The sequence below is a fragment of the Leptodactylus fuscus genome, chromosome 1 (assembly GCF_031893055.1).
Source record: "Leptodactylus fuscus isolate aLepFus1 chromosome 1, aLepFus1.hap2, whole genome shotgun sequence".
NCBI lineage: Eukaryota > Metazoa > Chordata > Amphibia > Anura > Leptodactylidae > Leptodactylus > Leptodactylus fuscus.
The window spans coordinates 110865076-111001728 of NC_134265.1; the positions used below are offsets into that span (position 1 = coordinate 110865076).

Consider the following 136653-nt stretch of genomic DNA (forward strand, 5'->3'; position numbering starts at 1 on the left):
GAGGCTGAGGGAGGAGCGTGAAGTACCTCAAAAAAGAGGTAAAGTTATCAAGGATCAACTGGAAAGAGGGACACAATGAGCCATACCCTGGAAAAAAGGGTCTTTGCTTAAGCAAAGAAAACCAGGGTCTACTGGAAAAGAAAGGAAGCGCAGATATCAGACCTTTCAGGGAGAGGCCAAGACCATGATCCAACCCAGACTGAAGGACGCCAGGATCCTGGGCAAAAAAAGGAAAAAGACGACAATCTACAGTTTCGCACCAGCGGACATAAGACTACCAAGTGCGATGGAAAATTTTAGCTGACTGAGGCTCCCTGGCCTTGCTCATAGGCTAAAAAACAGGCAAGACAAAAATCAGCCTCAACAGCCTTGCCGTTAAACGTAGCTAACGTAAGGTGGGGTGGAATAGGTCCTTGAGAGAGCGGATCATCCCACAGAGGAGCAAGCCAGGGCGTCTGCCAACAGAACCCTGAGGTCTGCGTACTTGCCAGACGAGGCCAGTCTGGAGCTACCAGGATGGCAGGAACCCCCTCGACCCTGAGTTCCTTGAAAACTTGAGTAAGGACGGGAAGAGGGATGAACAGATACAGAACTGAAAATCCCCACCAGGGAATTACAAGAGCGTCGGACACAGCGCCCGAGGAACCCTGCACCTGGCCAACTACAGAAGAACTTTGTAGTTAAAACAGGAAGCCTCAGAAAAAACACCTGGCTCTTGGTTCCGCCCTGGAGAGTCAAGAAGGCGACGGTGGTGGAACTGTTGGACTGAGAGCGAGCCGGCCGACCCCGGAGAAGGGGGGGTCCTGTACGCACAGCCCGAACGAAGGCTCTCAGTTCCAACAAATTGAATTGGAGGATTCCTTCCGGACCACTGTTCCAGAACATCCTGGACTCGGAACTCTGCATCCCCCCGAAATGCTGGCGTCGACAATGACACCTGCCAGTGGATGGAAGACAAGACTTCCCCAGAAAAAAACCTCAGGGAGGAGCGCCATCCACGAAGTTCGAGATGAACTCGAGGAACAGAAGAGTTAGGCGATCCAGGCTGGACTGGCACTGGCCTCAACGTGCCAAGATTGCCAGCTGAAAGACAGCAATTGGAACTAGACTGAAGAGTTCAAACCTTAGTTTTTGGAGGAAGAATCTTGCCCAGACGAGTATCCAAAAACATATCCAGAAACCTCCATGCGCTAATAAGCACAAGACAGGACTTCCCCTCCTAGAAGAGCCAGCTGAACCACCAAAGAAGATCCAGAATGATCTGTAACTTGGAGAGATTGTCCGTTCTGGATGGAGCCTTATCCAGAAGATCTTCTAGGTACGAGACAACAGCCACACCTCTGGAGTGGAGAATAGCCATAAGAGAGGCCAGCACCCTAACGAAAACCCAGGGGGTTAAGGCCAACCCAATGGGCCCAAGTGGAGTGTGACAAATTGAAAGCCGCGACCCTACCGCAAAAAACAGAAAACCGCTGAAGGGCACAACAGGAATGTGGAGTAAGCGTTCCGGATAATGATGGACAAAAGGAATTCACAGAGTTCCATAAAAGCAACCACGAATAGCAGAGACTCCATGCGAAAAGACTCAAACAAAACCTGTTGAGAGATTCCAGGTCCAGAATGGAACAGAGAGAACTGTCCTTACTTTGGAACAGTAAACAGGATGGCATAGAACCCCTGGAAATGTTGAGAAGCAGGCACGGGCACAATCACCCCCTCTGCTGAAGCATGGAAACTGCCTCAAGAAGATAGGCCGCTTGCTGGAGGCTAGAGCGGGGATGCCCAGCAGGACTAGTCTTGCTGGAGGGCTTCTTGGAGGACAAACCAAAGGAGATTGCCCCCTGAAGAGGGAAGAAGAGCCAACGCTCTGAACATCTCTGAGAAAGCAAGGAACTTCAAACCCCAGTCACTATTCCAAGCCCTTCTAAAGGGACGGCACTGCTCACATGAGAAAATGGGGGTAAAGCAACCCCAATCATCTTAGAAGCAGGCTCAACGTTCCGGGAATGGAACAACCGTGTGATATATAGCCACAACATCAGCAGCGGTCTTGGCAGATGGCGAGCCGCTTCAAGGGAAGCATCACATAGACATTAGAAGCATATAGAATCTGCTCTATCAGAAGCTGGTAGTCCTGCAGAGCTGATACATCAGCAAGATCAGCCCTAAGCCGTTTGCCCCAGGTGATACTATTAATCCAAGAAGCACAAAAGGAGGAACACTGGTAGTCTGCAGAGCTGACTCATCAACAAGACCAGCCCTCAGCTGTTTGCCTCAGGTGATACTATTAACCCAGGACGCAGTGAAAAGAGGAACGCTGGTAATCCTGCAAAGCTGATTTATCAGCAAAAAAGAGAGATGCACAGAACAGCTGTAAACAAAAGGCTGACCAGCCAAAGAGTCCAGCCTTCTAACAGAGGCACCACTAAGAGAGGCAGAGTTACTAGAGGCAAAATAGGTAGCCCTAGAAAACCTGGCAATGGCTGAACAACCGAAAAGGACTAAATGCATAACTCCGGGAAGGAACAGGACATCAGACCTCCTGGAGACAAACAGGGGCTGGACCGGATGACGCCACTGATCCTGCCCAATATGGTCAAAACGCCCCAAGGCTAAGCGTACGGTGGCTATGCGGAAGGAGATATCCTTCTAAGCAACAGCCCTCTGTATCTGAAAAGTATCACAAATTGCATGAACAAGCACCTCCGCAGCAGATGCTACCAATGTGCTTGGGTGGAACTCCGTTCGGAGTCAGAGACATCCCCAGAAAAAAACAGAGCAACAGCCCTAGAGTCCTTCATTATTTGAAGATTATCACACACTGCACAGACATGCTGCTGCATAGCAGCCGCTACCAATGTGCCTGACTGGAACTCCGATTGGGAGTCAGGGGCGTCCCCAGAATAACCAGAGTAAGCAGGAGGAGACCTAGAGCCACCTGTCCTGGAGGAGCCATGTGCAGATCCTCTGTGTTGACCTAAAGGAGGATTTCCTAGCCTGCTTGCAAGAGCAGCCCCTAGGACTGAAACAGGAAAAACCCTCTTAGGGCCTTAACCAGTTGCTAACTATGCAGACAGAGGCATCTACCAATCTGGGCGGACAGCCGCTCCAGATACCTTCATAAACTGACAAAAGTCTGGCCAAGTTACCCAACCTGAGGAAAAAAAAACGCCCAAACTGGTGAGGGGGAGAAGGGCCAGGGGACTCCAGAGCGGAGCAACAGAAAGAACATATAGATACAACCTGTCCGCAAAGACAGACATTTTAGCTTGCAGCTAGAGCACGCATAAACGTGATAACAAGGGGCAGCGCCAGGACCCAGGGAGATTCCTCATGAAAAAGCATGGTGGCAATAGAAGAAAAAACAACAACCCCCAAAGGGTAGCCTACCAGATCCTGGAAGGAGACCATCCCCAACAGCTGCAGATAGCTGCGCAAGAAGATCCACAAAAGCTGAGACTGCAAAAGGAAAAAACATGCTTCAGAACAGGAAGAGACACATCAAACAAGGTTCTCCCTGCAAGATTCTCGCACAAAGAGGCGGGAGGAACATCCAGGCCCGCCCTCTGCCCCATGGGCGGCCTCTAGGACTCATGAAAGCCCGGGGATGAGGCAGAGCCTAGTGCAGCCTACACGACGGCAAAGCAGCGAACTCAAGTAGAAGCCGCAGCCACCGCACAGTTCCTGGCGCCAGCCGCACGCCCTGGTACACAGCGCGACCTCGTGCGGCCTACTTGCCGGCGAAGCCGCGGCCTCAAGGAGAGGAAAATCTGAGGATGCGGAGGAGCCTAGTGCGGCCTACATGCCTGCGAAGCCGCAGCCTCAATTAGGAGCCGCAGGTGCCGCATTGAGCCCACCGCCGGCCTCGTGGACCACGCTGCCCGTTCAAGAAAGGGAAGGAAGGCCAGAAACCCCCTCACCCCACTAAAACCACCTTCCCCCACCAGATGGCGCCTCAAGCGCCAGGAGGAATGCCAGACAAAAAAACCGCAGGGTAAGAGTGGAGAAAGAGAAGAGCAGAGAGGAGAAGAAGGGGACAACATACTCACCTATGTTCACCTGCTCATACTTACCAGTCCGAAGTCTTCAGGCGCCACAGACTCTCCCCTTCAGTGATACCTCGCACGTAATAGTGGGGTCGCCAGAATATCCAGCCACTGATGCAGCAAATAAAGAGGGGGACTGGGTGACTGTGAGGCGCTCTATAATAGAGCGCTTGCACCCGCAGGGGGTATGACTAGTGTAGCATATACACTGACGACCCCCTGCCCCTGAAATAAAAGAAAAAATGTTGTAAGACTCCTATGACACTAGGTTAAAAACTGCCGGAGTGCACTGTCAGTGGGAGGGTATAGCCTGTGTGGGGCGGAGCCAACTGCTTTAATTTCCCTAGTGTCCGCCTCCTAGTGACCAGGTCAATATCCAAGGTGCTGTGTCCCCCAGTGAAATATTGCGAGAAAGTTTGATTTTTGTCTCATTTGTCCATAGGACAGTCTCCCAGAAGCTTTGTGGCTTGTCAACATGTAGTTTGGCAAATTCCAGTTTGACAGATTCACAATATTTCTGTGACCATTGTGGGTTTTTCTTTCATTAAACGAGGGGTACCAACAATTTTGTCCACGTGTATATATATGTTAAATGCATAGGTTTACTGCTTTTGTAGAATAAACTTTCATAAAGTTTTTTTAACCGTTGCAGAAAACATCCAAGCGATTGGTCAATCAGCCTTGTAGACAAAGAAAAGAATATTTATTAATAAAAGCTTTAAGCACCAACATTGGTCAAGTTCGCCACAGTAGGTTATGCAAGAATGGCAACAGGCTAGCTAATCATAGAAACAAACCAATTTAGCATGCGCCTGCAGGAGAGAACACTTGTGTGCTCAAAAAGGCAAAAACATAAAAAACTAAATATTCATATATAAAACATCTGTCTAGACGCAAAGGATCATTTGCATCATGTGACTGTGCAATAATATGTGCAGTTTAAGTGCAGGTATATAAATGTGTCATTGTGCATGAAACAATTCTTTTTTTTTTTTTTTTTTTTTTTTTACTGTTTTAGACAGTCAAAAATATTACAGCAATTAAAGAGGTTGTCTGGGATATTAGGAAGACTGCTCAAGACTTGTGGCGGTGATATTCCCGAAGATTGGTCATGAGCAGTAATTGCTATAGCTTCATTGCTTTGGCCAGTGACTTTCTGCGGCAGTCACGTAACATCATTTCTGCATGGCACCGGGGACTACAACAGCAGTAACAGTATAAAAAGATAGACATTGTATCTTGCAGGCATTTCCTAAACTGCCTTTTTTTTTTATTGCAGTCCACCTCTCTGTTACTGAGGAATTCCAACTTTTAGGCTAAGGCTCCACGTGGTGTCCCACAGCAAAAAAACGTACTGTAAGAAAAACTGCTGTGGCAATGCATCACGGTTTTTCCAGCAGTGCTTTTCACAGAAAGTCTGCAGAAGTTTCCTCTGCGGACTCTGCGGGATGGGATTTGCTAGAATACCAACCATTTTTTAGGAACTGTAAAATGCTGTGTTTTTTTCTGTTGCGTTTCTGCCACAGCCAAACTTCCCCCAGCCTTGGCTTCAGTGAATGCTGCAGATTACCGCCCCTAAAGCCCTCTGAGATCCACCCACCAGAGGATGAAGGACAGCCCTCCATCAAGGCTCAGCTTTCGGGAAGTCTTCGACAAGAGCAGTACACATGAGGACTTTGGAGGGTTTTAAGGGTGTGTAATCTGAAAGGCTCAAACTGCAGATTACATGACCCTAAGACCCTTTTCACCTCATTTGCCTAGTTTTACAAGTCTGAATTTCTCTACAATTTCTTAGTGGTGGACAGCAATAAAAATTTAGAAAAACGTATCTCAAGCCCTGCAAGGTACGGTGTCTATCTTTAAATGCTATTTTGCGCTGACAGACTCCCTTTAGTGGGCAATTTTCCCACAATCCCAGACAAACCCCTTTAAAGGGGACCTCTTACCTCTCCTGAAATGTCTGCTTTATGCTGGGTTCAAACCAGCGTTCGGCACTCCGTTCTCAGATTTCCGTCTTCTGCATACAGAAGACGAAAACGTGTCGTGCAGAGTCCGGCCGTCTGTTTTAAAAAAAACGGTTTCGCCACGGACAGCATAAAACGCTCACCAGCGCTCATGGCCGGACACTTTTCATTCCCATTCAAATGAATGGGTTTGAAAAGATGCTGGCAGGTTTCCGTCTCCCGCCCAGTTTTGTGCAGGAAACAGAAACCTGCAGAACGGACTCCCAGACGCAGATGTGAACGAGCCCTCAGAAAGTATTTGTATACTGCATGAAATAATTCTGCTCAATGCTGCCGTTCTGTTATTCGTCCTAGAAATTTATAAATACATAAACAAGTGGTTGTTACAATTTCCTTGTCAAAATGGTGGGTTTGTATACAATCTAGTGCTATTGCCCCTGCCCCTGGCTCGTTCCCATCTGCACCCCAGTTCTCTGTTATGCAGGTTTCCATTTCCTGTCCGGCTGTGAGTGCCGATGAGCGTTTTGTGCTTTCCGTGGCGAAATCAGTTTTTTTTTAACTGGACACAAAGTTGGACATGCAGGAGTTTGTGCCCGGTTAAAAAAAACAAACAAAAAAGGTTTTGCCGCGGAGAGCACAAAACGCTCACCGGCGCTCACGCCGGACACGGTCTGATAGGTTTCTGATAGGAAACCTGAAAACAGAAATCAAGAGCTGGTGTGAACCCAGTGTCACACTCAACTGGTAACAGAAACAGCAAAACAAAGGGATAAAAGAATATATGCTTAGGAAATGTTAGAATATGGGAAATACACTTGTTTAATAAAACATACATGTCAAGCTATTTCATAGGTCCTCAGTAAAGTGTACCTCCAATTCTAAAACAACATTTCATAAATGAGGAGTACAAGTAACTATAAAGAAAGTTAATATATGTATTATATATGTAATATATCTTTTGAAAGAAATAGATGTCCTTTTCCACTTATCAGACTGAGTTACTTTTTATATAGGAGTGTATGGAGAGGGTAGGAGGAAGAGGAGACTTCTAGAAAAGATACATAAATAATTGCTGCTGACACACAGGAAGACTTTACCACTGCACAGAATTAGACAATAGATCAACAGCCTCCTCCTTCCTCCTCCCTCTCCATAGACTTCTGTGTATGAGCTGAATAAAGAAATGGCTTCTTTATAAATAAACAGCCAGAGTGACGATAAAGTCCCATGTGGGGCAGAATTTGCAGCAGAATGCAGTTGGATGACACTTGCAGTGGCATTCGAGTGTCATCCGAGGGCTTTCATGTATATGGGAGGCTTCTAATAATCCATTCCGTTCTATTGACACAGATGATCATATAGAGCAGATCCTATCTCTCTCCGTGTCATCAGAACAGAACAGATCAGAGGCCCCATAGATGTGAATGCATAACAAAATGCACTCGGATGACACTTGGAAGTGCATCCCGCTGCAAACTCTATCCCACATCAGATGCAAACTCAGTCGTGTGCATATGGTCTAAGGAGAAGAACAGCCTGGTAAATGGAGAAAGAAACATATTTCTTTAATAAGATATATTACAAAGTTTCTTATATTCAAGTGTACTCATGAAAAGAGGTTTTATAAGTGAAGGTACACTTTAAGACTGCATATTTAGTTAATATTTGGCATTGTGTTGTATATTGTGCAAACATTTAGAGCTTTTAAAGTCCGAAGTGAGAAAACCTCTATTCCAGGTAGGAGTTTTTAATGTGAACAAGTGAACAGCACCACTCCATGCAGGGGATAATAAAAAGACATGTCTGTGGGTAAATGGCACTGTACATGTTCAATGAAAAAAAAAGACATTTCATTCTTTGTGCAGTAATAGTAAAATAAAAAAACAAACCCAAAAAACCTGTGGAGCCAAGGATTTTAAAAACCACCTAACTGTATAGGCGGAGGTGAGAAATTGTCAGAGAAACTCTTAAAGGCAAACATTGTTGTTTTAGCATGCTCATGAGGCCCATGTCAGTCTTCTCCGGAATTATCCAAGTCCTCCCAGTCTGAAACGCTGATCCCTTCAGATATATTGTCAGCTGGGTGCTGCACTCTCTCCATGCAATGCATGTACATCTCCTGCGTCCAGACGTCTGCATCAATGAGGATGGATCTGGGAAGAGTAAGAACACAGGCTGCCATGCCTGAAACGTCGTCCTCTAGTTGAGGACCTTCCTCCCATGAGTCTTTTTCTGCCTCATATATATGCACGTAATCCATACGATCTCCTTGGTTATGGGATCTTCCTCCTAGGATATAAATTTTATTTTCATGAACAGCAATCCCAGGCTCTCCATGTCCTGCTGGAAGAGGGGCCATCAATGACCAATGATCAGTCTTTGGACAGTAACAGGCCACCTAAAATGAAATCGACACAAATATTAGATCCATGTTAAAGTATTCCATTTATCACAACAATAGTGAGTACAATAATATTATACAATAATATAAAAATATTACATAAGTATATACGTACAGCACTGTGCAAAACAATTTATAAGGTATGATAAAAAAAGCTGTAAATAAGGCTGTTTACATTTCTGTTAATCCCATTGGTCTCATCCATCGTACAATAACTATTTCATTTTATGACAAATGAGAGCAATGGGCTGTATTAACGAAAACTGAACTGAGCCTAAGGATGCTTTGAAACATATAAGTGTTAATAGTTCAGTTTTCTTTCAACCCGCTCACCTTTCTAAGGGCTCGTTCACATGGCAGAAAAGCTTTCCGCAGTGTGTTTTTGGCGTGGGTAGCCGCGACGGGATGCCGATGAAGTCCACTGCCATTCCGTTGCGGTTTCCCGCTCCTGATTAGGCCCGAATGAGTGTCTCGAGCCGTGGATACCACGGGTGACTCAGCCGCAGAATCCATGGCAAAATAAGTCATGTCGCTTCTATTTTCCGCTATCTGGCTAGCGGAAAAAAAAATGTGAGTGGCTCCCATTGAAGTGAATGGGAGCCTGTTTTTGCAGGAGGATTTTGAGGCGGAAAATACCCTAATACTGGTGGACTTACCATTAAGATCGACCATCAGTATTACATCTGTTATTACAATAATAACCTGTTGGAAGCCATGCTGCTTACACACCATACAATGTGCAGCACTGCAGTACCTAAATCCAACGTTATATACTATATGGCGAGCAAGCAATGTGGTTTCTGGAATTGTTAACATTGACGTAGACATGCTGCCCTGGAAAAGCTGATCTGCAGGATCATGGCTGTTGGACCCCCGCAGATGTGGCCTATCTTAAGGACAAGCCATCAATATTTGAAAGGTAGATAAACCCATTTAAAAGGTTTATCCGAGAGTTGGAGGTGTAAAATTAAAAAAATAAATTAAAAAAAAAAAAGCATACTCACTTGTTCCTGCTGCTCTATCCATTCAGTCTTGTGATGGCATATTCTTGCTGGGACTCCTATGCCTCATGTGACCACTGTAACTGATGATGTATGTCACTGATGTTACTGGTCCCTCTCCAGCGACCCCTGAAAGCAGTGGGTACCACATTGAGCCAGTCCGAGCCTGGCCGCTGTGCTAACCACCACCAAATGATGTGAATGAACAAAAGAGAAATCTAAATCACATCAATATGTGTGACCACCCTTTGCCTTCAAAGCAGCATCTGTTCTCCTAGATACACTTGTGCAAGGTTTTTGTAGAAACTCAGCAGGGAAATTGTTCCGAACATCTTGGAGAACGAAGTACAAATCATCGATAGATGTTGGCTTGCTCAAATCCTTCTGTCTCTTCATGTCAGCCCAGACAGACTCAATGAGATCAGTCAATCATCAATAATGATGTGATTTAGATTTCTCTTTATTCATTCACTACTAACATTTCTATTTTAGGCACTATTCTTACTTTGCAGTATTTTTTCCATACCTACCTAAATCGTTGCACAGTACAAAATAAACATTGCATATATCTTTTTACTCGGCCCGATGTTTGGACAGACAGCCAATGTTTATCAATATGACACATAATTTCTTATTTGTTAGCATCAGCCTTTTAAACTGGCCCATGTAAGGTACATGAAGGAAGAATGATCGCTACAGTGACTGTATGGGGCCAGGGCTTGGGGGGTTGACAACAGTTTCACTGGCTGTTGGCAGCACATCTTTGTTCCACGACATTAAGTTAAATATAGTTGTACTCCAGATAAAACCTTTATATATATATATATATATATATATATATATATATATATATATATACACACACATGATAAAGCTGAGGCTTCAGCATATGTAAGACAATAGAATAATGGCAAAATTTCACCAAATGTTGTCATACCGGCATGCTACCAATGAGAAAGGTCTAATGGGCCAAAACATTCAGTGAAATTTTTCTATTATCCTATTACATATGCCAAGATTTTGTCTGACGTGCAACTAAACTCAACTGTGTTTCCAAAAATTGACCTGATTTTCTGGCTGTGTAAAATGGAGAAGGAGTCTCATTGAGGTTTAAGACCAAGGTGCATTTTCTGTTGTATGTATTCTGTCAATTTATTATTTGAAACTTAATATTATTTTACCAGCAGCGTTAGAAGACAATGATCTCAAATTTACCTCTAAGATATCCTGACGAAAGCCCTCATCATCATTACTTCCTCCGATGACATAGAGTTTATCCAACACTGCCACCATACCATGCCAAGCCCGTCTTACTGGCCCCAGGGCAACATGTGTCCATTGATCTCTCTCAGGGTCATAGCAGCAGGTTTCTTTTAAATATGTATTCTCCCTCCTTCCACAAGCAATGTACATTTTACCATCCAAAGCACAGCCAGCATGTGCATGGACCTGTAGTCAGAAAGAGTAGATTTATGTTATATCCTTTCCTTTAATCCTTAAATAGTCCCACGGTGGGGAATATATTATTGAATTGCAAGTTATGAGCTTAATGAATCATTTTCCACACTTCCTAGGTTGATACAACTTTGTTGCTAGCAAACTAACACTGTTCACGGCGGACAGGTCGAGGCGCAAGTGTGAACGTCACATTGAAAAGTTTTTATTCGCCAATTCTATTACCAAGACTATAAGGAGGCACCGCAGAATTCAGGTTAGTAAACAATGACAAAAATGGGAAATGTATTATAAAACCATGTCCTTGTTTTACCCACACAGCCTGTTTACATTAAGATTCGCCATTTTGGATAATCCCCTTTTTGCAATGGCCACTTTCCATTTAATTTTCCATATAATGTATTGCAAAACAGTAAAAGAAAATGATGTGAGGTTTGGAATTAAAAAAAAAATGCAATTACACCACTGTTTTGTGGCATTCACAGGAAAAATTACCATTATTCTGCAGGTCAGTAGGATTACCAGTAAATCAAATGTATGTAGGTCTTTGTGATTTAAATATTCTTTATCAGAACTTTGCATCGTCATATTCTGACTCCCATAACTTTTTGATATTTCCATCTATGGAGCTGTAGGAAGGCTTTTTTTTCAAGATGAGCTATAATTTATATTGGTTGCATTGTGGGATAGATTTACATTTTTTTTAAACTATTTTTGGGGGTTAAAGGTGACTAAAAAACAGCAGTCTGGGTGGTGAGGTTTTTTTATTTTATTTTATTGTTTGCAAAGAGCTGTGTAATGCTTGGAATATGATGGTCACAGCCGACTGCGCATGCCCACCTGGTGTAAGCGGTAATTTTCTTGTGGCCGCTTACCCCACTTATTGTGTAAGAAAATTATTATTATTGTTTATTTATATAGCACCATTAATCCCATGGTGCTTTACATTTGGGGGTTACATACAATACTTAAAATATACAGGTAGATACAATACTAACAGTGACCGACTGGCACAGAGGGGTAGAGGGCCCTACCCGCAAGGACTTACAATCTATGAAGGAAGGGGGGTAGAGACAGAAAGGAGAGGGGGAAACAGTTTAGATGGTGGTGTGGTGATAGTAGTGTTATTGGAGGTTGTAGGCCTTCCTGAATAGGTGAGTCTTCAGGGCCTTCTTGAAGCCTGTGATTGTGGGGGTCAGTCTTATGTGTCGTGGTAAGGAGTTCCAGAGTATGGGGGATGCACGAGAGAAATCTTGGAGACGGTTGTGTGAGGAACGGATGAGGGCAGAGCGGAGTAGGAAGTCATTGGAGGATCTGAGGTTACGTGTAGGCCGGTAGCGGGAGATTAGTTCGGAGATATATGGAGGGGACAGGTTGTGGATGGCTTTTTAAGTTAACATTAGTAGCTTGAACTCAATTCGCTGGGCTATGGGTAGCCAGTGGAGGGACTGACAGAGGGGAGCAGCCGATGAAGATTGGGGGGGGGGGGGTGAGGTGAATTAAGCGAACAGCACAGTTTAAGGTGGACTGGAGGGGGGTGAGGGTGTTTGCTGGGAGTCCATGGAGAAGGGTGTTGCAGTAGTCTAAGCGGGAGATTATGAGGGCCTGGACGAGCATCTTAGTAGTTTCAGGGGTGAGGAAGGAGCGGATTCAATGGATGTTCTTGAGTTGGAGGCGGCAGGAAGTGTTTAGGGTTTGAATGTGTGACTTGAAGGATAGGTCGGGGTCCAGTGTTATCCCAAGGCAACGGGCCCGTAGGACAGGGGTAAGTGTGGTTCCGTTAACTTTGATAGATGGGTCAGGTGGAGGGGCCATATGTGGTGGGACGAAGATGATGAACTCCGTTTTCTCCATGTTGAGTTTGAGAAAGCGGGAGGAGAGGAAGGAGGCTACGGCCGCTAAACATTCTGGAACTCTGGCCAGCAGGGAGGTAAGGTCTGGTCCAGAGATGTATATTTGGGTGTCATCGGCATAGCAATGGTATTGAAAACCATGAGATTCTATGAATTGGCCAAGGGTGTAGATGGAGAACAGGAGGGGTCCTAGGATGGAGCCTTGGGGGACACCTACAGAGAGAGGGCGTGGTGAGGAGGTGGTGTGCGAGTGGGAGACGCTGAATGTGCGGTCGGTGAGGTATGAGGAGATCCAGGAAAGGGCCAGGTCTGAGATACCAAGGGATGAGAGAATTTCTAACAATAGGGAGTGGTCGACTGTGTCAAAGGCAGAGGAGAGGTCAAGGAGGAGGAGGACAGAGTAATGGCGCTTTGCTTTGGTGGTTAGCAGGTCATTAGTGACTTTTGTTAGGGCAGTTTCAGTGGAGTGCCGGGGTCTAAAGCCTGACTGAAGTCTGTCAAAGAGCAGGTTGGATGAGAGATAGGAGGAGAGTTCAGAGTGGACGTGTTGCTCAAACAGTTTTGAGGTGTACGGGAGCAGTGAGTTGGGACGATAGTTGGCTGGAGAGGACGGGTCGAGGGACGGTTTCTTAAGTATGGGTGTGACTGTGGCGTGTTTGAAAGCAGAGGGGAAGGATCCATTGGCTAGGGATAGGTTGAAGAGATGGGTTAGGGCAGGAGTAATGACTTCAGTGAGTTTGGGGATGAGATCTGACTGTATCGGGTCAAGCGCACAGGAGGTGAGGTGGGATTTGGAGATTAGGGAGGAGAGTTTTTCATCAGTGATGGTGAAGAAACAGGTCAAGGATAATGAGCAGTGAGCAGTTGGGTAGAGGGGTTGTCGGGGGAGTAGGGTGTTGATGGTGTCGATTTTATTTTTGAAGCAAGAGGCAAAGTCGTCAGCTGAGATAAGCGAGGTCGGGGGGGGGGGGGGGCGCAGGAGGACAGAGGAGTGAGTTGAAGGTGGTGAATAGCTGTTTGGGATTGCTAAAGAGTGCAGATATGAGTGTGGTATAGCAGACCTGCTTTATGGAGGTTAGTGCATTCTTAAATGTGAGAAGTGCCTCTTTGTAACTGAGGAAGTCTTCCTGGGAGTGGTTTTTCTTCCAGAGGCGTTCTGCAAACTGCGAGGCATGTCTCAGTTTTTTTAGTCAGGTCGGTGTGCCAGGGTTGCCTATTGATCGGTCGGGCTCTGGTGTTTGTGTAGGGGGCCACAGAGTCAAGGGCTGAGGTAATGCTGGTGTAATAGAAGGCAGCAGCGGCATCTGTGTCCTGGAGTGAGGATATGTCAGCGAGTAGTAGGAGAGAGTCTGAGAGCGTGCAGGTGTCAAGGTTGTTGAGGTTCCTGCGGGGGCGTGTTGGTTTAGAGGTTGGGGTGTCTACTGGAGAGGAGAGGGCAGAGAATGTCAGCAGGTTGTGGTCAGAGAGCGTGGACGGAGAGTTAGATAGGCTGCATATGGAGCAGAGGCGGGTGAATATGAAGTCTAGAGTGTGCCCCTTTATGTGGGTGGCAGAGGAGGACCATTGGGAGAGACCAAAGGAGGCGGTGAGGGACAGGAGACTGAAAGCGGGGGTGCGGGGGGGGGGGGTCTGTGTTAATGGGGATGTTGAAATCACCCATGATGATGGTGGGGGTGTCTGTGGATAGGAAGTGTGTGAGCAAGGTGGTGAAGTGGTCGATGAAGGCAGCAGTAGGTCCTGGCGGTTGATATATGACGGAGTTGGAGGGTGAGTAGATACGAAGAGTGCACTTCAAAGGAGGGGAGGGTGAGGGCAGGTAGTGCTTGGATAGGGGCAAATGGGCAATTGTCTGACAGGAGGATGCCTACACCTCCACCAGGTTTATTGTTGGGGCAAGTAGTATGTGAGAAGTTCAGACCTCCGTAGGAGAGGGCGGCAGGGGAAGCTGTGCCTGAGGGTGTCAGCCATGTTTCTGTGAGACCGAGAAACGTAAATTCATTAAGAATGAAAAGGTCGTGGATGTAGACAAGTTTATTACATACGGAGCGGGCATTCCATAGTGCACTGGAGAGGACAGGGGGAAGGGGAGGAGCGGGTGAGATTGGTTTGAGATTTTGGGGATTCCGTGTGTGTGTCTGGGGCAGAAAGCCTGCAGGCTTGTGAGTAGCTGTGCAAAGAAAGTTATATGGTGAGGTAGGAGAGATGGAGAGTTGAGGATTTCTTTACTGACTGGTTTGGGGTGGAAAAGTGGTTTTTAAAATGGCCACTTACACCAGGCGGGCATGCGCAGTCGGCTCTGCCCGAGGCCCAACGGCAGAGCCGACTTGCGCATGCATAGAAGTTTCACCCCAGCGCCAGAAGAAGACGTGTGAAGAGGCTGTTCTAGAAGAAGATAAAGGCAGCGCTGAAAAGTTCTCTGGCAGCATTGGGAACGCCCTCAGTGCTGTTTGAGCACTGGGGACGTCCCCACTGCTGCCAGAGAACTCATTTGCATGCAGAAGAAAACTGGGATTTCTACCGAATGGTGGCGCGGAGAAGACGTCTAAAGGTAGGAGAAGAATAGCCTTTCTTAAGGCTATTCCTATGTGTTGGTCATAAAAAATAGAATTTTAAGCATAGGATCCCTTTAAGGAGGAGAACTGATCAGTGATTGACTGCATCCCCCCTATAAATGTGCATATAGAGACAGATGACTGATAGGACGTCCTCCTTGACATCTTAGAAAAGAAAAATGAAGCTGAAAAATAAAGAATTTTCTTACCTGTTTGTGTAGTGATGCCACGTATTCCCATGTGTTGGTATATGGATCATATCTTTCCACCTCCTTAAGTTCTTCGTGGTAATCTCTCCCTGCAATTGCATATATAAATTTCCCCAAAACACAAACAGATAGATCAGCCCGAGGCTGCTGCATGGATCGTATTTGGAACCAGCGGTTGTGCCGGGGGTCATATCTTGAAGATGGTGGAAAAGAGAAAAGTGGGTAAAGAGCACAATCTCAAGTACAATAATGTTATGCTTCAGAATAAAAAAGATATTTAACTACTACCATCATGTTACAGAGGACATTACAGTGATAAACAACATACCTTTGTTATGTATGTCACTTTTGTAGATTTTGAAAAAACAAACAAGCCTTATGCAAATGAGGAGATTGGTGCACGGGGAGCGTGACTTCAGCCCTAGAACCACTGCTCTTGCTGCTCAAGTAGATGATATCAGAGAAAAGGGAGTATCGATCGCGGTTGCCCTGGCAGGAGATGGTATGGTTCTGAGCGGCAACAGCAGTGCTCCAGGAAGCTGAAGGCCCATCCCCAGTGCACCAACTTCCTCAAATATATATGTACACACACACACACACGTTACCAGATCTATTGACATGAAATTTTCACCAGATGTCGGTAACAACCCAACAATCCACACAGGCAAAGAAATTAAGCCATAGAGTTCCATAAATTATTTGTAATAATGAGAAATGACACAAGGAAAAAGTATTGAACAAGCTTACTGAAATGTATTTAATACTTGGTATGACAGCTTCAAACACCTCCTTTATGGAGAAACTATTCTCATGCATTGCTCAGGTGTTATTTTGGCCCACACAAACCCTGAAGGTTCGGTGGGTTTCTTCTATGATCTCTGAGCTTTAGTTGCAAAAGGACCGTGCTGTGGGTCAGTGTGCTATCCGTGTATTTCACAGATAGCACACTGACCCATTCTTTTCTATGGGGCCATATACGCAACCGTGAATTTCAGGGTCCCATGTGCTGGCCGACAGTCTGGGCTGCATCAGAAAGGACAGGTCCTATTCCCTATTCCCACGCGTATCACATTGAAAACAATAAGGGAAATAAGCCTCCCATTGATTTCAAAGGGTAGCATGCGTATGCCAGCACCCATTCAAATCAATGGGAGCTGCTTTTTACACGCTCATTCTGAACAAATTTTACGTTCCGAATGAGCGGAGCGTAACATCGTGTGAAGACTCCCTAATAGTGAACATGCTTTATGTTCAGCATTGGAGTCTTGTGTGGTGAGTGTGTATACAGGCCATGGAGTTTGAGTGTATTACTTATTGATTTCTTTGAAACAATTGTCCCTGTTGATTCCATATCTTTCTGTAGTTCTCCACAGGTGGTCTTTGCTTCTTGGACAATTCTTCTAATAATTCTTTTCACTCTTCTGTCTCAAATCTTGCGGGGGATCACCTGGTCATGGCCGGTTTATGGTTAAAGGGGCTCTATCAGCAAAATTATGCTGATAGAGCCCCACATATGCGTGAATAGCCTTTAAAAAGGCTATTCAGGCACAGCTAAGGTTATATTAAACTACCCCCCCCCCCCCCCCCGTTTTAAAGTAAAACCCTAAAAAAGAATATGTTAATCTTATCTATCGTGCATGGTGGGCGGGCATTCAGGGTCCGATGTCATCTTCAGCCACGCCTCCTCTTCCAGCGATGTCCTCGGGTCCGGTCTTCCTGAGGTGCTCGCGAATTGCCATTGATAAAAAAATGGCGTGGGTGCATGTGCAGTAGCATGCTGTTACTACTACTACTACTACTACTGCTGCTGCTACGGTGCAGTTTCTTGTGTGGCATCTTAGTAAGGAGACATCTTTTTATAGGCCATCCGTGGCACCATCTGATATTATTTGTCACTAAGTGTCAGGATTGCTTTCTATCTACAGATAGATTTCAGCCGGTGTCAGGACTTTCCATGGCTTTTTTCACCTATCTTCGTGTGTTCAATACATATCCTTGTGTCATTTCTCATTATTACACATGACTTCATTTATGGACAACTATGGTTTGATTTCTTTGCCTTTGTGGACTGGATGGGTTATCAACATCTGATGAGAATTTCATGTAAGTATATTTAGAAATATAGTGACTTAGAAGATTGGCGATATATATTTACCTGCCACAGTGAAAGTACTAACAGGTACTGAAAACTACAAAAGGAAATACTTCTACTGTTCTGTAATATAGTGCTATAAATGTCTTTCAGTAACTGAATGATCAATATAAAATGGAAATACAGTGTTTTTGGCACATGCTATGTGAAGATGGCACAACAAAGTATAACAGCTCATGTTCATATATAACATCATAGAAGATGCTGCATATAGCAGCTGAAATAATTAAATTCACATTTCACATTATAGAAATGTAATAAGGAAATACAGACGCTATATGCGGCATTTTCTAGGATGTGACATGTGAATTTACAGTGCCTATTTCAGCCGCTATATTCAGCACTCTTTATGATATGACATATCAATATCACCTTTTATACTTTGTTGTGAATTCAAAACAATATATCTTGAATAAATCTTCTATGAAGTTAAACATCTTCACATAGTCTTTACCATTGTTTTTTAACACTGTAATTCAGATTGAAGAATCTTCCACGGAGCTCCACAACCAGGGAATGTGGTAACACTGTTCTTCTATAAAATGGAAATATTGACATGTAATAACCTAGTAATTTAGAAAAAAAGCATATAAAATGCTGAAAGGAATATGCCCTCACCTCCAGCATCGCGCTTCTGCACGGTACCCTCTCACATTGTTGTCTCCCCCAATCAAGTAGACAAAGTTATTGAAGACAGCAATGCCTTGATTAGACATGCGAGGTGCCTGAGGGGCAGTCAGTGGTCTCCAATCCCCGATCAAAGGATTCAAATATTTGGCTTGATCGCTGAGTACAGTATAAGGGGTAGAATACATGCCTCCGAACCCCACCACACAGTTGAACTCAGAACGCAGTTGTGTGTGGGACCCCTGTTGGACTGGCTGCATGACTTCATTCTTGTGATATTCCAAAGCATTGGATACTGTCACTTTGAGGGGACATGGTCCCAATTTGTCATGTAACCTTTGCAGCACTGGCATCTCCATCAAAGGAAAGCGAACAGTTTCTAATAACTTTGGAGACTCAGACAAGCTCACCTGGTCTGTTTCTACTTGTTCGGCAGTATAATGATAGAGCAAAGCCCCCTCATAAACCTCATTTTCTGAGCCTACCTGAAAAACAAGTTTAATGCAATACATAGGATTAATGTAGAAGTATAAGTATTCAACCCTCTATTTTTGTTTAAGCGTACATCCTCCTCAGCCCACATCTCCTATCTCTCTCCATCTAGATATGCCCTCTGCTTACAGCTTATGGCACAGTGAACTGAATCATCAGTATCTTTACTCATACACAAACATAGCTCAAGACATAGTTTGCTAATGCTCCATCCCTAAAAAGAGTGCTCTCTTCTGCATCGCAACTTTCCCTATCACGGTTTCAATATAAAATGGTTCCTGCAAATGACCAAAAATAACAAAAAAAAAAATCCCTTTTTTTTTTTCCTTTTAACTGTAGATTGTGAGCTCCATATGGGGCTGGGATTCCTGGCGGGATTTGAACCCAGGACTCCAGCGCTGCAAGGCTGCAGTGCTAAGCACTGAGCCACCGTGTTGCCCCCTAGATCACTCTTGTGTCCCCCAGGAATCCAGCACTGCCTCTCCTCCTTGCTCCTGACGGTTGTTTACAGCATATGACGGGTGCGATCAGTGGCTGCAGCGGTCACATACAGTATTACCTGAAGCTGGATTCCTGGTGGACAGGTGAGTAATTGTTTTTTTTTAGGTTTAATTGTAGATAACTTTCTGGACAAGAAACATATCAAGAGTTATGTTCTGAAAACTTACCTCTAGTCGGTTACTGCTAAGCAGAGAGTAAACTTTTTCTAGAGGAAGCTGCCTGTATATCTCAGTGCGTGAAAATGTAATAAAATTTTTAAGTACAAAAGAGTCCAATTCTTCACTGAGTTGGTGCAAGTGGAATAGATCAGCCAGTTTATACATTTCCACAACATTTTCCTCATCCACCCAGGAATTAAGAAAGTCGCAGCAGAAGCTGATAACTTCAGAGATCTGAGAAAACAAAAAAAGCCCAAGAATAATTTAGGTATATTAGAAACTCTGCTTGAGCTGAGTAATACTGGCTGCCACTAATACTGGCAGAAATGTTGAAAAACTTTGTGATTATATCATTTTATTTGTACTGATTTAGAGTTAACCTGTATTATAGTCTGGTGCACTGAATTCTGCAGGATGTCATTGTTGACAACTGCCAACTTTTTTTTTTCTTTTAGGCTGAAGCCCCGCATTGCAGAAACACAGCTTTTTTGTTGCAGATTTTGTTTTTGCGTTTTTTTGAGCCAAAGCCAGGAGTGGATTGAGCGGAAGGGAGAAGTATAAGAACTCCCTGTATATCTTCCATTACTTTTGTAGCCACTACTGACTTTGGCTCAAAAAACCGCAACAAAATCTGCAACAAGAAAAAGCTGTGTTTCCGCAACATGAGGCTTCAGCCTTAAAGTTTTTTTCTTCATTAAGTTTCTGGTGCAAAGATGACATTTTCAAGAATGAAAAGCTATATGTAGATATTGAGCCAGCAATAAATAGTGGCATGATTCCTGCTCTGAAGCCAGATAAATCATGCAAGGATCTTTAACATTTCAATTTACATTGTTATTATATAAACAGGTGAAAATGTGTTTACTGGTTAAAGGGTTGTCCAAGACGGGTCATACTGGTAGCAAAGGAAAATGATGGTGTAAAATAACAAAATACACATCACTGACCTCTCTGCTGCTCTCCATCAGTCTTTATTTACAGGGTTATAGGAGTAATGTCATAGTGACAACACATGACCACTACAGCCACTCAGGGACCTCAGTAAAGACCAGCAGGTATGTCATGCTTTTCACACCATCCCCAACCTTCACCACAGTTTTGTGCACATCGACATTTACGATTCCTTCACCCATTAGGATAACATCTTTGACTAAAGGTGAGTGATATAAGAGATGGTGAAACGGAGAGACATGACTGGGTTTGGTTTTACTGACTGATGGACTTTAATAGTATGAGACTTATAACCTCTTCGTTTCATATCCACCTATAGTGTTGGCCAAAAGTATTGGCACCCCTGCAATTCTATCAGACAATACTCATTTTCTTCCAGAAAATGATTGCAATCACAAATTCTTTGGTAATATTATCTTCATTTAATTTGTCTTCAATGGAAAACCACAAAAAGAATTGTCAAAAAGCCAAATTGGATATAATGCCACAGCAAACATAAAAAAGGGGGTGGACAAAAGTATTGGCACTGTTTGAAAAATCATGTGATGCTTCTCTAATTTGTGTAACTAACAGCACCTGTTACTTACCTGAGGCACTTAACAGGTGGTGGCAATAACTAAATAACACTTGCAGCCAGTTGAAATGGATTAAAGTTGACTCAACCTCTGTCCAAAGAACTGTGTGAGGACTTGAGAAGCAAAATTGTGAGGCATTATGAGCAATCTCAAGGCTATAAGTCCAACTCCAAAGACCTGAATGTTCCTGTGTCTACCGTGCGCAGTGTCATGAAGAAGTTTAAAGCCCATGGCACTGTGGCTAACCTCCCTAGATGTGGATGGAAAAGAAAAATTGACGAGACATTTCAATGCAAGATTGTGCGGATGGTGGATAAAGAACCTCGACTAACATCCAAACAAGTTCAAGCTGCCCTGCAGTCCGAGGGTACAACAGTGTCAACCCGTACTATCCGTCGGTGTCTGAATGAAAAGGGACTGTATGGAGGGATACCCAGGAAGACCCCACTTCTTACCCAGAGACATAAAAAAGCCAGGCTGGAGTTTGCCAAAACTTACCTGAGAAAGCCAAAAACGTTTTGGAAGAATGTTCTCTGGTCAGATGAGACAAAAGTAGAGCTTTTTGGGAAAAGGCATCAACATAGAGTGTACAGGAAAAAAAAAAAAAAAAAAAGGCCTTCAAAGAAAAGAACATGGTCCCTACAGTCAAACATGGTGGAGGTTCCCTGATGTTTTGGGGTTGCTTTGCTGCCTCTGGCACTGGACTGCTTGACCGTGTGCATGGCATTATGAAGTCTGAAGACTACCGACAAATTTTGCAGCACAATGTAGGGCCCAGTGTGAGAAATCTGGGTCTCCCTCAGAGGTCATGGGTCTTCCAGCAGGACAATGACCCAAAATTCACTTCAAAAAGCACTAGAAAATGGTTTGAGACAAAAGCACTGGGAACTTCTAAAGTGGCCAGCAATGAGTCCAGACCTGAATCCCATAGAAAATCTGTGGAGAGATCTCAAAATGGCAGTTTGGAGAAGGCCCCCTTCAAATCTCAGGGACCTGGAGCAGTTTGCCAAAGAAGAATGGTCTAAAATTCCAGCAGAGCATTGTAAGACACTCATTGATGGTTACGGAAGCGGTTGTTCGCAGTTATTTTATCTAAAGGTTGTGCTACCAAGTATTAGGCTGAGGGTGCCAATAATTTTGTCCGGCCCATTTTTGGAGTTTTATGTAAAATGATCAATGATTTGACTTTTTTTCATTCTCTTTTGTGTTTTTTCATTGCAAGCAAAATAAATGAAGATATTAATACCAAAGGGTTTGTACTTGCAATCATTTTCTGGAAGAACATGAACTGACAGAATTGCAGGGGGGGCAATCCTATTGGCCAACACTGTATATATGACTGCCTTTGCTTGCTGAATTAGAGCCTAGGGATCTGTTCTGGGTCCTAGATATGAAAGACTCACCTATTAAGCCATTTGTGGACTGATTTATTATTTTTATGTCCCTTCCCAACTTATATGAGTATGAGGGTTTATCTATGTTTAAAATTATTTAGTTTTAGAAGGAAACCTATGAACCTTGGTGATAAGTAGATTTACTCTCTGGTTCAAGGCCTAGATATAAAATGTATTCATACATATTTAATATTCATGGATGTTGGCTTTCTTGAACCCCAAAATCTACATTACAAAAAAAAAAAAAAAAAAGAGTCATTTGGAGCTGAAGCTGTAGGTGCTCATCTATACTATATTGTATAGTCTGTTATCTACTCTATATGTCAATAGTTTCACCATCCTACTACTTTTGAGTAGGTGCTTTTACACCTACAGATATTTGACCACTTATAGTCCATTTTGACCAATATAAACTTGTGCCTCATGTAAATAGATTGGCAGGCGTGTATGCATACTGCTGTTCTATTCGATTCCATCTGACTGGAAGAGCTAGCGCTCAGCTTCTCTTTGGCAGTCCCACAGAGATGACCGGAGCGACTATTCCTGTGATCAGTCGGGTCCAAAGAATAAGGAATAACTTATAATTACTAAAGTACCCCTTAAATTCTGAAATATTGCTTAGTGCGCACCTGAAGCTGGCAAGCTGCTGCAAGTATCTCCTGCACATTGTGAATACCAAGTTCCAGTTCAGAGGTGTAAATAAAATCCAAAATCTTGCACATGGCATTATAAGTAATACCATGAATCTGCACTTCATGTTGATCCATTTCTCTCAAGCCTCCTGCAAACATCCCCCTAAAAACACAATTAAAGAATTGTATACATGAGTATTAGGCACTGCTAGCTTGTTATCAGCTTTGATACCATCACATCTTCTATCGGAATTACTGTATTACTAGACAATCTTTAGGGAACTTAAAATATTATCGTCCGCTGCTTCATAGTCAGTGTAACAGAGTACAGCCATGGCAAGTCTGGGCACCTTCACAATCCAATTGTTGCTCCGGTAATTGTAGGGACATTGATGACAGAATCACCCACCCGAGTGGTCGCAGCACTCCAGTGTAGTGGCTATGGCATCTAGTGGACTGAATGTATGACATTTTTCATAGAGTCTACCTTCTAGCGTAGGGGTGTCAAGTTCATTTTCGCCGAGAGCCACATCAGCCTTATGTCTTCAAAGGGCTGTTAGTAATTCTGCGATAACTGTATAAGTTATGTGTAGTTACATTTATAGCCTGTTAAAGGCAACCATGAGGCTGATGTTAAGATATTGTTAATACACCTAGGTAATGGTGTCCTAATTATCTCCCCATACAGGTAACAGTCCCAAACATAGATATACAGTAGGTGACTCCCACAGGTAATAGTTCTCCTTACCCCACCCCAAATTACATCACATATGGTCTGGGCACACAATTCAGGTGAATTAAATACTTACCTCTTCTTCTTGCAAAGTGCTGATGTGGACTGTGCACCTCTTCTATTATCCTGCTGGCTATCCTGTCACTTGCACTGTGGTACTGCGAGTGACACCATAGAGCAGGAGACAGCATGACGTGAAAGATATTAATAGAGGCGCACAGGTTAGCCCTACATCAGCGCTTTTCAGGAAAAATAGATAAGTATTCAATTCCCCACACCTGATGACAGTAGGTCCCCTGGTTTAGGGGCCCAGTTCACAAGGGGATCTGCTGTGATCCCTATAGAGATTTGTTCTGCCTTTGACCACAGCACTCCCCAGCTATAGAATACTGGGTACTTTCAGGCCGAAGACAGAACATAGTGATGTCACGTAACGTGGGAACACATAATATGGATGCATTTTTTTGCCCCCACACAGAACATGGCCCTCCATTTTTTGGAGCCCACACGCAGTATGGCCCCTTTTTACCCCCAAACAGTATTTGACCCCCTTTACTTGCCCCCACACAGTGTATGGCCCCCTTTTTTGGCCCCCACATAGTACATGACCCCTTTTGTTTTGGCTCCATATGGTATATAGCCTCATTTTTTTTTTGGACCCGTCACAGTGTATTTCTTCTTTTTACCCACAAACAGTATATGACCCCCAGTATTGCCCCCACACAGTATATGGCCTCCTTTTTATTGGAATCCACACGTATATAACCCCTTTTGCCTCCACACAATATATAATCCTCAAACAGTATATGACACCCTTTTTTGCCCACAAAGTATGTAACCCCTACACAGTATATTAGCCCTCCCCTCCCCCCACACAGTATATAACTACTTAACTATACACACTCCTAAACAGGATGGACAGGAGCATGGATAGGTCGCCTCATGGCAGACCTATCCATGTGGCAGACCTATCTAGTGGTTATTTCCCATAAGATAAGTGGGCCCACATTGTAATGGCTTTCTCCATAAATTAACATTAATAGACCATGACAATCATAGAATAGTTAAAATAAATAAAATAACAGTTTCATTGACTGTGTTTGGATTTTCTAAAGACCCCATCCACATTTAAAATGGGTACAAAATAAGTGAGGTTACCTTTTAAATAGACACATTTTGCAGTAATAATATCAAGTATTAAAAGGGACATTCCCATCTCATAATGTGATGGCTAAGATGTCACACTTTATAATTGGCGGGGATCGGACCTCAAGTGAATAGGGCCAGCTGCAACTGTACAGGGACAAACAGTTGAACACAGTGGTTCTTTTATTCTAAGGATCAGAGGGCACTGATCATAGAGTTATGGGATATAAGATGGGATGGCACCGATTTTAGAGTAAGGGCATATATGATGGGATATCCCTTTATTCAATTCACTGTGAAACAAGGTCCAATTATAAACTGAAGTAATCGCTACAGAAAACAAGTAAGACAAACAAGAGCAATAAACTGTAAGACGGTCTTTATAGAAGAAAAAATCCACTATACCTGAAATAATCACAAGATGCAGCTAAGAGGATTCGATGGGCTTCCACACATTTTCCTTCTAGCTTGAGGACCACATCAAATAATATACCTCCATTACGGAGCCCAACAAGACCATCCAGAAGAGTCTGTGAATGCTGGGTGCTTCTATATATAGTGTTTTGAGGAAGTGGCTGCTTCTTGGGCACATTATTAGGCTTCACAACTTCATGGTCCTCTGCCATTTTTGCAGAAATATTCTGAACCCAAATCTGGAACTTCTGTCAGTACCTCATCCATATGAAAAGGATGAGACCAGTTCTCTGACCTTAAATCCCAGATATTTCTGAAAGAAAAGTTTACCGTGAAAATAGGTAACGTGTAACCTGAAATAACTTTACTATACAAGTTGGATGTGCATCCAAAGATCATGGTGTCTCCCAGCAACACTGATATTTTTTTCTACAACTTTCTGTAACCTCAAGGTTGTTGCAATGCGACAACGTTCATTTACATTAATTGTGATATTGGAGTGTGACACATCAATAGCAGAAACTGGATAGCTTCAATAAGGAAACAGCTCCATTTTCTCAAATCTGACATGTGTCACTTTATATGGCAATTACTAGGACATGATTTTTTAATACATATTGTCCTTCATGTGAGTGGTTAACATTAGTCAATATTTTTTGCATTCATTTATGGAAAAAAAAATAGGAAATTTGGTGAAAATTTGTTTTGCAATGTGAAATGAACGGCTTTTTAGACAGATAGTTATACCAACCAAATTAGTTAAGAAATATTATCTACCATATACGTGCCTTATGTTATCATCATCTTTGAGTCGTGCTTGGGTTTGTTTTGGATGTTAGAAGGCTTACAAGTCTAACAGCAATTTTTCAAATTTACAAGAAAATTTCCCAAACCCATTTTTTAGGGACCATTTCCGTTCTAAAGGGGATTTTGAAGGCCTTTATTTTAGAACAACCCGATAAATCCCCCCATTTTCAAAACTGTACCCTCAAAAATATTTCAAATCTGCCTTTGGGAATTCTTTTTCTTGCAGGTTTTGCTGTTTTTTTTGTTTTTTTTTAAACATATCCAACAGCCATCCAAAAGGAAAGGAAAATATAAGGGAAGGAAGCACTTCTACTTTGGTATAAGGCGTTGTAACCCTTGTTTTTCTGTCCAGTAACTGCAACGGATTATTACGTACTAAAGGTAAATGAAATGAATGCACTTTTGACATCTGTTTTACCAACAGAGGTCTATGGGGATGTTGAGCAACATGTTTTAACACATTTTGCCTGTGGCCTGTGTCCAAATGTGTCTCCTCAACGAATGTTTCAAATGTGAAGTGAACAGCACCAAAAATCTTATGTGGGAACACTGGGGTAGTAGCATGATTGATTTTTGGTGAATATATCACTGAGGGTCTACTTCTCCTATCTTACGCTAGGTTCACACCTGTGTTCAGCACTCTGTTCTATGCTTTCCATCTTCTACATGCAAGAAGACGGAAACCACAGACCGGGTCCGGCCGTGAGCGGCGGTGAGCGTTTTATGCTCTCCGCCGCGAAACCGTTTTTTTTAAATCCGGACACAGAGTACTGCATGTCCGACTCTGTGTCCGGATTAAAAAACCCGGTTTCGCAGCAGAGAGCATAAAACGCTCACCGCCGTTCACGGCCGGACATCTCTCTCACCCATTCAAATGAATGGGTGAGAAAGACTCCTGCAGGTTTCCATATCCTGCTCTGTTTTATGCAGGAAACGGAAACCTGTATAACGGAGTGCTGGGCGCAGATGTGAACGAGCCCTTAGTGGGAATTCATGTTAGGTATATAATGCTTTATTTTCTTACATAACCACATTTTACCCATATAGAATTAAAGTTATGTTTAATTAGGTTTTTTGCATTTTTACAGTGATCTGATTCCTGGTTTACATGTGCGTTCAATATTCCATTTGGGGAGTCTGCTTGGGGACCTCCTGAATGGAATACCGAACGCATTGACAAGTGGTGAACTTATGAAAGCACACGGACCCTATAGACTGTAATGGGGTCTGTGTTTTCCGTGCGGTGTCCGCAAGAGTCATGCGGAGAGGAAAGTAGTTCATAAAGTACTTTTATCTTGGCATGTTCCATGCGGACACCGCGCAGAAAACACACTGACCCCATTATAGTCTATGGGATCTGTGTTTTCATAAGCTCACCACTTGTCAATGCGGTCGGTATTCTGTTCCCGGGGACCCCTTGCGGACTCTCCGAATGGAATTCCGAACGCAAATGTGAACTGGGCCTGAAATATACAGTCCTATGAAAAAGTTTGGGCACCCCTATTAATCTTAATCATTTTTAGTTCTAGATATTTTGGTATTTGCAACAGCCATTTCAGTTTGATATATCTAATAACTGATGGACACAGTAATATTTCAGGATTGAAATGAAGTTTATTGTACTAACAGAAAATGCGCAATATGCATTAAACCAAAATTTGACCGGTGCAAAAGTATGGGCACCTCAACAGAAAAGTGACATTAATATTTAGTAGATCCTCCTTTTGCAAAGATAACAGCCTCTAGTCGCTTCCTGTAGCTTTTAATCAGTTCCTGGATCCTGGATAAAGGTATTTTGGACAAACAATTCAAGTTCAGTTAAGTTAGATGGTCGCCGAGCATGGACAGCCCGCTTCAAATCATCCCACAGATGTTCAATGATATTCAGGTCTGGGGACTGGGATGGCCATTCCAGAACATTGTAATTGTTCCTCTGCATGAATGCCTGAGGATTTGGAGCGGTGTTTTGGATCATTGTCTTGCTGAAATATCCATCCCCGGCGTAACTTCAACTTCGTCACTGATTCTTGAACATTATTCTCAAGTATCTGCTGATACTGAGTGGAATCCATGCGACCCTCAACTTTAACAAGATTCCCGATGCCGGCATTGGCCACACAGCCCCAAAGCATGATGGAACCTCCACCAAATTTTACAGTGGGTAGCATTTGTTTTTCTTGGAATGCTGTTTCTTTTTGGACGCCATGCATAACGCCTTTTTTTATAACCAAACAACTCAATTTTTGTTTCCAAAATGAAGCTGCCTTGTCCAAATGTGCTTTTTCATACCTCAGGCAACTCTATTTGTGGCGTACGTGCAGAAACGGCTTCTTTCTCATCACTCTCCCATACAGCTTCTATTTGTGCAAAGTGCGCTGTATAGTTGACCGATGCACAGTGACACCATCTGCAGCAAGATGATGCTGCAGCTCTTTGGAGGTGGTCTGTGGATTGTCCTTGACTGTTCTCACCATTCTTCTTCTCTGCCTTTCTGATATTTTTCTTGGCCTGCCACTTCTGGGCTTAACAAGAACTGTCCCTGTGGTCTTCCATTTCCTTACTATGTTCCTCACAGTGGAAACTGACAGGTTAAATCTCTGAGACAACGTTTTGTATCCTTCCCCTGAACAACTATGTTGAACAATCTTTGTTTTCAGATCATTTGAGAGCGGGCTGTCCATGTTTGGCGACCATCTAACTTAACTGAACTTGAATTGTTTTGTAGAAAGAAATGGTCCAAAATACCTTCATCCAGGAACTGATTAAAAGCTACAGGAAGCGACTAGAGGCTGTTATCTTTGCAAAAGGAGGATCTACTAAATATTAATGTCACTTTTCTGTTGAGGTGCCCATATTTTTGCACCGGTCAAATTTTGGTTTAATGCATATTGCGCATTTTCTGTTAGTACAATAAACCTCATTTCAATCCTGAAATATTACTGTGTCCATCAGTTATTAGATATATCAAACTGAAATGGCTGTTGCAAACACCAAAATATTTAGAACTAAAAATGATTAAGATTAATAGGGGTGCCCAAACTTTTTCATAGGACTGTAAAAGTCAGTTGAACTTGCTCAAATCGATTATTTCAGTTATTTTGCATCCAGACCCTCATATCTCACACTTCCTTTGGCTAAAGGTTATGTCAATCACTTTACACTATCCAATCCAATCAGTATTGCTGATGTGTCAATAACTGAAACCAAAATTCAGGACAAAGTATCGCAATCACATGTTCCTATTTCACTACAAGTGATTTATATATGCTAAATAAAATTCTCGCCATTCCACTGATCAATTTGGTGTTTTTCCTTTTAAAATCTGTTATAAGATATGGCTCCTGGAAGATTACATGTAAACTATCTTTTGTATTTTATTTAGCATTTTCTAATTGGTGACAGATCCTCCTTAAGTATATTATGAAGGCTTCCTGCCTTGTTTTAAAATCTGAGAGTCTGCAAAGTGTTAGATGGTACCTTTCCCAAGTGTCGGTGTTAAACTTAATGGGGAGTTCCCATCTGGCATATTTATAATGTATGCCATAAATATATGATGATCTTTCTACAATGTATTCTTATCCAGAGAATGGGTGTCCCCTGCTCCCTGATTTGCCACTTCAGGAACAAGAATTGAGATGTGCATGCTTTCTCTATTGTAATTTTATAAGGGTATGTAAACAGCCAAGCATTTCATAACCGCCATATAGTATAATGGAGAGAGCCATATTTCCTCTCTAGAGTCCTAAATAGGTGTGCCAGATATGGGTGAGGGCTGCACAGAACAGGATTAAGGGCCGCAGGTTGTGAATCAATGATCTAGAGAGATATTAGTTTATTTACAACACACTGGGATTGTCACTAGGGGCGCCATTCACAAGTCTCTCCTGGACGCTGGTGCTTTGACAATCTAGAACCTGACAGAACCTGCTCCACTGGTTTATAAAGGCAACTACATTTGTTCTGATTTATTTAAGAAGGTACTACAAAGTACTACTCTGTGAGAGCATTTTTGCTTATCCCCCTTGTGACATCCTGACTAATAAAACTGAAAGGGAGAACCAGGAATACTGAGCACCATCAGGCAAGTTTCATGTGGTGGACATTTTCTCTGTCACTGGTGGCTCTACTGATGATCAGAGACCAGTTGCAGAAAACTAGAAAGTGAAGGGGAGAAAGAAAAAAAGAATATTAGTGAACAGCTGATTATTCATAATATATTATTGATATGGATTTGGATTCTGCCTAGTCTTATACTCCCTTTTCGCTTGAAATCTCTTCCAACTTCTGGACTATTGCTGATATCAGACTATGCATCTTACAGTTGTGCATGATGTGAGATAATATAAATAATAGTATTTATAGTACAGGGCTATGTTAGAGTACAGTCACTTGATGACATTAGGCTGAAAGGCCCTCTCTTCTGACAGTGGAGAGATATCAGTGCTGAAATTAATGGCACCGACATCTCCACCACAGGGCACATATCAGGAAAGTCAACAGTGCGCTGAATTCAGCACACTGTCATCTTTCTTGCAGTATATCAAACTGCACATTCAGGAGGAATGAAAGGTCCTCTTTAAATGGACATGTCAAGAGAACTGAAAGATCCTCTATAAATCAGTACTGTTGCTTCAACAAACTTTACATAGTACAGGCCATTACATGAATATCTGTAATATATCATATATAACAAAGAGAAATACTTCTTTCTGCCGTTATAGAGATGATTTCCTGCTCCACCCCCTTCCACTAAAATGACTTTCACAGTGAAAAACTCTCCTATATCTGTCTTGAGGTGGACTGCAGGATGAATCATTTCTATAGAGAGGGGAGTGGGAGATATAAGCAGGAAGCGCAAGAGATAAGAGAAGAAAAGACAGGCTTAAACCAGTTGCAATGTCAGTCTACTAGCTGTGTTTTTCACACATAGCGCACTGACTCATTATATTCTACGGCCCTATAGACATGCCTGTGTATTATCATGGATCTGTGTAGGGAGCCGTGAGTCCTGGGCAAAATGGGGCCACTTTTCCAATTCACTATGGTGTGGACCTTCTTCTGCATGAGGGTCGAACATGCCAGGAAGCTACACTTCTGGCCTAAACTGTCCCAACAGGTAGTGGACAATATTCTACATACCGATCACCACTCCTGTGCAGTTCGGCCTCCACTTCTCCCTCCAGAGGGCGCTTTAGTGCAGCGGTTGGTGACTGCTACAAATTAGAATAATCCGATAGGTAGCAGCCAAATTAGTGCGGCAACAGGGTGGTGAGTAAAAGCAGCAAAGGGTTATACTCCCCTCTCCTGCTAGGCATCCAGCGGTCCCCCACAAATTTGTTCAGGCTCTTCGGTCCTGCATTTGCCATGACACATCCTGGAATCACCGATGAGGCCTGTGATTGGGCCTCAGTGGTGCCCCCTGCTGACAGTGACTGAAGCCTGAAGATGACGTTGGGTACCGCCAGATGCCACAAAGATGCCCAGTAGAGATGAGAGAAGGGAAGTATAAGTGTTTGTTATTTTTCCTCAACTAGCCGTGCCTGTCCTTATTATACTCTTGGGCCTGAGGAGCCATAGACTATAATAGTGCTTAGTAGGTGATGAATCCAAAAAGCTTTGGGTTTGACCTGAACCTGAAACTTTTGTTAAAAAGGAGTTAAATCTAAGGCTAACATATCATTTGTGTGGGGGCCAAAAAGAAGAGGGCAATATTATGTGTTAGTGGCCTAAAAGGGTCAATATACTGTGTGAGGGCCAGTAAAGGGGACGTTATAGTATGTGTGGGCCAATAAAGTGGATAATACAGTGTGGAAGCCAGTAAAGTGGTTGTTACACTGTGAGGAGGTCAGTAAAGGGGGCATTATACAGTGCGGGGGCCAAATAAGGGAATTTCCTTTTTATCTGCTAATGGGGGGGGGACGAAGCCTTTGTGCCAAACTATATCATACAATCTGTATGTTTCTACATTATCCATGTATGTTGTATCAACCTGTCATGTACTTTACAGATCTGCAGAATAGGTCAGGCTAAATAAAATGACTATTACCGATAATAACTATAGAATATAGTATAGACCTGTAAACCGTGATCAGTGAAGTAACAGTGATATACAAGTATATACAGCAATAATGATAAGAGTATCAAGATGAAAGTGAAAGGAGAAAGAAAGTAAGAGGACACTAACTAGACAAAGTGAAAGAAAAGCAAATCAGCAAAATCCACCTAAGAACTAACAACACAGAGCCATCAGCATAACCAGTGACAGGTCCAGTAACAGGAGCCACCACATTGTACCCACCTGGTGTCATTGCAGCCTGATATGGGAAAGACTTCCTTACTAAATATAACTGTGGCCTTGTGTCATGAGTCTTGTATACTAGCTAGGCTGGCAGTGCCACTTCCTGCACACAGTCCAATCACAGCAGTCCTCTGCATTTCCCTCATGTCATAGACTCCTGTGTCACTACCATAGGAGGGTACCTGAGGTGTAGCTACAAGGCCCCGCCCACACTGGCTTGGCGGCTACCTGTGCGGACTTGTCACGTGACCCGGGCTCAGCTCTCTCCTCAGGTGACGTTATAACCTCTGCCCTGCGCAGATCCTCTCACCTGGCAACCAATACCTGAGCATTAGGGTCACTTCCGCAAAAATGGCGTCATCCTGTATACAGACTGCAGAGAGAAGTTACAGCGACTCACATCGCACTGTAGAAATGATAAAAGCGAAATACTGTTCTCGGTAAGGACCTTCTGACGTCAGAAGGTCACATGACATTCTCAAGAGTCACGTGTCTGGGAAGGCGTGTGATTACTTGTAAGAAGATATTTTCACATGAAGAAAAGTTGTAGCCCCTGCAGTGGAGGAACATGGAGGGTTTGGGGTGCTCAGTGAACTGGGGTGCAATGCTGTGACACTGTGGGGGCTGAAATGTAGGGGATAGCAGGCCTTATACTTGTGGGGGATATGGTAAGATGTAGTAGTGTGGGCTGCTTGTGCGTGTTCCAGGCACTGACCATACGTCAGAGCATCTGGAGGCGCATGAAGAATGGAGGAATCTTTTAAGTAGTATACAGTACTCACATTAGTAAGCCTAGCTTCACACCACGGTGAATAATGGTCATGTGACATTTTTTTTTAAATACATCACATGGCAGTATTAAATTCAATGTATGTGAATGTGGCTATTTCACAGACCGTCAAACAATTGAATAAGTTCTATTTTTGTTGGTTTTCACATGCTGTAAATGAATTGTATTTTTAATAGTATTATTTAAAGGGAGTCTGTCAGCAGGGCAAAGCCTATAAAACCAGCGACACAGTTAGTTTAGGCTCACCTCAATGAAACACCTTTTATCCCATAAAAATGTGTGCCTCTCTAGCCGAGATATTCATTTATTTCCCAATATACAAATGATCAATCTGGTGCACTAAGGGCGGCTCCATTGCGCCAAAGTGCTATGCTCCATACTGCTGGTGTGAATGCAGTAACATGGGGCCAAGTGAGATTTCAGCATTGCTTCCTGGCCTTGTCTCCCAAAGAAGGGAGGGTGTATTAGGGCTCCTTAACACGGCGTAAGCGCACCGCTCATTTAGACCTGTATACACGTGTCCGAGGGTGGCGTTTCAAAACAGAGCCCATTGATTTCAATGGGAAGCGCGCGTATATGCCGATATACACGCGCTTCCCATTGAAATCAATGGGCTCTGTTTTGAAACGCCACCCTCGGACACGTGTATACATGTCTAAATGAGTGGCATGCTTACGCCGTGTGAATGAGCCCTTAGAGGAGTGTAGAGTTTAGCAGTTTGGAGCAAAGGAGCTGCCCCCTGTGCCCCAGACTGCTCATTTAAATAATGTGAAATAAATCTCATTACTGAAAAGGACCTCAGCTGTATGAAACCTTCTAAGTGTATCATACATGGAAAATAGCCAGATATGATTTGTGACAAATACTACATTTTCAAAGAATTTTTTTATATTGCTATGTAAAGTTCTGATTATAAGACAATACTGAGATTGTGCAACAATGATCACAATATCAAGCAATTTAGCAGTGATATGACATTAACAGATGTTGCCATGTATCTCCCACCAATCATGCGGTTACATAGTACATTGAGAAACATTTTTAAATGTTTTAGTGTTGATTTTAAAGGGGCTCTATCAGCAAAATCATGCTGCTAGAGCCCCACATATGCGTGCATAGCCTTTAAAAAGACTATTCAGGCATCGGTAATGTTATATTAAACAACCCCCCCCCCCCCCTCCCGTTTTTAAATATTAACTTAAAAAATAATGTTCTCTACTTACGGAACGTGCACCCTGGGAGGGCATCTGGGTGTGTCTTCATCTTCTCCCCCGCCTCTTCTTCCTCTGACGTCTTCGGGTCCCGTCCTTCTCCGGCGCTTGCTCGCGGACACTGATAAAAAAAAAATAGCTCGGGCGCATGCGCAGTAGCCGTAGTAGAAGCCGCGTGCTACTGCGCATGCGCCCGGGCTATTTTTTTTTTTTTATCAGTGTCCGCGAGCAAGCGCCGAAGAAGGATGGGACCCGAAGACGTCAGAGGAAGAAGAGGCGGGGAAGAAGATGAAGACACACCCAGATGCCCGCCCAGGGTGCACGTTCCGTAAGTAGAGAACATTCTTTTTTAAGTTATTATTTTAAAACGGGGGGGGGGGGGTAGTTTAATTTAACTTTTACAGTGCCTGAATAGCCTTTTTAAAGGCTATGCACGCATATGTGGGGCTCTATCAGCATGATTTTGCTGATAGAGCCCCTTTTAACAATTTTTGGAAATAATAAACATAAATGGTGTCTTATTATCTAATAATCTTTATTGTGATATTTACAAACGGTAGCTGGAACCAAGTCACTAAAAGGGTTGTTTACAGAGAATGGGGCTTAGCCAAGTCGCTATGAAGCTGCTAAGTACTATAACAGTTCAAGACATGACCACTAGGTGGCAGAAATTGTCCCTACAAATGTTGGGAAATAGACGGCTCATCTAGAGTTGATTGTTTCCCATCACTGATAAGACCAGGTCCTTACTCAGTAGCCAAATCACTGTGAGATGGATAAATACTACTTCAGATCAGGACTTGACCACTTGGAGACAAAAAGGTCCTTACCAGTAAGGGGAACTAGACAGCTCAGGCTAGGCGCACATGGGCATTGGAGTCTCTGTAGGAGATTCTGCTTAAAATGAGCAGAGAGAAAAGTCCTGTATGGAGGACTTTTCTATCCACCAGTTTCAGTATAAAACCAGTGGAACCCTGATAGACCTCATATATGAGGTCCATGGATAACTTTTTTTTTTTTAACGAAACAGGCTCTCTGTCTTTTGGGTCATGTGGTGTGATCTTAGCAACACACTGAGACAAATATTTCCCATCACTGGGGGCCACACGGTGGCTCAGTGGTTAGCACTGCAGCCCTGCAGCGCTGGAGTCCTGGTGTTCAAATCCCGCCAAGGGCATAAAACCAACTGCAAGGAGTTTGTATGTTCTCCCCATGTTTGCATGGATTTCCATCCCATATTCCAAAAAAAGACATAATGATAGGGAAAAATGTACATTGTGAGCTCTATGTGGGGCTCACAATCTACATTTAAAAAAAAATAAAATAATAAATTTCCCATCACTAAGAAGAGAACCAGGTCCCTACGGAGCATAGTATTTAGTCAGAACCCTATAAAGTTAGAAGAACAGAATGAGCTGCCTCACAACTGCGTGAGCAGCGCTGTCACTCACAGGCCAGGTGTGGTGTCAGCAGCGCTCTGTTTTCTTCCTCGCCTTGTAGAATTTTCACTTCTTACGACACTTCTGCTTCTCTCTGAGAAAGAGCCCCTGGACCAAGAATGGATGTGTTGGCCCATGACAGAGACTGGAGAAATGCTGGTCTTGGATAAAAGATTGGCACTAGGACAGGGCTAGGTAGGAGACAAAGTCACTCAGGATAAGGCAGCACTGTTTGGGGGGTTTTATGGTTCCCTTTACATTCTCAAATAAGGTTCTGATGGAAAATATTTTCTGAAAATGCCACAATTAGAGTCCTATGGGCCGTGGCGGAATAACCATAGTAGCACCTATCGGGCCCCTGCTACTTTGTAGGTTTTTTAATGGATTTATCCATAATACCCAGCATGGTGCTCAGGACATGAAATATAGATACAGATGTAGCAGAGTTGACTCATATTTCTTCTATTGGTTAAACTGCTGCAGTGTGAGATATTATCACAAAAAAACAAAAACAATGAAAGGTCAATGAAAAATGTTTTTCAATAACATTTCATTTCAATCTACATCTGCACCTCCGCTATTCAGAGGGCTCAAAGAGGGACAATCTGTGGTGCCACACAGGGTGCCATGATAAATTTAGGTATCATAAGCCATTCTTTCAACCTGCCTATATTGTTTTGTATTCTCATTCTTTAGTGGCCCCCACAATATCATGCCCTCTTACTTTGGCCTGGCCTCCACAGTATAATGGCTCCCCTCATTGTGACCCAATAAATAAACACCTCACCTGCTCACAGCAGATTCACTGTTGCTGTCGGCCTGAGAGCAGCAGGCACAATGTAGTGACATCACTACATAACCTTGTTTGCTTCCAATCTACTGGGAGCAGAGGCAGGAGCTGAATGATGAGGCCTAGAGCAAACTGCTCCCTGTTTCATGACTTATTACCCGGGACATAACTCATGCCATGTGGGATATCATCTGAAATCGGTAACACTTCAGGAGCATGTATGTTACTACCTCAATTGTGACTGTGTGAGATGGGAATACCCCTTTAGGCTGAGACCCCACATTGCGGAAATGTGGCTGAAGATTTTACTGAGTTTTTTGAAGCCAAAACTAGGAATGGAAAGTGCAAAAGTATAAGAAGCTTCCTATATATTTTACATTCCTACTGTACCCACTACTAGGTTTGGCTAAAAGAAAAAAAAGCTATGTTTCCACATCATGGGGCCGTAGCCTAAGGCTTAAGCTCCACGTTGCGGAAACGCAGATTTTTTTGTTGCAGATTTTGTTGTGGTTTTTTGAGCCAAAGTCAGAAGTACGAAATATATAGGAAGCTCTTATACTTTGGCTCAAAAAACCGCAGCAAAATCTGCAAAAAAGCTGCGTTTCCGCAATGTGGGGCTTCGGCCTAAATCAGGTTTTCTGAGATTTACATATTGATGACATCTTTAGGACAGATCAATATTTGATCTGAAGGAGTCTGATATCAGAAGTTTGCAGCGGACTTGGGTGAATGCTGCTACCATGTCACAAAGCCAGTGACATAATGTTCATTTGTCACATGGCCTGTTGCAGCTCAGTCCCATTCAAGTGATGTAATGTGTGGAATGTATGCCTGGTATTCAGTGAAGAGGCCGCAGTGTTCATTCGAGTACATCTGTGGGGTCCTAGGTGTTAGCTCATATAATGATGACTTATAAGAGTAACTTATCAATATTCAACCCTTATTACGTACCCGTAATAGTATGGTTAATGTTGAGTATTTAAATATGGCGGCGCTAAAAAAATATTTTCCCCATACAGCGAACATCGTAGCAGGAAAAAAATCAAAAGAGCTAAACCACAATTTTTCTCTGTTTACCCTCTCTGAAAAATTTGAATAATAATAGATTAAAGGATTAGATATTCCCCAATATGGTATAACTAAAAAGTACTCCTGGCCCATCTACAATATTAATGAGGAAAATCTTAATATGTTTTGTACGAGAACTACTATAAGAGAACTACATTGATTAAAAGTCTTCCACAGGCTCCTGGCTATCATAACAATGGGTTGCTGCCTCCAGGGTGACGCCAATTGTCACCAACACGGTGGCACCCATGCAATACTGCTAAAAAGATTGCCTTGATCTGTTTATGCTATCCAAATACTGGAATGCATCTGTGCCATTTTTTTGTGCCTAGCATAATAGCTGGGGAAAAAGGTGCAAATGCATTGTAAATAAAGTCCAGTGGCAAATCCTAGGAAAATGGGCCTCAAAATGGCGCAACCTCAGGAAAAGACCCCAGGTCACAGGTAGCGATGCCACATGCCCTTTGCCTCAGTGGTCACGTGTGGTGGGGACTTTCGGCAGAAGACAACAACAGACCAGCAGAACCAGACCACGCTGGGAGGCACCACAGCACTGGGGAAAGGGGAATAAGATTCCAACCCCCCCCCCCCCCAACCCACTTAAAATCTAACATTTTTCCTGTATAAGCCCTTTAATTTCAGCACTACAGACCATGCAGGAGTATTTAGCACTGGTCTGTCATAGATAGGATAGCTGATGTCCTCTCTGATAGTAGTTTTTCTCTTTTTTTCTTCTCCATTTCGGCCAGGCTGCCATGAATGCTTTCAGCTATAATTCCACTTCTGAGGATACTGGGGAAGATTTTTTTTTTTTTAAAGATTGGCCTATCGTATGCCAGTCTTAATAAAGGCCCCAACATGCACAGGAAACTAGAGAGATTTATGAAGAAGATCTGGCCTATTAGTAAATAGGCCAGACAACCCTGCAGCAGAATGGAAATCTGTGGCAGTCAGGAAGTGGCATAGATTTCCATTAAAGCTCACAACAGAAAATTGAGTTATAATGAATATCTTGGGCTGAGGTGATTCTTACTACCCCATTCTGCCCATGAAAAATTCCGCTAGTGGAAAAAAAAAAAGCTAGCAGAACCCATTGAAATCAATGGGAGGCTTTTTTTCAGCGTGGAAAATTCCACACCAAATTTCTCACCATTTTCCTCCGTGTGAATGGACCCTAAGGGGACACTCACCTGCAGCTTGAAGGTTTCTGGGAGTGACCACTAATGGCAGTGCCAAACGTAAAATTTTCCAGTGTTTCCTGATTTCTGTCTTTTGACTCATCAGTATCAGTGGTGTAACTACCGGGGTAGCAGCTGCCACAGGGCCTGGGACATTAGGGGCCCAGCGACAGCCGCTGCTGTTTTTTTTCGTTACTCCAGCCGGTAACGGGCCCTACTTACTTACCGATCCTGGCAGGGGCCGGGATCAGTAAGTGATGCCGTGGGCCCCACAAGCACGACTATATTCGGGGGTCCTTCCAGACCTCAGAGTATAATGATCGGAGGCCCAGGAGAGGTAACGGAACATAAAAAACAGTGTTACTTACCTTTCCACGCTCCTCTCGGGCCTACTTGCGTGATGTCACATGACCGGGACCTGCGTCCACATGCGTCGCGACGCAGGCCCCCTGGTCACATGACATCCCGGATGTCATTGAAGATGGCCGACAGCGGCGGAGAATGCAGCAGAGCCGGGAGATAGGTAAGTAACAGTGGTTTTTTATGTTTGTATCCCCCGGGACTCTGATTATTATACTCTGGGGAGTATAAGAACTGTTCATGGGTGTCCACAATGAAGCATAATACTGTGTGTAAGGGCCACTATGGGAAATAATACTGTGTGCAGGGGCCACTATGGGGCATAATACTGTGTGCAGGGGCCACTATGGGGCATAATACTGTGTGCAGGGGCCACTATGGGGCATAATACTGTGTGCAGGGGCCAGTATGGGGCATAATACTATGTGCAGGGGCCACTATGGGGCATTATAGTGTGCGCAGAAATGCGGGGGGGGGGGGGGGGGGGCGGTTGGTCAGTATGTATATTCTTCAATATCTCTTGAATTCTACTTCATCATAATTTTATCAGAATCCTAACAGTGTATATGAAATTAAAAGGCCCATGACCTGCCAAGAACCTGTTACTCTTAAAGAAAACCTTTCATATCCTTGGGCACACACGATTTTCTATACCGCTAGAAAGTCGACAGTGCACTGAATTCAGCGTACTGTTGTCTTTCCCGTTATGTGCCCTGGGGGAAGAGCTATTGGTGCAGTTACCAGTAGCTTTTCAGTGTCAGAAGGGCGTTTCTGACAGTCTGTTAGGAACACCCCTCCTGACAGTAGAGTCCATAGCACTATACTGTGAGGGGACATTCATTACCTCCCAGCCATGATGCTGAGCGGTCAGGAACACCCCCCTTCTGGCAGTACTTGTCCATAGACTAGTACTTAGTGGGTGGGGCATTCCTCACTACTCAGAGTTATCGTGACCTTTCAGTGGTCACTGGAAACCAAAATATCAAAGTACAGATTGTCAATTGAATTCAGGTCTGAGAAATGTGAGGGCATCAATGCTTTGGTCATCCAGGAACCCAGAACACACTCTGGTCATAGGAGACCAGGCATTGCCCTGCACCAGAAGGAACCCAGAACTCACCACACCAGCATAACGGATTTCATTTAGCAGGTAATAGCAGTGAGGGTATTGCTGGCTATCACGTGCTACCACAGACACTCACTGACCTAGTCTACATACCTAGAATACCAATCAAGATGCAGTGTTGGACTGTGAGCACATGGCAAACTACAGGGCTTTGGGGTCTCGTTCCCCCTTTCTAGATATGAACAAATAGGTTCATAACAAGTTTTCTGGTTTGCCTGGGATAAATTCAGCAAAGGTGATTATTATACTCCAGGGTCTATTCAGACCCCGGACTATAATAATCAAAAGCCAGGATGAGTTAAAAAACAAAACAAAAAAAACTAAACTTTGCAGTACTCTTCCATGGCATTTGCCAGTGGTTCAATCTTTCATGACACAATCTACACTAGGGCTGTGTTTTCTAACAAATCATGGTTGTGTGAACAAGCCATGACATACCCCTAAATTGTTTTGAGCAGAAAGTTAAAATCTAATATAATGAACGTCACCTAATAAAATTAGTATACAGGATGCCATGAACCCATGTGAGAGATTCATTCCTTCCTGGAGTGTGTGAAAAATAGTCATCAGCTTGTACTCATAAATCCTTCTCTTTCCTGGTGTAAGCCGATGGCTGGTCAGGTAATGGAGGGGGTGTACTTCTCACCCAGACTACTAAGGTGGGTGAGATGAGAAAACTCCAGAAAGAATGTTTCTCAGCAGATAACTATTGTCTGCTGAGGGTTATTTCAGAGTTACGGTTACTGGGCTGGATTTTTAGGAATGGCAGGTAGGTTGGTAGTGGGACCTGTCATTCCACCTCCCTCCAATCATCACTTTTGGGGATGTTCCAGCAGCGACTCAGCTGCAGAGAGTCTGCTCATCAAGGGAGCTTAAGAAGTCAGCTCCAGCAGCAGACAGTGGGCATAAGCTCTCGGCTTCTTCCTCTGGTAAATTTAAAAACAATTTCTGAAGGAAACTTAGAATGTGGATTAATTCACACCATCATACAATTAGAGAAGAAAGAATGGACCTTCCTATGTCAAAACATTTCTGCAATGAAGATCATAATATCACCAATGACATTAAAGAAACGTTCTTTCTGGAGTTTTCTCATCTCATCCACCTTAGTAGTCTGGGTAAGATGTACACCCCCTCCATTACCTGACCAGCCATCGACTTACATATCCACCCTCCTCTTCTCCAGACCGGAGGGCTGGGCATTTGTGGCCATCATACAATGCACCCTTGACAGGGTATCAGCATTTCCCAATAATTTCCCTGGCCTGTGTTCTACATCAAATGCAAAATTTTGCAGATACAGGAACCATCGGGTAACCCTTGCATTTCTGTCCTTATTAATTTTCATCCATGTAAGGGGAGCATGGTCAGTGATCAATTTAAACTTTCTGCCCAGGAGGTAATACCTCAGAGCATCCAGTGCCCACTTAATGGCCAAACATTCCATTTCCACAATAGCGTAGTTTTTCTCAGCGGGGGACAGCTTCCTGCTCAGGTACATTACTGGATGCTCCTCACCATTTACAACCTGGGACAGCACCACTCCTAAACCTGCATTTGAGGCATCTGTCTGAACCAAGAACTCTTTTTTTAAAGTCAGGGGCTATCAGCACTGGCCGCTGGAAAAGAGCTAACTTTAGCTTCTGGAATGGCTCCTCTGCCTCTGGTGTCCAGTGGATCATCACTGATTTCTCACCTTTCGTCAGGTCAGTGAGAGAAGCTGCAATAGAGGCAAAGTTTGGCACAAACCTCCGGTAGTAGCCAGCAACGCCAAGAAACGCTATGACTTGCTTCTTGGTCAGTGTCTTGGCCAGTTTTGTATTGCCTCCACCCAGGGCCGGTGTCATCCAACAGACGCTGATGAGCTGAATACATAGGCGATTAAAGCAGGAGCTGTGAGCTCAGCTCCTGCTTTAACGCTGCGGCCCGGCTTCGGCGTGTGTAGGCGCGATGTGATGACGTCACATCGCGCCTACAACTATGTAAATGGAGTGGAGTGGGGAGAGGAGCGGCGGGGGAGCGATGGAAGGTGAGTGTGTTTGTTTTGTATTAAACATTAAGGTGGAACATAATGGAAGGGGGCCCATGAAGCTGGGGGGGCAAATGAAGGGGAGGGGGGGGGGAACGGCATGACACTGGGGCAGGGAGAGGCAGGTAACTACCATAGAGGCAGCGGAGGCGGCTGCCACAGGGCCTGGGCCATTAGGGGGCCCGATGACAGCTGCTACCGCTGCGTTGTTTTTTTTTTTAAATAGGCCGTTAGGGCCCCTATTCACTTACCGATCCTGACTGGGCCGTATGTGGGCTATAATACTGTGTGCAGGAGACACTGTGGGGGATAATACTGTGTGCAGGGGCCAGTAAGGGACATAATACTGTATGCAGGGGCCACTATGGGGGGTAATACTGTGTGCAGGGGCCAATAAGGGACATAATACTGTGTACAGGGGACACTATGGGGGATAATAGTGTGTGCAGGGGCAGCCACTATGGGACACAATACTGTGTACAGGGCTTACTAAGGGACATAATAGAGCGCGGAGGAGGGGGTCGATCGAGGTCTTCGACAACGGTTGGGGGGCCCCGCCATTCCTAGTTACGCCACTGGCTGTGGCACCTCTATTACACGTCCCTCCTGTCTAGTTCTGTCAGTGAGCCTCTCTGTACACAATCCTCTCTAGCCTTGCCTGAGGTGACTACTTTGTATAGGAAGCTGCGCCGTTATCTCGCCGCCACACTCCTGTGACTACTGCAGGACTAGCGCTATTACTCACTAGCTGGGCGCGGGATTTGTAGCCAATCAGTGTGAGGGGGCGTGGCGTCAGCAGCGCTCCGGCCTTCCCTGCTTTGTAGGCGGGCGCTTTCCTGTTCGTTGCTTGTGACTGAACAAAGTCCCAGGCTGCCTTGCGACATTTCCGGTTGATTTGTGTAGCTGAGATTCCCACTTGGAGAGAGAGCGCCAGAACCAAGAATGGACGTGTCGGCCCCTGACAGTGACTGGCGAAGTGCGGGCTTCAGGCAGAAGCTGGTCAGCCAGATGTAAGTGTACGGCTAGGGGACATTAGGACGGGGCTAGGCCCCAGCCGTGACATCTGATAGAGTCCTAGCCGGTAACATGTTGCTGAGCATTACCTTCTGTGGATAAAGTGGGCCCTGTAGTGCAGATCAAGGGCGATCGGCTCCGAACTGACGAGATCTGCTCATGCTTTACACGATCTTATCGTGGTGTTAGTGACCTATGAGGTTATACTGAAATTATTGCTGCCTCATGTAGTATGAAAGTCGGTGTGATCGTGGCAGATAGCTACTAATGTGATCCCATGCTGTGAGGGGGGGGGGGGGTCTGATCTGTGGTGTACAAGCCTGTACTGCTGTGTCTGACTGTATGGGATGTGGGTAGTGTCATCTGCAAGTGCCTCTAGATAAGAAATCAGTGCCTTTATATTAAGTGCCAGAAATCTCATGACTTCCCTACTTGTCAGACTGTGCTCAGTGGACTAAAACTTCCTGGTTTCATTTCAGAGGCTGGAATTGGTCTTGATCTCACATTTCTCATATGTTTCTACAGTTGTATTCAGACTAGACATTCATTTCCTGGTCTTTCCGGTACATACTGTCCACTAGTGATTACATTCCAGTATATACCGGAGAGCCAGGGCCTTCTAGCATCATCATATATAACTATAAGGCTAGGGTCCATCGCTTGGAGCAGTGTACAGACCAGCAAATCTGATGCTCTAATAACTACCCCTAATTGTAGACATGGCTTGGAAGGCCATTTTGTTGTTTGGGGTTTGTTTTAGCTGTAATATTGGCACGTGATTTTTTATTTTTACCCTTAATGTGCAAAACTATATGCAATATTTTCTGAAGACCTAATTCTGTAGGTCTTAAAGAGGACCTTTCATCAGATTGGGCACAGGCAGTTCTATATACTGCTGGAAAGCTGACAGTGCGCTGAATTCAGTGCACTATCCGCTTTCCCGATCTGTGCCCCGGGTAAAGCACTATCGGTCCCGGTACCGAAGCTCTTTACAGTCAGAAGGGCGTTTCTGACAGTCAGTCAGGATCGTCCTTCTCCACAGCAGTGTGAGCGGGGAGGAACGCCCCCTCCCCTCCTGATAATACTCGTCTATGGACGAGCACTGTGAGCAGAGGGAGGGGGGCGTTCCTCCCCGCTCACACTGTACAGCGCAATAGGCGCTGCTGTCGAGAAGGATGTTTCTGACAGATTGTCAGAAACGCCCTTCTGACTGTAAAGCCCCACGGTACCGGGACCGATAGCGCTTTACCCGGGGCACAGATCGGGATAGCCGACAGTGCGCTGAATTCAGCACACTGTCGGCTTTCTAGCAGTATATAGAACTGCCTGTGCCCCAAACCATGAAAGGTCCTCTTTAACTAGGCCAGTGCAATACTTCTACTGTTGGGGATGGTTTTGGAGCTCATTAAAATATAAAGGATATCGTAAGATTCTTTGGAATTTTTCTTATTGTTTTAGCCTCACCTACAGGAAATATTTTCTGTAGAAGTTGATAGATTGTCTGTCTCAATAAATGCTGGGATTCCTTGCAGAGAGGAAGCTATGCGCAAGGCTGGAGTTGCTCATAACAAGTCTAGCAAAGAGATGGAGAGTCATGTCTTTCTGAAAGCTAAAACACGGGTAAGTGTCTTTTATGTTTCATGCATATGTACAAAATTTACTGATTATTACTGATCACAAGGTCCGCAGGTTATATTTAATTAAAAAATAAAGCAGGAGCTGCACACAGTGATAACTATAAAATGCTAAGGCAGGGTTCATGCTACTGTTGGATATCTGTTCTGATAATGTCCCGTTAAAACAAACCTCCCCCCCCCCAAAAAAAAAACACCTATCATAACAGACATTAACTTATGTTAATGTGTCTGTTGTTTTTTTTTTAAAGGATACATTTTTATACTGTCCTTTTTTTGTTTCTGCTTGACACTCATCCATTACTGTCCTTTATCCATAGGCTTAAATGGTAAAAAAAACAAAACAATAATGGACGCTTGACGTCATGAAACCGGTTTTCTTGTACGGATACAAAAGTCCTGCTTGTCGTATTTTTTTGTCTGCAGAATTGGCATTTTTATTGGACTTGTGACGATTCTGCTAGTGTCCATTGCTAAAATCTTGTAATGGACAACAGCAACGGACACTACTGACGGCGATACTGTTAACGCTCCGTAACTTTGTCATTGTATGCAGTTTATCAAATGCTTCACAACCGACTAACGTAAATATTTGACAGGCGTAAGGGAAATATGGCACAGACACCCCACATTAACATCTGGTGACACTGAAACACCCCCTCCCCTTCCCCTGCTCCAGCAGCCTGTGATAGAATACCAGTAATGGGGGAAAAAAAAATATGATGCAGTATTACATTTTATTGTATCAGCGATCCTGTACTGTAAAAATTTCTGACAGTATTTTGGTCGTCACCTTACCTCCCAAAAGGAAAGTAATCACAGGCAACCCATAATTGTATCAATTAAAAGTACAACTTGTCCTACAGAAGCAGACCTTGCACAGCTCCATAGACAGAAAAAAATATTACCGTATATTAGAGATGAGCGAACACTGTTCGGATCAGCCGATCCGAACAGCACGCAACCATAGAAATGAATGGAAGCACCTGTGACGCCGGACGCCGGCAAAGTCAGCGTCACAGGTGCTTCCATTCATTTCTATGGGTGCGTGCTGTTCGGATTGGCTGATCTGAACAGTGTTCGCTCATCTCTACCGTATATACTTGAGTATAAGCCGACCCCCCTAATTTTACCACAAAAAACAGGGAAAACATATTAACTCGAGTATAAGCCTAGGGGGTGGAATGCAGCAGCTACTGGAAAATTTCAAAAATTAAAATAGTTTTTGGGTGCAGTAGGTGCTGGGAAAGGGGAAGGGGTGTTTTGGTTGTCTGTCTGCCCCTTCCCCGAGTTTGAGGACTGTTTTGTTTTGTTTTTTTCTCCTCCACGTGGAATTCAGCCTGGCTGAATATAGCGTATCTGCAGTGTTCCTATTAACCCCTTCCTGACGGAACAGGAGCACTGCAGATACCCTATATTCAGTAGACAGGCACTGTCACACACAGGGATACCTAATGTGTATGTGTTTCACAGTCATTTTCTACTTTTATATGTATTCTAGGGAAAGGAGGGATTTAGAACTTTTTATTTTTAAAGGTTTTTTTTTTTTTTTTTCACTATTTTATGGGAGATTCTATACATTACTATTGCGGCTGGTCATAGACACCCCCCCCCCCCCATTTTTTTTTTTTTTTTTTGCTTGGCTCGAGTATAAGCCGAGGGGGGCTGCTGAAAAATTCGGCTTATACTTGAGTATATACCATTTTTACAAAAACTAAATGCAGTAAAAATGAAACGCACAACTGGTGGCAAAAAATGTTGTTGTTTTTTTTTGTCTTTTAATAATTTCACCATAGAATTTTTTTCCCCCCATTTCTCAGTATAGTTTAATAGAAAAGAAATGGGGAAATTGCAAAATACAGCTTGTCCTGCAAACAATAAGCCCTCACATAGCTATTTTGATTAAAAAATAAAACATTTATGGCTCTTGGAAGGTGTTAAAGGGCTTATCCAGGTCACTACCCCTCCCTCTGAGCAGTGCAGCCAGCAAACGAAACAGCAGAGCAGCATGGAAACTCTTTGCTGCTTGAAGCCACATACTGACCTCTGTTGTGGGAGTGATTTATTACCTGGTCAGATATGTGAAGTAGAGAGGTGCTGCACAAGAAGACTGAAGAAGTACTGTGACACACAGACCCTGTAGCAGTTTGGGTGTCTTTAGGCAATGTGAGTGTCCTGCAATTTCATTCCAGAGGAGAGTGGATAGAGGAAGGTTACAGAAAGAGTGAGTGTATGAAGATTCACTGCAAGTAAATAACAATATTTTAAGGAACAGCAAGTAACAAAGGGTGCACAAAGGAACAGGGAGTATTTAGCACCGCTGTGAATGTATTTGCAGATAGTTTTTAGAAATTTAATAACCACTTTAAGGAAAAACCAAAAGTGAAATAAATAAATTTGTCTGAGTCCTAAAAGAGTTAACTGAATAATTTTATTTAATAATTAAATAAATGATCTGTGAAAAAGTAAGTGCAAGTTGTGACATTTGGCTGGTAAATTGTCATTTCTTACATTACAGGAGGAGTATTTGTCTTTGGTGGCCAGGCTGATTATTCACTTCCGAGATATCCGTAAGTCACTGTTCAATCCATAGGAAATTCTTAAAACTATAAATAGTATTATTCAGACAAAACCTGAAAGCTGGCCATACACCATTCTTTTCCCAATGGTCAACTTTGTGTATAGATCTAGTGTACCTGCTAAGTACCTCCATATGTCGAAGTACTACTTAAAATATCCTGTCCTGTAGTATTGTTGATATGCATATTCCATCATACACCAGAGGATATCTTATGTACCTATCACTTGTGTATTCCTTGCAGATAATAAAAAATCTCAGGCATCTGTTAGTGGTAAGTTGTTGTTTTTGTTTTGTTTTTTTTGGGGGGGGTTTTATACATTTTTTAGTCTTTTACATTTAGGTAACCTTTTTAGATTTTGCTCTTTAATATTTGTACCTTCCAATAGATCCAATGAATGCCCTACAGACATTAACAGGCACAGCACCTGTAGGCGTACAAGGGATGACCATGGGAGTCCGTCCCCCTGGTGCTCAAATGGGAGGTATTGGTGGAATGCCACAAATGGCCCAACAAATGAGTCTTCCCGGACAGCCACAACCTGGCGCATCTGGTATGGCACCACATGGTATAAATGGCGTATCAACAGGAAACCAGCCGAGTAAGTTTTCATCACAAATGGTTTGGAAAGGAATAAAGAATATATTGTAGAAACTAGAGATCTTTCTTTTTTTTTCCTTTCTCTTTTTTTCTCTTTTCTCTCCTCTTTTTTCTTTCTCTTCTTTTTTTTCTTTTTTCTCTCTTTTCTCTTTTTTTCTTTTTTCTCTTTTTCCTCTTTCCTCTTTTTCCTCCTCTTTTTTTCTCTTCTCTCTCTTTTTCTCTCTCTCTTTCTCTCTCCTTTTTTTCTCTCTCTTTCTCTCTTTTTCTCTTTTTCTCTCTCTTTTTCTCTCTCTTTCTCTCTCTCATCTTTTTCTCTCTCTTTTTCTCTCTTTTTCTTTCTCTCTCTCTTTTTCTCTCTCTCTCTTTTTCTCTCTCTCTCTCTCTTTTTCTCTCTCTCTCTCTTTTTCTCTCTCTCTCTCTTTTTCTCTCTCTCTCTCTCTTTTTCTCTCTCTCTCTCTCTTTTTCTCTCTCTCTCTCTTTTTCTCTCTCTCTCTCTCTTTTCCTCTCTCTCTCTCTTTTTCTCTCTCTCTCTCTTTTTCTCTCTCTCTCTCTCTTTTTCTCTCTCTCTCTCTCTTTTTCTCTCTCTCTCTCTCTTTTTCTCTCTCTCTCTCTCTCTTTTTCTCTCTCTTTTTCTCTCGCGCTCACTCTCTCTCTCGCTCTTTTTTTTCTCTCTTTTCTTTCTCGCGCTCTCTTGCTCACTCTTTCTCTCGCTCTTTTCTTTTTTTTCAGTTTTTTTCAGTTTTTTTTTTTCTTTCTCTCTTTCTTTCTCTCTCTCTCTCTCTCTCTCTCTCTCTCTCTCTGTCTTTCTCTCTGTCTTTCTCTCACACAAGTCAGTGTATTAAATTGACTGGTGTGTGGTACAGACTGTCTTGGTGCTGTCCAAATATCACTTTCATGCTGTACAACCGTTTCTAAATGGTTGTAGTTTGTCTGCATTTTGTTTAACCCCTTAGCGACCCTTGACGTAACTGTACGTCATGGGTCGCATGGGGATGTATGGAGCGAGCTCACACGCTGAGCTCGCTCCATACACGGCAGATGCCGGCTGTATAATACAGCCAGGACCTGCCACTAACAGCAGCGGTCGGTGCCCGAGCCGATCGCTGCTGTTAACCCTTTACACACTGCGGTCAAACGTGACCGCAGTGTGTAAACGGCGCTGGCGGCATGGGCGCCGCCATGTTTCGCCGATCGCCGCCCTCCTGAACGTCACATGAGGGCGGTGATCGGTTGCTATGACAGCCGGAAGCCTATTGAAGGCTTCCAGGCTTGTCTCTGCACTAGATCTATTAGACGATGCCAGAGGCATCGTCTAATAGAAGTGCTGGGATTTTGCTATTCACTGCAATACTGTAGTATTGCAGTGAATAGTATGAGCGATCAGACCCCCTAGGTTTCAAGGTACCTAAGGGGTCTGATCATAAATGTAACAGAAGAAAAAAAAAAAAGTTTTTAAAAGTATTAAAAAATAAAAAAAATATAAAAGTTCAAATCACCCCCCTTTCCCTAGATTAGCTATAAAAGTAAATAAAGAACATTAAACATAAACATATTAGGTATCCCCGCGCTCCAAAATGCCAAAACTATTAGAATATTAAAACATTTATCCCGTACTGCGAACGGCGAAGCGGCAAAAAAAATAAAAACAGCCAAAAAGCGTTTTTTTCAACACTTTGCCTCCTATAAAAAATTCAATAAAAAGTGATCAAACCATCAGATCTTTCCCCAAATGGTATCAATAGAAACGTCATCTTGTCCCGCATAAAAAGACACCACAACCAGCTCCATACATGGAAATATGAAAAAGTTACAGGTGTTAGAACATGATGACACAATTTTTTTTTTCTATTTTGCAAAGTTTATCATTTTTTTAAAAGTATCAAAACATTTCAAATACTATATAAATTTGGTATCACCGCGTTCGTACTGATACGTAGAACACAGGTAACATGTCATTTGTACCAAACAGTGAACGCTGTAAAAATTAAACCCATAAGAAAATGGCGCAAATGCATTTTTTCTCCAATTGCACCTCATTCTGAATTTTTTTCCAGCTTCCCAGTACATTGCACAGCATATTGAATGGTGCCATTACAAAGTACAATTTGTCCCGCAAACAATAAGCCATCATGTGACTCTGTGAACTGAAAAATGAAAATGTTATGGCTCTGGAAATGTGAGGAGGGAAAAACGAAAATGCGAAACCAAAAAATGGCCTGGTCCTTAAGGGGTTAAAGGTGTTTTCCAATCCTAAAATATTGATGAACTATCCTTATGATAGATTAATATTAGATCAGCAGGAGTACATCACCTTAGATCACCACAATTCAGCTAATTGCAGTGGAGCCCTGGTAAGGACCACTTGTCACATGGCCTATTTGCAGTTCAGTCCCATTTAAGTGAATGGGGCTTGACTGCAATACCAAGCACAGCTGTTGTGAGTAGTAAAGGGGGTCTCTAGTAGGCAAGCTGGATGTCAGACTTCCACTGATATGACGTTGATGACTGATCCTAAAGAGTTCTCCTTTTATCTTAGTCATGAGAAAACCCCTTTTAAGAATGCTTTTCTAGCAGAAGGCTTTACAATTGCTCATAGTCCTCCATGCAACTGAAACCTAAACAATGGCCTTTGTAGAAAATGAACAGAGCAGCAGAAACGCAGCAGGTCTGCTGTATATGAACATACCCTTATTCATAGAGCTACTCTGGAAATCTAGTATATTCGTGTCTTATTTTTATCCCAATTTTTCCTTCTCTCTTAGCTCAGCTCCAGCTCCAACAAATGGCTCAGCAGCAACAGCAACAACAGTTTCAGCAGCAGCAAGTAGCTGCCCTTCAACAACAGCAACAACATCAGCAACAACAACAACAGCAGCAATTTCAAGTAGCTCAGCAGAATGTTATGCAGCCGCAACAGCAGCAGCAGTTTCAGATGGCAGTGGCTGCAGCACAGCAGCAGCAACAAGCGCAACAGCAGCAGGCACAACAGCTCCAAGTAGCAGCCCAGCAGCAACAGCATATGTTAAAGCTGCAGATTCAGCAACAGCAAAACCAGCAGCAGGTTAGTCATTAAACTAGGTGTAATTATGTTATGTCTGATGTTGTAAAAGTGGTATTGCATATATCTAATATCTACAGTTCAGTTTGCCTACTTCCTTTACACTATATATCGTTTTATGATTGTAAACCGCTATGATAGATGGTAAGCCCCTCTTTATGTTCCTGCGGAAAAGCAGTGCATGGCATAATTGTCTGATCAAGCTGTCTGTCCAGATAAGAATTTGGCAGTCTGATTCAACAAATCTGCAAACCTTTAAAGGTATCATCCCAAGATTACAATTTATCAGCTAGCCACAGGATAGAGTATAAACTTAATTTATGGGGGTCCGACCACTGGAACCCCTTCTAATGTTGAGAAGTGGGAGTCTAGGGGTTAGACTGGAGAGCTGGTTGAACTCTGTGGGGCTGGGTACAGCAATCTCTGGCAGTTTCATGGAGTGAAATGGAGCAGCAGTGCGCTCCCATTAAACATTTATCACCTATCCTGCGGATAGCTGTTAAGTTGTCATTTCTTCATAACCCCCTTAAAGGGGCTCTATCACTGGGAAAAGTCATTTTTAACTAATCACATCCTTGCATAGGCTTTAGAAAGACTATTCCACGCCTACCTTTAGTATGTAAATTGTCTCAGTGGTTTCTGAATAAGTCCATTTTTATTCATATGCTAATGAGCTTCCAGCCAGCACAGGAAGTTCCCAGCAGCACTCGTCTCTCCTATTATCTCCTATCTGTGTGTGCAAACAGGAATCTAAGTCGTCGTCATCAGCAGCAGCCTGTGCTGTGCTCATAGGAAACAACAGGAGAGGAGTGCACAATGTATTGTGCACCAGTGTAATTAGCATTTGAATAAAAATGGACTTATTCAGACATCACTGAAGCATTTACATACTAAAGTTAGGTGTGGAATAGCCTTTCTAAAGGCTATCCAAGGATGTGATTAGTATTTTATATACATTGTTCTTCATCAGTGATTTTTGTTTGTTTGTTTTTCTGCTTTTCCTTATAGCAGTTACAGCAACAGCAAATGAATCAGCAAATGGCAGCGCATATCCACAGAATACAGCAGCAGCAGCAGCAGCAACAACAACAGCAGCAGCAGGTCATGCAGCAGCCATTGCAACAACAGCAAATGCAACAGCAGCAGCCACAACAAGTCATGCAGCTTCAGTTGCAGCAACAGCAAGTGGCACAAAGTCAGCAGCAGCTGCTTTCCTCACAGCCCCAGGCTCAGTCTATGATACAAACAAGTCAAACTCTCCCAGGACAAATACCTTCACAGGTTATGTCTGTTACACTCACACCTCAGCAGCAACAGCAACAACAACAGCTCAAGATAATCCAGGTATTTATTTACAAATGGAGCATTTTTTTTAAATCAGTTTCTTTAAGCAGTTTGCGTTCAACACATTATTTTTCAATATTAGCAGATTCGAGCGCAAGTGCAAGCACAACAACAGGCTCAGCAGCAGGCTCAACAGGTACAGCAGCAGGCCCAGCAGCAGGCTCAACAGGTACAGCAAGCAGCTCAACAAGCTGCCCAGCAGGTGCAGCAACAGGCTGCTCAGCAGCAAGCAGCTCAGGCTCACATGGCAGCTGCAGGACCCCAGGTAAGTTTCTGCAGCATCTATACAATGCTGTCTCTGCATGTTGTTTTATTTTTTTATTTTGTTTTTTTTTTCTAACTGCAAAACCATTTAAAGCAGCATTGCAGGTTTTTATTCATCGAGTCCCCGCTAAATTGTGTTACCTGTTTATCATTAGGTCTTTTCCTGAAAACCCATGCACGTCTATATTTGTAGTTATTGTTATCCCATCACTTCTAACTTGCACTGCTCCTTTAATTCTGGTTTCTCTCTGGTGGGTGCAATAATAATACCTGCTGGTTTAGAAATGCTATGGTAGTTATTGCTGCAAAAACCCAGATCTCTGATTACAACAGCTTTGCTCTAATACAAGTCCTACTGTGATCCACATTATACACGGAGAAAGTACAACATGTACTGCAAGGTGCGAGTATGAAGGCTATTTTAACCACGTTAAGTGGGTCCTCGAAATGTAAAGGAAGACTGCTTGTACTTGTGAAAAATGTCTTGTCTTTTTGGATACCTCTGTATTTAACATAGACACTTCTAGAGGATTATACAGGAGTCATGCTTTTTCAATGACACATCTTTCCAGTTTGGTTTGCTGCATGTTGCAAATGCCTTGATTTTCCCCTCTCCCCTTTACTTTTCCATTTGTCTTGGGTTTACAGAATCACACATGATGCCCCATATATATCTTTAGAACAAATGTTGACCTGAATATGCTTATGTCTCTTTAGTGGTCCCTTTTTAAAATGTCATCAAGAATAAAGTACCTTTGAGCTAGTGTTTTTGCATATGCAGCTAGTTGGAACAGTTTGTAATTCATGTACAGTTAGCTTTATTTCTGTGTACAGTAATCTGTACAATGACTAGACACGTTAAAAAGGCCCAAAAATTGTGGGGCGGGAGGGAAAGTGTTGTGGCTTCCATAAACACTTATAGCTGATCTGCAGCTTTTATTCTTGTAATCCAAAATATCTGACTTTGCTCGAGGCAGTTTGAGGAAAGTGTTCCATCTAACAATGTATCCTTTGGGGTGTGTAATGTCCAGTCACTCACCACTGACCTGTATACATTGTGACCATTTAACTCTGACTAGACAATTTTTGAGGTAACTAGAAGTTGTGTGTGTCTTGTGGTGGGTTTTTTTTGTTTTTTTTTTTCTTTTTTTTCTTCTGTGGTGCTGAAATTTTTTTGCCGTACCACATAAATACTGTATTTTTGCTTTTTAAATGTTATATTTCTTAAATGTATGAGCTATAACTCATTATATTTATTGTAGCAATAGGGGTAAAACAAGTAAAAGGTTCCCTGCAGGAGTCAATGGTAGGACTGTATTCCCTCCTGTTTTCAGGAAATACTTTCCCAAAGGCTGTCACTAAATATTGTATATGAGGACTAAGAAAATATAGCTAGGACTTAATAGCCCGCCATATTTATTTATTTATTTTTTTATAAATATATTTTTTAAACTATAAGTAAAACCTAAAAAGTCCTTGCGTCTTTTAGACCAACCGATCTTAGAGCTGAGTGTGCTTTTGCACAACTTTCTCTCCTTGCTCTACAATGACTGACAGACCAATGCAGGGCAGAGGAAAGGATAAATCAGCTGGCGGACTGTTGCCGCCCTCTATCCGGGCCCTGCCTCAATAACTCAAGTGGTCAGGAGAAACTAATCTCTTCCTAGCTGCTGTCCTTAAGTATGAATATGTTACTATTGTGATAGCCAGGATTGGTGATTGTAATCCACACAGTATAATTCCATGTTAGTGCCCCTTCACGCAGTATAATGCCCCATAGTGCTCCCCACATTTTATAATGCCCTATTAATGTCCCCTCTTACAGTAGAATGCCTTGTTATATTTTGTGGAGACACCAATAGAATGTTATACCATGTGGAGGGCCATAAATATGTGCACCTTATATATGAAAAAATATATAGCTTTAGACTCACCCATAAATACCAGTCCAGAAGGGTGCACGATCAAATAATCCCCAGGTCCCAAGGGGATAGACTCCGCACTGAAAAAACTTTAAATAAAGTTGATCCGCAGTCCTTGTGTCTCGCTTTTCTAAAAAAAATTAGCCTTTAATGGTTCGTTTTAAAAAGAAAACATGCAATCAACAAAAAAAGACAGACTCCACAAAGTGACAAAGGATAGAAAAAAAACTTAAGTGCCTATAGCAATAAAATGCCATGCCATGACTAAGAGGTCTCTACCTCGAAACGCGTTAAGTGTTTTTTATTACTATGGGCACTTAAGTTTTTTTCTATCCTTTGTCACTTTGTGGAGTCTGTCTTTTTTTTATTGATTGCATGTTTTCTTTTTAAAACGAACCATTAAAGGCTAATTTTTAAGAAAAGCGAGACACAAGGACTGCGCATGTGCACCTTAACTATTAGATAATAACTAGAGATGAGCGAACACTATTTGGAACAGCCGTTCCGAATAGCACGCTCCCATAGAAATGAATGCTTCCATTCATTTCTATGGGAGCGTGCTATTCGGAACAGCTGTTCCGACTTCCGAATAGTGTTCACTCATCTCTAATAATAACCCCCTTTATTTTCTTCAGCATAGCAGTCGGTGGCATTTACCCCGCTACTTCATTTGACCACCAAGGAAGGTTATGTTTAATATAAAAAAATTTTTTTATATGCCCAAACCTGGGGTGCGTCTTATTGTCAAACGCATCTTATCTGAAAAATATGGAATTTAGGTTGGCATTAACCTATTATTTAATTTCCATACACTGTTTTATTAACAACTTAAATCTATACCAGATTAGTGATTTCTTTGGCCATCTAGAGTTCTATAGACTAGTTTGTTCTACTTGGTTTGGAAGTCCTTGCAGTATTTTCTACATTGATTTTACTGGTCTAGCTCTTTTACATGAATGCTTATACTGGTCCTGGTCCAGATTGAACAGAAATATTGAATAGCGAATTGAACTGAATACCTGCTTGGGAAATAAAGGGCTTCTAGGAGTTTGTGTAATCTAAAAGACAACTTCCTTATGAAGAGGGTTTTCATTGACCAAATCTTAAACATTTAAAGGGATTTTTTTCATTGGGAACAAACTAATTTTTAACTAAACATATACTTGCATAGCTTTAGAAAGGATATTCCACACATACCTTTGTATATTAATCCTCTCAGCCGTTTTTGAATGAGCCGCTTTTATTCATACGCTAATTAGCCAGCAACGAGCATCGGAAGTCTCAGTGAGCACTGTCTGCTGTGTGTGAGAGCAGGGAAGGCTGATGAGTCATTATCATCCGCAGCCGCCGACCTGCTCACGCACACACACACACAACAGACAGTGCTCACTGAGATTTCCGGTGCTCATTACGGGCTATTTAGCATATGAATAAAAGCGGGCTCATTCAAAAACTGATGAGAGGCTTAATATACAAAAGATATGTGTGGAATATCCTTTCTAAAGTCTATGCAAGTATATGCTTAGTTAAAAATTAGTTTTCCCAGTGATAGAATCCCTTTTAATATTCTGCATGGCTCAACAACGATTCTTATTTGAAAGTTGATCAATTACAAAGGTTTGGGGACCTTTTGTTTATTGATTGTTTCCATACAAAAGTGGGTTTGCGCCGTATAGCAGAGAACCACATGGCTTTACTGTGTTTACTGTAAGACAACTGGTTTAGCCTCTCACTGCTCTGTCTACAGGATGGCACAGATAATTTCCTTCCCTCTTCAATCACTTACTATCCTAAAATACAAGAGATCAGCAGGGAATAACCTGTGTTATCTGCAGGATCTGCTGCAAGAATATGCAGATGATCATGGGGTGCATGTTTACCCTTACCATTTCACTGGTTAGTGCGTCTTCAATGCAGGTAAGACTCATTGTAATGCCAGAATAGGAGTAGGAATTTACAAAATTCTATGAAGAAATGAGGAGGAGTTGTTTTCACATGAAGTTTTTGTTGTACTACGTTGTACTGATATGGAGCAATTATAAGTTAAGATGTTATTGGAGGACTGTTACAGAGCAAATAGATTGGTGGTCTTGGAAATGTGGCCATTTTAAGGGACTTCTGGGACTGATCTTTGAGACTGCTATGATCTGCAAGCTTATAGTGCAGGTGGTCCATGCTTAGGGTGCTGGTAGAACTCATCTGTAGTTGTTAGGGTGCTTTTGGGCTCCTTACCTCTGGCTTTTTGCATGCACTCCTCCCCTTCTTGCCACTTGCACTGCATTTCTTGTTTTACTTTTGTCTGTTGTCACTCTGTCCTCCCAAAGATGATCAACGCAGCTATGACTCGAGGTGGGATGGCAATAAGATCGCGGTTCCCGCCCACCACTTCATCTGACACGCCTCCAGGCTCCACCCCAATGGGAGGATCGCAGATCCCACAGGTATTGGCTGACTTGTGGGTGCCAGAGCTGTGACATTGAGTCCCTCTTAAACCTGTTCTTGGAGGACAGTGAAATGATCTGCCTCGTATATGTGGGCTGTTCAGTAGTTTTCTCTGTAGTTTTCTGATGTTTGCGTTTTGGACTGTGGTGCCTAATATAGGTCTGTTAGTGTATGTACTAGAGTAACCGTGTGCCTGTGACCTTGCTCTTTTCTTAATCCATAGAATAGCTAATCATAAAGTTAATAGATATTTCTATTAGATTCCTTTATTTTAGTCGACTGACCCTGACTTTTCCATCCCCTTAGTGATTGATTTTTATTTTTTTTTGCTTTCTGCCGCTTGCACTACTTTCTATATTCTAGGTTTATAGCAGTTGTGGTGTGGTGTTCAGAGTTTGTCTTGTAAGGTACAGCGTGCTAAAGCTTCCCAGGATGTCTAAAGCTTGATTTCTAGGCTGCTCCATGTGTCCGCAGTTGGGCTGTCCTGAAGAGCATTTCTAGTTTACTTTATATACAATACATCCACAATGTGTTTGTCATCCAGCAGACTCCAATGACTCCCTTGTCATTATTCTTTTATACAGGGGAAGAAGATGTCTTCAAAACTAAATATCTCTACAGGTCCAGAAAAGGAGGATGTAGCAGGGCAATTTAAAGAGAACTATGTATTGTCTAATACACTTCTTTCATGCTTAGGACCTGTTAATGATTTTTTTGTTTTATGCTTTTTTTTTTTCCTCCCCAAATCTACTTTTCATTTTAGGTAAATCAAAGCAGCATTTCTTTAATGTCATCGCCATCACCAGTACAGCAGGTGCAAACTCCACAATCTATGCCACCACCACCGCAGCCATCCCCACAACCCTCACAACCAATGTCTCAACCTAACTCTAATGTCAGGTATGTAACTCCTCTTCGTGATGCACCTTCACATTGTGTCCTTTCAATACTGCATTGTTCATGAGCCGTCATAAGGCCACAGTGTTTTCACTAGATGGGAATACATCCCTATTAACCCATTTATGCCGGAGGTTGACATTTATGAGTTAAGTGCTATGAAGCTGCCGTTCTAATAATGGAACTCTAGGCATAAACAGGTTAAAGACTACCTCTCATCTTCTAAGGTAAGGGAGTATTTTATTTATTTTTTTTTTATTTATTTTTTTTTTTTTATTATATATATATAACTTATATTCCACGTTACTTTTATTGCCAACATTGCACCAAAGAGGACTCTCAATCTAAGTTCCCCATCAGTATGTCTTTGGAGTGTGGGAGGAAACCCATGCAAACACGGGGATATATCATAACAAAGCAGACAGTTAACAGAGTTCAGCACACTTTCAGTTTTGCTGTTATCTTTCACCGGTGCCGAGATATCAATTTTGTGAGTTTTGGCTTCCGATACCACTGCACGGTCAGAGAGGCTACTCTCACATCTCTGCATCATTGCTGGTCAGTGAGAAACTCCTCTATTCACAGTATACTGTCAAAGGGATGTTCCTCACCACTCCATGATGATTCTGAGCTGTTAGGCCAGCACTGTCAGCTTTGCTATAGTATAACACTCCCTTCTAACAGATCTATAGGTTTTCAGGATCCATCCAATCCACAGACTGACTGACTTATCTTTATCTCCTGTTTAAAAGGAGTCAGCCATCACTGAGAACCAATTGTAAAGCAATTTTTTGCGAAAGTTGGAATTTTGTTTAAAAAAAGTTGTTTTTTTTGTTGTTTTTTTTTTTTTTGCAGCTCTTTCTGAAAGAATGAGAGGATATTGCTGTGGATGGGGTCACCAGTCCTTTCAAATTTATGAGCAGGCGTAGATTGTAGGGCAGATGCCCCTTTTTAGAAATGAGGTGCATTTTTCAGCAACACAGGGATCATCAAGACCGGTGTACTAAACTCCAGCCTTGATTTCCTCTGACAGTTTTGGTAAATTGTAATGTGGCTTCTAAGAAAACCTTTTAATTTGTATTCAATCAAATATTTGGGGCACTTGGTGCATGACTGCGAGAGCACTCTTTGTCACCTGTGGTTTCTGTCCAGCATTGCCCCCATTCCAAGATAAAAATTGATAGGTCCTTATTTGTGGAGACCAGACATGAAACAGTGTGGAAATGCCCTGAGTACATTAAACGGCTTATTTGCCTGCAAGTTTAAAAGTTGATTTTCTCAGCAGTGAGCCTGCTCTTTGACACATGCTGGTATGTTCATGTGACTAACTGCACGTACAGCAAAGAAGTGGTTTAGGGGTGATTTTGGTGGTATACTCTTTAACGGGATTCTGGTAGATATATATAAATAAATTGGTATTTTATATTTTTTACATCATAATCAGTCATCTTGATGGTACTAATAATTTTAGACCAGATCTCAAGACAATGTGACGCCTCAAGAATATTTAGATGCCATAATAAATCACGTTTTACCCTTACCTCTCATGCAGCATCTCTTGAAATCTGTCACACAATAAATGTATTATTTTATTTCAAAAGGTTTTGTGTTGATATTTTGTAAAGGTTTATTTTCCATCTTCCTGAGATGCTTATACATCTGTTACTTTGTTTTCCAGTTCGGGAACAGCACCTTCACCAAGCTTCATGCCCAGTCCATCCCCTCAGCCTTCTCAAAGCCCAGCTTCTGCTCGAACACCTCAGAATTTTAGTGTGCCCTCACCAGGACCTCTCAACACTCCAGGTAAACTGTGCAGCACTTGACCAGTCACATACGCTTGCCTGTGTAGCTGTGGTGACGAACCTATGGCACGCGTGCCAGAGGGGGCACTCTGAGTCCTCTCTGTGGGCACGTGTGCCGTCGCCCAAGCCAGGCTCCTGGATCGCTCACTAATGGGAAATATGGGACAGCTGTCCCGCATTCCCTGACAGGCGAGTGCTTCTTTCAGGTGTATGTACAAATGTAGGCTGTGGGTCCACTGGGGGCCACTGTGGAGCACATTGTACTGTGTTGGGGGCCACTATTATTATTATTATTTATTTATATAGCACCATTAATTCCATGGTGCTTTACATTTGGGGGATACATACAGTACACAAAATATACAGGTAGATATAATACTGACAGTGATCGGCTGGCACAGTGGGGTAGAGGGTCCTGCCTGCGAGGGCTTACAATCTATGAGGGAAGGGGGTAGAGACAGAAGGAGAGGGGGGAGACTGTACAGATAGCAGTGAGGTGATAGTGTTATTGGAGGTTGTAGGCCTTCCTGAATAGGTGAGTCCTGAGGGCCTTTTTGAAGCCTGTGATTGTGGGGGTCAGTCTTATGTGTCTTGGTAAGGAGTTCCAGAGTATGGGGGATGCACGAGAGAAATCTTGGAGACTGTTGTGTGAGGAGCGGATGTGGGCAGAGCGGAGTAGGAGGTCATTGGAGGATCTGAGGTTACGTGTGGGCAGGTAGCGGGAGATGAGGTCAGAGATATATGGAGGGGACAGGTTGTGGATGGCTTTGTATGTTAGCGTTAGTAGTTTGAACTCGATTCGCTGGGCTATGAGTAACCAGTGGAGGGACTGGCAGAGGGGAGCAGCCGATGAAGATCGGGGGGTGAGGTGGATTAAGCGAGCAGCGCAGTTTAAGGTGGACTGGAGGGGGGCGAGGGTGTTAGCTGGGAGTCCATGCAGAAGGGTGTTGCAGTAATCTAAGCGGGAGATTGAGGGCCTGGACGAGCATCTTGGTAGTTTCCTGGGTGAGGAAGGGGCGGATTCGGTGGATGTTCTTGAGCTGGAGGCGACAGGAGGTGTTGAGGGTTTGAATATGTGGCTTGAAGAATAAGTCAGAGTCCAGGGTTACCCCAAGGCATCGGGCCTGTGGGACAGGGGTAAGAGGGGTTCCATTAACTTTGATAGATGGGTCGGGTGGAGGGGCCATATAGGAAGGGCTGAAGATGATAAACTCTGTTTTTTCCATGTTGAGTTTGAGAAAGTGGGAGGAGAGGAAGGAGGCTACGGCCGCTAAGCACATTGTACTGTTTGGAGGTCCCTCACTATTTATATCACACAGTATCTGTTTTGTAGCAGATATAATATTATTACAGGCTGCAATAACATTGCACAGTCACTATAAAACAGACCATGTGCAGTGTAAATAGTGAGCATTAATTGTTCAAAAGTACCAAATGCAAACTTCTACCTTTTCAGTACAAAGTTATTTGTATCATTGAAAGCTCTATAAAGCCCCATTCACACAACTGTATTTTGCATGTCCGTAACGGTCCACAATTGTGGAACCACAAAGTATTAAGCTTAAATTGCTGTGTTGGCACTTTGCGCTAAATTAATGGGCTTTGGTTTGAAGTTTGAACACTCGGTCTGTAAAATGTTCCCCATCACTGCTATATCGAGTTGTCAGAAGTGTTTGGTCTTTACTGCAAATGCTGGCTGAAAGATACCCAGTGAAGGACCTGTGAATGGTACCAGAGGGGAGTTGGGGGAATAGAGGAACACTATCTGTGAAAATGTTCGGGTCCAAGTATCAGCTCTGCATTGACAGTACTTTCTACCATGCCTATAGAATATACATGCAATTAACTGGTGTCCCGTCTTGGAAAAAAAACCCATAGTTTACAAAATGACAAAGCCTATATATAATATTGTGCCTCTTTGGCACATCTTCATTTTCTGGATTTCCCACATGACCACATTTGGCTTCCTACTACTCATATCTCCTACCGACAAACTGACGAAGGTCTTCTAGACCGAAACGTTTTTTGTTAAAATAAATTTTCACCTTTGGAAGCATACCAATTGAGTGCCGGAAATTTCTTTGGTTATACTAATATGGCGGTGAGAGGCCATTTCCGAGCACCAGCATAACACCGAGTGACGGTTCATTATCTGTAGAGTATAGGTGAAGCACAGCAATTTCCCCAGACTTAATATTTTCGATTTCATCATTCAGGCAATCCTAACTCTGTGATGAGCCCTGCAAGCACCAACCAGTCAGATGAACAGCAGTATTTAGAAAAGCTGAAACAGCTCTCCAAATATATAGAGCCTTTACGACGCATGATTAACAAGATTGATAAGAATGAAGGTGAGCACCTATCCATTGTACATTCATTTAAAGAGGACATTTCACGTCCTCATAGCTTTGCAGTATAATATACCACTAGAAAGCTGACATTGTGCTGAATTCAGAGCACTGTCAGCGTTCTTGTTGTGCGCCCCAGTGCTGGAAATATCGGTGCCGTTAGTTTCAGCATCAATTTCCTGGTCGTCCTCAGCAGCACAATATACATGGGTTATAGTTCCCTAGGTACAACCATATAGAGACAGGTTAATTAAGCAGTAGTCAAACAATTAACTAATCAGTCCCTAGGCCTAAATAGGACACAGAGAGTAGGACACCGTGTATTCTGACTACTGCTAAACCTGTCTCTATGTGGTTGTACCTAGGGAACTATAACCCATGTGTATTGTGCTGCCTCAGAGTACAGGAAATAAAAATTTCAGTGAGTTAAATTTTCATTATCTCCCCACTGTCAGAAAGGTGGGCCTTACAGCATAGCACCATTGCTGAGCTGTGAGGACTGCCGCCCTTGACAGTACAAACCTATTGAAGAGTACTGCTGGGAGAGGGGCCGTTCCTCACAGCCCAGTGATAATGCTAGGCTGTAAAACCTGCCTTTCTGACAGTTGGGAGATAATGGGGCTGAAACTAAAAGCACTGATATCTCCAGCACCAGTGTGCATACTAGGAAGGCTGACAGTGCGCTGAATTGTAATAACACACATCTTTAAATGTTCAATGTCTATAGCTAATCATGGCCCTCTTTCAGATCGTAAGAAAGATCTAAGTAAAATGAAAAGTCTCTTGGATATTCTGACTGATCCATCAAAGAGGTATGTGCATTTTGTTGACAAAGTAATTCTATGTACCAGGACCATTTCTGTATTTGAAATTTTTATTTAATTTTTTTTTTCCTGATCAAGATGCCCCTTACAGACCTTGCAGAAATGTGAAATTGCACTGGAGAAGCTAAAGAATGACATGATTGTGGTAAGCAGCGTGTCTCAGATGAGTTTTTTGTTTTTCCTATATTTTTTTAATTTTCTTAGGTTGTGTAATCTGCAAAGTAGTTATTTGGCACGTGGTTAATGTATTCTGTACATGACACATTGTGGCACATTTATTGATGTACCTCTTTTTAAATAAAAATAAAAAAATCTGTACTTTTTAAAATCGTCACTGCCTTCACCACTTTCCCAAAAAGGAACAGTGGTGAAGACGTGCAGGGGGTGGGTATCAGAGTTGCTCTAGAAAATTACATCAGAAAATTGATGTAAATAATGTGGGGCGAGGGAAGTACGCCTGCTAAAAAGCTGGCTTACATATTTTTTTCCCCCGCCGGCTCTGGGGCTATTTTAAATGGGCCCCAATCTGCCTCCTCTACAGAAATGTATTCTTGTCTTTTAACTTTTTTTTTTTTTTTTTTTTTTTCTACTCTTCTTTAGACAACTCCTCCTCCTCCAGCTGTTCCATCCACAAAGCAGCAGTATCTGTGTCAACCATTGTTAGATGCAGTTCTGGCAAATATTAGATCACCTGTATTTAACCACTCTTTGTACCGAACATTTGTACCAGCTATGACTGCTATTCATGGACAGCCCATCACGTAAGTTATTTCACCATTGACTCCACAGAATTAATGTGAGATATAATTGTGTAGTTAAAGGGGTTCTCTAAGACTTCATTTTGATGGCCCGTTCTTAGGATAGGGTAGCAGTGTGAAATCAGTTTAGGGTCCTATACCCCTACCGCACTAATATCTGCACAGTGAATAGAAGCTGAGATGCAATAGCGTAGAACAATCCCTGTGTACGATCTGTTTGCTTCTGGCTCCATGCACTGTGCAGATATCTTCTGAATAAGGGGGTGTGTGGAAAGCCTTTTGGGACTGTGGAAGCTGTTATACCTTAGTATAGAATTAGGATATCAAATAGTTTTCATGTTTTACACTTTAGCTTCTTTCATGCTTCTGGCACATTTAGCTTTTAGCAGTATGTGTTTCCCTGCCTCCCCCCAGCAAATATGGCAACAAAAACCTGCACCCTCACCTTTTCTTGTTAAATCTAGTGTGGTTGCTATCTAGAAAATGCCACTGAGACATACATTTTGTCATTTTTAGAGCTCAGACAGTCATTCCCCGTAAGAGAAAATTTGAAGAAGATGAGAGGCAAACTATTCCCAATGTTCTTCAGGGAGAGGTTGCAAAATTACACTCCAAATTTTTGGTCAACTTAGATCCTTCACACTGCAGTAATAATGGAACAGTTCATCTCATTTGTAAATTAGGTAAGTACTAACATACTGGCTCCTGTATCTGTGTATATCGACACTTACGTTTATTACCTTTTGTTTTTTAATGAATCCTGTAGAATAACCCTTTTGTTGCTAGAATGTTTTGGTCATTTTGCACAATCTGGTAGTTAGGGCATTTTTTTTATGTATCTTATTTTTATTTATTTATTTATTAACATACAAATAAAATTCTAAAAAAAAAAAACCCCCAAAAACTAATTATACTAACATTAATCCCTTCCCGACATCTACCATACGGTTATGGTCGATGCCAGGCCTTTAATTATAGCGGCCGCCTTATCTATCAGGTAGATTACCGGGTACATTACAGCGGAGAACCAAAGCTAATGCTCACGATCAGAGTTCACTATAAAAATAATATAAATATATTACTTTTAATATACAGTATATAACTTATATAAAAATAGTTTCCCTTTGCTGTGAATGCTGTAACGGGGGAAAAAAAAAAAAAACTAAAAGTGCCAAACTACCTGTTTCATCACTGATACAAATTGATCAAAGCAATAGACATACCCCAAAATGGTATAACTAAAGAGCACACCAGGCCCCGCAAACCCCCCCCCCCCAAAAAAAAAAAAAAAAAACTCCCTATGCATCCCCGAACACTGAATAGTAAATAAAAGTTGCATAGTTTTAGATTTTTAAGCATTTAAAATGTAAAAAAAAACTATATAGCTTTGGTATCCTTGGCATCATATGGAAACATAGCAGCCAAAATGACATGTCACCTGTATTCTGAGTGACCTCTGTAAAAGCGAAGCTCGTAAGAAAGTCACACAAATGCATTTTTTTCTCCAATTCCACCCCATTCTGAATTATTTTTTTTTTTTTCTTTCCAGCTTCCCAGTACATTGTACAGAATAATAAATAGTAGCATTATAAAAAATAATTTTTGTCCCACAAACAGTAATAACAACAAGCCCTCCTATGGCTCTGTAAACAGTAAAAATAAAAATGCTGTGAGCTTTGGAAGGCACAGAGTCAAAAATGAAAATTGAAAAACTCCTCTGGTGGGAAGGGGTTAAATTGCGATCTAAGCAGGAACCACCACAGCATGTTCAGAGTTCATGCATGTTATGTTGGCATGTAGAAGTGGTATCTGCTGCTTTGTGCAAGAAGGAACAGGAGAATCCCTGACACAGCTCTATCTAAATACCTTCCGTGTTCTCCACTGTCAGAAATGGACTCCATGGAAGGGGGGAAGGTGACATCCTATAGTGGAATTGGTGTTTTCAGCCAGGCACTGTGCAGCTTGATAGGCATGCACCAGAGCATACCAGAATTGTCAGGTTTTCCATTGACTCCCCATTCTCTTCACAGATGAGAACAGGTTTAAGGGGGTTGGCCACCTTCAGACCAATATTAAGAGACAAATGTTATTGTTTGTACAATAAAAAGATATACAATTTTCCAATATACTTTCTGTATTAATTCCTCGCGGTTTTCTAGATCTCTGCTTGCTGTCATTCATTCTGTTACTTCTAGTGGATAAAACTCTGACTGTGGTCATGTGATTTACGGTCCATGGTCATGTGATGAGCACACAGGTGCACAGCTGATTACTGGGCTTTGAATATAACGAGCAGCACCTGTGTACCCATCACATGACCATGGACCGTAAATCACATGACCATGGTCAGGCTTTTATCCTCTGGAAGTAACAGAATGAATGACAACAAGCAGAGATCTAAAGAACTGTGAGGAATTGTTACAGAAAGCATATTGGAAAATTCTACAACTTTTTATTATACAAATTATAATATTTGTCTCAATATTGGTCTGAAAGTGGCCAACCCCTTTAATCCTCGGAGCCCTATAGAGATCCTAACAGTACGGTACAGTGGGGCCTGAGCACTTCCTGGTGCAGGACATTGCCTTTCTTTGTGTAACCTGTGTTTAGGCTTGTCATAGATGAGAAATGCATTAATGCCATTGTCAATGCCAATCTTCACATTTTCAAGACCCCAGTCCAACTGAGAACCTTTGAGACATTATGCATTGATTCAGCCGATGTCGCCAAGTAGCTCCACAGCCTGTCCTGGAGCTCGCTGATCAGAGGCTGGGGGGTGATTAGAAATGAGCAAGTATATTCAATTGAATACCTCCCCTCCATAGACATTGGTGTTAAAAAAAAAAACAAAAAAAAAAAACGCTAGGGGAGGTTGGAGGGGAAACAAATATTTCCCGTCTTTCCGTGTGGTATTCGACTGAATACACCAATAACTATGCAAATGGAGCTTTTTGATTGAATAGTAGTATTCAATCGAATACTATTGGCTCATCTCTAGAAGTGATGTCTAGGACATGCCCAGTTGTTATCTGGAGTGCTTACTGATACAATTTACATAAAGCCCCCTTGGATCTGCCTGTGCTGTCAATTTTTTACTCCCAATTTTTGGGGTGATTTGAATTTCGGCCTTCACTTTACCACATCATTTTTGTTTCATTGACTGTTTACACATTTTGTTGGTGAAATAAATCGCACATCTGATCTAAATGAACAAAATAGTCAAGTACTCATTTATAGTTTTTTTTTTTTTTTTTTTTTTTTTTTTTTTTTATAGAGGAAGGGTTGCTTTAGTTACAAGTAGTACAATATTAGAATGTAAGAGGGAAAAAAAAAATTATGCCGGCCAGTCAGAGAGACTCTGCACACTGGATGTGGCTTTATTTTGCCAGCAATGTACACATTAGAGGAACATGCTGAAAGAGTACCCAAAAAACCCAAAACAAACATGTCTACAGATTGTGTAGCATAGGGTGGATTCAACCACAGTAATGTAACTTAATACAATAAAAAAATATTACCGGTTATATTTTGGAGGTGACAAGGTACTGCCGCATCTTTGGGCAGTCTCTGCATTACACTGTAGATTTGTTTTTCATTTATCTAACTTAATATATTTATTTATGTGTATCATTTGTTTTACACCAGATGATAAAAACCTCCCAAGTGTGCCTCCTTTACAACTCAGCGTCCCAGCAGATTACCCTGAGCAGAGTCCACTATGGATGGACAATCCACGGCAATATGGTATGTCAATAGATATTTCTTTCAGTTGTGTGTTAAAGGGATTCTACCATTGAAATTAATTTTTTTTGGTGATTACACGTCGGAATAGCCTTTAGAAAGGCTATTAGTCTCTTACCTTTAGACGAGGTCTCCGCTGCGCCGTTCCTTAGAAATACCGTTGTTTACCGATATGCAAATTAGTTCTCTCGCAGCAATGGGGGCAGGCCCCAGTGCTGCAAATGTGATGGGGGCGTCTCCACTGCTGCTCAAAAACACGCTCCAGTGACGAAAACACGTAGTTCAATACAGGCGCGGCCTCCCAAAAATGGCTGCTGGCCGGCATGTGCACTCAGCTCTGCTGGTGTCTCGCTGGCAGAGCCAACTGCGCAGGTGTCGGAGGTGACTCAAAGGAAGATGAAAGAAGGGGAGGATCCAGCCGAAGATAGAGGCGTCGCTGGAGCGTGTTTTCGAGCAGCAGTGGGGACGCCTCCATCGCATTTTCAGCGCTGGGGCCCGCCCCCATTGCTGCGAGAGAACTAATTTGCATACCGGTAAAAAAAAAACTATTTCTAAGGAATGGCGCAGTGGAGACCACGTCTAAAGGTAAGAGACGAATAGCCTTTCTAAAGGCTATTCCGACGTGTGATCACCAAAAAAAATTCATTTCAATGGTAGAATCCCTTTAACATCTATAGTGGAGAGCTGAAAAATTACAATACAGGCCCACATAGTGGTTTGACTGAAACTATGGATATGTAGAAAGTCTATGAATATTTACTGACTGTTTTAGCTATAGAAACTATAAAAAAAAAAAAAAAAAAAAAAAGAAAAGTTGCCTGAGCTGGCATCTCCATTTACTTAATGTCCTTATATAAATCACATATTTCATATTCATCTGGTTAAATAAATGGTGATAGGCTTTTAATAACTTCAGTTTTTCAATTGTAATTATTTTTTATAGAAGCAAACCCATTCCTGCAGTCAGTGTATCGCTGTATGACATCCAAACTTCTCCAGCTTCCTGACAAACATTCTCTCACGGCTCTGCTAACAACTTGGGCACAGAGCATTCGGCAAGCATGCCTTGCGGTGGCATAGACACAGCCTTGGACTTCTCTTCATACGCCTGAATATTTTACCTTTGTATCATCTACCAGTAATCAATAGAGTTGACCAATCAGCTCATTGTCTTTCTACATAACAGCTCTGCACCTACAGTAATGGCATAAAATAAGCAACTTGCTGTGGTGAGCATCTAGAATAAACCTAGTGGCAGAGCATGTCATCTGAGATGTATAAGAATTAATGCTTGATGTCGTCAGGCATATTTTGTACATATGTTTTTGCATTTTATTTTAATAAATCAAGATTCCCTCAAATAAGTTATAACTGTTGTGGTAATAATTGCATCTTGGGAAGATCACTGACAGATGGGACACTAAATGGCAGATGGCTCCAAAATTGTTTACAGTCTGAGTATAAGGGGCTGCAGTAGCCACTGTGGTGATTCTCCCTAAATACAGTCATGACAAAAAAAAAAAAAAACGTGAAACGTGACCAATTCCTCATATACTCATTGGGCATGTATAAGATTATTTTCATTTAGATACTCCAGGATGGCATCTCTTAAAAAACCTTCAAATATGTCCATAAGAAGAAAAACTCATTAGCGGCACTACGTCTGAATTACAGCCTACACCGCCCGATATAAATTGTGTCCAAATGGAAAAGTCAGGTGCTGAGTGTACCATATACTTTCATTATTCTTGGCTATCACCAACCAGATGGTGCGCTCTGCCTCAAAAATATATATACAGGAATACAAATATGCAAAAGAATAAGCAGGGCACTCATTGAGGTACTTCGTTAAAAATCATAATCCTTTATTTCATCCTTCTTAAAACAGATTGCACAGGAAGAGAGGAAATGCAACACTTCCAAGCCTGACAAAGTGCTGTGTGCACAAAACGGACGTAGCTTGGAAGTGTTGCTTTTCCTCTCTTTCTGTGCAATCTGTTTTGAAGGATGAAATAAAGGACTGATTTTTAACAAAGTACCTCGGTGAGTGCCCTGATTATTCTTTTTGCATATTTGTAAACCTTCAAATATCTTACCCTTAAAATAAAACTTATCCTATACTCTTCAGGTTCACTTTTAGACTCCTTTTTGAATATTGGTGCCATATTTGCTATGCATATGTATCCTGTGACACAGACCCAGTCATTACTGAGTTCTAGATTGCTAAACTCCTCTCTGTGGGTGAAAATTAGCCTTGCTGAATTATGTGTACCCCCTTTGATGATTACATCTGATTAAACACTGCGTGAAAACTTATCTTGTGGTCACCATTACCTAGGTCAGTAGTTTTCCACCATTGCAAGTGAGAACGCCCCAATCGAGGACCCCAAAGTAGTAATCACTTAATAAAAGGCTTAGTTTGGAGCTTTTGGTGGTCCCTAATCTTCTGCTGCCTAATATGTCACAAGTAATATTTCAGAAAATACCACCTTTGAGGTCCTTGCCTTCAGCTTGCATCCTAGGTCCATGAAATAATTTTCAAAAGAACTTTCCACCTATCATAGCTTGGTCTCTTGGGCCAGAGTGCACCATGGCTGGATCCTCATCAGACCCTCCCAGTAACCTATCAACCCGATCCACTAGGTTTCGAACTAGAGAGCCAGGACAGTAACACCGATAATACACCTCTCTTTCTCTAATAATTCAATAGCCCATTACAAGCACCTGTCTGGAGAAGTCTTACTACAGCAATATTACCCTGCACTAACACCCTTTCCCCCCATCATCTGCCAAATTAGCAAACTTGTTGGGGTGTGCCCTGATCAGCCCTAAGCTCCTTGACACTCTTCCCTCCTGATTTGTCACCCAGCTAGTTACCTCATATCTGCACCACGATAATTCCATCCGCCTCTCGGCACTTACCCCTGGTCTGTGAGCAACAAACTTGTTTCAAGTTATCAATGGATCTAAGTCTTGCAATTTGCTCATTTAGATCCAGGATCTGGGCTTCCACATGTGCTTACAGCAGTATGCCCCCTCAAAAGGCTGCTGACGCAGAGCATACATGCCACAAGGGAGCCTTCATGGGTTGAGCAATGAACGCTTCCATAAACACAGATGAAAGCACTGATTCTGCTGACAAATGTAGAATTCATTTACCACTTGTAGATCACTGCTCAGGCAGGGGTCCGAGGATGTATAAGTGAGAGTAATATCCGCACTTAATCCCTCTCCCTTTATTGGGACAGAAAAATGAGATATAAAGGAAGCACTGTACTGTAATTCCTGAGAAATATGGTAGGAAATGTGTCTGACCCTTCACTTTCTATAGCAGATTAATACACACACAAGGGAAATCTATAAAGTGTTGATTTTAATTCTGAGCATTGCTCCTTTTTTCCTCCCATTTAAAATACTGTTTACAGCATAAAAAAAAATATATATATAAAATAAGTATCAATCTTCATGTGGTCTTCGGTGTTCAGTGAGTAAAGTCATGAGAGCTGCATAGAAAACATATACAAAAAGAAGGAAAAGTGTACAGGAGATGGGTCCCATAGAAAACATGCTGCCGCACACAAAGTAGAAAAGAACCAGGTATATAAGAACTCGATAATTAGCAAAGAATCGCAGGCTTACTCGCGGGACTGTCGGGTCATATGTACTATTGGATGGCATAGGGCTCAATCGTGCAACAGGTCTGCTGATCAGATGATAGCTACAAAACCTTCCCACAAAGTCCTGTCTTCTACATAGTGAAGCAAATGTACCGCCAAACTGAAAGAGAAAAAAGTTACTCTGATGAAATATTAAGGTGTTACTTGTGAAAAGTTGTCACTGCAATATCTCAAAACAAAATCAACCATTATGCTCCATCAAAGTCTGCAGGACCTTACCCTTTCATTTAAGAAACTAGAAAGTTGGTACAAGAATCGCACTAGTGTAGCATTCTCATAGCTACGAATCGGCTGGAGCTCAGGATCGCCTTGGTACTGGATGTCAAACTTCCTCAATCCATTTATTACCTGAAATTACAAATTGTTAGGTCTTTAGGAGATACACTTTTTTTTTAAAAAAAAAAAAAAAAAAAAAGGGGGGGGGGAGGAAGCATTTGTCAACATTTTTATTTTGCTTGGGGCCAAAAAAGAAGGAGAGGTGTTATAAAAATTCTTTTTTTTTTCGGGGGGGGGGGGGGGGGCGCGCTCTTTTCTATAGTTCGTCTCTGGCAGCACAGAGGCTAGGTTCAACCCTCATCGTGGAGTGGTTGGATAGTTAGCATTTTGTACCTGTGCTACTCATACCACATCATTTGGGCCTGTCTGCAGCCTGCTGTGAACCATTGAATAATTATAATTAAGTCCTTTTCTATGAATTGAGGCTGGGCCATGGCCAGCATTAGTCTTCTTGCCCCACAATATAGTCTTTATTTCATCTGCAGAAGGAGTACTGTTAGCTATACAAACATATTTCCATTGATTATGCTGCTGTGAGGTTCACTATACTGGAGGTGTGAGAAGAGTAACTGAACATGCATGCCCACTAGCACACAGCTTAGTAGGTGGGCCTGCACATTGCTTAACACTTTGAACATGGCCTCATATTGTGTGAGTAAATATCTTTAACTCTTCACTATATCATTTTTAATATCATGTAAATGACAGTCACCTTTTTATAATCCATGTGCTGCCACATTTTTGAGTAAAAGTAACTTTATTAACTTTTTCTACGGTAAATTTAAACTCATGCATATTCCCACTAAGGGCTCATTCACATCTGCGCCCTGGGTCTCCGTTCTGCAGGTTTCCGTTTCCTGCCCGAAACTGGCGAGGAGACTGAAATCTGCAGGCATTTTTCAAATCCATTCATTTGAATGGGTGTGAAAAGTGTCCGGACGTGAGCACCGGGAAGCGTTTTTTTTTTGTTTTTTTTTAACTAGACACAAAGTTGGACATGCAGGACTTTGTGTCCGATTAAAAAAAAACTTTCGCCGCGGGGAGCACAAAACGCTCACCGGCGCTCACGTCCGGACACGGTCAGTCAGGTTTCCGTCTTCTGCAAACAGAAGACCAAGGCGCAGGTGTGGACCCACGATAAGGGACTTAAAGTGCAGGGAGTGTTGTGGAGTCGTAGATTTAGTGGCTGCTGTACAGCCAATTTACCTATTGGTATTTTTTGGCATTGGAGGGGACTGGAGTACCCTAAAGAAATCATGCAAACACAGGGACAACATAAAAACTCCTCGAAGATGTTGCCCTTTTTCGGATTTGAACCCAGAACCCCAGTGCTAACCACTGAACTGCCCTAGTTTACTATACAGTGGTACTGTAGTGCAGTAGGGTACCTGAAAATTTTTTGGCCATTGAGCATAAAGAAGAGCATCACCTTTCAATGATGCCTTTATTAAAGGGATGTGCGTTTAACAGAAAGAACATGAACAGAAATAAACATGTGTGATATGTTATTAAATATTAAAACTACTCTTGTCAATAAGTCATTATACCCTGGAGATATTATTCATTGTGAAATAGCTTTTTCTTTTACCTTCCAGCCTATATTACATAACCATACCTGCTGTCTGCCTAGAGAGGTCAGGTAAACACCATTTTCACTTTGTATAAAGTCAGGCAGTTGATTTCTCTGGCTTTCATCCTGTGGGTTCCCAAAGTTCACTGAAAGCTGATTGAGTTGTGCAGAATTCAGCTACGAAGAGACCACAAAAATGAATTCATGAAAAGCCTTCACAATATATCATGCACAATACTACAGCCTTTTTATGATACACAAACTATAGTACCGTATACAACTGTGCTGTCACATAAGATGCTACAAATGGGCATAAATTTCTAGGTTCAATGCCACATCAGACACAGTTACAGCCCAAAAAGATCTAACATTAATGTACCAGCTTTAGAGAAGTCTTGCTCAATTAAAATAAAAGATTTATGGAACTTAAATAACGATGACCCATCCGATAGGTCATCAATATGAAATCGAGGCGGGTCTGACACCTGACATATCCACTGATCAGACGTTTGGGCGAGCCATGTTTCTGCTTCAACAGGTCATGTGATATGTTGTTATTAGAGATGAGCGAGTACTGTTCGGATCAGCCGATCCGAACAGCACGCTCCATGGAAATGAATGGATGCACCTGGTACTTCTGCTTTGACGTCGGCCAGCCGCTTAACCCCCCGCGCGCCGGCTACGTCCATTCATTTCTATGCGAGCGTGCTGTTCGGATCGGCTGATCCGAACAGTACTCGCTCATCTCTAGTTGTTATGTCATGCACTGTGCTTATGTGAATCTCGTAACCGCTTCAAACTAATAAAATAGTTACAAAATTTTGTGTATAAATAAAAACCCCCCCCCCAAACCAAAAGTTCTAAATCCCTCCCCTTTTAACTAGAATACATATAAAGTAGAAAATTTATGTGAAACACATACACACTAGGTATCGCTGTGTCTGAAAATGCCTGGTCTACAATCTTATAAAATATTTTATCCTTAGGGTGAACGTCGTAGTGGGAAAAAAGAATCAAAAGTTCCGAACTGCCGTTTTTTTTCACTGTTTCACCTCCTATTTGAATAAAAAGTGATCAAACCAATAGATATTTCCCAAAATGGTATATCTAAGAATTACATCTGGCCCCACAAAAAAGATGCACTATGAATCCCCATACAGCTACAGGGCGAATTGTCAAAGTGGCCCTGAAGCTGTTGCAAAACTACAACCCCCACATATTAAATATTTACCTCATTGTTTTTGCTTCAAAATTTTTTTCCCTATTTTCTTCCTCTAAAACCTAGGTACGTCTTATAGTTTGAAAAATACGATAATTGCACCTTGCTATTGCATCAATATGGCCAATGGATAGGAGGTTGCCTTCAGCATTTGCACACTTACTCGGAAAATCTGGCAGAGATACTCCAGGGCTTTATCTAGGTGTTCATCAGTTTTTCGGATACTATCATATCCTGCCTCGTCTAGGTCATTCCCTGTGTAAGTGTTGTTATGATCTTGAGCATTTAATCCAAACCAAGAGAAAAGTGACGGGCTGCCTGTATCCGGATACTGGTCAGAGATAGATTTAGCAGTTTTCTTGGCCTGCATTATCAATTGAGCAAGTCGCAGAACCTATGTATGAAATTAAATCACATCAAATTTAGGCATACTGTGTACATTATTACATGAGCCAAACACATTATTATATACGTATGCACAGAAACTACTCATGCTACTTTTAGAAGGTAATATTTGAAAACATAAAAGGTTTTTTATTTGGCCACTTTTGATTCTATAAGTACACTTACCAGATTTCTTGTCTCACTACCAAACATTTGTGTGTACTGGAAATCCTGCCCCTCAAGGCTGTACACATGGCTCTTGATCTTGAATGAGGCGTCTGTAATTGGTGGCTGCCAGGAAGAAAGAAAACTTCCGCCAAGATTCGGGGACATAAGAAGTCGGTGCTGCCGATGGGGCATAACAGGTTCTGGTTCTAGGAGTAATTGCTCGCCTGTAAAGATTGCAAGTTAATGCTTAATATATGAACAACTTACAACGCGCACATCTGACGATACGAGGTTTTGGTTTTTACCTTTCAGAATCATCTCTGGTAGATTGGGTTGGGAAAAAACTTTTGCTACTCTGAAAAGCATTAGAGCATTCTTGGGACTCACAAGGTCACTACGGGTGGCACGGTTCAAATAGCGAAGGAAGAGCTTTGTATACATAAGCAAGTTGTCCTGCACAAATGGAGCCCTGTTGGTAAAGAATACATTTTTAAAGCATAGTATTGTTGTACTAATAAAACTTATTTATAATTATAGATGTGCATACAACTGGTCATATGATAATACAGGAAGCCTGTTATGGAGCAGGAAGAGCTGATCAGATGGATATATAGTGTGATGGGGAAATATTCAGTATAACCTGGAATAAATCTCTACTCACTATTGCCTCAGTAGGTCAATGGGCAATTGCACTATAAGTAACAGCTTCCACCTGCGACTGTGCTCAGCACATCCTGCTGTATAACTAGTTCCCTTTAACCTCAGCCATTTTACATATCAAAAAAATAATATCACATAGATCAATAAATAGATTGACAGTCCAAAGGCAGAACTGTTTATATAAAGTCCAAGGGAAACCGGCTACAGTTCCAATAAATATTCAATATGAATTAGGAAGAACTAAAAAATAGTGAAAAAAGGTAAGGGTGCTTTATTAACCCCAAAACAATGTGAAGTTTCAACTCATGAACATGAGTGCCTCTCAAGCAATACCATGGTGGAAAAACAGAATATATATATAGAAATGGCAAACATGAAATATCAAATAATTAGTGATATATATTTTGTACACATACAATAGTGTATATAATAATGTGAATAATGCCCAGATAATGATCAACTCTATTCATACTTATACAGCACTCCATACAGTTAGGGCTAGTTCACACGGGGTTCCGCGTGTACATATTCCCTCGCGACGGGATCCCGATGCAGTGCACCGACATCCCGTTGCAGTTTTCTGCTCCGGATTAGGCCCAAATGAATGGGCCTAGTCCGGAGGGTGGTGTTACGAGGAGGACATCCACGGCTGAAGCAGCCACGGAATCCGCCTGAAGAAAGGGCAGCTCACTTCTTTTTTCTGCAAGTGGGAACAAACCGCTCGCAGAAAAAGAAAATGACTGGCTCCCATTGATTTCAATGGGAGGTGTTTTTTTTTTAGCGGGATTTTGACGCGGATTCCGTGTCAAAGTCATGACCATTTTGCCCCGTGTGAGCTAGCCCTTAAGATGCAGAGACGTTAGTTATAATATACTCGGGATCCGGGACTGTGAATGCACTTGAATTATTCATTGATTTATGAACAGTTTTATAAAAGGGGCACTAATAAAACTTTCTGTGCACCTATTTACAATATTATATACACTATTGTATGTATCCAAAAAAATTATAAAGGCACAACTAGAGACATTACTGGGATCTACACACCATTTTTCTGACACTGCACGGTTCTGTGGTTCATTGGCGATAGGTGAAGATGATCGCTCAGGAACATATCTCCAGGGTTGCACATAACTCAGCCACATCTCCAGTACCTGCAAAAAAACAAACATAACCATATAACTGAATTCAAAATAAGTGTCCAGATGAACAGGGGTGTTGATTTTGCAAACTGAACCCCTTTAGGCCATATGTAAAAGCAACTCGTTATCCAGGGCAACACATTCGTTTTGTTGTTTTGTTTTTTTTTGTTTTTTTTTAAATAAATTGCGAAATATTTATTTTTACATACCGCCCTGAAAGAGGCATCCAGAGGCCAGTGACCAAAGCAATGTTGCAGAAAGATATAGAGCTTCGGTTGGATAAACCTTGGAATAACAACCCTAGCAACGGAAAAAAAAAAAGCTTTAGAGCAACTTATTGTTAGTATGAGCTCAAACAAAAGGTTACCTAGAGATACTCAGATCATCTAAAACATACTCTGCTAATATATTATTTGACAAACGATGGAACTATTACGTGGACAACTTCTGTCCATATAGCCTTTTAGGAACACCTTGGAATCAACAGTATTAGCAAGAGGGAAAAGCTGCTAGAGAGTTGCTCCCTGGCAGATTCAGATAACCATGGATTGGATGGTTGACTGGTTATTAGAATAAGCACCTATCTGCCACGCAGTGTGGCTGCAGAAAAACACACTTGCCAAGGTGGCTAGCTTCTAAAAGGGGCTTTCAGGTAAGGGACAACCCTATTGACAAAAATACACGGTAAAATCATGGCATTTACACCATTACATATACTGTGATGTTAGGTCAGTCACAGACACCTATGCGTCAGCTTTGTAAATGGAAACAAAATCTACCTTTTTAACTCTTCCATTGGACTTGGTGTGTGAGAATGAGCAGAAGAGGATGACGACTCAGGTCTTAAGCTATTGGCAAATGCGTGCAAGTGTTTGACAAGAACTCTAACCAGTAAGACGTGTTCTTCTGTGGGCTGGAAAGACTCCTACAAATGAAGTATACAGGGGTTATTTTACTACTTTGCATATGTTCCAGAGCATGAGCCCACCAAGAGCAGCAAGAAGCCATAAAAATATAAAAAGAAGCATTGCACTTCAAGGTGAGGAGTCAAACTCCAAGAAGATATTAGTGAAGACTGCATTCATTCTTTTACGCAGCAGCTAAAGTGTCAGGCACGGCAACCACAACAGTATGTTGCCAAACACGAGATCAAAAACCCAGTATTTTCCTGCTTACTTAGGTTGGTTAATAATTAGAATGAATGCACCTTGTCCCTTAAAATCCACCAACTATAAACAAAAATTGTTGAGCCAAAGCAGTGTATCGAATGTAACACAGTCCCAGCCAACAAAACAGGCAAAGCAGCACCCACTGAGGCCACCGGATGGAAACAGAGAAAAAAAAAATGGTATTTTCAATGCAGAATGTTAGCAGCATCTACAGAAGCCGAATCATATAAAAGCAAAGCTGATCTAAGCAATACACCATAGTCAAACAATTGTTAGAGCCCCTAATGCAGCCTGTGCCCATCAACCAGATTGCATTGGATAAAAAGTGATGTAAAATGGCAGAAGCCCCATAGTCCCCCACATCTACAATTTACAACATAGAAGTGTGTCCCAGAGAACTGGAAGTACTTGGTATGAATGGAAGGACCCGGGTAGAGCAGGACTAATGTAGGAAGTACTGGACACACTGAGCCTGTGGTGAAGCGCTTCCAGCTGAGACACATGGGAGCCAACGGGTGATGAGAAATTGGGGAGAAGTAGGGACAAAAAAAAATAGAGAGATAACAAACACAAAACATGGAATGAGAAAAAACATACTGAGTGAGAAAAAGACTGGGCATCACAGCATCAAAAGTCGAGATCCAAACATTATTCCATCATTCAGTCGCCCAATTAAAGGGGTAGTCCCATCTTTCATACTGATATGCCATAAATGTTTAAGGTGAGAATACCACTTTAATTAATAAAGACTATAGCACCGCTGGTTCGATCAATGCTACTACACAATATAAACATTTCCCTATAGCAAACCCCAGACATACAGTGTATTGCTATCTACTGCTGCAATAGAACAACAGAAAAATAGAAAATATGTTGCAGAATAAAAAGAAACATATAGAATACAGACATGCAGAAACATTCACAATACTATGACAGAACTAGAAGACAGCAGGAGAAAAGCTTGTTAAAGGAGAGTCTGTCTAGTACAAATAATAGGAATGCTGAATACCACTTGTAATAACTAAGTATACACCATAGGTCTAACATGGGTTGTTACCTTTGCATGAGGAGACTGCATTTTGTGATACATTTCAAGGGAATAATGGTGAAGCCACATTTCTACAAATATCTGCAGGAAGGAAAAATACATACGACTGAAACATGAAGCCATACATCAATTGGCACAAGTGATGCCGATCAAATATTCCTTGCTCCATTCATTTAAGATTTTAAAAAGACGAAAACTCCCATTTTATTATAGCAGTGCCACTGTGCTGTGTGAGACATAAGGCAAGAATGCACAGTGTAGCACACTTAGATTCAGGGAATCTGGGACACATGGACTACCAGAGCTCATAAACTATGGAGAAAAAAAGCAAACATATAGTATGACTCTAATGGCATGAAAGTACATGTTTTCTGGTACGGGGGCGAGTTCATGAAAAATGGCAGATTAAGGTGTACCAAGAAAACCAGATATGACAGTGAATACAAAGTACAACCACACTATATGAAGTAAAGAATGGAGGAAAATATGAAAATAACATTTGGGACATTTGCAAGGAGTCCTGCAATCCTCTAACACTATATAAAGACCAGGAAGAAGTGCAATAAATGCCCCATACTCACTGAAATCTACCAGGGCAGCCTCTGTTACAATAGACAACATTTTATACTTTAAGTGATCTATGTTATTGGGACAATGAAGGACTGCCATACCAAGTTATATTCAAGACTTGACCAATCCCTCTCCATAGTGAAGCCAAAAATACAAAAACTAGAAACAGAGGGCAACTCAGTCCAGGAGGGCACAGCCATAAAATATGTAGGAAGTCAGTTTATTCTGCAGCACATGACCCCATGGGTAAAAGCCTCATTGGGGCGATATAGCATTGATTTACAATATAAAGCTGAAAGAGTTTATTATTGGCTGTCAGGGACACCAACATGTGAGACTAACATCTCAGCCCAATCTTCATCAGATAATGACCGAATGAATCAGCTGTCACCACTTACGGTAGTCTCTACCAACAAGGGTGTATATCTCTACATAGCAGAGAGCAAGTGGCTGTATATGGTAGACACCAGGACTTGCAACCGCTTAGAATGAAAGATCCCAATAAGGGAACAGGAAGAGATTGCCTTCTGCAGACCCATATAAAGAAGTTGTTGAGGCCCTAATGTCACAAACCAAGTTAACACTTAAAAACTTACCTGCAATAAGGTTTCTGACCTCCATATCTCCTGAGCAGCAGGGTCAGCATTCACCAAGTGCTGGTGGGAAATGTGTCTCTTTAGAAGACTGGGACTATTCCCATATGAAGTCAGTGATATTGATGGGGACCTGTACATACAAGATGTCATTAGTCAGGTTCACTCAGAAACACACAGATTTTCAGAAGTAAAAAAATGTGCCAATTTGCTAAATATCAGTTTTGCAGCAAAATGTGTGCTTTTATATTTCTACCAATGAAGTAGATTTTAGATTTATAGCGCCTTTGCAGCCAACTTGTTTAAGAGTACTTGGGCCTGAAAGCTGGCGTAGATTTTAGTTTCTAGCTCACAGGCCACCCAAGAAGTTTGTGCCCTTAGTGATTAGACTGGTGAAAAAAGTGCCAAAAAATGCCAATCTTAATAAATGTAGTATCCCGTCTTTAACATGATACGAATGATATAATGATCCTCACCCACCCTCATTTTCTCTACATATCACACAGCATGTACACAGTCCACAATGAGAAGCAGGAAACCGCTCTCAATAGAGAAACAAGGGAAAGAATTAAAAAATGCTGAATTTTATAGAAAGGAGACAAAATTTGTTAATAAATATATTACAAAATGTATTAATGAGACAAATTCTGACACAATCAAAAGTTGTCTGAAAGTTTAGTTATACGTTAACATTAACAGTTAAAAATTGTATATTATTACACCTAAATAACTAACGTAACTCAGGATAGCACAGTACCTGGGTGCAGGTGATGGCACGGCTCCCCCAGGGTTAGAGAAATGAGGAGGTGGGACGTTTCCTTCTATAGGAAGGAACCAATTTAGGTATTTTTCCACCAAGATGTAGTAAGCATTATCAGAGTAGTTGCAAACTTGTCCTGTGATAAAGTTCTGTATGCGGAAAACATATAAATATAGAAAAACAGTCATTTGTAGGTTGATAGAAGGTAAACTACAAAAGTCAGAGACTACAGAAATATGACACATTGTGTAATCTGTATATTAGATTATTCGAGAAGTGCTATACTGATAAGTATACAAGTGATCAGACCTCATTCACACACTTAGTATTTAGCAACAGTAATTCAAAGTCAAAACAAGTAGCGGATCCTTCACAGAGAAAGCATAATGGGGAGATTTGCTCCTTTTGTGTGTTTTAGACCCAGTCCTAGTTTTGACTTCCAAATACTGATGCAAATACCATTGTGTGGAAATGACCCAAGACAAATATGATAAGAAATGAATCCAGTTTATTTCAGAACTCTCTATGAGCCTATTTTTAACAAATAGTAAAAAGTGGACTAAAGTCTATATTCCATATTATTATTAATTCCATATTATAAGTGGGCCCCAACCCACAACCTGCATTATTGGTTTCTACTGAAACTACAACATTGTTAACCCCTTTCACCAGTGGCATATTTTAAATTTCATTTTCGACTCCCCGCCTTCCAAACCCCATAACGTTTTATTTCTCCATTTAGAGCGCCATATGAGGGTTTAATGTGGGCTTTATTTTTACAGCGTTCACTGTGCAGCCAAAATGACATGTCACCTGTATTCTATGTTTCGGTACGATTAAGGGGTTACCAAATTTATACTTTTATTTATATTTTAAGCCCTTAACAAATCCAAAAACATTGCAATTTTTTTTTCTTAAAGTCACTGTATTCTGGCATCCTTAACTTTATGTTTCTGTGTATGTCTGATGTCTTTTATGTGAGGCTAGGTATACTTTTTATATACAAATTTTTTTTAAAAGAACAATGGTGAACATTACTTACCGTATTTTTCGGACTATAAGACGCACTTTTTTTCCCCAAAATTTTGGGGGAAAAGAAGGGTGCGTCTTATAGTCTGAATGTGGCGCCTGGCACCTGCTGTAATAGAGAGGCGAATGCCGGCAAGGGGCCGGGGCCTGAGACATCTCTGCGCTCCTCTGCCCTGCATGAAGCCAGCGGCGGGAGGAGTGATGCTATTCCGCTCCTCCGTCCCCCCGCCGCTGGCTTCAGGCAGGGCAGAGGAGTGTAGCGATGTCTCAGGCCCCGGCACCTGTGCCAGCGTCTATCCCTTGCCGGCATCCGCCTCTCTAGTACAGCGGATGCCGGGTCAGTATCGGTGGCCCCTTCTCCCCCGGGGCCGGTCCCCACCGGCCCCGTACCTGTAAAGTTGCAGGCCGGCTTCTGCGTGGCGATATCGCAGGAGCCGACCTGTTCGGGTGACAGCCGGGAGCCTAATGAGGCTCCCAGGCCTGTCACTGCTATATTAGTATTGCGGCTGGGTCTATGACCAGCCGAAATACTAATAGACAGAATGTCCCATAGACGGCAAAACAGTTGTATTGCCGTCTATGGGACTTGCAATCAAGTGACCGCAGGCTCAAGCCCCCGGGGGGGGAATAAAATAGTAAAAAAAGCTTTAAAAATATATAATAAAAATATGAAATTAATAAAAGTTCTAAATCACCTCCTGTCCCTAGAATATATATATAAAAGTAGTTTTTTCAATACAAGGTGATCTAAGCAATAGATATTCCCCAAAATGGTATAACTAAAAAGTACTTCTGGCCCCGCAAAAAAAAACACTCTATGCGTCCCCGTACAGCTGCAGGGTCACCTGTCAATGTGGCCTTGCAGCTGTTGCAAAACTACAACTCCCATATATTAAATATTTTACCATTTTTTGCTTCAAAATTTTTTTTCCCTATTTTCCTCCTCTAAAACCTAGCTGCGTCTTATAGTCCGAAAAATACGGTAATTTAAGGTACGTAACCTAGTGCTTTAAAAGAGATCTAAAATAGAATATTCAGCGCTAAAATATATAGATATATTGGGATTGTGGTTTCCAGACCAATATCCTCAGGTCATGGTATCATGTTATGATTAGCATATCATTCGGGACCTGTTGTGTGTGCATCCACCACTTAGTAATCCCTAAGGGATAGATACTTTGTTTCACTGGGGTAGCGAATATTAGGTGCTATAGTTGTGTCAAGTAGATACTACTATGTTGCTATTGAGGCAGCCTGCAACGCTCTAGCTTGGATGAGGGAATCACCCGTAGCTAATTACTAGCTATCCCTGATGGAGTGTTGATAACTGAAATCCTCGTCAGGGAGATATACGAGTGTGTCTAATTGAAAGGCCTCCTCACTAGTACCTTTCAACTACACCATACGTACCAGCTAAACCCTTGTCTGAATTAATGACGGGGTTGATATTTGGTAGCGTGATTAAGGGGTATTAAGGGAGGTTAGCTGAGCTACAGACGAGCTTACGGACGAGCCTGCTGAACCCATACACATAGCTATTCCCCTTAGGGATTACTAAGTGGTGGATGCAGACACAACAGGTCACGAATGATATGCTAATCATAACATGATACCATGACCTGAGGATATTGATCTGGAAACCACAATCCCAATATATATCTATATATTTTAGCGCTGAATATTCTATTTTAGATTTCTTTTAAAGCACTAGGTTACATACCTTAAATAAAGTAACGTTCAACATTGTTCTTTTCAAAAAAATTTGTATTTATTAGACTGAAAAGACTATTAGGGTGGTTTTTTGATAGGTATACTTTTTAGTTATACCATTTTGGGGAATGTCTATTGCTTTGATCACATTTTATTAAAATTCTTTATCAGAGGTAAAACAGCGAGAAAACAGCACTTTGTCCCTTTTAAACTTAACATTTTTAAGTTTGTGATCTGGGGGGTTTTGGACACAGGGATACCTAATGTGTATCCGTCTCCCATTAATTTTCTGTATATATATATATATATATATATATATATATATATACACACACACATACATATACACACTGTCTATATGTATATTCTAGAGAAAGGGGAGGTGATTTGAATTTTTCTTTTTTATACACTTTATTTACTAGACCCCCCTTCAATAGGCTCCTGGCTGCCATGGCAATGGATCGCCAGGCCCGAGTCTCGTTCCAAGCACCAGTGATCCTACCCAAAAAGGTGGTGCCCATGCACCAATGGGAAAATGGTGTCTTAGTCAGCCTCGACCGAGGCTCAAAGGGCCTTAATACCACTGATCATGGACATTAGTGTCATTTCTGTATCATACATCAGAAACCCGGCAGCTATGGCAGCTGCTCAGCTTCTGAATGGGCACCATATTTAAATACAAAGCATGTCAGGAAGGTTTTGAATGACAGTCACATGTTGACTGGTTGAATATCAAAAGGAACAAAATTGCCCAGTGCTTTAATACAACTCATAACATCAACTAACCGCTTCTTGTTTATATAGGGTTATAATTTAGGATTTTCACAGCAAAGCCCCATTCACGTCTCAAAAAAAATTCATGTAAAAAATTGAGTATGCTGCAGATTTAAGTTTTCCACTGTACAGCAAGATTTACAGTAAAAAATACAGTTACTTACCCGCTGTATGATTAAGAAGATTGCAAAGTGGAACATAAAATACTCAAATGCATCTGAGGATCAGATTAAGAAAAAACATGGCACTTGAAAGATCATCCTTGTAAAACAAAATGTTGTCCAATTATAAAATCAGTTCACTAAATCTCAGTGTTCCACCCTGAAAGCTGCATGAATAGAGGCTGCCAAATTGGTAAGTAATCTACAGCAGACTAGTAGGACAAGCCAATACCAAGAACTAGTGAATGTCAAACTGGCTCTAGACTCTATTAGGAGGAGTAGTTCAGGTTTGCCACAGATGACCAGGTCAGTATTTATGTTCCTTACTCGTGGAATATCATTCAGGTGGAAAGCCTTATGGTTTTTTTGCTCATCATAAAGGGGACTACAGCTCCAGTAGCCACATTTTTAGAAGACATGACATCAAGGCTAAAGAAAACATATTTAGTGTACAAAGATTCCACATCTGTACATTTTGGAAGCTGTTATACTTCATGTGCAGAAAGCTACTTTTTATTAGTGCAACTTAACCTAGGTTCACACAGATTAATTTGAAGCTGCCATCTGCCTGTTTCCTCTTCAAAAGTCTGTCACTGCCGCCCATTGAAATTAATAGTTGAGATTTGTAGTCGATTGTAAGGCAGTATCCACACCTCAAAAGTTACCTATAAATTCTGCTTTGTGAACATACCCAAAGCCTGCAAATCCAGAATATTGAATTCATTCTTTTAGTTCTGTTTAGCTCTTATCTACTGTAAGTAGCTATTTTTCTGGTCTTTAAACTTTACCCGGCCACGTTCTGACTTTGCTGAGACTAAGTTCACATCTGCACCGGACAGTCAGTTCTTCTGGCCTGTCAACGGACCAGAAGAATAGAAAAGCAGACCGCAAAAATAAAAGCATTCCAAAGCAATGAAAACCTAGGGACTCCATTGACTATAATGGGATACATCCATTGATTTTTCAATTAACAGATTAAAAAAAAAAATAATTCAGGCTTGTAGCCCTTTTTTGTCCAGCGATTCATGACATATCTCAACCGGATGGACACTTTGTGAGATGTAAAGCCAGCCCTAGGCATGCAAAATCCAGAAAAATGTTTCAATAAAAAGTACTTTATTGCTAAATATTGAAGAAAAGGATGTTTCCCTTGTAAAAGTAATGCAGAAATAGGAAAATGTTGAGGGAAGACTGACTAAATTTCATAATGTCAAAAAAAAAAAAAAAAAGTTAAAAAAAAATAAAATATATAGGATCCAGTTATCTTATTCTGTAACAAATATAAAGGATACTAAGAGACAAATGTAGACCAAGCCCTCCGGAGGATGGAAACTGTATCTTGTTATGATAGAAAGGACACTCAGGCAAGACTCTCTCCTGTATAGATGCGCGTACAGGACCCTGGAGATAAAATATTGTAGGTCAAAAATAAATAATGGTGAAAATAAGAAACAAGTTGAACGGGAAAAATCAAACTCAACTGAATTGGTAAAAGAAAAAAAAAAAAACAAAACACACACACAAAAAATAAACCCCTTTAACTATTTCTCCCTAGAGTGCAACAGGAAGGTTAACTTACTGGTAAGAATGATACAGGAAAATCGTATCTGTATTCCTCTGCCTGTAGTTTATACACTAGTTTCATCATTGAACCGCTAAGTGAAAAGAAGAAAAAAATTAATATAATCTAAGAGAGAAATAAAACATCAAGCATGCAAAAAAAAGACTATAAACAGGCCTTACCTTGGATCTAAAAAAAACAAGGCAGCATGGAATTCCAGAGGAGTAGTCTTCTCCTGTAAGCATCTCAGGTTCCAGCCCACAATGCTGCCATCTAGGCTGCCAAAGACCTGCTCTACCAGCCATGGGAAGATGGCATGCAGCTCCTTCATTAGAAAGAAGGAAATACACACAGTCACTTGCATATTACATGGTCATTGTAAACTACTACAGAATAATCAAGATAGAGAAGAAAGGCTCTTTCACAAATAGTACCATCAATTTATTATGACAGCTTGTATCACTGCTTAGATTAAGAAGAAAATACCTTTGCCGGAAAATCTTCAATTACTCGGATAAGGTCCTGGCATCTTTGGTGAAACGGTTTATTGACACAGTCAGCCTTCAGAGAGGCCTATTTAGTAAAAAAGAAAGTGAATATGACATAATATACACAGTTATCGTATATAATACAATATAAATCCTAATACATAGCATAAACAATGACTATATACACCTCCCAGTACATACACTATAGAGATGGTGCCTGAAACCTCAGACCCACTTCCATTCACTAGAATAGGAATATGGCTGCTTCTGGTGACTGCACGAGTTTATCAGTGTGGGGTCCAAGTGTCAGACCCCAACCAATCTGATACTGATGACCTATCCACAGGATAGGTCATTGGTATCAATTATCTTCAGATCCTGGGCAACTCTTTTAATGAAACATGATTCCAATTTTCATAAAAATTCGGAAATTTATGTCAATTCCTCCCCAGAGTCTGACATATTCCATGTGGGTTTTCTTCTCCTGTTACAAGCTATGATGAACAGGAATTTAGGACTTGACATGCAAGGATATGTCACCATTGTTCAGTCGTTGGAACCCTCTGCCAACTGCTATAAGGCCCCATTCACATCTCCGTTCGGGTAGTCTCCTTGTGGCCCACCGAACCGAAACCAATAGGCATTAAAAAGCGGTTACCTGAGAAACTCGCAGACCCCATGGACTATAATGGGGTCCATGTGGTTTTCACTTAGTTTCCAAATGAAACGAAGTCCTGCAAGCAGCACTTTAGTCTCTGCATGTTTCATGCGGAAACCGAGTGTAAACCACAGCGACCTCATTATAGTCTATGGGGTCCATGTGGTTTCTTTAGGCAACCGCTTTTTAATGTGTATAGGTTTCTGTTCAGGGGGGCCCCAAGCGGACTCCCCGAATGCAGATGTGAATGGGGCCTTAGATGTATAAGGAAAGTGCGGTGCCACTTTGCCTACTGTCATTTCCACTCATTTTTTTTTTCTAGGTGGATATGTGGTCAGTCATTACAGTCAAATGTCTGCCACGATAACTCAAGCAAAATGTTGAACAGAAACAAAAGTAGCAACATGCTTCCTTGACATTGTTGCAACTTTCTTCTAAAAGATCCTGCACAAACTAAATGTCGATAAAACCTGCTGATTTTGGCAGGATTGCTCATCCATCTAAGGTGCATTGGGTGCTCCAACTTTTCACTAACAGCAGATATTAGAGGAAATGGCCTACTGCGGTTCAACATGCCAAATCCTTAGGTTCCAAACTACAGCCAGAGTTTTACTCCCATCTCCCATATCAGAACACAAGGCTGCTTGCTCAAACTGTGTGTGCATGTGTGTGGGGAAGTCAGGGGGAATAGCTAATAGTAGTGTTAAGCGAATAGTATTTGTCAAATACCTCGCCGGCATTGGAATGCGTGTAAGGGGTTAAACGCTTCTAAGATTCGATGCATTTAACCCCTTGGTGTTCGGCCGATTACACGCATTCCTATGCCGGCGACGTATTCGACGAATACTATTCGCTCCACACTAGCTACTGGCTAAAACCTATTTCTGGCCAGCTTATGATCAGACAACAGTGTTTTATCTTACTTATAGGCCATGAAGGTATGTGATGATCTTCTACCTTTCCCAAACTAACGGAACAGCAAACTACCTGAACTCTACAGCAACGTATTTTCCTTTCAGCATTGTTGGAAAGCTGGGTGCCAGTCTTCCTGTAAGCTTTTAAGAACAGCCATTTGAATAAACTACTTATAACATAAAACATCCTCCGCCAAAATCTAGGCGAGCCACTGGGAATTTGTATCCGAAATCCCTTTTGAAACCCTCTTACGTCACTGGGGACTATTGCTGACGTCATGGGTACAAGAAGCGAAACATTTACAGCCCGTAACGTGGATAAAAGGCTTTTCTGCACTTCCATAGCGCCTAGGACTCGTACACAAGCAACTGCCCGCCGTGCAACTGACGGCAGGAGGCAGCGAGACCATATACATCGGCCGTTACCCAGCCTGTAACTCACCAGCAGGTAGCTGGGCTGCGGACTCCCTCCGGGGAGACTCATGTTCTCAAGGCTTTGCTTGCAGTCCCCGTTCAACCCCCGCGCCAGACACCTATGTTACTGGGTTCCCCTCACCGACGTCATCAAAATGCGTCTCCAGGGTTATTCAAATAAAAACGAAAGAAAACAACGAGTTTGCAGTTAGTCTTTGAATGTCTTCCTCTTGCAGCCATTTTCTTGGAGACCAAAGTCCATTCTATTCAGTGCAGTGATATTGCTGAGAATCGTCGAGGTGTGAACTGGAGAAGAGCTGAGCTTTCAGTCAGGCGGCTATGATAGAGTATTCTGTTACAAGTCCTCCTGGCAATGAGTTAGGGTATATACACACGGGCATAGTTGAAACTGCATCACAACTGGAATGGAAAAAAAAACTGCATGAAATTTTGATGCGGTTTTAGTGCAGCTTCTTAAATGTATAGGTTGAAACACGTACAGTATATTCACACCGCCCAACTTTAAAAGCACAGACAGAGGGAGAGTCTGCGCCACCCACTTCTACTTTGAATCCTCTTCTCATCAATTTCATCTTGTGCCTGCACACAGCATAATGTCCCCACAGTCACCCCAACATTATATGCCGCACATTATGGTCCCCTCCTTTTGCCCCATAGTTTACTGTATCCCTCCAGTTGTCCCCCTCTAGCTACCCCCATGGTTTAATGTCCCCTTCAAACTGCCACCACAGTTAAATGTCCTCCAGCTGCCCCCAATTTAATTTCCCGTCCTGCGTCCCCCCACAGTTTAATGTCACCTCTAGTTGCCCTCAGTTTAATGGCCCTCTCCAGTTGCCCCCAGTTTAATATCCCCCTCCAGCTGCCCCAATTTTAAGGTCCCCCTCTAGCTGCCCCCATTTGAATGTACCCCTGCAGCTATCCACACGGTTTAATGTCCCCCTCCATCTGCGTTGACAGTTTAATGTCCTCCCCGAGTTTCCCCCAGTTTAATGCCCCCTCCAGTGGCTCCTAGTTTAATGTCTCCCTGCAACTACTCCCAATTTAATATCCCCATCCAGCGACCCCCCTCAGTTTATTGTCCCAGTTAATGAAGTCTCTGCTCCCGGAGGCTTCAGGAAGCTGCAGGTGCAATGTGAATGATATCATCAAATCACTCCCGGAACACACAGGAGTGGAATGGTGAAGTAGGGAGTGGATGGCTCCTTGCTTCACCATTGTATTCAACTTATCAGAGTCCTCCAGAAGCCACCACCCCACAATTCACACTGAATGGCTCCACACTGGAGAAAACCAACAGCTACACCTACCTGGGGCTGGAGCTCAACCAATCAGGAAGCTTCAAAGCAGCATTAGAAACCCTGAAAGGAAAAGCCTGCAGAACCTTCTACGCCATCAGAAGACAATTGTACCACCTCAAACCACCGGTGAAGGTCTGGCTGAAGATATTCGATGCAGTCATCGCTCCGATCCTTCTCTATGGCAATGAGGTTTGGGGCCCAGCCACCTACCCAGACCAGTCAAAGTGGGATTCCAGCCCAACAGAGACCTTCCACCTGGAGTTCTACAAGTACCTCCTCCATGTCCACCGCTATCATTCTGGACTCACATACAGGGCTGAAGTCCTGGCTCTTACCACCACCAAGCCTGGCTGAGCCACAGAACCCCGAGAAAGACTGATACCCCCCAACCAAGCATCAGCCATCTGCCAAGCCAAAACATGCCCTGAACAAGGCTCAAATAAAAGGAGTCATTGAGAGAGACAAAGAGCGGTACATCGAGGAATGGAGAAGCGCAATAAATAACTCCAAGAAACTCACCGTGTACCAGTCATTGCAAAGAGACTACATCATGGCCACCTACCTGGAGAGAATACGCCACCCCAAACACAGACAGACCCTGAGCCGGTACAGACTGAGCACCCACAACCTGGAGATAGAAACGGGGCGACACAGGCAGATGTACAAGCCACGGGAGAGCAGACTGTGCCAGCACTGTGACCAGGAGGCCCTAGAAGACGAGGCCCATTTCCTGCTACACTGCACCAAATACTCAGCTGTGAGGGCCGTCTACTGCCAAAGACTCTCTTCCCACATCCCAGACTTCATATCTGCAGATGAGAAGAGGAAACTCTACATCCTACTGGGAGAAGAAGAGGCCACTGTGGAAATCGCTGCCCAATACGTATCCAGCTGTCACCAAACCAGAGGAAGATGAGACCCCACGGACTGTTATACCCCAAACCACCCACCCCACCTCCCCATATAGCGGCCACCAACTAAGAGGAAGATGAGACTCCACGGACTGTTATACCCCAAATCAACCCCCCCCCATACCCACCACTCCTCTCCCCACCCAACTCCCCCCCACACACTTTACTAGCTTTGGCAATGCCAAATATCTATTCGGACGTGCCAATAAAGCCCGTTTGATTTGATTTGATACTTCCAGCTGACTGGGACATCCATCATTTTTCATCTGCCAATTTCAGGCAGGTATTGCGACTGAATCCAGCGCAAATGTGAAAATAGCCTGGGCTGTTACTCTTCTGACTAGGCCACAAGATCTATTAAGTTCAATAGAGATTTTTTTTTTGTAATAACAAGCTGCAATAGCATTGTACTGTGTCTACATAATTTATTGGTATATAGAGAGAGCTTTATATACCAGTACATCACATGCTTAAAAATATATTTTCTAAGCATACCGCATACTGGCAAATAGAGATATTTCTTTAAACATACTACATATAGAGGGAAAGAAAAAGCTTGGTATGCGGGAAAAAAATTATTAAAATAAGGCTTTAGAAATTTTATATTAAGTGATTATAAATATATGTAATATAGTCATATTTTCAGTATTGCCAAAAAATAAAGTTATGATATTATTATATGAGGTCTGGATAATAGTGACTGTTCCCCTTTTATAAAGGCCATTCCCCTTAAAAGGCCACTCCCACTTTTGCCATGACAAATCACCCTCTGAAGGGATCTCACAGGTTGATGTCTCCAGAAGTGTGCAGGTCACCAGTAGAGTAAAGAGTCGGGGCCCCTTTGGTTAAGTGTGTGGGTTAGAATAAACAGTACTACGGATGTTTGCTGATTCATTTGACAATATAACCTCTATTCTGTATACTTTTTTTTATTTGAGAGGAGCACCACTACAAAAAGACATTTAGGTGGTCGGCTAAAAGAGGTGTCGCTGTCTATCTACTTCTAGGTTTGGGCTGGAACACATAGTTATGATTGAAGAACAGCAGCTGAAATTCATTGACCATGGAGTTGAAACGGACTTTTGGATCTTGTCTACCAAAGATTTCACTATTTCTTTGTGTTTTAATGGATGAGGTGTTTTTTGTTTGTTTTTTAACTCAGATTTACCGTATTTTTCGGACTATAAGACGCACTTTTTTTCTCCCAAATTTGGGGGGAAAAGAAGGGTGCGTCTTATAGTCCGAATGTGGCGCTTGGCACCCGCTGTACTAGAGAGGCGGAAGCCGGCAAGTGATAGACGCCAGCACAGGTATCGGGGCCTGAGACATCGCTGTGCTCCTCTGCCCTGCATGAAGCCAGCAGCAGGAGGAGTGATGCTATTCTGCTCCTCCGTCCCCCTGCCGCTGGCTTCATGCAGGGCAGAGGAGCGCAGCGATGTCTCAGGCCCGGCACCTGTGCCAGCGTCTATCCCTCCCCGGCATCCGCCTCTCTAGTACAGCAGATGCCGGGTCAGTATCGGTGGCCCCTTCTCCTCCGGGGCCGGTCCCCACCGGCCCCGTACCTGTAGAGTTGCAGGCCGGCTCCTGCGCGGCGATATTGCAGGAGCCGATCTGTTCGGGTGACAGCCGGGAGCCTAATGAGGCTCCGAGGCCTGTCACTGCTGTATTAGTATTACGGCTGGTCTCTACGACCAGCCGTAATACTAATAGACAGAATGTCCCATAGACGGCAATACAGTTGTATTGCCGTCTATGGGACTTGCAATCAAGTGACCGCAGGTTCAAGCCCCCGGGGGGGGGAATAAAATAGTAAAAAAAAAAAAAGCTTTAAAAATATAAATAAAAGTTCTAAATCACCTCCTGTCCCTAGAAAAAAAAAATAAAAAAAAATATATATATATATATATATCTATCATAAACCACCGGGTTTTTTTTCAATACAAGGTGATCTAAGCAATAGATATTCCCCAAAATGGTATAACTAAAAAGTACTTCTGGCCCCGCAAAAAAAACCACTATGCATCCCCGTACAGCTGCAGGGTCACCTGTCAATGTGGCCTTGCAGCTGTTGCAAAACTACAACTCCCATATATTAAATATTTTACCATTTTTTGCTTCAAAATTTTTTTTCCCTATTTTCCTCCTCTAAAACCTAGGTGCGTCTTATAGTCCGAAAAATACGGTAAGTTGGTAAGGTATGAGGTGCTGCCTTGGACTCAACATAAAATTTCAGGCAAACCCAATTTTGTCTTTCTTATTTGTAGTGCGGCAGCACAGATGGGACCTAGCTAGCTACCTACTAGGAGGAAGATCATTTGAAAGCCGTATTAGGAACTTCTGTACCAAGGGTTGGACCATCAGAGTGGATGTCCAGATGATAATGTTTTATAAAGATAGAGGAAGAACTCCAGGAAGCAGCATTACAAGTATCCAGGATAGATACTTTAGCGTTTTCAGCTCATGAAGTTTTCATGGAACGTGCAAACTGTGCCTTTGGTGCGTCTGGTAAAGAAAGATTAACTAATCTGTATGCCTCTAGAATAGTAGACTTGATCCATCTGGCCAATGTACAGTGTTGGCCAAAAGTATTGGCACCCCTGCAATTCTGTGAGATAATACTCATTTTCTTCCAGAAAATGATTGCAAGCACAAACTCTTTGGTATTAATATCTTCATTTATTTTGCTTGCAATGAAAAAACACAAAAGAGAATGAAAACAAGTCAAATCATTGATCAATTTACACAAAACTCCAAAAATGGGCCGGACAAAAGTATTGGCACCCTCAGCCTAATACTTGGTAGTACAACCTTTAGACAAAATAACTGCGAACAACCGCTTCCGTAACCATCAATGAGTTTCTTACAATGCTCTGCTGGAATTTTAGACCATTCTTCTGCTCCAGGTCCCTGAGATATGAAGGGTGCCTTCTCCAAACTGCCATTTTGAGATCTCTCCACAGGTGTTCTATGGGATTCAGGTCTGGACTCATTGCTGGCCACTTTACAAGTCTCCATTTTTGGAGTTTTGTGTAAAATGATCAATGATTTGACTTTTTTTTCATTCTCTTTTGTGTTTTTTCATTGCAAGCAAAATAAATGAAGATATTAATACCAAAGAGTTTGTGCTTGCAATCATTTTCTGGAAGAACATGAGTATTATTTGACAGAATTGCAGGGGTGCCAATACTTTTGGCCAACACTGTATCTTTAGAGGATTTCATTCCCTTCCTAGTGCCTGTGAATAGTAGAAATAAATTATCTTGTTTTCTGAAATTCTTGGTTCTATCCAGGTACATCAGAATAGCTCTTTTAACATCTAAGGTGTGGAAGCGTATCTGTTCTTCTGTCTCAGGATGAGTATAAAACTGGTAAGGGCTCGTTCACATCTGCGCCGGCACTCCGTAGTTCAGGTTTCCGTTTCCTGCATAAAACAGAGGCAGGAGACGGAAACCTGCAGGACTCTTTCTCACCCATTCATTTGATTAAAAAATCCGGTTTCGCGGCGGAGAGCATAAAACACTCACCGCCGCTCATGGCCGGACCTGGTCTGTGCCTTCCGTCTTCTGGCATGCAGAAGACGGAAAGCACAGAACGGAAGGCTGAACGCAGGTGTGAACCTAGCGTCAGAAGGATTGCTTAATATTTTAAAAAGAAGGACATTTTGGTATGAAACTTGGTAAATTTCTCAGGAGAACCCCATTGGCAGTGGCGTAACTACCACCATAGCAGCGGTAGCAGCTGCCACAGGACCCGGGACATTAGGGGCCCGGTGACAGCTGCTACTGCTGCTATCATTATGCTCGGAGGTCTTTTCGGACCCCCGAGTATAATGATCGGGGCCCCCTGTTGGTGGAATACTTTCCACCAACAGGGGGCCCCGAAGCTGCAGCAACGGCTGAGACACAGGAGCTGTAGGTCTGGCTCCTCTCAGCGCTTCAGATGTTCCCCCTCTCTCCCCCCTCCCTTTCTCTGCTGTCCTCTGCCCACCAATGAGAGGAGGAGGCGGGGCTTATCCCTGCCGTCCTGCACTGGAGGAAGAAGCTGCTCCAGGAAAATGAAACTGAAGCTACACAGGTACGTACTGGGGTTACTATACTTATTACTATCAGGCATTTGGGGGGATTACTTGTGTTTTAGTAACTCCATGTGCCTCATAGTAATAGCAGTTAACCCCATCATCTCCCTCACATTAACCCCTGTTTGCCTCACCATAAGAGTTACTGATATGTGAGACATATGGGGGTAATAATAATGAAGATACTTTATTATTACCTCCATGTCTCTCACATATCAGTAATTCTTATGGTGAGGCAAACAGGGGTTAATGTGAGGGAGATGATGGGGTTAACTGCTATTACTATGAGGCACATGGAGTTACTAAATTGTAATGCATAGGACCAGATTTTTTTTTATCCACAATTTGTCCTGGTATAGCGGTCAGCAGTGACAGTATTTAGTCCTGTAGGGGCCACTAAGGGACATAATACTGTGTGCAGGGGCCACTATGGGGGATAATACTGTGTACAGGAGCCACTATGGGGGATAATACTGTGTGTAGGGGCCACTAAGGGACATAATACTGTGTGCAGGGGCCATTATTGGGTATAATACTGTGTGCAGGGGCCACTAAGGGACATAATACTGTGTGCAGGGGCCATTATTGGGTATAATACTGTGTGCAGGGGCCACTATGGGGCATAATACTGTGTGCAGGGGCCACTAAGGGACATAATAGAGCGCGCAGGAATGCGTAGGAGGGACTCGGTCGAGATCTTCGGTGTCGGGGGGGCCCCATGTCAAAAGTTCGCCACGGGGCCCCGCCATTCCTAGTTACGCCACTGCCCATTGGGTATGAATGTTTATACAGGCTCCTTGAGGATAAATCCTGTAATTCTCCCAGCATTTTAGCAGCTGTAATGGCTACTAGAAAAGCCACTTTACATGATAGTCCTTTTAGGTCTGTCTCATGGATTGGTTTGAATGGATAGGCTGCCAGAACATTGAGTACATCAGATAGGTCCTAAACAGGCACAGGATGTTTCACTTACAGTTTCAGATTCCTAATTGCTTTGAAAAATTTTGATACTAAAGGATGACCAAAGAATTTACCATCCGTCAAGGCATTAATGGCTGTCATATGTACTTTGAGAGTATTACATTTAAGGCCATCGTGTAGAAATTGTAGAACTCTTGGCATTTCTACTGAATGAAGTTCTGAATTGCTGATCCAGGAAGAGAATTTAGACCAGATTTTATGAAAAGTCTTATTTATGGAGTCCTTACGGTCTTGCCAATAGGGTATTAGTTACTGATGTGGATAACCCTGTATTCTTCAGTCTTGACCCCTCACAAACCAAGCTAAAAGATGGAGTTTGCTCAACTCTTGATGAAATAGGCCTTTCTGGATTAACAAACCCGGATACTAAGGAAGAAGCCAATGCTCATTGTTCAAAATTTGAAATAATAGAGAAAACGAAGCCGTCCAGGGCCAGGATTGGCCTTCCAGCAATATTTTCTGCAGAAGACTCTGGTTAATCTGGACTGAAGGAAAGACGTAAAGAAATTTACGTCTCTAGCTCATAGAGAATGCACCCACTGATTACGGGTGATCTAAGAATAGTGAGAAAATTGTTTTTATCTTGCTATGCAGACTCCTGCCTCTAGGTGGCATGTGACATTATATAATATGTAAAATTAATGTAAAGAGATGTATAGGGATGAAAGCTGTATTGCGTTTTCTCAGTACGTGTTAAAGTGAATTGTAAATTACTGCTGGATTTTAATGAACATTCTCCTCTAAAATGAAACAAACAAATTCCTATAGCTTTTCTTTATCTTCAGAGCATGACTCAAAAGTCTGATGATTACAAAGAAATCTGTGTAGAGAATAATCGCTTCCAGGGAATATCATAAATCATATGACATGTCTGACTGATCAGGTATATACAAAGGCCACTCATACCAGGAAATACAGTCATGGGTTATGGTTTTTTTGTGTTGACATAGTACAGGCGATTAATAGAAAAATAACTGAAACTGAACATCAACCAGGATTACGCTGGGTTCACACCAGCATCTGGACTCCATTCTCAGGTTTCCATCTTCTGCATGTAGAAGACGGAAACCTGTCATGCCGAGTCCGGCCGTGAGCGCCGGTGAGCATTTTATGCTCTCCGCGGCGAAACCGTTTTTTTTAAACCAGACACAGAGTACTGCATGTCCGACTCTGTGTCCGGTTTAAAAAAAACGGTTTTGCCGCAGAGAGCATAAAACGCTCACCAGCGCTCATGGCCGGACACTTTTCAAACCCATTCAAATGAATGGGTTTGAAAGATGACTGCAGGTTTCCGTCTCCTGCCCTGTTTTGTGCAGGAAACAGAAACCTGCAGAACGGAGTCCCGGGCGCAGATGTGAACGAGCCCTTACTGACATGATTTTGTTCAAGTCAATTATTTCGCTTCAGTTATTGCAATATTTGCGATGTTCTAGCTGCAGTTTTGTTTGGATTCAACATGTCCGAATCAGAATGGCTATTATACTCTGGAATTTCTTCAGACCACAATATATTAAGCAGAGTCTCGGGAGAGATGAACAAACATAAAAAGTAGTGTAAGGCCTGGTTCACATCTGCGTTCGGTATTCCATTTGGGGAGTCTGTTTGAGGATGCCCCGAACGGAATATCGAACGCATTAAAAAACTGTGAGGAATGAAAGCACACAGACCCCATAGACTATAATGGGATCCGCGTGTTTTCCGTGCTGTGCCCGCACAAATCATGCGGAGAGAAAAGTGCTGCTTGAAGTACTGTTCTCTTTGCATGATTCGTGCGGACACCACACAGAAAACAAAAGGCCCCCTTACAGTCTAGGGGGTCCATGTGCTTTCATTGCTCATGGTATTCCGTTCTGCGGGTCCCTAAATGGAATACCAAACTCAGATGTGAACCAAGCCTTAGGCTGAGGCCCCATGTAGCGAAACTCAGCAAAAAAAGCTACAGGAAAAAACACAGCGGAGACACATCACATTTTTTTCCACATTGTTTTTCATTGTGATTTCACTAAGTTTTTCTCTGTGGACTTTCTGCCCCTACTATATTAATATGGAAAATGCCAGCATTTCCGCAGGTGTAATTGGCACACTATGATTTTCAAAACGCAAGTGTTTTTGAAATTGCAGCTTTTCCACTGTGGATTTTTTCTGCAATGTGTGGATGGGATTAGCATAACTGGTTATGGAGTTATTTTTGTAAGAGTCATTCATATTCTTATTTTCAGATATAAGGCAATCAGCCTGGGACAATGTACTCACTTTTTACTTATTGTCTTTATAAGTTTCTTAGGATAGTTCTTCTCAATTAATCTATTTTCCAAGATAGTACTCTCTTGTTTATAGTCAGAATCTTTGGAGCAATTACGGCAAATTTTCTTAAACTGGCTGTAGGGTACGTTCCGTTTCTGCTTATTGAAATGTAAACTGTGGAAGTCAAGTAGACTATTACAGTTGACTTCTTTGAAATGTGTCTTAGTATAAACCTGTTGGTAATTACCAATTAAGACTAGATCCTAATACTCAATCTGCCCAGTGTCTGTTTTTCTTAGAAAGGAAAGGCCCCAATCGTTATTGTTGAAGTAAACATATATAAACACCTTCTCAAACTCACCTATATATAAATTGGCATAGACAGGGGCAAAACTTCATAACCACTAATAAAGGGGCACATAATCGTTTCTGGACAATCCTTTCCAAACACTAGAACATTCTCCTTAAAGACCAATTTCTATAGGACTTCCTCTGTGGGGAAGGTAGCTTGGTAGAAGCAGTGGTGCAGACCCAAACTGTCAAGGGGTACAAAAATGTGCAGCAAACAGGTTTATTTAGAAAAACAGGAAAATAAATAAACCTTGACTTCAAGCACAAATGAGCAAAAATACAGCCTTAACTTCAGGCAAAAATAAAACAAATTCCTGCTCGTCCCAGCAACTAACTAAACAGAAATAATAATCTAACTATACATGTGGCTTACTATCAACTATACTATAAAACACAAGATTACTGCATAGGCAAAAACTAAAAGCATGTGGAGAAATTTTCTACTATTTTCTAAAAAAAAACCTCAAGCACAAATTGGTCCCACCAGACTCAGGGTTACAGGACAGATCCCGCCACCTCCTCACTTCCTGGATCTGCACTGAAGTGCAGGCTCAGCAGCCTTTTATGGGCCAGTAACGAGCCTTAGAACCCACACCTGGGGCTGAAACCTATTCCAGACTCGCACTGGGCCACACATAAGTCAGGCATCTGGGGCTGATTTAGAGAGACTCCAGCACTCTGCTTGTCACCTTCTCACAACTAGAGATGAGCGAACACTAAAATGTTCGAGGTTCGAAATTCGATTCGAACAGCCGCTCAATGTTCGTGTGTTCGAACGGGTTTCGAACCCCATTATAGTCTATGGGGAACAGATACTCGTTAAGGGGGAAACCCAAATCCGTGTCTGGAGGGTCACCAAGTCCACTATGACACCCCAGGAAATGATGCCAACACCTCTGGAATGACACTGGGACAGCAGGGGAAGCATGCCTGGGGGCATCTAACACACCAAAGACCCTCTATTACCCCAACATCACTGCCTAACAACTACACACTTTCCACATTCAAAAAAACCTCTATCAAAGTGGGAAAATACCTGGAAACCTTCTTTACTCCCCAAATGGATGGACACAAACCCCAATTTAAGCTCAACAAACAGTAACAACCACCCCTTTAAATCACGTTCCCCATGACAACCACAAATGGAATAGGCAATGGGAATTCCAAAAGCCCTCACCCTTAACTGTCATTTTGAGTGTGTGTGTGTGTGTGTGTGTGTGTGTGTGTGATGTGGTAAGACCTTCCAAAATTCACTTTTCTAGCCCTTAACATGAGCCCTTCCAAACAAAGTTACATGACCTTAAGCTGAGCTACCAGCAGAGATTGAGGCCCTTGGCATGAGTAGAGCCTTGCACCAGCAGTGTTTTTGGCACTTAGGGTGAGTTGAGCCTTGTACCAGCGTGTGTCCCTTAACATCAGGCGGGCCCTAAGTTCTGCGCTTTGCACAAAAGTTCCACATTAACTAGGCTGAATGGTACAAAGATTAGTAGGCCCGAGAACCAGGAACAGGTCTTGCAATGGCTGTCGGATAACGCTTAAAGCACATTGTCCACCAGCCAGTCAGCCTCTACCTCCTCTTACCCAACAGTCTTGTCCTCCTTCCACCCAAAATTCCCAATCTTCTCAGAACAATAACCCCAACTGTCCCTGCTCCCCAGAGCTGTTCTCCCTTCCTTTGACTGTACCGCAACCTGCCCCTCCATTTCGCGATTCCACGGACCTAACAGACGAGTATCTGTGTCCAGATGCTCAAACACTAGAGTCTCCTCCATTCCATCTCCGGTCGATTTGGTGGCGGATGACCAGCAACCCACCCTCATCGACGACGATGAGACGCAGTTGCTGTCAGGGCAGCCAGTTGACATGCGCATTGTGCAGGAGGAGGAGGCGAGACAGGAGTTGGAAGAGGAGGTGGTGGACGACGAGGACACCGACCCCACCTGGACAAGGCAGATGTCAAGCTGGGAAAGTAGTGTGGATGTTGAGGCAGGTGCAGCACCAAAAAGGGTAGCTAGAGGCAGAGACATGTCCAGAGGCAGAGGTCAGCTGCTTTGCCGAAGCCAGGCCAGACCCGGAATGTCCGAAGATGTTCCCTTTTGTACCCAGCCCAGAAAAACTCCCCCATCGAGGGCACGTTTCTTGAAGGTGTAGAGTTTTTTCAAGGAATGCGCCGAGGACAGATATAGTGTCGTCTACACAATTTGCCTCTCGAAATCGAGTAGGGGCCCTGAGAAGAGCAACCTGTCCACCACTTCAATGCACCGTCATTTGGAATCCAAGCAATGGAATCAGTGGCAGGCAGCAACGGCAGGACAAACGTCGCCCGCCGTTCATGCCACTGCCTCTGCTCACAGTGCTGGCGATGCACTCCAGAGGACGAGCCAGGACATCACTTCATCTGCCTCCGCCACTTTGTTGACTTCTCCCTCATCCTCCCCTGTTTCTGTCTTATCTCCTTCTCCTGCACCATCAAAGGCACCATCAGGCGCTTCTTTACAACAACCCACCATCTCTCAGACATTGGAGCGCCGGCAGAAATACACCGCTAACCACCCACCCACGCAAGCCTAGAACGCCAACATCGCTAAACTGCTGGCCCAGGAGAGGTTGGCGTTCCGGCTTGTTGAAACTCCCGCCTTCCCGGACCTGATGGCAACTGTGGCACCTCACTATGCCGTCCCTAGCCGTCTCAACTTCTCCCGGTGTGGCGTCCCCGCCTTGCACCAGCACGTGTCACTCAACATCAGGTGGGCCCTTAGTTCCGCGCTTTGCTGCAAGGTCCACTTGACCACCGACACTTGGACAAGCGCCTGTGGTCAGGGATGCTGCAGTGCTTATCTTTAATGACAGGCAGGGTGAATGTGGTGGAGTCTGTTCCTCGGGTGCAAACTGGGGTGGCCTATCTCCTCTCCCAGGCCAAAATTCATGGCAGGAGTAGACTGAAACCCTACGACGCTGCAACCTCCACCACAGCTACTAGCGGCAAACGCTAAAACACTGGTGTGGGGAGACGTCAGCAGGCGGTGCTGAAGCTCATCAGCTTGGGGGACAGACAGCACAGTGCCTCCGAGGTCAGGGATGCCATCCTGGCTGAGATGGCATTTTTTTTTCCCTGCTACACCTGGGGCCTGGCATTTTTACGCCTGTGATAATGGCTGGAACCTGGTAGCGGCTCTGGAGCTTGCCAGCCTCCAACACGTTCCATGTTTGGCCCACGTCTAACCTAGTGGTGCAAAGTTTTTTAAAAACATACCCAAATGTACCGAAGCTACTGTTGAAAATGCGGCGCTTGTGCGCCCACTTTTGCAAGTGCACAGGAGTCGCTGCTAGCCTAAAAACACTCTAGCAAGGCCTACATCTGTCCAAACACAGGCTGTTGTCCGTCATTCACACACGCTGAAACCCTACAATACCATATCTTGAGCAGGGTGTGTGAGCTGCACAGACCTTTGATGGAGTTCCATCTACAAAACCCAAGGGTTCCTCAAAGTCAGCAACCAAAGTTTCTGCACCATGAGTTTCCAGGGGTGGCAGAGTTATGGCTAGGGGAAGAGGCATGGATAGGGATGATGTCTAGGGGCAAAAGCAGTGTGGATGTGGAGGCAAGCTAAGCAGGAAAAACTGGGGGTACAAGCTAAGGCATGGACTGGGGTGATGTCTAGGGGCAAAAGCAGTGTGGATGTGGAGGCAAGCTAAGCAGGAAAAACTGGGGATACAAGCTAAGGCATGGACTGGGGTGATGTCTAGGGGCAAAAGCAGTGTGGATGTGGAGGCAAGCTAAGCAGGAAAAACTGGGGGTACAAGCTAAGGCATGGACTGGGGTGATGTCTAGGGGCAAAAGCAGTGTGGATGTGGAGGCAAGCTAAGCAGGAAAAACTGGGGGTACAAGCTAAGGCATGGACTGGGGTGATGTCTAGGGGCAAAAGCAGTGTGGATGTGGAGGCAAGCTAAGCAGGAAAAACTGGGGGTACAAGCTAAGGCATGGACTGGGGTGATGTCTAGGGGCAAAAGCAGTGTGGATGTGGAGGCAAGCTAAGCAGGAAAAACTGGGGGTACAAGCTAAGGCATGGACTGGGGTGATGTCTAGGGGCAAAAGCAGTGTGGATGTGGAGGCAAGCTAAGCAGGAAAAACTGGGGGTACAAGCTAAGGCATGGACTGGGGTGATGTCTAGGGGCAAAAGCAGTGTGGATGTGGAGGCAAGCTAAGCAGGAAAAACTGGGGGTACAAGCTAAGGCATGGACTGGGGTGATGTCTAGGGGCAAAAGCAGTGTGGATGTGGAGGCAAGCTAAGCAGGAAAAACTGGGGGTACAAGCTAAGGCATGGACTGGGGTGATGTCTAGGGGCAAAAGCAGTGTGGATGTGGAGGCAAGCAAAGCAGGGAAAATGGTGGCTAGAGGCAAAGGGATGTCCATAGGCAGCAAGGGCAAAGATGCAAAACTCTCCCGTTTCAAGAATTTTCCTGACTTGTTTCCCCACAAAACATTCCTGGGAGGAGGGCTGAAACACCACCCTCCTCCTCCTCCGCTGTTAGATTTACCCCAGCTACGAGCTGAAAACGCTGCAACACTGGTGTGGGGAGACGTCAGCAGGCTGGGCTGAAGCTCATCAGCTTGGGAGACGGACAGCACACTGCCTCTGAGGTCAGGGATGCCATCCTGGATGAGATGGCAATTTGTTTATCCCCGCTGCCCCTGGGGCCAGGTTTTTTAGCTTGTTGGAGGGCTCTGGAGCTTGCCAGCCTCCAACACGTTCCATGCCTGGCCCACATGTTCAATGTAGTGGTGCAATGATTTTTAAAAACATACCCCAAATTAGCTGAGCTAAGGGTGAAAGTGCGGCACTTGGACACCCACTTTCCCAAGTCTACAGTACCTGGAGCTAGCCGCAATACACTCCAGCAAGGCCTACATCTGCCTGAAGCACCTACTGTTGTGCGAGGTCACCACACGCTCTAACCCTAGATACCGTATGTTCAGCAGGGTGTGTGAGCAGCAGAGACCTTTGATGGAGTACCAGCTACAAAACCCAAGGGTTCCTCAGAGTCAGCTCCCTCACTTTCTGCACCATGAGTTTCCATGGGTGGCAGACTTATGGCTAGAGGCACAGGCATGGATAGGGGTGATGTGTAGGGGCAAAAGCAGTGTGGATGTGGAGGCAAGCTAAGCAGCAAAAACTGGGGGTACAAGCAGCCGGTGACATCATCACTGACAAGCACAGCTGTCTGTCAGCTGACAGGCTGACTTTCACCAAAATGAACAGACAATGGATAGACTCATCATATACATGTCAGTTACATGACAAATTTAGTGCAATTTGCAAGTCCAAGATGGTTTGGAGATCTGCGGAGAGGAATCTCACCACCTCTTGCGGGTGCCATCATTTGGAAGGCAAGCCCTGGGCTGGGGTGAGAGCAAGCGCAGGATAATCGTCGTTTGGCCTGGCGGCCACTGCCTCTTCCACTGTTGACAGGGCTGGCGCTGCAGTCCAGACCAGGAGCCAGGACACCTCCACATCTGCCTCTGACACTTTGGGGAGTTCACCCTTATCCTCACCTTTTCCTGCCATTTCTCCTTTTGCCCGCGCCATCATGCGCCTCTTCCCAGCAACTCCCCATCTCCCAAGCCTTTCATTTCATGCTAAAGTACAGCGCAACCCACCCACATGCCCAAGGCTTCAACGGCCTCATCTCAAGAAATCTGGCCCAGGAGATGTTGGAATCCCGGCTGGGGGACACTCTGCCCTTTTTGGGCAGAGTGTCTACTGCGCCACCGCACTGTGCCGTCCACACCAGCACTTTCCCCCAAACATGAGGCGGTCCCTAAATTCAGCGCTTAGCCCTAAAGTTCCATGTGACCAGTTACGAATGGACAAGTGCATGCGGACAGGGACGCTACCTTTCAATTTGGGCACAGTGGTTGAATGTAGTTGAGGCGTGGACCGGGTCGCAAAATGTGGTGGCCTGACTTGTCTCCCCACACAACATTCCTGGGAGGAGGGCTGAAACACCACCCTCCTCCGCTGTTAAATTGACCCCAGCTACGAGCTGGAAACGCTGCAACACTGGTGTGGGGAGACGTCAGCGGGCCGTGCTGAAGCTCATCAGCTTGGGGGCCAGACAGCACACTGCCTACAAAGTGAGTCATGCCATCCTCGATGAGACGGCAATGTGGTTTTTGCCACTGCACCTGGGCCCAGGCATGTTGTCATGTGTGATAATGGCCGTAACCTGGGATTGGCTCTGTAGCTTGGCAGCCTGCAACATATTCCATGCCTGGGCCACGTTTTTAACTCATTGCTGCTAATCTTTTGAAAAAGGTACCCCAATGTTCCTGAGCTACTGGTGAAAGTGTGGCGCTTGTGCGGATAGTTTTTAAAGTGTATAGTTGCCGCTGCTAGCCTCTATGCACTCCTACAACGCCTGTACCTGCTGGAACAACGGCTGTTGTGCGACGTCTCCACACTGCTGGCACTAAACATATCATGTGTTGAGCAGAGTGTGTGAGCAGCACAGACCTTTGATGTAGTTCCAACTCCAAAACCCTCGGGTTCGTCAAAGTCAACTCCCTCAGTTGCTCAACCATGAGTGGCCATGGGTGGCAGACTTATGTGAAATCCCATCCCATCCATTGCACTGGACACGAAACATTAGCATGCGCTCAGCACAACTTCGGATATGGCAGATGCGTTAAGCAGGGTGCAGGGTACAACACAGACCAGGCCCGAGCACCAGGAACAGGTGTTAGAAATACTGCAGCATCTGCCATTTCCTTCCAATTTTGGGGTTTTGGACCCGCCACCGACTTGTCTGGACCTAAGTGGGGATCATGAGACACAGTTGCCATCAAGGCAAGCTGTGGTCATGTGCGGTTTGCAGTAAGGGGGCAGTGCGCAATTGGAAGAGGAGTTGGTGGATGACGAGGCCACCGACCCCACATGGACAGGGGTGATGTCTAGGGGCTAAAGCAGTGTAGATGTAGAGGGAAGCTAAATCAACAAAAAACCTGGGTAGAAGCAAAGGCATAAACTGGGGTGATGTTTAGGGGTGAAAGCAGAGTAGATGTGGAGGGAAGCTAAGCAGCAAAAACAGTGGGTAGAAGCAAAGGCATGCAAAACTCTACCCTGTTGGAAGACTTATTCCTAGGTCTGGAACACGTTAATGGCCCCCCTGGACAAATTACTGCCACTCAGGGGCCTAGTGTCACCAGGAGGGACAAGTATAGGCGCATGTTGTGGGAATACCTGGCCGACACCAGCTCTGTCCTCTCCGATCCCTCTGTGCTCTACAGCCTAAACTTATTTTCTCATCTTTTTTTCTGAACTGCACATCTCTTGCCTGCTTCTTTGGGATCTTAGAAATGGTGGTCCACTTCCACAGATGGTAACTTCAATAGACAGTGTAACGGGAGTAGCTGAGGGATCGCTGTCTTAACCACTTTTTGGCACAAAATTAACTTCCAAAGCCAAATATGGTGCAAGTATATGATGCAAGGACACCTACACACCTATCTCTGACACATTGGGGAGTTCACCCTCATGCGCCCTTTTGGCCTGCACCATCATGCGCCTCTTCCCAGCCACTCCACATTTCCCAAGCTTTTCATTGCAGGCAGAAGTACAATACAACCCACCCCCATGCCCAAGCCTGTAACAGCCTCATCGATAAACTGCTGGCCCTGGAGATGTTGGTGTTTGTTTATGCTTCTGGAGACCCAGGCCTTCCGTCAGCAGATGGCAGCTGGGGCACCTCCCTATGCTGGGCCTAGCCGTTACTACTTCTCTTGGTGTGCTGTCTCTGCCTTGCGCCTGCATGTGTCCCATAACATCAGTCGGGCCCAGAGCTCTGCGCTTTGCTGCAAGGTCCACTTGACCACCGACACATGGACAAGCGCCTGTGGTCAGGGATGCTGCAGTGCTTATCTTTAATGACAGGCAGGGTGAATATGGTGGAGTCTGTTCCCCGGGTGCAAACTGGGGTGGCCTATCTCCTCTCCCAGGCCATGGCAGGAGTAGACTGAAACCCTACGAAGCTGCAACCTCCACCCCAGCTACTAGCGGAAAACACTGTAACACTGGCATGGGGAGATGTCAGTAGGCCGTGCTGAAACTGATCAGCTTGGGGGACAGACAGCACAGTGCCTCCGAGGTCAGGGATGCCATCCTGGCTGAGATGGCATTTTTTTTTCCCTGCTACACCTGGGGCCTGGCATTTTTGCGCCTGTGATAATGGCTGGAACCTGGTAGCAGATCTGGAGCTTGCCAGACTCAAACACGGTCCACGCATGGCCCACGTTTTCCAACTTGTTGGTGCCATGTTTCTTTGAAACCTACACCATTGTGCCTGATATACAGGTCAAAGTGGGGCCATTTTCGTAAGTGAGAACTAGCCTCTGCTAGGCAGAAAACATTCAGAGCACACTCCTCTCATCTTCGCACCGTTGGCTGGCGGAGGAAGACGAGGGGGTTGGAGTGGCATCTGATGTCCCTATCCCACACGAGGCTAGAGGGTGCACTTCAGTGCATCCCATTGCTTCACCACAAATGGTGTGAAGGGGAGTGGAAAATGGAGGAAATGGAGAGTGACCCTTACAGTTGGGGCCAGCAAAGGCATGCCAAGTAACACACTGGCACACATGGCTGACTTCATCTTGGGTTGCTTTTCAACACATATTTCACATCATGAAGAACAAATAATACTGGATTTTTTCAAGCCTCGAACCCCGGTCTAGGTCTAATGTCTGTTCCTTTCTTATATTAGGGGAGAGGGAAAAAAAATTACTTCAGTGATACGTTTAGCGTACATAGACTGACTATTAATGTGTATCCCACTTAGTGTTGTTAGGGTTACACACCGTCACAACCTGGCTAAAGCTTCTATAGCTGTTAATAAAGTCAACATAACTTTACGGTATCCAAAAAGACAGCTGGTACCGACAGAGAGCAAGACAAATGTCACCCAAAGCTGTGAGCTCTGAACACCCACAGTGACTTTGGCGTCATCATCATTATAAGGGAGTGGGTGGTAATAAATAACTTGGCAGTGCCTAAAACCCAAAAAGCTTATACAACTATATTTACATTAAGATACACAAATGAAACTTTTCAGTAGCATGTCATGAGACAAGCTGATAAGCTCTTCCTTTGTGCAGTGCTATTTGAAAGTTAAACGCTGCCTTTATTTTAATTCTGGAGAAGGTGCAGACATTAGATTTAGAACATGTTGTCTTCATTGTCCAAATCCTCTATATAGGTAACGCGTTTTTCGGGCCGAGCTGTCTGGGAACGAGCTGGTGCAGCACTGACAACCTGGGTGAATATGGCAAGAGCCTGAGATGTAGGGTGAATGAATCCCCAAATTATTTGTGGAATTCCCAGTGAGACAATGGCACTGTATACCAGTATTAAAAATTGTGGGTGCACATAACCCCCATATATTCTTTGAATTCCCAGTCAGACAATGGCACTGTATAGCAGTATTAAAAATTGTGGGTGCACGTAACCCCCATATATTCTTTGAATTCCCAGTCAGACAATGGCACTGTATACCAGTATTAAAAATTGTGGGTGCACGTAACCCCCATATATTCTTTGAATTCCCAGTCAGACAATGGCACTGTATACCAGTAGTAAAAATTGTGGGTGCACATAACCCCCATATATTCTTTGAATTCCCAGTCAGACAATGGCACTGTATACCAGTATTAAAAATTGTGGGTGCACATAACCCCCATATATTCTTTGAATTCCCAGTCAGACAATGGCACTGTATACCAGTATTAAAAATTGTGGGTGCACGTAACCCCCATATATTCTTTGAATTCCCAGTCAGACAATGGCACTGTATACCAGTAGTAAAAATTGTGGGTGCACATAACCCCCATATATTCTTTGAATTCCCAGTCAGACAATGGCACTGTATACCAGTATTAAAAATTGTGGGTGCACATAACCCCCATATATTCTTTGAATTCCCAGTCAGACAAAGGAACTGTATAGCAGTATTAAAAATTGTGGGTGCACGTAACCCCCATATATTCTTTGAATTCCCAGTCAGACAATGGCACTGTATACCAGTATTAAAAATTGTGGGTGCACATAACCCCCATATATTCTTTGAATTCCCAGTGAGACAAAGGAACTGTATAGCAGTATTAAAAATTGTGGGTGCACGTAACCCCCATATATTCTTTGAATTCCCAGTCAGACAATGGCACTGTATACCAGTATTAAAAATTGTGGGTGCACATAACCCCCATATATTCTTTGAATTCCCAGTCAGACAATGGCACTGTATACCAGTATTAAAAATTGTGGGTGCACATAACCCCCATATATTCTTTGAATTCCCAGTCAGACAATGGCACTGTATACCAGTATTAAAAATTGTGGGTGCACGTAACCCCCATATATTCTTTGAATTCCCAGTCAGACAATGGCACTGTATACCAGTAGTAAAAATTGTGGGTGCACATAACCCCCATATATTCTTTGAATTCCCAGTCAGACAATGGCACTGTATACCAGTATTAAAAATTGTGGGTGCACATAACCCCCATATATTCTTTGAATTCCCAGTCAGACAATGGCACTGTATACCAGTATTAAAAATTGTGGGTGCACATAACCCCCATATATTCTTTGAATTCCCAGTGAGACAAAGGAACTGTATAGCAGTATTAAAAATTGTGGGTGCACGTAACCCCCATATATTCTTTGAATTCCCAGTCAGACAATGGCACTATATACCAGTATTAAAAATTGTGGGTGCACGTAACCCCCATATATTCTTTGAATTCCCAGTCAGACAATGGCACTGTATACCAGTATTAAAAATTGTGGGTGCACGTAACCCCCATATATTCTTTGAATTCCCAGTCAGACAATGGCACTGTATACCAGTAGTAAAAATTGTGGGTGCACATAACCCCCATATATTCTTTGAATTCCCAGTCAGACAATGGCACTGTATACCAGTATTAAAAATTGTGGGTGCACATAACCCCCATATATTCTTTGAATTCCCAGTGAGACAAAGGAACTGTATAGCAGTATTAAAAATTGTGGGTGCACATAACCCCCATATATTCTTTGAATTCCCAGTGAGACAAAGGAACTGTATAGCAGTATTAAAAATTGTGGGTGCACGTAACCCCCATATATTCTTTGAATTCCCAGTCAGACAATGGCACTATATACCAGTATTAAAAATTGTGGGTGCACATAACCCCCATATATTCTTTGAATTCCCAGTCAGACAATGGCACTGTATACCAGTATTAAAAATTGTGGGTGCACATAACCCCCATATATTCTTTGAATTCCCAGTCAGACAATGGCACTGTATACCAGTATTAAAAATTGTGGGTGCACGTAACCCCCATATATTCTTTGAATTCCCAGTCAGACAATGGCACTGTATACCAGTAGTAAAAATTGTGGGTGCACATAACCCCCATATATTCTTTGAATTCCCAGTCAGACAATGGCACTGTATACCAGTATTAAAAATTGTGGGTGCACATAACCCCCATATATTCTTTGAATTCCCAGTCAGACAATGGCACTGTATAGCAGTATTAAAAATTGTGGGTGCACGTAACCCCCATATATTCTTTGAATTCCCAGTCAGACAATGGCACTATATACCAGTATTAAAAATTGTGGGTGCACGTAACCCCCATATATTCTTTGAATTCCCAGTCAGACAATGGCACTGTATACCAGTAGTAAAAATTGTGGGTGCACATAACCCCCATATATTCTTTGAATTCCCAGTCAGACAATGGCACTGTATACCAGTATTAAAAATTGTGGGTGCACGTAACCCCCATATATTCTTTGAATTCCCAGTCAGACAATGGCACTGTATACCAGTAGTAAAAATTGTGGGTGCACATAACCCCCATATATTCTTTGAATTCCCAGTCAGACAATGGCACTGTATACCAGTATTAAAAATTGTGGGTGCACATAACCCCCATATATTCTTTGAATTCCCAGTCAGACAATGGCACTGTATACCAGTATTAAAAATTGTGGGTGCACATAACCCCCATATATTCTTTGAATTCCCAGTGAGACAAAGGAACTGTATAGCAGTATTAAAAATTGTGGGTGCACGTAACCCCCATATATTCTTTGAATTCCCAGTCAGACAATGGCACTGTATACCAGTATTAAAAATTGTGGGTGCACATAACCCCCATATATTCTTTGAATTCCCAGTGAGACAAAGGAACTGTATAGCAGTATTAAAAATTGTGGGTGCACGTAACCCCCATATATTCTTTGAATTCCCAGTCAGACAATGGCACTGTATACCAGTATTAAAAATTGTGGGTGCACATAACCCCCATATATTCTTTGAATTCCCAGTCAGACAATGGCACTGTATACCAGTATTAAAAATTGTGGGTGCACATAACCCCCATATATTCTTTGAATTCCCAGTCAGACAATGGCACTGTATACCAGTATTAAAAATTGTGGGTGCACGTAACCCCCATATATTCTTTGAATTCCCAGTCAGACAATGGCACTGTATACCAGTAGTAAAAATTGTGGGTGCACATAACCCCCATATATTCTTTGAATTCCCAGTCAGACAATGGCACTGTATACCAGTATTAAAAATTGTGGGTGCACATAACCCCCATATATTCTTTGAATTCCCAGTCAGACAATGGCACTGTATAGCAGTATTAAAAATTGTGGGTGCACGTAACCCCCATATATTCTTTGAATTCCCAGTCAGACAATGGCACTATATACCAGTATTAAAAATTGTGGGTGCACATAACCCCCATATATTCTTTGAATTCCCAGTCAGACAATGGCACTGTATACCAGTATTAAAAATTGTGGGTGCACGTAACCCCCATATATTCTTTGAATTCCCAGTCAGACAATGGCACTGTATACCAGTAGTAAAAATTGTGGGTGCACATAACCCCCATATATTCTTTGAATTCCCAGTCAGACAATGGCACTGTATACCAGTATTAAAAATTGTGGGTGCACATAACCCCCATATATTCTTTGAATTCCCAGTCAGACAATGGCACTGTATACCAGTAGCAAAAATTGTGGGTGTATATAGCCCCAATTCTATTGCTAGGGGACTTGCAGGGTATTTCTGAGGTGAAGGTGGGGGGGCACACCGTTGGAACGGGGATTTGGGGTGTATATATGGGGTATACGGGAATACACTGTCAGTGTGTTCCATTCAGGATCCTGGGAAAGCTGGGTTGCGGCGATTGAGCCCGTCAGTGCCACGTTACACTGACAAGCTTCTCCCTGGAATTGAAGTTATATGTAAGCCCAATATATTCTTTGAATTCCCAGTGAGACAATGGCACTATATGGCAGTAGCAAAAATAGTGGGTGTATATAGCCCCAATTCTATTGCTAGGGGACTTGCAGGGTATTTCTGGGGTGAAGGTGGGGGGGCACACCGTTGGAACGGGTATCGGGGGTATATATCGGGTATACGGGAATACACTGACAGTGTATTCCATTCAGGATCCTGGGAAAGCTGGGTTGCGGCGATTGAGCCCGTCAGTGCCACGTTACACTGACAAGCTTCTCCCTGGAATTTAGCTCTTATAAGAGCTGTTGGTTGTCTTCTCCTTCCTATCCTAGCCTGTCCCTGCCTACCCAGAATCTAAGCCCTAGCTAGCTGGACGGAAACCTCCGTCCTCGGTGAATTGCAAGCTCAGAATGACGCGAAGCTGGGCGGCGCTGTTCTTTTAAATTAGAGGTCACATGTTTTCGGCAGCCAATGGGTTTTGCCTACTTTTTTCAACGTCACCGGTGTCGTAGTTCCTGTCCCACCTACCCTGCGCTGTTATTGGAGCAAAAAAGGCGCCAGGGAAGGTGGGAGGGGAATCGAGTAATGGCGCACTTTACCACGCGGTGTTCGATTCGATTCGAACATGCCGAACAGCCTAATATCCGATCGAACATGAGTTCGATAGAACACTGTTCGCTCATCTCTACTCACAACACCTAGAATCACATTTAGAAGAGCTAGGACCCTTAAAAGTAATTTGGCTCCTAGTCGTTGTAAGGGGCTTATGGAATGACTGTGTCATTTGTCTGATCTTCTGCTGCCATGTACTGCCGAAAGACTAAATTGCAGGGCAAAGCTATTCACAAAAGAACCCCCCTACAGCTCAGAGAAAAATGGTATGGTTCCAGGGAGGAAAAGTGTGTGAACACAGGAAGCTGGGGGCAAAAGGAGACACATGTCATGCTAAGAGGACCTGTTGCAGGTTGCTGTGCCCATTAAGGACTTTCCTTTGATAAACAAGGGCCCTGAGAGACTTCACTATTCCTGGCTTGTGTCAGCTTGTAAACAGAGGTATGTTGGAGTGTGAGTAGAGTGAGGGGCCATACAGCTCGGTCAAGCTTTAAAGCAGCTTTGTGTGCTGGAAGACAAATCAGGCCCCTGCCTGGAAGATAAAGCAGGCTCCTGCCTGGAAGATTGATATGGTGCACCGTGTTACTGACTTACTTTAAGAGAGGCCTCTCCTAGTCAATGCATGCAGATTCTAACTAAGGACACTAGAGGGGTCATATTGAACTTATATATTTTGCTTAGATACTGTATAATTATTTCTTACCTTCTCTCCCGCTCTCATTCCCTTCCCCTCCTTTCTTTATTAAACTGTGTTATATTGTTGTTCTGTGGCTCTGTGCAGTTACTGTGTATATTATCACCTGCTCCCCATTACATCGTCTAAAGAAAAATAGAAAAAGTAGACATCCCACTGCAACTAACAACAACTTTAAAATAGGGCGAAGTTTTAAATGTGGCCATCAGTGATGCAAATGCCATGAGTGCATTAAACATAATCAAACTGAAGTCACTAGCCGCTCTACGGGTGAAACATTTAGTATAAAACATAGATTAAACTGCTCATCTATGTAATTTATTTACTGGAGTGCCCTTACGGCCTCCAGTACATTTGTCGAAACATAATGACCCTAAGGGAGAGAATTAATAAACACTGTTCCAATTCCAATAATGGTTATATGAAATATATTGTTTCAAAACATGCAGCTCAAGTAGCTCACAATAGTAGTTTCTTAGGATTTTCAGTTTCTCCGATTGCCCAAGTTCCACTTACCGTAATGAGGTGTTTTGCAACACTAAGGAAAAAGGAAATCTTTTGGATATACAAATTTGACACGCTCACCCCTGTGGGTTTGAACAAGACCTTGTAGGATATTACCCAATAGTCCCCCTATTCCCCTGTAGTCATGACAGTGTTTCAGTCTTACCTCACCCCTCCTCCCCCATCCATCATTGTCCATTCATTATAATATATATATTTATTTATTCACCATATCATATCATTTCTTATCTGCCCATATATCTGTCATACTCATTACTCATTTCCTACTCATCATCATCCATTCATTATTTTTATTTATTTATTTGATAATGTTAGGTCTCTGAATTCAGATTGTATCCAAATGGGCATCGCAGGGAAATTCTGAAGCATCCTTCACGTGTGTCAGTGACCTGAGAATTTCTAACCTTGGGATTCCTTCTTCTAAGTCTCTGGTGAGATGACTGAACCATATCTGTAGTGACCTGGCAACTGGAATACCTACCAAAGCTGCTTTGTAGGCTCCTATGGATGAGACATAAGCTTTTTTCAGGATCAAATATGCCTTTCAGTCCATGGGATCTTTTAACAGCGTAGTAGTAAAGATTGCTTTTTAGTGACAGGAAGATCTACCTTAGGTACAGATTCTCACTCATGAAAAGACAAATTATTCAGCCTATAGATGGTGTTAATCACAGATCTGCCTTTTTTCAGGTTTATCCCAGTCACATTTTAGCCATTCCTGCAGAATGGGATGACTTGGAAAAACCTTTAGTTACAGGAAAATAATAGAGTTTCTCTTTCCTTGGCTTATGTTCCACTTCTTTAGCAGATTCTTCTGTGTTTGTAACTGCTTTAAGCAAATCATGAAATTTTTCCTTCTTGAAAACATAAAACTCTTCTGGATCATCTGAATCTGAGATTATCCCCTCATGTGAGCCAGAACGGAGGAGCTTGGTGCAGGTCCCCTGGGTGAGGGAGACCTTCTGGCCCTTTTAGAAGAATGAGCAGACTTTGCCTTCTGAAACACTTCAGTAAGTCGTTGCTTCCACTTCATAAATGTTTTAGGATCCTCTCCTGGAGAGGAGGCCATAGGTGAGGAACACATTCAGATATCAGTGCTCCAGCATTTGAAGAGTTAATGTGCATATGGACTCAGTGCAGAGCTAAACACAGCAGAGTAAACAAAATGGAGCTGCTGAGAACATTCAGCCTTACTTACCTCAGCAAGCAATGGGCTGAACAGGAGGTGACTGCTCCATGCTGCGGTTACTGGCTCCATTTTTAGGACGTGAACAATGAGCCTCACTCTGGTGCGCCATGTGCCGTTACCTCCTCTCTGGTGGTTTGGCTGCAATGTTGATTGATGCCAGTTTTGGAGCATTATGAGTCATTCTGGACGAGCATGAGTGACATTTCCAGTGCGCCATTTGTAGTGAATTGCTGGGCTTGGCGCACATACTTCAGGCAGTATCTTAAGGTCCTCCATGTGCTACCAACCATGTTTAGTGGGGAACTCCTGAACTGGTAATGTTGGTTGCAACATGTATGTAAACCAAGGCCAATTCAAATAGAAAATAATCTGCATCATCTTGGAACACCTTTGGAACTGAGGGACAGGGACCCATCCTTGTATACAGCCTGGAAGCCCAACAACTGCCCAAAAATCCTTAACACATCCTGTCTCCTCAAGCACCTACAGAGAAATAAAAAAAATACAATGTGTCCTTCCTACCTCCTTAGTTTTATAGGATAGGTCTTTGTTAATTAATTGTTTGTTTTTTATGGCTAACTAACCTGTCTCTCTGGTTGTACCTAGGGGGCCAAAACGCTTGTGTCAATGTACTGTCATAGGACATCCAGGAATATATAAATTTGGTATTGCCATGATTGTACCGATTCACAGGTAACATGCTATTTTTGTAATGCTACTTTTACAACATAGTGAATGCGAAAAATAATAATCCCATAAGAAACTAGCCCAAATGCGTTTTTTTTCCAATTCCAACTCATTCAGAATTTTTTCCAGCTTCCCAGTACATTGCACAGGATACTGGATGGTGCCATTTAAAGTACAATTTGTTTCGCGAACGACAAGCCATCATGTCACTCTGCGAACTGAAAAAATGAAAATGATAAACTTATGGCTTTTGGAATGTGGGTAGGGAAAAACACGATTACAAAAATGAAAATTGCTTGTTCCTGAAGGGGTTAGGAGGCTAATAATGAAAAATTTAAAAAATGCGCTTTATGCACGTATTTTAAATACATTTTTCAAAATGTAAAGTAGTTGAGCTAGATTATGACATAACTAATAATTAGACCATATTTTATTAGTATTTAATGCAGAGATCCAGGAAATTCCAAACGGTTTGCTTACATTTTCTTGTAATTCTAGATGCCCGGAATGGGGTTTAAGAAGAGGACTAAACAACAAACTGAATAGCCATCATTCCACTACGCAAAAGGTCAACTACAAGTAGAGATGATTTCAACAACTGACCAGACAAGGTCATTCCAGAGAGCCTGGGAGCCTGACACCAGGATGCTAATAATAACAATCTACTCAATTAATTCATAGGATCCTTCTATTCGGTTGGGTCATACAATCTTATTGTTACCTGCTGGGAAAAACATCTGTTTCTCCAAGAGTCACACCAGGACTTCCTGTATGACGTACTATTCCACACAGGCTCTCCATGTGATTCTGTGCTGAGACGTCATGGGATAGATAGCAGAGCTCAAAGAAATCAAAAATCGAGATGAAGTCTGTTCATGAGCAGATAGGTAAAATAGAAGTTCTGTATAATAGTGCAATATACACTTACTGACACTCCCCCTCCCCACAACAAAGTACCATATCATTACATGTGAATATAATGATGATGTATATACAACTGATTACAATATTACATTGAAATTATTAGATTATTGGAGAACACTGTACAATTGAAAGGAGGCTCTAGTACCCTGTTGGTCCATCTCTAGCATGGATATAAGATATGGTTGGACATGCAGGAATACAGGTTCCTTAATTGCCCACAAATGTTGCAGCTGGGTCACTGGATAGGCCAAGGAATTGTAGTAAACTGGCAGAGACATTCCATGGAAACCCTCACTGTGTATGGATGAATGTTATCCTGCTAAAAATTGCCAGTTGGAAGCCCTGCCATGAAAGGCAAAACGTGGCCACAGAACGACCTGCACATGTTGTTGAGCTGTTAGTGCCCCCCGTATTACTGCTAGAAGTGAACGACTTGTATTCCTTGGTTCCTCAGAGCATCTTACAGTTGGGGCAGTGTGTCATTCCACAGCAAAGGCAGGATTAAATGGTCACCTGAGAAACTGAATTAGTTCCTAAAGACAATATGGTTCCAGTCTCTAGCAGACAAGGTTTTTCATTGGTGACAGAACTGCAAATGAAGGTGACAGTGTCTGGCTGTCAATGGTAGGACCAGAGTTGTATTGGAAAGTCTACGGCCCACCAATGGAATTGATTCTTGGCTCCTACCCTACTGCTACTGCCACCACTCCTTCCTGGTCTCATCAGATTTATCATCATTTACGCCAGTTTTCTGGCATAAATGATGATAAATTTTAAATATGATAAATGATGATAAATGATTAAATAAGTTTTCTGGCCTGATGACCAGTCCAGTACAAATAATGGCTGCTGTGACACCAGATTTCCTTCTGCTATATGCCTTGAAATAGTCTGGGCATAGATAGGTGTATGTAATGAATGTTCCACCTACTGATCAAATAATCCTCTCTAAGGGCCCCTTCACACGGAGTAAACGCGCCGCGCATTGTGGCGCGTTTATGGCGCGTGTACGCCGCGGTTTTTTACGGTGCGCGATTAAGCGTAATCGCGCACCGTAAAAAAACGCGGCGTACACGCGCCGTAAACGCGCCACAATGCGAGGCGCGTTTACTCCGTGTGAAGGGGCCCAAATGGTGGTGGTGATCTGTCTGGGCCATCTGGAGCCTATTTGCTGTGTGTGGGTGCTCTCAACACCTCCTGACAGCTAAGTAGGAACAGACTAGATGCCAGGCAGTTTGTCCAATGATGTTACCTGTCAAAAAGTCTATCAACTAAAGGTAAAATAGTTACTCCATCAGATATTGCGGACCAATTCAGTAGGTATTATGCTAAACTTTATCATTTGAAAGATGACTCATCAATTCCCTAACCGACTGAGACAGCTGTTTCCTCATTTTTACACTCCTTGAATCTCCTGTCAGGATTCGGGGATGCCATGGCTTTCCTGCTATGCGGCGCAAGCCCCGGAGGCGTATCAGAGACTCCTCTGGCTGTGTTTAGTACACTAAGGGGTTAAGTTGCCTCCTTGGTGTCAGGTTGACTCGCAGGCCTTTTGGCCAGTCATTCCCATCTGTGATGGCTGGGGTTGGATCTCTGTTCCTATTTAACTCTGCTTCCCCAATTTCATTCGCCTGCTATAGGTTCAAAATAGTTTGTTACAGTTTCTGTATACTTTACTTGTACACTTGCTACAGCACTTAAGCTTTGTTTTCCCTTCCTTTTCCCTGCCTGTTTAGTTTCCTTGATTATTTCAGTATTCTATTGCTTACTTATATCTACCACTGATCTAGCCTGACAACTCTTAACAGCTATTGTTCTCTGTTACCTGCCACTACTAGTAATACTCTGTTTCTTTTTACTTCTCAGCCCACTTTTAGGATAACTATAGGGAATCTATTTTAGGTTCCTGTGAGGGGCGTCCTTGTAAGGACGTTACTCTGAGGTTAGGCAGGTTCAGTCAGGGGTTCTGTTAGGGAAAGTTGCCCAATCTGTTTCCTCCCACGTTCCTGGTTTTGCACACAGCCGTAACCAATCCAGGTCAGTGTCTTACATCTCCCTTCTCTTTCTGCTGCTCAAATGCAATCTTTGGAGCAACATATCACAGAGCAAGAAATCGTAGAAACTACCACTTCCCTTCCATCTAGGAAATCCCCAGGCCCTGATGGCATTACCAACGAATATTATATGTTTTTTTTTTCTTCTGTGATTTGTCCGTACCTATCTAGGTTTTTAAATTCTGCTATGGCTACTGGCAACTTTCCCAAAGAAAATCTAGAGGCTCTTATTGTTACTATTCCTAAACCAGGTAAATCAACTGAATCTCCTCCAAATTTTAGACCTATTTCATTATTAAATACTGATGTTAATATTTATGCGAAACTCCTGGCCTGTAGACCTGCTCCATTGACTCCCTCTTTGGTCACTTCTGACCAGGCTGGGTTTGTAATGGGTAGACAAGCTCCGGATAATATCAGAAGAGTCTTAAATCTCTTACATCATATAGAGAAGACAAAATTACCCTCATTGTTTTTAACCCTGGACACTGAAAAAGCGTTCGACGTATACACTGGTCGTACGCTTTTTCAGCTTTGAAACAGATGGGTATAGGTGAAGTATTCATGATGGCCCTAGCAGCTCTATATTCAACTCCGTCTGCTAGAGTGTTTGTAAACAGAGCTCTATCTACTCATTTCGATATAACTAATGGCACACGCCAAGGTTGTCCCTTATCTCCTTTAATTTTTATTCTTTCTATTGAACCCTTGGCATGTGCTATTAAATTTCATACCGATATCTCCGGTATAACTATCTCTGGTAGAGCTCATAGTATCTCGCTTTATGCTAATGATATTATTTTATCTTTGACTAATCCTCAGTTGTCATTACAGTTGGTTCTTACTCTGATTGAACAATATAGCTCTATTTCCCATTATAAATTGAATATGGTTAAAACTCAGATTCTTCAGTTGAATCTGCCGGATCAGGAGATTTCTTTACTTAACCAGAAATATGCATTTAATTGGAGAGAGAGTAGTATCCAATATTTGGGTAATTTTCTTACTACACAACATTCTTTATTATACTCAACTAATTTTCTTCCTTTGCTGCGCTCTTTGCAATCTGAGGCAGATTGAATTGGTTTAAACGAGATCTCCTGGTTGGGCAGAATTGCAGCTTTTAAGATGCTTCTTCTTCCTCATTTATTATATTTATTTCGTACATTACCTATTACTCTCCCATCTGTGTTTTTCACTTCTGTGAATGGACTACTCACTAAATTTATTTGGGCAGGAAAGAAACCTCGCCTCTCTCGTACAATTTTGATTAGACATAATTTGTTGGGTGGTCTTGGAGTGCCAGATATTCAGGGATATCATATTGCTACCCTTGTGTCTTTATTAATGAACGGTTTGTCTAAAGAGAAAGTTCTTCATTGGACGCGTATTGAAAAATCTTATTTTTCAGGTAAAAGTCTTTGAGACATTATATTTGCCTCTTTTTGGTCTAAAGTTAACTCGAGCCTTTGCTCACCTTTTACTAAATACTCTGTCTCTGCTTGGAAATATGTTCATTCACGAGCAGTTAGACCAGGTATATTAGACTATTCTAGGATCCCTATCCGAATATTTTCAATTTTGGTCCCATTTTTGAGTATGGAGAGCTGATTTGCTAAAGGGCTGGTCAGTTTAAATTCTATGTTTCAAAATAATATTCTTAAGGATTATGCCTCTCTGTCCAAAGAATTTGATCTGCCCAACAGTGATTTTTATAAATATCTAAAAATTAGACATTGCATACAAACTTACGATTATTTTAAAGTAAGCTGAAACCAAGAAGTTATACTTTTTCTTAAACTACCTCGTCGTGGTCTATGGCCTATTTACTATTCTATTGATTCTCATTCATCCTTTCAAAAGAGTCACCCGATTCGTTTATGGGAGAGAACATTTGATAAAAGTTGTATTAGAAAAAGAAAAAAGAATGGGGGCATTCACCATGGCACTTTTCTTAAAAGGATTTCTTTATTCCAAAATCTTTAAAAGCATCGGGAGAGAATGACATAGTAACAGGGTGAAAAGTGCTGTGGTGAGTGCCCCCATTCTTTTTTCTTTTTCTAATATATTCTTTATGAGTGTTTTTTTTTCTGGGTGTAAGCACCTCCTGCTAAAGGCACATACAGGTACAGTCCTATGAAAAAGTTTGGGCACCCCTATTAATCTTAATCATTTTTAGTTCTAAATATTTTGGTGTTTGCAACAGCCATTTCAGTTTGATATATCTAATAACTGATGGACACAGTAATATTTCAGGATTGAAATGAGGTTTATTGTACTAACAGAAAATGTGCAATATGCATTAAACCAAAATTTGACCGGTGCAAAAGTATGGGCACCTCAACAGAAAAGTGACACTAATATTTAGTAGATCCTCCTTTTGCAAAGATAACAGCCTCTAGTCGCTTCCTGTAGCTTTTAATCAGTTCCTGGATCCTGGATGAAGGTATTTTGGACCATTCCTCTTTACAAAACAGTTCAAGTTCAGTTAAGGTTGATGGTCGCCAAGCATGGACAGCCCGCTTCAAATGATCTGAAAACAAAGATTGTTCAACATAGTTGTTCAGGGGAAGGATACAAAAAGTTGTCTCAGAGAGTTAACCTGTCAGTTTCCACTGTGCGGAACATAGTAAGGAAATGGAAGACCACAGGGACAGTTCTTGTTAAGCCCAGAAGTGGCAGGCCAAGAAAAATATCAGAAAGGCAGAGAAGAAGAATGGTGAGAACAGTCAAGGACAATCCACAGACCACCTCCAAAGAGCTGCAGTATCATCTTGCTGCAGATGGTGTCACTATGCATCGGTCAACAATACAGCGCACTTTGAAGAAGGAGAAGCTGTATGGGAGAGTGATGAGAAAGAAGCCGTTTCTGCAAGCACGCCACAAACAGAGTCCCCTGAGGTATGGAAAAGCACATTTGAACAAGCCAGCTTCATTTTGGAAGAAGGTCCTGTGGACTGATGAAACAAAGATTGAGTTGTTTGGTCATACAAAAAGGCGTTATGCATGGCTTCCAAGAAAAACAGAATTCCAATAAAAACACTTGCTACCTACTGTAAAATTTGGTGGAGGTTCCATCATGCTTTGGGGCTGTGTGGCCAATGCCGGCACCAGGAATCTTGATACAGTTGAGGGTCGCATGGATTCCACTCAGTATCAGCAGATTCTTGAGAATAATGTTCAAGAATCAGTGACAAAGTTGAAGTTACGCCAGGGATGGATATTTCAGCAAGACAATGATCCAAAACACCGCTCCAAATCGACTCAGGCATTCATGCAGAGGAACAATTACAATGTTTTGGAATGGCCATCCCAGTCCCCAGACCTGAATATCATTGAACATCTGTGGAATGATTTGAAGCGGGCTGTCCATGCTTGGCAACCATCAAACTTAACTGAACTTGAACTGTTTTGTAAAGAGGAATGGTCCAAAATACCTTCATCCAGGATCCAGGAACTGATTAAAAGCTACAGGAAGCCACTAGAGGCTGTTATCTTTGCAAAAGGAGGATCTACTAAATATTAATGTCACTTTTCTGTTGAGGTGCCCATACTTTTGCAGCGGTCAAATTTTGGTTTAATGCATATTGCACATTTTCTGTTAGTACAATAAACCTCATTTCAATCCTGAAATATTACTGTGTCCATCAGTTATTAGATATATCAAAATGAAATGGCTGCTGCAAACACCAAAATATTTAGAACTAAAAATGATTAAGATTAATAGGGGTGCCCAAACTTTTTCATAGGACTGTATATCCTGTCTATTCCTCTTCATATATACCCTATGCCTGGATAAAGACTGATGTGCTTTTGGAGACATTTAACACGAATCTATACTTAGGCTTACTGCAGTGCCTCCATTTTTTCCTCTTCACATATACTTGATAAAAGTTGGTCTAATGAAGAATGTCAAGCTGTGTTCTCACTGGTACATACCTAGCCTTGCCTCTGATGCAGCCTCACCCCTGGAAAGTCTTGCTTGCTAGGTTGTCTATTTAGAGTTGGTGTGGAGACATTCAGAGAAATTTGCTGCTTAATGGATAGGAGCAACTATTCTGCTGTGTGGCTTTTCACAACATCACGGTAGTGCTTTAGCTTGCATATAGATATGAAAGAAAGGAATAGGAGTGGATGAAACATCTGTCTGTGCTGCAGTGCTGGCTGGTTTATGCTATACATTGTACAGGGCCGGTTTTGGACAAAGTGTTGCCCTGAGCAAAATTAAAAGTGGTGCCCTAATTGCTGATATTCCAACAACGTCAACAAATTCAGTGAATAAAGAGGGCAGTGCAATACATCCAGTGGCAACCCCTTTAATAATGCCTCCTTTCTGCCCCCAAAACAGTAATAACAACCCTTATTTTTCCACAAACAATTTAAATGATGCACCCCCTCATCAGTTATTATACTGCCTTCTTGTAACTAATAGTCCCTGCTTATAAATAATATTACACCTTATCAGTAATAGAGTCCTTATAAATAATAGTCCCTGCTTATCAGTGGCGTAACTAGGAATGGCGGGACCCCGTGGCGAACTTTTGACATGGCCCCTCCCCTTCCTGACCGACCCCAAAGACTTTGACCGACCGACCCCCTGTCGCATTCCTGCGTGCTCTATTATGCCCCATAGTGGCCCCTGCACACAGTATTATGCCCCATAGTGGCCCCTGCATACAGTATTATGCCCCATAGTGGCCCCTGCACACTGTATTATGCCCCATAGTGGCCCCTACACACAGTATTATGCCCCATAATGAACACCCATGAACAATTATTATACTCTGGGGTCTTTTCAGATCACAGTGTATAATAAGTATTATAATTGGAGACCCAGAGGAGGATACAAACATAGAAAAACCACTGTCACTTACCTATCCCCGACTCCGCTGCAGTCTTCGGTGGTGTCGGCAATCTTTAATGACGTACGGACGTCACATGACCCGGGACACAGGTCCCAGTCAAGTGACGTCATGGTCGTCATACATCTAGGCCCAATTCCTGTACGGAGCGTGGAGAGGTAAGTAACTGTGTTTGTTATGTTCGCTTACCTCTCCCAGGCCTCCCATCATTATACCCGGGGGTCTGAAAAGACCCTCCCACGAGTATAATAATAGTGTTTGTGTGGGGCCCATGGGTCTCCTGAAGGTTACCGCTTTTTAATGTGTATAGGTTTCTGTTTGGGGAGTCCCCAAGCAGACTCCCCGAACGGAAACCTGAACGCAGATGTGAACCGGGCCTAAACATCACATTATAACATACAATTCTAGTATGTATAATGGTAGACATGTATAGAACCAAATACAGATAGATAGACAGACATTGATATGCTGTATTACTTACACATATACACATCTATTCACACACATACATTCATATACAACATATACACACCCCCCGATCTGTGGACGAGTACTGGGGGGGGGTTTCCTCACTGCTCAGCGTCATTGCTGGGGCGGTAAGCAATGCCCCTCTCACAGTACAGCGCTATAGACGCTGCTGTGAGGAAGGGCGTTTCTGACAGTCACTGACTGTCAGAAACGCCCTTCTGACAGTGAAGAGCTACAGTACCGGCACGATAGCTCTTCACTGGGGGCACAGAATGTGAAAGCCGATAGTGTGTTGAATTCAGCGCACTGTTGGCTTTCTAGCGGTATATAAAACCGCATGTACCCCAGTAGGTGAAAGGTCCTCTTTAAGGGTAGGTTAATCATACCACAAAGTAATAACATAATTTCAATTTATTACATATAATAAATATAAAACACAAATAGAAACAATTAAGAAAATGGGTAAACTCACAAAAGGAGTAGAACTGTACACTGCAGCAGGCTAGCCACTGCCACGTTCCTGAAGACTAACCCATTATGTCCTGTGTGTGACTATTTTAATCACCCACCCTTGATAAAGCATTGCCCAGCTCCTTAACCACTCACTCAGTGGTTGCCAAGACTTAGTCTGCGTTCATACAACTGTGTCTGTTTCTGGTGCATGAAAAATTGATAAATTGGTCAGTTTTTAAGGGCTGTTGTGCAATTGTTTTAGGTGTAATCAGGTTTTTATTGGAAACTTTTACAAGAAATAAGAAACAAACAGGCACACACACACACACACACAAAAAAAAAAAAAAAAGGAACTGAACAAACAGCGAGGGTAGAAAACCCCCCCAAAAAGAAACAAGGGCCTCGCAGGACCTCAGAATAAAGTATTACTAAGGGGGAAACCCGTTCAGGGAGAACACAGTTCTCCTAAAAATAACAAACCAAACAGGTCAACTGAGGGCTAAAACATAGGAAGAAGACAGAGAGAACAGAAGACAGAGAAAGGAACAAGGGAACAAAAGAACAACAAAGCAAAGTCCACGCGCTAGAGACCAGAGGAGGGAGAGAATACCAGGGAAACACACAAAAGGAGGGGGAAACACAAAGACCAGAGACCAGTAGAGGGAGGCCAACAGAAATGACCAGGGGAAAAGCACAGGGGGGGAAGTCAGGCAAATAGGGCAGAAAAGTCTGAGGACTCCTGGAACTCCACCCACGGCCGCCAGAGGGCTTCAAATTTGGAAGAATCAGGTAGATCCATCGCCACTGAATACTCCATCCTACGAATAAGGACAAATTCTTGTAACCATTCCAACATCGAGGGAGGAGTGGTACTACGCCAGTGGCGAGGGATAACCGTCCTGGCAGCCGTAAGGAAATGGCGCAGGATATCACCTTTAACACTAGAAAGTTTGCCAGGGATGAGGGAGAGGAGAGCCACCTGCGGGGAGGGGGTCAGAGAGCGGCCAGAGACCTTTTCGTACAGCGAGAACACAGACATCCAAAAGGGTTGAATCTCCCCACACTCCCACCAAATATGCAAGAGAGACCCTTCAGCAGCACCACAGCGCCAACACCGGTCAGAGACCGAGGGGTAAATTTTATGGAGGAGGGAAGGGCACCGATACCATCGGGTCAGCAGTTTAAAGTTTTTCTCTTGAGCGCTACAGGGTAAAGGCAGCTTGTGTGAGAGCAGAAAACAGCGATCCCAATCAGCGGCAGATAGCCCCGCCCCCAAGTCAGAGTCCCAAGCCCTAATATAAGGGGGAGGGCCCGGAGCAGCGGCAGTCAGCAGGATATCATAGAGGAGGGAGAGGGCCCGGGGGGGGGGGGGGGGAGCAGGCCCCTTTAACAAATTCTCTAGAGGCGTAAGGGGGAGGGAGAGGAGAGAAGGGACCGAGCACCTGCGCCAGAAATCAGAAAGCTGGTGATACTCCAGCCAAGAAACAGGGATGTCCGGGTTAACTGATTGCAATTGGGCGAGTGGAGGAAGGGAAGGGGAGAAGCCCGAGATGGAGCCCAAGCAGACATAAGTAGAGGAGTCCCAACCCAAGAAGCGACGAGCAGAAACTCCCGGCAAGAACATCGGGTTTCTAAATAAGGGGCTTAGGGGACCAGGAATCCTAGCCAGGGCAGATGAACGGCAAAGTCTATCCCATAAGGACAAGAAGTGAGAAGCCAGTGGAGAGGAACGAATAGAGACCGGACGCTGGTGTGAAGGAAGCCAGGGAACGGAAGGGAGATGGGCAGAAGTAAGTGAAGCCTCCAGGGAAACCCATTGCTTATCCCTACGTCTAAAGCGCCAATCCAGAAGACGAAGGAGAACTGATGCGCGATAATAGATGAAAGGGTCTGGCAAGCCCGCCCCTCCTGCAGTTTTGCACCGGGTTAGGGTACGAAAACGCAGCCTACTTCGAGGAGAGCCCCAAACGAAACGGCCAAAGAGAGAACGAAGAGCAGAGAAGTAACGTCTAGGAACCAGAATCGGCAGTGCCTGGAAAAGATAAAGAAAGTGGGGGATAACATCCATTTTCAGGACGTTGATGTGGCCAAACCAGGACAGACCAAGGGGGGCATAAGAATTCAAATCAGACGCAGTCCGTTCCAGGAGAGGAAAATAATTAAGGTCTACCAGTTCCTTAGGGTCAGAGGAGACCTGAATTCCCAAGTACTTAATCGCACGGGCCTGCCAACGGAAGGGAAACTGGGAAGCTAAGAGGGCGACCTCTGATGGGGGAAGAGAGATATTAAGAGCTTCACTTTTAGAGAGGTTGACCTTAAAGTTGGAGACTTCGCCAAACCAGAGAAATTCATCCAAAATGGCTGGGAAGGAACGGGGAGGGTGAGCAACATAAAGTAATAAGTCGTCCGCATAAAGAACAGTCTTGACCTGGGCGGATCCAACAGGGAATCCCACCACATCAGGAGAAGTGCGAAGAGCTACCGCCAAGTGTTCCATCACAAGGGCGTAGAGAAGAGGAGAGAGGGGACACCCCTGTCTGGTGCCGTTGCGTACCGGAAAAGGGTCAGAGATGATACCATTCGCACGGACCCGTGCAGAGGAGTCCCCATACAGAGCTAAAACTTTGTGAACGAAGACCCTGCCAATTCCGATCTGCTCCAAGGAGGCTCTCAAGAAGCCCCAGTGGACACGATCGAACGCTTTCTCAGCGTCAACAGAAAGTAAACAGAGGGGGAAATCATTTGATCGAGCTGCGTGCACGAGAAGGAGGGTTTTGTTGAGGTTATCACGGGCCTCTCGGCCAGGAATAAAGCCCACCTGGTCAGTATGAACCAGTTGGGGCATCAGGGGAGAAAGACGATTTGCCAGCATTTTAGCATAAAGTTTGATGTCTACGTTGAGTAGGGAGATCGGACGATAATCGGAGCAAAGAGAGGGGTCCGGCCCGGCTTGGGAATAACAGAGACTAGGGCAGAGAGGGATTGATGAGCAAACGGAGTGTCAGCGCCTAAACTATTGAACACCGCAAGTAGGGAGGAAGATATTTGGGTCTTACAAGTCTTATAAAAGCGCGGCGTGAAGCCGTCAGGACCAGGGGATTTACCCGATGGGGCCACCTGGATCGCCAGTGAAATCTCCTCCTCAGTAAAGGGGGAGTCCAAGGCCACTTGATCCTCGCACGAAATAGTAGGAAGAGCCGTCGACCGCACGTAATCACGGATTTTATGCAGAGCCACATCCGAATCCGCCAAACCATCAGAATCAGTGAGGTTATACAAAGATTGGTAGAAGGAGCGGAAGGAGTCGGCAATGTCTACTGGATTGTGAAGAGAGCGACCAGTTCCGTCTCTAATACGGGGAATGTACGTTCCAGCCGCCCGAGGGTGTAGGCGCTTGGCTAAGGAACTACTGCATTTGTTCGCAAACTCGTAATAATGCCGCCGTTGTTTGTCACGACTCACTACATAAAGTTCATCCAGGAAGGTACGCAACTCCTCCCGTGCATTGAGAAGCTCAGTGAGGGAAGAAGTATCAGGAGAGTTTTTATGGGCGAGCTCTAGGGAGTGGATTAGCGCCAGGCGGGAGGAGATCCAGGCCGAGCGCTCTTTCTTGAGGCGAGAGCCATGTTTAATAAGAACACCCCGAAGCACGCACTTGAGAGCCTCCCAACGCACAGGAAGGGGAGTGGGATCCTGGGCATGGTCGAGTTCAAACCCACGAATGGTAGCAACGACGTCGGCAAGGCAAGTTGGATCCTTAAGAAGGGAGTCATTAAGGCGCCAAGTGAAGGGGCGCGGGACAAGTCCCGGGACCTGAAGGGAGACGAAGACAGGGGCGTGATCTGACCATAGTATGGAGCCTATACGCGCTGATGGGGACCAGGAAAGGGCGTGGTGGCTAACCAGGAAGAAGTCGAGCCGGCCATAAGAGCCGTGAGCAGGGGAATGATATGTATAATCTCGACCTTGGGGATGAAGAACTCTCCAAACGTCTACCAGACGGTGAGAGAGCAATGAGGCCTTAAGCTTGCGGAGTTGGGCAGGGGCACCAGGGGCACATCCGGGGAGGGAGTCAACAGAAGGATCGAGAACAAAATTAAAGTCACCCCCCAGGACCACAACTCTTCACAAAAATCCGCTAACTTGTTCAAGAGGGATCTACAGTAAACCATCTGCCGCCGATTGGGAAGATAACACCCCGCAACAGTCACAGCAGAGCCGCCAATGCGCAACTTCAAGAAAACGTACCTGCCCTCTGGATCAAGAACCGAACCCAGTACCTCATAGTGGAGAGAGCGGTGAAGGGCAATGGAGACCCCCTTCGATTTAGCGGATGGGTTGGCGCTGTGGTACCATGTCGGGTAGTAGCGGTTGTGGAGCGAAGGGACATGGTCCCTCCGGAAGTGTGTCTCCTGCAAAATCAGAATGTGAGAGTGAGACTTATGCGACTGATAGAGAATCTGATTTCTTTTCTGAGGGACGTTGAGACCCCTAGCATTAAGGGAACAAAAAGTGATCGAGGCCATCGCAAGACGGAGATCAGGCAAAAGGACAGAGGGGGACAAACAGACAGGGGAAGACAGAGACAAGAGGAAGGCCCAACGCAAGGACAAAGAACAGCAGACGGAAAAGAAAAGAAAAAATAAAAAGATGAGAGAACAGAAAAAAGGACAGTCAGAACAGATACTACAAGGTGGGGGAGGGAAGACCTCCCTTGAAAAGGTGGGGAAGGGTGACAAACGCACCAAAAATCGCGTTACACACTAACGCGAAGACCCCAGGGGGAGAAGAGCCAAGCAGAGATAAGGGAAGAGAGAGAGAGAAAAAGAGGTGGCTCCCCCCCGAAGACCCCGTGCCAAAAAAACAAAAAAAAAACAAAACAGAAAAGTGGTCAGTACAATTCACTAACGACCGGCCAGGTCTAAAGGAAAGCAAAAAGAAAACAACTGCAAAGGCATGTAGCAATCCAAATAAGGACAAATCAAACAGGAGATCCAGAGAGTCTAGCTCAGGTTGGAGGAGCTTCGCGCCCAGAGGCACCCGGATCAGGGAACCTGGTACGGGGTCGCTGGCGGGGTCGGGTCCTCCGCGGTAGAGCCGGGTGCGGGTAGGTAGCAGAAGCGCCACCAGGAGCTGGCCAGCTGGGAATGTCCACAGGAGGGAGGTGGAGGGCCAACATGAAGGCTGGCATCTCATCCGGATGGTGCAGGGTAAGAAGACGTCCATCCCTCCGGACCTGCAGGCGGAACGGGAAACCCCAAGAGTAGGAAATGTGGTTGCGTACTAGAACATCCAGAAGGGGTTTCAGGGCTCTTCGCTTAGCAAGTGTGATACGGGAGAGATCAGGCATAAGCTGGATCGGATGATTCTGGAAGAGAACCTGGTTCGAATCCCTGGCCCTCCGCATAATCTTCTCCTTGAGTTGATAGCGATGAACCCGGCAGATAACGTCCCGTGGGTTGTCCGGATCTGGGACACGAGGACCAAGGGCTCGATGGGCACGATCCAGTTCCAGGGGAGATTCCAGCAGAAGGCCCAGCAGGGAATTGAAGATAGAACAAAGGGTGTCATCCAGGTGGCTCGGAACAACTGACTCCGGGAGGCCTCGAACGCGGATATTGTTACGCCTATTACGGTTTTCCAAGTCATCTAATGCATCAGAAAGGCGCTGGAGCTGTTGGGCATGAGTCTGCAGGACTTCAGCGTGCGAATCCAAAACAACAGAGGTGGAGGAGGACGAGGCCTCGATTGTTGATACACGTTGTTCCAGGCGCTTGACAGAGGAGGAAACAGCTGCCAATTCGGCCTTATAGGACTGCTCCAATCTTAGCACATAAGATTCCATGTCGGCCTTAGTAGGGATAGCGCTGATAGTAGCACTAAGTCGGCGTAATTCACTCAGGGCATCACCCAGAGGAGCAGCAGGGCCAGCAGAATCAAATGCAGGGTGGTGGGAGGCCAGGAAAGACCCCAGGGGCTGATTGTCAGGAGGGCCAACAGGAAGGTCCAGGGAGGCTGCCGGAGAGGAGGTAGGAGCAGCAGTAGGCCGTGACACTGAAGGCCGCAGGGGCAGAACAGGATGGGTATCCAGCATGACGGTGGCCCGGGCCGGGGGAGCAGGAGAGTTCATATCCTTGTGGGCAGGGGCCTGTACAGGGGAGGCAGGAAGCGAGGGCCAGTCCAGATCTGAGGCCAGGACAGGGGCCTGAGGAGGTGGGGAAGCAGTTCCTAAACCCCTGCTAGCCGTACCTTGTGGAGAGGCCGTCGGCAGAGTACACAGGAGGGAGGTATGCTGGGCCGGCAGGAGTGGAGTGGAGGCCAGGGAGCCGGGTGGAGAGCTGTCCAGAGCCTTCTGCCGTGGGGAAGCTGGAGTAGTGGCGTGATGCTGCGAGCCCTGCGGGTCTGCGCACATGGCGGGCGCCATCTTAGAAGTCCCGTCGGCTGCAGCCGCAGAGCCGAAGAGCCGGTGGAGCGCCGCTCCCGGAGTCAGGGGAGGCGGCGTGGAAGAAGAACGGGCAGGACCCTTCCTGGATCTGCCCATGGAGATGGAATTCGGCGGCCGGTCGGTGCGGGTAAGGGCACGGAGGAGCTGTCGGGCGGGAGCTGAGGTGAAGTGCGACTTCACTGAGACATCGCTAGGCCACGCCCCGTTGTGCAATTGTTTTAGATCCATGCTATGTCAATTTGTCAATTTTAGATGGCCAAGTATTAACTATCACCTGTTAAAGAAATACCAATAAGTTACATACCAATAAACCTCTTCCCCCCTCCCTCCTAAAATTCTATCCCTATGTGTCCTGTACATAAATATGCAGCCTTCAGAAATTGTTTTTAGTTATATCTGAAGAAGAAGCCAAGAGCTTTGAAACGTTACATTCTGTCATCATTATGAGTTAGCCATTAAAAAAGGTATTACCTACTGAAGGCTTACAATTTTTCTGTTAAAGAAAATGGAGGAACTTCAATAATTTTAGGTTTTTTTTACCCAATCTTTCAGTCGGTATGTATTAAAAGTAAATTGTGGAGAAACTAATATGTTATAATTTGATGCTATATTTCATTTAATCAGGTGAAGATCCATATCATTGATCTGTCATCTTTATCAGCTCTTTCAAGGTAGCCAACCAATGGAGATCCCACATAAACACATACAAAAGAACACTGTCAACACAAATCCCATGCACTTCTTCAATACTGGGGACCAGGGCCGGCGATAGGCCAGTACTACTGCTACTGGCGTCAGGGGCCCGGCCAAATTTAAAAATGGGGGGGGGGCCCGGTTTTGGCCCGCCACCGTGTGCCGGCCCCCTGGCGCCCGCAGCAGTCATTGTATATCCTGTTTCAACTCAGATCTGCGTCCAGAGGACGCAGATCTGAGTTGAACACATACGCGGCTGAAGCGAGGAGCTGACGAGCTGACACAGGTCAGCTCCTCGCTTCAGCCGCGTATGTGTCAGCGTCAGCGAGAGAGGCGGCAGCGGCGAAGCGAGGAGCTGACACAGGTCAGCTCGCTTCAGCCGCTGAAGCGAGGAGCTAACCTGTGTCAGCTCCTCACTTCGCCGCTGCCGCCGGCTACCCGGCAGTGTAGACGCGATGTGATGATGTCACATCGCGTCTACAACTGTGCGCCAGTAAGAGAGAGAGAGGCTCGCAGAGAGCAGCGGGGGAACGAAGGAGAAGGTAAGTGTAATGTGGAACGTGAAACTGGGGGCAGATGAAGGAGAGGACAGCATGACACTGGGGGCAGAGATGGAGGGACATGAATCTGGGGGCAGAGATGGAGGGACATGAATCTGTGGGCAGAAATGGAGGGGACATGGATCTGGGGGCAGAGATGGGGGGACATGAATTTGGGGGCAGAGATGGAGAGGACATGAATCTGGGCGCAGAGATGGAGGGGACATGAATCTGGGGGCAGAGATGGAGAGGACATGAATCTGGGCGCAGAGATGGAGGGGACATGAATCTGGGGGCAGAGATGGGGGGACATGAATCTGGGGGCAGAGATGGAGGGGACATTAATCTGGGGTCAGAGATGGGGGGACATGAATCTGGGGGCAGAGATGGAGGGGACATGAATCTGGGGGCAGAGATGGAGGGGACATGAATCTGGGGGCAGAAATGGAGGGGACATGAATCTGGGGGCAGAGATGTGAGGACATGAATCTGGGGGCAGAGATGGAGGGGACATTAATCTGGGGGCAGAGATGGGGGGTAATGAATCTGGGGGCAGAGATGGAGGGGACATTAATCTGGGGGCAGAGATGGGGGGACATGAATCTGGGGGCAGAAATGGAGGGGACATGAATCTGGGGGCAGAGATGGGGGGGACATGAATCTGGGGGCAGAGATGGAGGGGACATGAATCTGGGGGCAGAGATGGAGGGGACATGAATCTGGGGGCAGAGATGGAGGGGACATGAATCTGGGGGCAGAGATGGAGGGGACATGAATCTGGGGCAGAGATGTGAGGACATGAATCTGGGGGAAGAGATGGGGGGACATGAATCTGGGGGCAGAGATGGAGGGGACATGAATCTGGGGGCAGAGATGGGGGGGACATGAATCTGGGGGCAGAGATGGAGGGGACATGAATCTGGGGGCAGAGATGGAGAGGACATGAATCTGGGGGCAGAGATGGAGGGGACATGAATCTGGGGGCAGAGATGTGAGGACATGAATCTGGGGGCAGAGATGGAGGGGACATTAATCTGGGGGCAGAGATGGGGGACATGAATCTGGGGGCAGAGATGGAGGGGACATGAATCTGGGGGCAGAGATGGAGGGGACATTAATCTGGGGGCAGAGATGGGGGGACATGAATCTGGGGGCAGAAATGGAGGGGACATGAATCTGGGGGCAGAGATGGAGGGGACATGAATCTGGGGGCAGAGATGGAGAGGACATGAATCTGGGGGCAGAGATGGAGAGGACATGAATCTGGGGGCAGAGATGGAGGGGACATGAATCTGGGGGCAGAGATGGGGGGACATGAATCTGGGGGCAGAGATGGAGAGGACATGAATCTGGGGACAGAGATGGAGGGGACATGAAACTGGGGGCAGATGAAGGGTGTATATGAAGCTGGGGGAGAGATAGAGGGGGGACATATAATTTACGGGTGACTGTAGGAGGATTATACTGTGTGCGGGCAAATGGGAAATTAATGAGTGGGCGGAGTCAACATAACAGTGGGTGGGGCTAAATGGAAAGATGTTAGAAGGTGGACGGGGGGGATTGTTGGGACATCGGGTGTGCGGCACTGCGGAGAGGGAACTGGGGCAATAATATATAATATATAAGTTTTTAGCTGGAGAATAATAATGATGTAGGCTGACAGGGTCGGACTGGGGTGTCTAGGGCCCACCAGTAGAATTGTTTCTAGGGGCCCACCGCCAGGACCCTGCAGATCAGCGGTACCGAGACAGGGTGGTTAAAGGTTATAACATGTTGGGAGCCATGCTACTCACGCACTACACCATGTGCACTACATATACCTACTGCTACAGCCTGTATGGCAAGTGAACAGCATGGCTCCTAGAAATGTTACCATTACCCGTAGCTGAAGTGTCCTGGAAAAAGCTGATCTGCAGAGGTCCAGGCTGTTGTATCATCGCATATGTAATATTGATGGCCTATCCTAAGGACAGACCATCAATATTAGAAACATGGCTAAATCCTTTAAAGGGGTTGTTCAGGAATTGGAGCGACCCATGTGCTGGGAGGGAGGTGTAAAATAAAAAACAAATAAATAAAAAAAGAATACTCACCTGTCCCCGATGCTCCGTTGTCCGGCGGTAGTGTCTATTCGGTTTCGTGCCAGAGCCTCCATGCTGGGAGTCCTGCACCTCATGTGATCGCTGAGACCAATTAGGTACAGGATTTCCAGAAATGAAGCCATGAGACCAAACAGACATAGGTGGGGACAACGGGGTGCGGGGGACAGGTGAGAAGGCTTTTAAAAAAAAAAAAATAATTATTTTACACCTCCCTGGTGGCCACCACAGCGATTACTCCAGTTTATAGACAACTTGTTTTAAGGGGTTGTCTGGGACAAATATTTTATGGCCACTTCACTGGTCCCCCATAATGTATGGGATACAGTGATGGGGCCATTATATTGTGTGGGAGCAGTGATGGGGTAACATCCTGTGCGGAAGGGGGATGTTAAACTGTGTGGGGCATATTAAAGGGGTTGTGCAGGGTTAAAGTTTTTTTTATGGCCTATGCTCAGGATAGGCCATAAATACCTGAAACCTCACATTGCAGAAACATAAGGTCTTTGGCTACTACAGAAAAAAAAAATGTGTAAGGAACCAGCAAAGTGAATGAAATTTAATCAAATTTACCTCATCTGCACACTGCAGGAAAAAAAGATGTGAAACAGCCACAAACTCTAAAATGTGCGCGCTTCTAAAAACATGGCCGGTTACATTCAGCTGCGCAATTGGGAGAAAGTGCGGGGAAAATGCATCAAAAGCGCAATGAAAAAAACACTGTGGAAAAAATACATTGAGATTCGCCGCTATTTATTCCACAGCTATTTTTTTTAGCTGCGTCTCGCTGTTGGGCCTCATCCTTAGTATCTCAATATACTGAGCATTATACTATAAGGCTGAGTTCACACAGAGTTTTCTGGTCAGGAATTTGGTTTTATCCGGAGGCTTTTTTGGAGGCTGATTTTGAGGTGGATTCCTGACCAAATAACTCCGTGTGAACTCAGCCTTAGGCTAAAGCCCCATGTAGCAAGACAAAGCAAAAAGCGCTGCCGGAAAAACCCCGGCGGCAACACATCAGTTTTTCCTGCAGCGCTTATTGCAGAAACTCCGCAGAGGTTTCCTCTGAGGACTTTGTTTCCTTTAGGGTAAGTTCACGCGGGGTTTTGTGGTCAGGATTTTGAGGCCGTATCACCCTCAAAATCCTGACCAAAAAGACAGCTCCCATTGAAATCAATAGGAGCCGGTCAGTTCTTTTTTTTCCGGGAGCCGTTTTGTTCCAGCTCCTGGAAAAAGAAGTGAGGTGCTCATTCTTCAGGTCGTTTCGCCTCACGATTCGGCCTGAAGACACTCCCTCCTCCCATCTAGGCCCATTTATTGTGCCTAATCTGGAGCAGAGTGCGTGACTGGATACCGGTGCTGTGCACCGGCATTCAGTCAAGGCTACCTGTTTTTTGGTCCGGAACCTGAGGCAGCCTCCGCCTCAGGTTCCGGAGCATAAAACCCTGTGTGAACTTAGACTTATACCTATAGGGAAACTGCAGGTGTTTCTGAAGATATTAGTGACATGCTGCGATTTCCAAAACCGCAACAGTTTTGGAAATTGCAGTGTGTCTGCCGTGTGTGTTTTTCTGCAATGTGTGGATGGGATTGCACTCACTATATACCTACACACTCAGGCCTGGTTCACATCTGCGTTCAGTAATCCATTCGGGGAGTCTGCATGGGGACCCTCCCAAACAGACTACCGAACGCATTAGCAAGTGGTATGCAGTGAAAGCACACATAGACTATAATGGGGTCCATGTGCTTTCTGTGCAGTGTCCGCAAAGAACATGCAGACAGAAAAGTACTTCACAATCTACTTTCCTGTCCACATGACTCGTGCGGACACCACGGGGAAAGCACACGGACCCTATTATAGTCTACGGGGTCCGCATACTTTCACTGCACACCGCTTGCTAATGCGTTTGGTAATCCGTTCGGGGGGGGGGGGGTTCCCATGCAGACTCCCCAAACAGATCACCGAACGCAGATGTGAACCAGGCCTTATACATATACCATATATACTCACACATATACAATACTATAGCACATATACATTTATATACATTCATATACCATATATAAGTCATATATACTTGTATGAATACTATATATAACACACACATATATACATACACATTATTATAGCATACTGTATATACTCACACATACCTGTGTACAAACATACAGTACTCACACAGTATACAGGACACATACTTTACACAAATGTACACATGCATACATATTAAACATACAGATTTTACAAAAAGAATTTACTCACTTATTCCAGCAGTAGCAAACTCAGCAGTCGGCTCCTGTCTTCCCCACACGCTGCGATGTAAGAGCATTCAGTGTGAGGAGGAGGGGGAGGGGGGAGAGAGGAAGTGCGTGCGGGCAGCAGGGACGAGACCTCACAGGAGAGCAGCATAGCAGCTGCAGGTAAGTGAAGGGAGAGGCCGTTAGCTGAGGCTGAAGCTGCACATGCTATACAGCTTCAGCATCAGCTAATAGGGGCCCCTGTGTGTGGAGACAGATGCATTGGCCAGGTACCCGGTTGGGGGCCCCTGGCCATCCCGATCGGGCCCCGACCAATGCATCTGCATTGTTAAAATGAAAACTTTAAGTCAGGGCCCACCGGGGGATTCCCCGGTGCTCCGGCGGGCCAGTCCGACCCTGTAGGCTGATATGCTACTACCATAGCAGCCTGTTTG

The 136653-nt window shown here is 43.5% G+C and overlaps 3 protein-coding genes across 11 annotated transcripts; 1 reads left to right on the forward strand and 2 right to left on the reverse strand.

Annotated features, from left to right (window-relative positions):
- Positions 1–4717: 4717 nt before the first annotated feature.
- Positions 4718–32804, reverse strand: KLHL22 (kelch like family member 22). Of its 5 annotated transcripts, XM_075275612.1 has the most exons (9): positions 32362–32804; positions 30139–30217; positions 25248–25569; positions 22961–23126; positions 19421–19645; positions 18252–18745; positions 15482–15674; positions 10628–10861; positions 4718–8408 (listed from the first exon to the last, which is right to left on the reverse strand). In XM_075275612.1, exons 3-9 carry the CDS (start codon positions 25466–25468, stop codon positions 8022–8024), a joined length of 1920 nt encoding a protein of 639 aa, XP_075131713.1. In that variant the 5' UTR covers positions 25469–25569; positions 30139–30217; positions 32362–32804; the 3' UTR covers positions 4718–8021. The 5 variants fall into 5 exon arrangements, with proteins under 5 accessions (XP_075131713.1, XP_075131734.1, XP_075131727.1 ...); XM_075275633.1 differs by lacking the exon at positions 30139–30217 and having other exon boundaries at positions 32686–32804; XM_075275626.1 differs by lacking the exon at positions 30139–30217 and having other exon boundaries at positions 32672–32804.
- Positions 32805–43192: 10388 nt separating this feature from the next.
- On the forward strand, positions 43193–68939 carry MED15 (mediator complex subunit 15). Of its 4 annotated transcripts, none has more exons than XM_075275573.1 (18): positions 43193–43362; positions 44899–44986; positions 47519–47570; positions 47823–47852; positions 47968–48180; positions 50942–51240; positions 52246–52581; positions 52664–52846; positions 57092–57208; positions 57973–58109; positions 59785–59909; positions 62125–62259; positions 63005–63068; positions 63159–63225; positions 63681–63841; positions 64355–64521; positions 67484–67582; positions 68523–68939. In XM_075275573.1, exons 1-18 carry the CDS (start codon positions 43295–43297, stop codon positions 68657–68659), a joined length of 2478 nt encoding a protein of 825 aa, XP_075131674.1. In that variant the 5' UTR covers positions 43193–43294; the 3' UTR covers positions 68660–68939. The 4 variants fall into 4 exon arrangements, with proteins under 4 accessions (XP_075131674.1, XP_075131687.1, XP_075131680.1 ...); XM_075275586.1 differs by having other exon boundaries at positions 52667–52846; XM_075275579.1 differs by having other exon boundaries at positions 52249–52581.
- A 2011-nt stretch (positions 68940–70950) lies between these two features.
- On the reverse strand, positions 70951–88682 carry SMPD4 (sphingomyelin phosphodiesterase 4). 2 transcript variants are annotated; one of them, XM_075275462.1, is made up of 19 exons: positions 88553–88682; positions 86537–86623; positions 86233–86375; positions 86069–86144; positions 85782–85890; positions 84493–84545; positions 80813–80964; positions 80059–80188; positions 78902–78973; positions 78253–78336; positions 77455–77600; positions 76885–76975; positions 76581–76687; positions 75179–75342; positions 74892–75097; positions 74485–74715; positions 73148–73279; positions 71476–71604; positions 70951–71356 (listed from the first exon to the last, which is right to left on the reverse strand). In XM_075275462.1, exons 1-19 carry the CDS (start codon positions 88592–88594, stop codon positions 71036–71038), a joined length of 2475 nt encoding a protein of 824 aa, XP_075131563.1. In that variant the 5' UTR covers positions 88595–88682; the 3' UTR covers positions 70951–71035. The 2 variants fall into 2 exon arrangements, with proteins under 2 accessions (XP_075131563.1, XP_075131572.1); XM_075275471.1 differs by lacking the exon at positions 78253–78336.
- Positions 88683–136653: the final 47971 nt, after the last annotated feature.

Coding starts and splice junctions, on each gene's coding strand:
- KLHL22 (XM_075275633.1), bottom strand. CDS start 25,468: ATGGCAGAGGACCATGAAGTTGTGAAGCCTAATAATGTGCCCAAGAAG. Junction 15,675..18,251: donor GCAGAAGCGCGATGCTGGAG/GTGAGGGCATAT, acceptor ACCATCTTCAAG/ATATGACCCCCGGCACAACC. Junction 8,409..10,627: donor TTCGTCAGGATATCTTAGAG/GTAAATTTGAGA, acceptor ATTTCATTTTAG/GTGGCCTGTTACTGTCCAAA.
- MED15 (XM_075275573.1), top strand. CDS start 43,295: ATGGACGTGTCGGCCCCTGACAGTGACTGGCGAAGTGCGGGCTTCAGG. Junction 51,241..52,245: donor AACAGCAAAACCAGCAGCAG/GTTAGTCATTAA, acceptor TTTTCCTTATAG/CAGTTACAGCAACAGCAAAT. Junction 63,226..63,680: donor TAAAGAATGACATGATTGTG/GTAAGCAGCGTG, acceptor ACTCTTCTTTAG/ACAACTCCTCCTCCTCCAGC.
- SMPD4 (XM_075275462.1), bottom strand. CDS start 88,594: ATGAGTCTCCCCGGAGGGAGTCCGCAGCCCAGCTACCTGCTG. Junction 84,546..85,781: donor TGGTCTACATTTGTCTCTTA/GTATCCTTTATA, acceptor TCTGATCCTCAG/ATGCATTTGAGTATTTTATG. Junction 75,343..76,580: donor CGTGCAGTGTCAGAAAAATG/GTGTGTAGATCC, acceptor CTTTACCAACAG/GGCTCCATTTGTGCAGGACA.